The 123,410-nt window shown below is 42.4% G+C and overlaps 1 protein-coding gene across 1 annotated transcript; it reads right to left on the reverse strand.

The window, feature by feature from the left end:
* Positions 1-35,207: 35,207 nt before the first annotated feature.
* Positions 35,208-94,965, reverse strand: LOC149276682 (CUGBP Elav-like family member 4; the record flags this gene model as incomplete). Its single annotated transcript, XM_089503433.1, has 9 exons — positions 35,208-35,335; positions 50,721-50,864; positions 58,318-58,398; positions 60,057-60,119; positions 65,271-65,420; positions 69,671-69,818; positions 72,026-72,169; positions 90,758-90,837; positions 94,837-94,965. Coding segments are annotated over 9 exons (1,067 nt in total), but the record flags the coding sequence as incomplete, so codon positions are not given.
* Between the last annotated feature and the right edge of the window lie 28,445 nt (positions 94,966-123,410).

A 123,410-nucleotide genomic window follows, 5' to 3' on the forward strand; every position in this document is an offset into this window, starting at 1 on the left:
TTGGCTGTTATTGTACACATGTAATAATCTCCGGCGTTCTCCGCCGTGCGTTTGGTGAAATCTGTGCCGTTCTCCAGACGTTGGCGGAGTCAGATACGTTCTCGTCTCCGCACTCTCTCCCCCCCCGTGCCAAACTACCCCCCCCCCCCCACGCACGCAATATGTGCTTCTGTGTGTTAATGAGAAGCTTTGGATATCAGATCCTCTCCTTGCAGTCGGCAGACATGGTTTCTTAAAGCGGGGGGGGGGCAGGGGTATAAATGAAGGTAAAAATCTGGTGGTAGATAAGTGGAACAGCCTCCCAGCAGAAGTGGTAGAGGTTAAACATTCAGTTTAATGTTTTCGGGTTCTCTTCTTAATAAGCAAACTAGATTTTTAAGACGCAATCCGGACTTTTTTGTACTCAGGAACCTTCATCCCAACGTCCTCTCCACCGTCCAACCTGTGGCCCTCCAGCTGCTGCAGGACTACATCTACCATACTCCTCAGCCAGCCCCTTAGCTGAAAGAGAGCATTATGGGAAATGTAGTCCTGCAGCAGCTGGAGGGCCCCAGGTTGGACGCCCCTGCTCTAGAACCATAGAACTCTGTGTCTGGGTGAGCTTTTTTTGAGCCTTTTTCGATGAATAACCTCCTTTCTCCTCGTTTTCAGCCCCCAAACCCATAACCGCCCCTCCCCCCCAAAAATAATGTATCCGGTAAAGCAAAACGCGACTATTTAATTTCCCCCCAAATCGGGACGCGTTCCTTCTTCCCGTCATCGCCATAGAAATATTCCAAATAAAACATCCCCTCGGATTCCGCCCGCCGGTTACTTTAAGACAAAATAACTTCTCTCGCCCAATTTTTCTCGTTTTCTTTGTGATTATGATTTGGGAGGCGCGCTGTGAATCAGATTGAAGCTGTCCATCCACATCAAAAACAAATGTGTTTCCGTTCCGCCGGAGTCGGCATTCGGCATCATCCGGAAAATTTAATCCATCTGGAAAGAAAAAAAATATAGAAATTACGCGCAAACGGAAAAGAAAAAATAAAACGGTGTGAAAAGCAATCTATTTTAAGCTGTTTCACGACTCGAAACCGTCCAAAGTGCGACTGGCTTTACCCCTCCCCGGCCCTAAATATTATATTATATATTATATATATTTACCCGGAGAGGGGCTGGCCGTGCTTAACCCTTTATTGTTTAATACCCTCACTGTATTACCCTCTACCACTTCTGCTGGGAGGCTGCTTCATTTACCTGCCACTCTCTTAGTAAAGCAAAAGCAGCACCGAGCAGCACACATAATGTGACGAGAACATCACAAGTAGAGAGGCACACAAAAGATACGAAGTGGAGGAAGAAAACACGAGGAAAGAGAGAGTGAGAAGAAAGAAAGTGAGAAAGGAAGAAAAGAGGGACAAATGTCTTCTTAGTGGATAATTGGGGAAAAACGACCAAAGAGACGAGAAAAACAAAAACTGAAACAAAACACAGGTAGAGGGCAAATAATGACAAAGGGGCAACCCCTGGAAAAATCATCAAGGGTATTTAAAATGGGCTAGAATAGAAGGGGGGGGGTGGAGTGTAAGCGAGTCTTAAGTCGTAACGCTGTATTGATAAATAATATTTATTATAGGTGGTCCGACCGCCTGCAGAATTCTCTTACTTTGGTTCATATAGCGCCACCGTATGCCGCAGCGCTGTACACAGGAATGATCTCCTGGCTGCTTATTTGACCTGAAGAATAATAGAGAGAGGGGCCGCTCGCTTACATCGCAGGCGTTTTCCAGCGCCGATCACTTACAGGCTTTTTTCTTCGTTCTCTCTCATCCTTTGTGGGTTTTTTTCTCCCCGCTTGTGTTCTTTGCGCGTCTCAAAGCTGAGCAGACAGCCTTTGAAGGGCCGCCGCTCAAAGCCTTCTCTCGTTTCTTTTTTTTTTTTCCTTTCGCTTCTCGACTTGAGACTCGGCGAAGCGGCGCGCGAGAAAACATTGGACCCCACGGTGACGGGGGACCCTCGAATTATCTAAGAGCTAAAGAGCTCAGAACATTCCTACGATTTATCGTTATCTGTGCAGAGAGGGTCCAAAGCACCGCTACAGAACCAGTGTCTATTCCACCCCAAAAAAACAAAAAACTCTCGTTAAGCAATTAATCCGGAGAATAGATTGAAATCAGAGCCCTGGATCCTCTGTAATTATCTTACCTTAATGCACCGAGACGTGGCAGACCGAGGAACCTTTTGGTTTATGTGTTTGTTTAGTAATAATGTAGCATTATAAACTAAGTTTTACTCTACTGGGAGGGTGGTAGGTAAGTGGAACGGCCTCCCAGCAGATGTGGTAGAGGGTAATACAGCGAGGGTATTAAACATGCGTGGGATAGGCGTACGGCTCCCGAATCTAAGACGAGATCAACGACTGATTAAGGTTTGAGTCGTTACAGCAGGAAAAACGGCCGACTAGACGGGGGCCGGATGTGGCTTCTCCTGTAAAACAGTACGATGTTTGTGAATAGCGATGGAGCCGACGGCAGAGTATTTTCACGGCTGCTTCTGACGGGGGCCGGGAAAATATCCGGCAGAAAATAACTTTTAGAATTTGTGTTCTTTCATAAATGTGTACTAATATTTTAAGTATTAGATTGTAAGCTCCCAAGCCCAGGGGCCTCTTCTCCTTCCATTCTGCCGGCGCTGTATAAATAAATGCAATGTAACCGCGCTACGGTATCTGCCGGCGCTATATAAATAAATGTAATGTAACATCGCTACGGAATCTGCCGGCGCCATATAAATAAATGTAATGTAACATCGCTACGGAATCTGCTGGCGCCATATAAATAAATGTAATGTAACATCGCTACAGAATCTGCTGGCGCCATATAAATAAATGTAATGTAACATCGCTACGGAATCTGCCGGCGCTATATAAATAAATGTAATGTAACAGCGCTACGGAATCTGCCGGCGCTATATAAATAAATGTAATGTAACATCGCTACAGAATATGCCGGCGCTATATAAATAAATGTAATGTAACATCGCTACGGAATCTGCCGGCGCTATATAAATAAATGTAATGTAACCGCGCTACGGAATATGCCGGCGCTATATAAATAAATGTAATGTAACGGCGCTATGGAATCTGCCGGCGCTATATAAATAAATGCAATGTAACCACGCTACGGAATCTGCCGGCGCTATATAAATAAATGCAGTGTATGATAATGGTGCGGTTTTCTAATAGAAATATAGTTATAGTGATAGAGGGTCGCCCAGACAACGGAGTTCCTCAGTTACATTGTTTTTTCCGATTCAAATTCTATTTCTTTGCTAAAAAACAAGGTTTTCGCAATTCTCTGCCTCCTGTCTCCTAAGAAAGGGTTAATGCTGGTAACATTAGTTGAGCGATGCAGAAGGCAGCGCAGGAAATTAAAGCTGTTCTCCTAGGTGTGGTAAATGTAAGGAGTGGGTGTTGTTTGGGTTTATTACCGTCATTTCATCTACCGGAATGAGTCGCTTTTATAAAAGCGCACCTGGCGGGGGGAGGGTTCGGTCAGAGGACTCCGCCGCGCGATTGGGCTGCTCCTCCAACCGATCTCCCGCTGATTTTACGGCACCGGCCAATTAGATACCGGCGTCAGAATGCGAGGAAGTGGAAGCTACTAAGGCAACTGTTATTATCTTCGGCAACACTCATTATCGTGTCGTTTCCAGACATTACCGGTTCCTTCGCGTATGGACAGATGTCACAATATTTACAGGCGAGAGGCCGTTATCTCTTATAAAACTATTGCATCTTCACGAATTCCGCCTAAAACCCCATTACTTATTCATAATGCGTCTTATCTCGGGTGACCAGTGTTCCGGGCGATCAGGATCCTTCACGTTGAAAAGGTTGGACTTGATGTATGAAGGTTCTATTAAACCATCTTATGTTCCATGTTACTTGCGGATATTAAAAAGACTCGAACCTTAATCAGTCCTTGGTCTCGCCTTACCCAAAGGGACCAAATCAATGTGTCGGCTTTACGAAGACTTCGATACATCCGAGCATTTTCTACTGAGGTGCTAATTAAGGTTTGAGGTCTTCTAATGGCTAGAACGATTGGAAGACTGGTTGGCCAAATAGATCATGCAGGCTAAAAAAAAGCGGTCTTTCATTTGATGATAAATGGTGAGCCGGTCCTTTTTCATTCATCATATTTCTAGTTACTAGTTAGTTGGACCTTGTGTTATATGGTCTACGGTGGTGATCTGTCATCTTCAAGTAGACCATGAGGTGTATGAACCTCGGTGGAGATCCGTCATCTCCAGGTGGTCCTTGTGGAGCATGGTCAATGGTGACCAATGGTGACTGATGACCCGCCATCTCCAAGCAGAGCTTATGGTATATAAACGATGGTGGTTATCTGTCATCTTTAAATAGACCTTGTGATATATGTGTTAGCGTGGTGACCTCTCACCCTCTGTACACCAGTCCTGTTTCAGGTGACACTAAACATGGCTTGTGACACCTAGAACCGCATCTAGTGTTGGCGAGATTCCTTTCGACCACCTCCAGTGATGAATCCCACCAAGGCGGTAAATGGGCAAAATGAAGTCCATGATGTCACACAACATGATGTCTATGTGATGACGCAGGCAACATTTCAGGAAGCAGATAGAACCATCCAGTGCGTTGTTACATCAGCGAGTGGACATTCAAAGTTTCTGCGCTATTTCCGCAGGTATCGGCGCTCCCTTTGGTGGTTTCTCAAAAAAAAAAAACAACATTCCTTATCTCTAATCCCAAATGAAGTCCATGGAATCTCCTGAACGTTCCTCCTCATCCGACGTTCTACACAAACTTGACAGCAATAGCTGAGTTTGATACATTTTTCTGATTTGATTCCGTAATCGTTCTCATGAAAATATCTTAAAATTCTCAATGACATCACACATTGTTTTTTTTTTGCATTTTTATTCTACAATCTGCCCTAGAAGTAGTTAACTCTGGTGTTCTGGATATAAATGCTGCCGGTTAATCTTCAGGACCTTTTTAAATCTTGATTACACCACAGGGGTTGAAGCAGGTTTTCCGACGCTGTTTTGAATTTTCCACGTTGTAGCTCTTATTCCCCATTCTCGGGGGTTTTACCTTAAAAAAAAAAAAAAGCCCTAATCTGCCTCTCGCCAGGATGCTTTTGGAAATGTGCAGCCCAACAATCGCAAATCGCCAGTAACCTTCGCTTTCTAAAGTTCAGCAGATGAAGGAAAAAGATCCTCGGTTTCTGCAGGAGACATAATCCTTAATAGCCCTTCAGCTGATTGTGCTCTATATCTCAACACACGACAAAAGTTCCCCGCGGCTGGGCAAAATACAACTCACTTTCCTTTTTTGTATAGATCTTTATGGAATAGCGTTTTTGTAAAGAAAAAAATTGTTCTTATTTTCGGTGTTGTCAATAAAAAAAAAAACCTGATATTAAAATCTATATAAACCATTACACATTCACAAATGCAACATTTCCACAACAATAAACGGTATTATACGCATTTTAGCAGGTCAAAACACTCTATGTTGTAAGCAATTTAGGGACAGAGATAGGTCCCCAACGGGGCGCTTTGGGCCACAGTGAACGCAGCTCTGGTTCTCAAGCAATGATGGCTGTTGAATACAGGGCTCTCTTTTTAAATTTCAGAACCCTGGACAGTGATTAAAATAGTTTTTTTTGGCAGGACCGTGGACAGCGGTGATGATATAGTGTTCCCCGAGTAGGGTTCAGGACCATAGACAGCAGCATCAGGTCTCCGTACGCCACCTCTTTCCCAAAGAACAATAGGGATCCATGTATGAAGTGGCTATAGAGGCAAAAGGTGATCGTTGTTGACCTTATTTGCATGCGCCTACCCAGAATCCCTTGTGGTTGTGGTAGCACCATGAGATTTCTGAGGGAAAAACAAGCCTTCTAGCTTGTCTGGTGTCTGTAGATGAGTGTTTAATAATTCTTCTATTACCCCCTTAATTTTAGGTGGAAGGGTTTTCCATCGCCTTTACCCACCATAACTTATATAATGGGATTTCCAGACAACAATGAAAATGGTAGCAGGGAGGAAGCAGGTAAATGTTAGCCGGTAAGTCTGACACCTGGCAAACTAGGTAAGTCACTGCTGATGGAAAATAATTGATGGATTTAAGTTCCTAATAGAAAAAAAATAATAGATACAAGACAGAATTTATTTATTCTAGAATAACTTTACTTTCTGTATGGTTTAATGTTTAAAGAACCTTATAAAAAAAACATGCAAATTTTTTGTAAAAAGTATCAGATTTAGGATGTTTTTATACAAACTAAATTGAATTAAAAAAAATAGACTACGAGACAAAATTCCTTCCACAGGCGTACCTAAGCCTCGCAGCCACGAAGTATAATTTATATCTGTTTATATCTGCGTGGTTTGTGACATTGAGGGCGTTAATCATTCGGACCTCTGACCTCCACTGCCTGAGGGTGCTGGAAACATGGCCTTGTTGTTTGTAACTAACAGGAAGGTAAATAACTCACATAAATCGCTGTGAAGGGAGACAATTTAAAGCCTAACTTTCACAAACTGAAATATCACTTCAGACCCATTACGTCCCCCCGACCCCCGGCAGAGGGGGGGGCAATTTATCCATAACACATCGGGGTTATTTGTGCATTTGAAGAACAGTCTTAATGCATTTTTGATTCATAGGAATTTGCAGTGTGTGTAAATGTGTGTGGGGGTGTGTGGGGGTGTAACACAAAATATTGCCCCCCCACCTCTGCAAGCTGCTGTTAAAGGGTTTTCTCTTTATACATTGTGTTTTTCAGCATGTACTCGTTATACAGGGCTAGGTTGTTTTGCGTGTCTGGTAATAAATATTTATACACATTGTTAGCATCCAAGAGCTGTTTAGGAGCATGAAGCAGCCAATCAGTGGCAGGGAAGTGCACTCATTGACAACAATGGGAGCACTTTCTGTGTATGAGCACGGGGGGGGTCTAGACTCCTCCCCCTGAAATCAATGAAGAGGTGCCAAGAACAATGTTTCTAATACTGCATTTAGTTCATGGACCCCCCCTCTAACCGCCCCAAAATGTGGGGAGCACTAGGTTGGCTCCTGCAGATCTCTCTTACAGTGCTGTCAGGGCTCGGGTAAGCAGGTCGGTTGGAGCCCAATTGCAGGGGATACCAGAGGTTCTGTTTGTACCTCACAATGCATATTGACAGGTAGGAAAGTATAGACAGGCAAAAAGAAACACACCGAAGGCTGGATATTATTTCGAGACTGTATTGGAGTAAGAAGACAATACAGGTAAGTGGAACACGGGACTGTTCTTGACTGACAATATGGCTGGAAAGCCCTCAAACAGGGCACATGGCTGGAAAGCCCTCGTACAGGGCACACGGCAAGGAGTCCTCACGGTAAGGCACAGGACACACGACAGGGAGCCCTCAGGCAGGGCACGCGTAGTCAGGCAAGCCGGGTCAGTACCAGAAGACGACGAATAAGAGCCAAATCAGGAGCCAAGAGCAAGGCCAGGACAAGCCAGGTCAAAAAAAAGTGTGTGACTGTGAGATAAATGCAGGGTGGAGGAAACAGCCTCCCTCTCTAACTGAGAACAGTCCACTGCAATTTGTCTACATCTTGGAAGGAACAGGAGGTGTACCTGAGTTCCAGTGTGCTACAAGGTGGGCTGAATACCGGTTAACACGAGCGCCCCCTAGTGGATCAAAATTACAAAGCAAAGGCCCAGACTGAAGGGCAGTGCAGGTATATAAGGGCGGGGCTACACCCAGGTAACATGGCTCAGCTGTTAGAAATAGTACTGGGTGCTCCAGAGAGGGAAGGGTGGCCACTAGTGGCTGCAGTAGGTATCGCTATTACATAGTCCAGGCTGGCAGGGTGGAATCCTGACAGGTGCTCCCTTACCATATGTGCCTGCCAATTAAGATTAAGGGGAGAGACAGGCAGAAATAGGATAAATAATGAGAAAGTACAGCAATGGGGAGAAAAAAGTGAGATCATTCAAAAGGGGGAGAGAGCGTTTTCGTGTATTGAAAATGTTTATCAGGGCAACTAAGCGTGTGGCTGCAAAGGCAAGTGTAAGCCAGGTTTTGTAAGGGCAAGCGTGAATCTGCGTGTGTATGTATGTTTAAATGGAACAAGTTGCTGTAGTGCAGGTGACTTTGTGGCTGTTGAAGGGTGCCAATTTGGTGGCTATCGAGGGGGCATTTAGTTGATGGCAAAGCAGGAGGCCGTATATGTATGTGTAAAGGATAGTTAGTGTGTATGTATGGGTAAAGGATAGTTAGTGGGTATGTATAGGTAAAGGATAGTTAGTGCGTATGTATGGGTAAAGGATAGTTAGTGGGTATGTATAGGTAAAGGATAGTTAGTGCGTATGTATGGGTAAAGGATAGTTAGTGCGTATGTATGGGTGAAGGATAGTTAGTGGGTATGTATGGGTAAAGGATAGTTAGTGCGTATGTATGGGTAAAGGATAGTTAGTGCATATGTATGGGTAAAGGATAGTTAGTGCGTATGTATGGGTGAAGGATAGTTAGTGCGTATGCATGGGTAAAGGATAGTTAGTGCGTATGTATGGGTAAAGGATAGTTAGTGGGTATGTATGGGTAAAGGATAGTTAGTGCGTATGTATGGGTAAAGGATAGTTAGTGCGTATGTATGGGTAAAGGATAGTTAGTGTGTATTTATGGGGGTGTGTATGTATGTTTTTTCTTTTTACAAAAAAAGTACCGCCTCTATTTCCCTTATGATGTCATACCCTGTCCATATTAAGCTTTGACATCAAAGTATGTCCCATCTAATCTAAGGCCTGGTCACTGTGCATGGTTAAACCCTGTTTCACTGTAAAATAGGCACCTCGTACGTGCAGCCAATGAGGAGCCAATCCCTTGTGACATCGGACAGGACTGTTGGCGAGCGACACAGAACTCCTGGTCAAGACTGTCCCGTCCAAATCATCACAACTGGCAAAAAAACAGTGATATAAATATGATATTAGCTCACAGCACAGGGGTGGAAAAACACTAAGCTCCTAAAAACAACCCCCCAATACACTTCCTTGCTGTCTGGGGGCTGTCTGCCTCTCCCCAGCAGGGTATCGGATCCTGTGCGACCTGTGACAGGACAGAAAATGGAGGGAAAGGAAAGGGAGGGAAGTGAAGCACAGGAAGAGGAAGCAGGCTGAACAGCCAATCAGAGAGCACTCTGTGCTCTAAACGCCTCCCACTCCTCCTGCCTGGTTGGAGATGGACGCTGGGAGGGAGGAGCCGCTCTGACTTGATTAATCTGGTAATGTCCATACTTGTTGTAGAGCGGCTCCTCTCTGCTGGGGTCTGACGGCTCCTCGCCTCGGATTACCCCGGAGCTCACAGGCCACACGGGTTATGGCGGCAGAGGGGCAGCTCGGGCCACAACTAATCAGGATGGGGCCTTGGGGCCCCCTGACACTCTGGGGCCCTAGAGCAATTGCAAGATATGTCTCTCGCTTAACTGAGCCCTGTAAAGGTTCTAAACCCAAGAGTCAGTAACAAGAACAGTAAAAATCAGTTACTAAAAATAAACTTAAATTTGTAAATTTTAACTTAATTCAGTGAACAGAAATAATTCTTTTAGTTGATTAAGTGGATCCGCACCGGGTCACGTCTCAGCTATTGTACAATAATAACGCAATAAAACACAGTAATATCATACAATTAGATTTTATGCCACTTATAAATTGTAAGATTTAGACTAATTTTTCTATTTTTTTTTTCATATATTTTTTACACTACATACAGTATTTTTCTCCTGATTTTTTTTTTATTGTATATAATATTATTTGGATGATTTATTTGTTTTCTATGCAGATTTTGGCTAAATGGTTCTTATTTTTATATCATTTTTTTTTTTTGGAAAGAAATTAATAGTCCTGAGAGCCTCTCCTCCCCTCCTGATCCCGACTGCGCTCCCCAGGGAGGCAGCTCCATAAACATGACAAAATAGCTGAAAAATAGTGTCATTAAAACAAAAATGGAGAATTTGCATAGATTTTTGTTGGTATAAAAGGCTGGCGTTTACATTGTTTTTTTTCCTAGCCGAGAATTTAAAGTACTTTACAAAGCGATTAATTACACAATGAATGTACAAAACCGCAACTCGCGTTATTAGCTTAGCAGTATCCGGTGTACAGCTGCGACAACGTCCCTAAATAATAATAAATATTCAGGTGCATTTAGTAAGTCCCGTCCAATCGGTAGGTCACATGTGACCTACAAAATTAGGGGGGGGGGGGTCCTACCTCCAGGAACCATACGCTTGCAATGATCATGTGACATGGTACATATCTCCCAGCATATCTCTCCTAGGACCTAACGTAAAGAAGTCTTACTTTACGGAGAGGGTGGTAGATAAGTGGAACAGCCTTCCAGCAGAAGTGGTAGAGGGTAATACAGTGAGGGCGACTAGACGGGGCCGATCTGCTCAATACTTCTATGCTTCTACGTAAGGTCAAGATCCCATGAGGTTAAAAGGGTATAAATGACATCATACTGTAGCTTATTGAAGGTTTAAGTGTTTGCTTTTGAGTCAGAACCTATCATTTTGGACACCGTTCAGATAAACTTTATCGACCTCGACAAGGCTCTTAAGAAGGTATCTGAGCCGGGTCATTAACTGCGCTTCGATGACTTCATTTTTCACCGATACGTCCCAATCAGCCTCCGTTAAATGAATCCCAAAGGCTCCGGCGGCGGAATCGAGGCGGGAGGAACAGGCCGGGTTCTGCTCTGCGAAAGGTCGAATCAGCTGCCATTTTGTTTTTGACTTTTTATTGGAAACAGCTGCGAATTTGATGGGATTTCATGGCCGGCGAAGCTCCTGGATTGTTAAACATTATTAAAAGGTAAACCGGAGTCAAATCACCCACACAGGCTCCGTTACCAAAGAGTTTTCAAAACATCCAGTTAATAACCATCTGTGAGGCCGACATTCTAGGATTTTTAATGGCACGCGGGTACGAGGAAGGCGTCCGGAGTCTCGGACATTATATCTACGTTATCGCTCAGCTTTGCTTTTCCGTCGCGTCTGATGGACTTTATAGATTGGAACATAAGAAATCCCAGAAATCGTGAAAAATAACCGAAAAAATACTCACAGCTCGGAGGATCCCTTCAACCTGATCAATTGACTCGCAATTAAACAATCCCTATTAACACTGATTGACCTTAAAGCCATGAACAGTCTCCTTGGCGGCTTAAAGATCCATGGTGACTGTTACTTGGGGGGTTTCGGGGGAAAAAATCTAAATTGCATGATTGTCTACAAAAAATAAAAGTGGTTAGTAATGTCAATCCCAGTGCACGCAGCCGGCAGTCAATGAATGCACTCGAGGGGTTAACTCCCGTTGATTTACATATTTAGCTCATCAAATTGAAATGGACAAATCAGAAGGTCAACGCCTGTCCCATTTGTCAAGGAAGCATCGGTTCCAGTCTCCCGGAACGAACATGATGCGCGATTAAGTGTTGTTTTGATTAAATGATAAATTACAGATGTAAATGTATAATTTGTCGCGCAGGAAGCAGCATTTACGCCTCCGGGGTCATTCACACAAATCACGGGAAACACAAAGGACCTCGTTTGTTTGTTTAAATGGAATGAGAGGGGAAGGGGGGAGGAAGCATCAACGTTTGCTGGATGATTGGTATCACCGCAAATATCAGATTCTGAGTGCCCCACCGGGAGGTCATCGTTACCATCATCATCACCATGGCCACTATCATCATCACCGCCACCATCATCACCATCATCATCACCACCATCATCACCATCATTACCGCCACCATCATCACCATCATCATCACCACCATCATCACCATCATTACCGCCACCATCATCACCATCATCATCACCACCATCACCACCATCATCACCATCATTACCATCATTACCATCATTACCGCCACCATCATCACCATCATCATCACCACCATCACCACCATCATTACCACCATTACCGCCACCATCATCACCATCATCATCACCACCATCATTACCATCATTACCAACATCATCACCATCATCATCACCATCATCACCATCATCTTCACCATTACCATCACCATAATCATCACCACCATCATGCAGATAGAAAGACAGGTACTTTTTAATAATACAGGAGGCCTTTAAATCGGAAGTCTCCCCAGTATAACCCCCAACACTGTATACACATACCTGTGGAACTTCTGGGTTCCAGCTACCGGGGGTCTACCCTTGCCGTAAGCAGCCAAGATTGCCCACTGAGAGTTTCCAGGTATGTGTATACAGTAATCACCCCCCCAGCACCGTATACAGTAAACCCCCCCTAGTGATGTATACAGTATTAACCCCCAGTGCTGTATACATGTCAGTTGTTGTTGACAAAAGCCTGGCTTTATCTAATTTTGTTCCAATAAACTCCCTTTATCTGCAGACCTGGAGCCGCCGTTGCTGTCAGTCATGTGATATTTTGGGTGACTTTCCTGGCTCAAACACCACACTGAGCTGATGCTTTATGGCGATGCTAATGAAGTCTGTCCCTGCATAGACTTTCATTAATCAGAGAGTCTGACTGGGTGATTAAGTCTGAGGTATTCTATTGTTTCCTACAGGCAGTATGATAAGGAGTCAGGGTGTCTAGTAGATTGAACTCAGATAGCAAGGAAAAATGGGCGACTAGATGGGGCCTATCTGCCGGCAGGTTCAAGATTTCCGTCATGCATGTACATAGAATCCTAGATTTAAAAGTATATAATTATGTTTCAAGTCTGAGTTCAATAAGCTAAAACTGATCTTTTACTTATCTTTTAAGGGGACATTCCTGGAATGTTTGGTGCATCAGGACATCGAATCAGGTCGAATGATGTCATCTACATGACTTCTCATGGTAAGCCTTCAACTTCAGAAACATGTTTTTTTTAAGTGGGTGGAAAACTCTACTTTCCGATGCTTTTTAGGAGTGGTTAAAACTTTTTGCCCAGCTTTACTTTTTGTGGTAAACACTGCCACGGACGCTCCTCCTGATGCTGGAAACGAAGCTCTTCGGAATGTTGTAGAACTTTTCACTCTTCTGCTTTTTACTGATCAATAAGTTCTCCCCATCGTACATCTGTCTGCGCATGACTTTTCTCTTTAACCAAAGCACTCCGGGGCGGCTTTCTGTAACCTTCCTGTGAATGATAAGTGGGTTTTTTTTATGATGTAGTCCAAGCCGCGTATAGTTAATGCTATACGGGTCCCACGATCAAGAGGAATAGACGAGATTAAAACGAGCAGATGGTGAAGCCGATGATGGATTTGGTTTTTATGGCCATATTAATTAGCGGGCCTATTTATAACCCCCAATGTATATGTTCTCCCGAAACGCCGATATAAAAGAACTCGTACAACAACGGAATGGCTGCTGCCAGAGACCGGGTGACATTTATGCGCAGAGTACGATATCGGCCGCGATGTTTGTTATCACTTTATTTGTGTCATTTGGATCATAAACGGCAGAACTCAATAGAAAAGCCGCACTTTTTTTTTCTTCTTCCCTAAATAAAATCATCTTTTATGACCTCGGCGTTAACATTAATGTTATTTACGAATACAACTTAATGCACATGAGCTTTGTCCCAGGGATCATCGGTTTCCAGTGACAGAGGTCCTCTTCCCACCCCACCACACCCTGGTTTATATTGTTTTCATGTGCTTTCCAGTTATGTTGTGCGGCCCCGGACCCCCTAAAAGACCTGTAGGTGGGCTAGGAAGGAAGCAGCAGTACGTACTGAACCTCAGATCTTTTGGTTTATGGAACAACGTGGAGTCCACCTGACATTGAGCGCCATATTTAATCTTCATTAGTCACTACCGTCCATTCGAGCGAATCTCGATTCACAGTCCTCAGCACTCTTTCTGTAGACACCAGTCATGGTACAATGACTACTCTCCCCGATAACCAGGGTTGCCGTTATTTGACCATCTTGACCACTTCTTGAAAGGTTTCAGCCAATAGTCACGGGCAGACTAGACGGGCCAACTGGTTCTATGTTTCTACCCAAGGCTGTATTCCGACGGCCGATATCGGCACAGCCGGCTCCTCGCCGACAGATACAATGTAACAGCTCGCACAGAACACTGTTACGTTTAAAGGGAACGCAGGGAGTAGACTGGATACAAATGTAGAAACACAAAAAGTACAGCCAGGCCAAAAGTTTTACCGGCTCCTAAAAAGTGTAGGAAAGTAGCATTTTCCACTTAAAACTTCTGCAGAAACGGACATTCTGGGCAGCAGAGGAGGGATCTCCTTAATACTGCAGACGCCAGCGCATAAGGAAGGTGATTGTTTCTGGAGACCTTGACAAACTTCAATTCCGTTTAATAACCCGGGAAAGGCTCAAAGGGGAAATATCCCTGGGCTGTGCAGAAATGATATGATCCAAGAGGGATGTGTGAGTGCGCCGTGCGGGTCTAGGGGTCTCGCTATCCTCCTATGTTAACCCCTTAAGGACAATGGGCAGTCCCTAAACTCATAGAAAACAATGCATTTTGAGTCCGTACATGTACGGGCTTTGTCATTAAGGGGTTAAAGTCTGTACTAAAGGGAGACTGTTGGCCTCTACAGCTTCTTGTGGGCGAGAAGCAGAAAATGTAACATATTTGCTTAAAAATCCAAAAACTTAAAGTTACATTTAACCATTTAAATACATTCATATTATTGTATATTTCACCGGAAAGTAGAGTAGAGATCAAATAAAATTGTATTTTGGGGGTTAATTTTTAGAAACTCTAAAAATATTTTGTTTATTTTTCTTCAAAACATCAATCTCTGCCGAAACCCAGAACCTGCCGGCAGATCGGCCCCATTCCGGCCCCCGTCTAGTCACCCGTTTCTCCTGCTGTAACGACTCAAACCTTAATCAGTCGTTGGTCTCGTCTTAGATTCAGGAGCCGTATGTCTATCCCATGCATGTGTAATACCCTCACTGTATTACCCTCTACCATTTCTGCTGGGAGGCTGCTCTGCTTATCTACTACCTTCTCCGTAAAGTAAGACTTCTTTAAGTTAGCCCCTAGACAAGGGAACCAACACAGATATAATCAGAAAATCTCTTTTTTTATATTTTCATACAAACCTCCCTTACACTTGATCTTTGATGTTCCTTTAAAGTTTATTATAGTCGTACGCCGTGCAAAAAAACAACAACAAAATGTTATTTCTGCGTTTAGAAGAGGAATTTATGGTGACAATTTAAAAAAAAATGATAACTTCTTTGGTTTCCAGTCGTGCGAATATTCATAATATTAAGAAATAAATAATAATAAAGCCGTAGTTTTAGTTTTTTTTTTTTAGGGGTCTCCGTTGGGGGCCTCAGCGGAGTGACAAAGAGCCGTTCCTGTCACCAGCGGCCCCCGTTATATAGACATGCGTCATTGACCGGAATTGGATTTGCCTACCGGGTCGCCGTATTGGCTGGAGAAACGCTTTATGATGAATGGAGGAACCCGGTTGGCCGGAGTCGGCCGGAACGCCGTTTTATTACCGAGCAGGTGAATAATAACACAAATTATAAAGACGGCTAATCAAGGATGTTGTGAAGCTATTACTCCGCAAAAAAAAAACCCAAAGGCTATTTGTTCCGCAAAATACCCCGAGCCGGCGCTCATTTATATCCCCGGGCGACGCGGGGTGAAACCAAAGGGTAATTGCATTCAAAACCAAAGTTGTTTATACCGAACGAGAACAATAATCAATGGCGTGTTTAAAGCCCTCGAAAAACACGGAAGCATCCAAGGGCTTAGTCTGCTTTATGGGTAGAACTCGGGGCTGGCTGATGGCTCGTATGAAGAAGAGACCACTGAGGTCTTAAACGACTGCGTAAGGGTGCACCACATACATTTAAAGGGGCCGCGCAGCTATGGTGTGCATTGACGTGCCTCTGATGGCTTTAGTGTCCCTTTTAACCCCAGCGCTGTATACAGTAATAACCCCCAGCGCTGTATACAGTAATATAACCCCCAGCACTGTATACAGTAATATAACCCCCAGCGCTGTATACAGTAATATAACCCCCAGCGCTGTATACAGTAATATAACCTCCAGCACTGTATACAGTAATATAACCCCCAGCGCTGTATACAGTAATATAACCCCCAGCGCTGTATACAGTAATATAACCCCCAGCGCTGTATACAGTAATATAACCCCCAGCGCTGTATACAGTAATATAACCCCCAGCGCTGTATACAGTAATATAACCCCCCAGCGCTGTATACAGTAATATAACCCCCCAGCACTGTATACAGTAATATAACCCCCCAGCACTGTATACAGTAATATAACCCCCAGCGCTGTATACAGTAATATAACCCCCAGCGCTGTATACAGTAATATACCCCCAGTGCTGTATACAGTAATATAACCCCCCAGCACTGTATACAGTAATATAACCCCCCAGCGCTGTATACAGTAATATAACGCCCCCAGCACTGTATACAGTAATATAACCCCCAGCGCTGTATACAGTAATATAACTGGTAACTTCTTGGCTCCGGCTATCCGGAGCCTTCCCTTGCGGGATGCGGCCAGGACTGCGCACTGACTTCAGCGGGAACCCCCCCCCATTTAAAGGGAAAATGGGCGGACCCGGAGGATTTGGGGTCTTCACCCGGAGCAGCGCTCACCCCGCAATCTCCACGTCAAACACAGAGAGTTCCCCACAGGCAGTATGATAAGGAGTCGCGGTGTTTAGTAGATTGGGGATCAGATAACAGAGCGAGAATCATACAAACGGCTGATACGCAGCTGCCTGAAATCTTTATATTATGGGGTAAAACATATTTTCATTCCAATACAAGGAATTTAATATCCAGTTCTGAAAAAGTTTTGGTGTTCGTAGACGGCCAAACTCCTCCTATTCCATAATATAAAATAAACATAATTCTGTAACGGGGGCGATTATTTAACCCCCGGGGTCTCGGATGTGCTTATTGTCATTGTAATCAATTAGCAGTCGTAAACACATCATTTTTTCCGCCGACGGCTGTAACGCGCGCTCTCTGATTGATCCCTCGGCTTCTATTAACATTTTTTTCTCATCTATGTTGTGAAATAAGCCGCTATCTCGAGGGGGGGGGGGGGGACATTTCTCTCCGCGGAGACGCCGTAGACAATCGACTAAATATTTACTCAAGTTCCAAAGAAAAGAGAAATAAAAGCTTTTCCCATTTATTTGATGCGCACATTTATTTTATTAATGTCGCAGCTAACGGGATGAAACTCATTTCCCGGCGCTCTACGCAGCGTTATTCCTCTATATATAATAACACGACAATAAGCCGTGTTATATATATATAATAAGCCGGACAAAAGAGCATAAAGCCGGGGAAATGGAATCTAGCAGGAGGAGACCAATTAAGAGCTGAATCCTGTAAATATCCGTTAATCTAAGAGCCACGCGCGCTCTGACAGCGAGAGCTCTCATTAGACGCTGTTTGCTTGCGATGCTAGCACTTTGCGTTAGGCTTTACCGGCACATCGGCAAAGGACGGATAACGTTGCCAGGAAACAGAAGTACTTTGAAAGCCTCTTAAGTAACGTTGCGATGTGACAAATCTCACAACGAAAACACTCGGAAAGGGGGGTTTCAAGGTCAAAAACGGTATGGACCGCCAACAGGTGAGACCAAGATTGTGAGCGGTGAGCGGGGAAGAGCTCTGAAGAATGATATTTCTCAGCAAGGAGAGACGTACTGTGACACACGAGATGGATCCCCGATCTTCAAGGTCCCGTCACGGTGAAAGCTGTCATATGACATCATACCACCCTTTTTTTGCGCTTGCCCCCAAAAATGGGACAGCCTGAAGGGTTTCCACCTTTGACTCCTGAGACTGAACCACAACGAATGGAGCAGGGACTGCCTCTGGAGATGAGGGATAGATGAGACAGACTCTTGATAAAGTCATATCATTATAATGTATCAGATGTAACAACAAGGTAACGGTTGTGTTCATTACTTGTGCTAGCGAAGCCCCCCGAATATTTTTTTTTCTCGGGGTTGGGCCTGGACTCTCCGGGTGAAGAGATGCTTCGTCGGGTCTCCGGGTGACTCTCCTCTTTCTCTGGGGCAGGGTGAGCGGTGTTAAGCCACACCCATTCCCCACCCATTTCTCCTCCCACTCCCAATGCTTTTAATGCTGCCTGGGGATAGCCCTGTCCCTCAAATGGCTATTTTGGCTGCCAAGTCTAGCCACAGTGACCCCCGTTGGACTTCAATTGCTATGTGTGTTGGTTATAAACTCTAGGAGGTGGGTCTGTGATTATTTCTCCCCATTGTTAAGTTGCTTCTAGTTGCTGATTGGCTCAGACAGCCTTTGTAAGGGGTGGTGGAGGAGAAGGGATGGAGCATCAGTTGATCAGATAACACTGGCTCTGCCACAGTCTGCCGCAGGTCTCGGCTTCTACGAGGTGAGATTTTCAACTGAAACAATCATACAAATTAACAAAGAAAAAGCACAAATTATAGATCCATTAGTAAATGAAGTGGTTTGTCCACACGGAGAGAGGCCAACACATTAAAGGGACAGTTTAATGTCCTGGGCAGCTTCACCAATCTAGAATGCATATTAAAGTACTTTATAACAAAACAAATAGATATATGATTATAAAAAAAAAAGCCTTAAGGAGAAGCTTCAGCTCCAGAGCTTCAGAAGAACCCCTCCTCTGTGGTCCGATGATTCTCATCACTGATTGGCTGCTTGAAGTGGCAGGAAAAAGTGCTCCCATAGAAGGGGTGCGTTTGTCTTTATTTTACTTTTAACCTTTTAAGTTCCGACCACAATGAATGCGAAACATGGACCCCAGGAACCCGCCATGTCTCATATGAGGTGGCACCCATGGGCCATCTCCCCTCCCCCGAGTCCTGAGTAAATCAATATATATATATATATATATAGGCTGCCCCAGGTACTGGGTAACTATCACAACATAAAAAAATAAGGTTAAAAATAATAAAAAATGATTCATTCACCCAAAATTCTGATTTCTGCATTTTCGAACGCAAATTAAAAGTCCGTTTCTATTTCAGCAAAGTCTCTTCTGCTTCCGGACCCTGTCCGTCGGGGGCCGCTGACGTAATATCCACCGGGTTGGTTTAGCGTCTGACAAACTCTGTGTGGAATAAAAGTCACGCCGTAAGGAGCGAGTGAGAAATATCTCTGCTCAGGGACTGGGGGGTCGCCATAAACCACAGATAGGAAGCTCAAGTGGTTTAAGAAGCGAGCCGGCCCCCCGGGCCACAGAGATCACGCATTTTTACAGCCTATTGAATTTTTGCTTTGTAGCCGGAAGGCGCTTTCTCTCGCCTCCCCGGACGCGGCTCACAGACATGACGGAACGCTCCTGTCCAAAACAAAGGCCGTACATCCTAATTCCACCTTCCCTCTTATTTTTTTTTATTTTTTTTTAAATTTAATTTTATTTTTAACCCAATCCAAAAGGTTCCTGGGCCCCTTCGGCGAGCGGCTCGTGGCCGCACCAAACATAAATAAATGTTGTGACACGGCCCGGCCGAATGCAATTCTTTTTATACGGCCTCTCTTGACATTTTATGTCGGGAATAAAGGATGGAATGTCCTGCGACACTTTATAAAGCACGATGATTTAAGGGATCGGCATAGCTGCCGACAGTCCCGAGTATTCCATGACCAGTTTAATGTTCTTCTGCCTTTAGCTTGACATGCATGTTGGAAGAGGGCAAAGAAAAGGAACACCCGTGGCAATAATCACAGGGACTCTCTTTTGTCACGACGTGGGACCAGGGCCGGCCGAAGACTTAACGCCGCCTGGGGCGAAGTTTAAAATGCCGCCCCCCGCCGACGCCGGGGGGGGGGTTGCGGCATTATCTACCCCCCCCCGGTACTTACCCTTAAACAGTCCTGCGGCGAGTCTCCCTGTGCTGCCACGGTGCCGGCTTGTAATGCTGAGCTCCGGAAATTCGCGTCACTTCCGGCGCTCTGCATTACAAGCCGGCACAGAGACCGAACAGGGAAACTCGCCGCAGAGGAGAGAGAGAGGGGCGCCGAGCGGGTAAGCGAAAATCACTCGGTGCCCCTCTCTCTCTCCTCCGCTTAAAAAAAAAACCAAAAAAAAAACCGCTTGGGGCGCAATTGCCCCAGTCGGCCCCATTGTAGGGCCGGCCCTGCGTGGGACACTGAAAATGTATCACTTTAAATGTAAAAGTTTGAGTTTGTGTTGATTTTTGTTTTTTTTGGGGTGCAATAAATCATGCATTTTAGGAAAAGCAGGTTCTAACACAAATGATAGAGAGGAGCGAGCGAAACCCTTATTTACTAAATCTGAATGAAAAATCCCACACCGCCAAAATACAAAGTAACCCCCGGTACTCGACATACCTCCGGGTACTATGGACACACTATGGATCATAGAGGAGGAGACGGGGAAGACGGGCCCTCCCAGCGGTATCCGAAAGGAGGAGGAGAGGAGGGACGAGACATTCTGCCGCTGTCTGTCGTTAGAGTGCAGGCCTCAGAGCCGGACATGAGACTGTAACATATTGTTTTTTGATTGTTTTTTAGAGCGCCATCCCGTACAACGGGTATGCAGAAGTCCCGGTCACAGGCCGCTCTGAAAAGTAGCTTTACTAAGGTCTGTCACCCGAAGCTCTGGGAGTCTGTCTGAAGAGACGCCATCCTGTGATTGTGGGTCTTTTTTTTGTGGCAACAATAGACAGAGAGAAGCGAGACCCGAAAGCGAATAAATGAGGCGCGCCGTTCGTACGAGGACTAAAATGGATAAGTTTTTGCGCTGTACATTTCAGACCCGTTCTGTTTAATCTCCACTAGAGCGGGGAAAGAGTAAATGCAGACGCCGTATGAGAAACAACAAAACCTGCTGCACATACGCAGCCACACAAAAATAAACCGCAGCAAGGACAAATAATCCTCGGAGGGCTGATACTCTGCTGGGAATCGTAGACTTCAATGAACATTAATCAGAACAGGCGCGTGTTTCTAATCTGAGTTGGCAGAGATCCCTCTATGTTCACTTATAATTGGCCAATCAATGATCTGGCAGAGTTACCAGAATAAATCAGGGAACTCGGCCAACTGCTGCGATCAGCTTCCTTTCGTCTCTTTGGTGGTCAGCGCATGTTGTCTATGGTTGTTTCTGAACGCTTGTTGTCGCGCATGTACTCAGGAGGATTGATTGGCTCCGTACATTCGTATACAGAACAAACATTCCGCGGTTCCTGACTCTTTATAAATTATAAGGCAGGAACACTGAATCAAGGCCAGCATTTCTTGCTGTAAGGCTGCAGCTTCCCCTGGATACTTTGTGTCACAGTGAGTGATAGGACTGCTCGTTACGCACCCGCGTCCGTTGAGCTTCATGGAAATGTGTCGCTCCCACATTCACTGGACAAACTTCTGATACAAGACGCCCAGGACTTTCACGGAAGAGACACCCGACGCGTCTGGTACCATTACAATTAATCCCAAGACCTTGAACTTTTTGCATTAAATATGCTTTTTTTTTTGTCTTCTTTCCACTTTAAACCCGGGTCAATTGTGTCTTATTCTGACTTGACTCTCCTTTCTGATTAATAAATGACTCAATGCTGGAACCTTAACAGTTTTCTTGCCTTTGGTATCAGGACCACAATTACAGGTCCTTATGGACTAGTCAGGAGGTAAAGATATTCTGAATTAAGTCACCTGTATTCAAGCAGGGATTCCAGCTGTGATACAGCAGGGAGAAAAGCACCAATCGGGATTCTCAGATATCATTAAATCAGAGGAGGATATGAAGGAGTCGGCTCCAAACTGTGTGACCCCTGAGAATCTGCCCAATTCACCCTTAGAATCTGCCCCATTCCCCCCGAGACCCTTAGAATCTGCCCCATTCACCCCAACACAATGAGAATCTGCCCCATTCACTCTGAGACCCCGTTCAGGAAATGGAGGGGAGGGCTTTTGGACATATGATCTTCAACACATTATTTAAATATCCCCACCCTACTTTTTTAGTATGTTGACAACCCGAATATTTATCGTTAAATTTACAAAAATCCTGTCCGTTCCGACTCCCAAATGAAACTGAACTTTATAACAATAAGGAGACTTTTTTTTTTTTTAAACTGTGCTTTATTTAGGGCTAAGCTGAAAAGCGTCATTCAATAATTACAGAAGATTACAAGGAGATCTTTATTTTTTTAAGGTAATTGGGAGTGAAAAGAGCAGTTGGACGGAAATGCAGCTGCTGTACACACCTGTATTTACTAAGAGCAGAAACAGAAGGAATGAAACAGAGAGAGAAAAGAGGCGATAATTCCTACGCGTGGGCGATAAAGGAAAATCGAAAGAGCGTGAAGAAAACAGAGAAAGGGTGTTGGAGCAAAGTGCCGGGAGTAAATGCAAGAACTGTTCAAAGTAACCGTTTCTTTCCAATACGAGAGCGGCCTGTAAGCTGGTTACAAAGTTGATCAGTTAAAGGGGGGGGGTGAATGAATGAGGTTCAAGGGAGTCGTGACATCAGGGAGATGAATGTAACGAAGGGGTTACCAGCCTTTCTCGCGGTCAAAAGATTCAAAGGAAAAAAAGAAAAAAGCATTTGAGACAAACGTAACAGGAAAAGAAGCATGACATGTTGCGAGAGTTAATACTTTAAGAATCTTTCAATATATATCTATATATATTTGGTAAATAAAAAAAGTCCAAAAAATGATCATCTCGCTCTTTTAGTTCAACTAAAAGGAGCGAGAACAACGTAAAAAGATAAATGCAATAATTCATACAGTGGAAATAAATTAGAATAAATATGATATTTCTTAAAATATATGTGTTCTTAAATAGTTCATTGATTTTATTTTCTGAATTCTTGAGTTCTAAAGCAACATCTTGTTTTTTTTTTTGTTGTTTTTTTTTTAAACTGCTCTAAAGTCAATTACCAAAGATAAATATCGTGCTTTCATTTAAATAGTTTTCCTTGTTTTTTTTCTCTATCATTACAATTAAAAGTCCTACAAAATATGCAAATTTATTTACAGAAAAACAGAGCCAGCATCATTTAAACATCCCCTGTTTTTCAAAATTCCTTGTAAACAGTTTCAGAAATTCTTCAAAGATTGTATATTTATTTATTTTTTTAAATTTTTTTTTTTCAGTATTAAGGTTCTAGGCTAACTTTTGCCCTGAAGGTCTAGAACAGATATGGAAACTACTAAAGCAGAGGATGATGGGAGTGTTAGCAAATAGCAAGTTATGTAGATATGAAGCAATAGCTGTGTCATTCTTCGAGTTAGAACTAACTAGATAAAAAGACATTAGCTGTTGTAACTTTAATATTTTCATTGCATTGTTTACAAGAGTCAATATTTTTTTTATTTTGTTTATTTTTTATTTTAAATAGGTGGAATGCTTGCAGTTTAAAAGCTGCCGTTACGGCCTCTCACATCCTCCTCGATACATTATGCAATTGGCAAAGAATAGGAGTTTCTTATTCTAAACTCTACAAAAAATTACAGTTCTACAACATCTTTCTCTTAGCAATAACGCTAACGTCTATTTATTTTTTTTTGCATTTTTTTTTTTACATTTTTTGCTCTCTAATTTTTTTTTTCTATTATATAGGTATGTTAAACTTTTCTGTTAAATTCTGTACAACTATTAAGATTTTAAATGGGAAAAGCATTTACAAACCCTTTTTTTCCACTACAGCCATTCTTCTAATGATTTTTGTACCTTTTTTTGTTTTATATATTTTTTTCATTTTTTTCTCTCTTTTCCTTTTTTTCTTTTTTTTTTTTTAATATATATATATTCTTACTTTAATCCCTAAATACTTACTCCTTTCATAATATACAGAAAACCATAGGAAATTTTCATAATTGAAGTAATGTAACCAAAGAACCTTCAATAGTATCAAATAACTATCATCTTGCCATTTTAAAAGCATTTTAAGCATTTTTTAATTATTTTTTTTTTACATATTTCATATAGTTACCCTCAAACTGTTTTAAGAACAGCCGAGGTATAGGAAGTTAATTCCATATTTTACATACAGCTACAAGTCTGCGGTAAAAAGTTTGGTCCTTTGGTCCCTATATAGCTAAGGAATGACAAATACAATGCTTCTAGTAATTGTTGCTGTGGCGTTACCATGGCAACTTAATTCATGGTGACTACCAGGCACTCCTTGTCAGATTTCAGGTTTCCTGTTTGAAGAAAAAAAAAAATCCTTTTTGTGTGGCATTATCATTGTCTGTTCGGAAAATTCCGATTGATCTTGAGTCCGTCTGATGTCGTCAACTAGAGTTCCGTTCCACGTAAGCAGACGTGATACTTTTCATTAAAGAAATGTTACAATCTTAACAATCAAAGCGAGAAAATTCTGAAGTCTTCAGATCAGTTGGTACTTTGCTGATATGTCAAAGTTGTGATCCAACGCGTCTTGATCATATATATTTATATATGTATGTTGTATTGTTATAATACTGCCCATTCCGTTCCTGCCCTGGAAGAAGACAAACACAAGAAGAAACATAAGGTTACGAAGTTGGCATCCAATGTAAAATCAAATAAAAAAAACCAAAAAACGAACTAAGCTTAAAAAACTAAAAGTCACTGAAAATCAGCTAGTGATGAATATGTTTGTAGACCAGTGGGTTAAACAAATTTGTCAATTTGTGCCAGTGTATGACCTAGAAATTGATAATCTAGAGTGCCATAATTATCCAAATACTAGATATTTTTGGAAGTTGATTTTCTTTCCTAAAATGGGATTTATACATCCCCTTTGTTGATTAAAAAAAACTGTGAAGAAGTATTGCTGATCTAAAATGCTCATTAGGACAGGAGAACGATTATGGTATGCTTAAAAATAACCCTGGCTACAAAATAATGTGATCCTCGTCTAGTACAGGTTTCATCACAGTGAACAAAATATGTCGAATGAGGAAGGAAACAAGAGAAAGAACCTAAATAAAGACACATTTATTGTTGAAGCAAAGTAGGTGTGGATTTTCTGCCCTAGCCGACTTGAACAAATAAAAAAGTTTAAATAATGAAAAAAAAATAAAACAATAAGAAAATAATCTTAACCCATGAAATGAATAAGTATCGGAATATTCAACTTCATCGAATGGAACTCGGAGGCTTGCAGAGGCTTCCAAATTATTCTATATTTTTTTTAATGAAATCATGATCGCGTTAAGCTTGACATTTTAGCCGGATGTCTGATCATTTAAGCTTAGCAGATGAAACCCTTATCTCCTACAAGCAAGCAGGTTCCTCCTGACATTACATCGAGAAAATGGAGCTAAGAAAACCCGTTCATATATCTATCCACGCTGGCAGGGTGTCAACACTGTTGCTTCAACACACCTTAAACCATACACAACATACACAACAATCTGAACAAAACAAAAGAATACACTTGTCGAGGACCCTTTTTCAGTTGCAAATACTGAATTTTTAAAAGAGTTTTTGTTTTTGGTGGCAGGTTGGTTAAAGTTCCAGGCCCACTTGAATTTAAAAAAAGTAGCTGGTGCTGTGATACATTACAGAATAAAAAATATAAAAACGTTCTTAAAAAATAAAATACATTTTTTTTTTTAAATGCATTTATTTTTCTTTTATCTACCGGTATTTTTTATTTTTATTTTATTTTTTTTCTGGCAAATTTTCGAAATTTGCACTAAAGTTCAAGTTAGTATACTTTTTATTTTATATTTTAAACCATGTTTATGTTTATCTGGGAGCTGGTCAAAATTAAATATATATATATATATATATTAGCCGATTAGCATCCTATATGTCAAATTTGGAAGAAAAAACTATTTTAACCCAATGGTAAAAAAAAAATATGTATTTTTTAAAATTGTGATTACATAACTACTCTTCTAAATAAACTTGAAGACTAAAGTAAGAAAAAAAAAGATTATTATTATATATTTTTTGTACATTAAAGTGGGACTGTGGCTTTAACCAAACACATTGGTTATTAGTATTTTTCTTAATATTGCGGAACCCAAAATGAACCATAAACAAAATTAAAATCTGTTGTTTTAAGAAACAATTCAATTGAAAAAGGCCCCCAAATCTCCATAAATATAAATATATATATAAATACAGGAAAATACCATCAAAATCACAATATTTTATGTACAAAATAATCAAATCACAACATTTTCTTATTGCGTTCTATGGGACTTCTACGTTTTGGCTTTAGAATCACAGTTTTTGTGTTTTGATCTTTACAGTACGTTACACCAAGGAAGCAAAAAAATATTTATAAAAAAAACAAAACATAAAAAAACAGAATGCCACTACAAGCAATTATACAGAATGAGCACAGCGAAAAACTTGCGGTATCACAAAATACGACAAAAAAAAAACGACAAAAAAAAGGCACATGTGATTATGACTGGCCAATCATCAACTGATACAACACTCAATAAAAAATGCTTCAACCACGGCACCTCCACAAAACTTAACGGCGTGTCATGCAACCATTTAGTTAGCTTGTTTACATGACGCCATCATTTCACATTTTCGACTTCTGCTTTTTGTTGAACTTACGGACTGGGAGCTCTTTTGTCCACTCTCACGTCATTATGTGAACTTTTTGTCGGCGCGAGATCGAGTGGTGGGTCTGGTTAGGTAGGGTTTGAGTTGAATGACAAAAGAAGAAAAGATTTTTTTTTTTTCTTTTTGGCGTATTTTTTTTTTAAATTATTATTTTTATATTTTTTTTCATTTTTGAATCCTTCAAAGGGAGGGAGAAGGGATGGGAGAAAAAAAAAAATGAAAAATACCGCACACAGATCAGTTGAACAACCACAATGACGAAGGCAGGAAATGCGTGTATTTAAAGAAAAAAATATGTATAAAAGAGGCTCAGCAGAGGGACAAACGAATGATCAACAATAAACGAGGCGGTGGAAGAGGAACGCGTGCATCAGTGTATGACATCATAACCCGCAAGAAACATTCTATCTCTTATTTCACGTTGTGAGGGATGGAATGGTCATTTCCAGATGGAATCACTAAGATTTCCTCCAGGTTAGAAGGGTTAATGATCTCCGGACGTTTGGATAACAGCCCCCCCCCCCCCCGACTCGTGTTCTTCCACCCACTCTCTGCATTTTTGTCCCCAAGAAAAGGGGCGAATTTATAAGGTTTCTGTGAGGTTTCCTCCAAAGAGGACAAGTTTTTACTTTTCAGTCGGCTCTGCTTGGGATCTAGGCCGTCCTATGACACATGCAGAGTGAGGGGCTTCACCGAGACCCCATGATGTTCTTTCCGATCTACACTCAGAAGGGAGAGCTGGAGATATAATATCTCTACGGCAGTGAGATGCCTGGTATAATGTATTCTAAAATCAATGAGACGAACTCTCTGCACATTAACTATACATTATACAGGGCATCTCACTGATTTATCTATACATTATACAGGGCATCTCACTGATTTATCTATACATTATACAGGGGGCCGGCTCACTGATTTAACTATACATGATACGGGGGCCGGCTCACTGATCTATACATTATACGGGGCATCTCGCTGATTTAACTAAACATTATACAGGGGGCCGGTTCGCTGATTTAACTATACATGATACAGGGGCCGGCTCACTGATTTAACTATACATGATACAGGGGCCGGCTCACTGATTTAACTATACATGATACAGGGGCCGGCTCACTGATTTAACTATACATGATACAGGGGCCGGCTCACTGATTTAACTATACATGATACAGGGGCCGGCTCACTGATTTAACTATGCATGATACAGGGGCCGGTCACTGATTTATCTATACATTATACAGGGGCCGGTCACTGATTTAACTATACATTATACAGGGCAGACTCGGCCCTTCTTCCAGGAGAAGCTGAGCTAAGCTGGTTTCACTGAATGACAGAGATATCACCCCACAAAGTAAAAGATTTCCAGTTTCTGAAACTGACGTTCATCACAAAGTAAGAAATATCGTATGAACTGCACATCTTGTGACCTTTCTGCACAGACTCCGCTCTCCTCATAACCAAGAGACTTTCTAATATCGTACAAATAACAGTCTACAGGTCATGGACGATGCAATGAGATCTCATGAATCCCATCTAGAAATAGATTTCTCCAACAATCAAAACACTAAATGTCCAATGCCGTGTTATGTAACGCAATTCCATACGTGTCACGGAACATTCCAGTTTCCTCCATGGGAATCTCTGTATCCGAAGCTTCTGCCCGAAATGTAAGGTTTCTCGAAATTGTAATAAAACAAAACAAAAAAAAAACTAAACCGTGGGATCTCAGCAAACAGCGGCCGCTTGAAAAAAACCCACCCGCCCCATCTCAGTCCGATGTCTTAAAAGTAACAATTTGGAGTACAGAACCTCGTGCTTTTCTATAGAATACGGTAATATATCACACGGTCGGATAACATGTATCGCACCTGCTTGTGGAGCGGCTCAGTCTCGGAGCGTCCGGGAGTCGTTAGTATCGCCGCTAGACACGAGAAGCATAACGTTCTCACCGCACACGCTAACCCTAAGAGAACATTCCACGCCGACGGGTATTACATGGAGCGATGATGCTTTTCATCTCATTTCAACGCGGAGGAAAAGGCTCGTCCTCCAGCGGAAACTCCTCCATACCGCTAATTACACTTAGTGGCCACTGTGTGAAAGAAAATAGCCGTAAGACAGTTGGGTTCGTCCGCTGAAGTGGGAGTCGGAAGGAGAGTTGTTACTCGGACTCGCCAATGTCGGGCACGCATTGTGAAGGGCCAACCCTAGCGATTAGCTAAGATGGACTTGGGTGCCTCTCTATAATGTATAGTTCTGGTATTGAACTATACATTATATGGGGCTCAGGTTAGGCCTTCATAATGCAGGGTGAATTAATGGAGCTGAAACTGCAACTCTCCTGCCACCCCCTGATTTAGTGAATAAACCCAGTCGCCCCTCTGTCTACCGTATAAACCAGGGTTAAGGTCATTGTTGGTCACCCAATGTTGATAATGACAGAAATTACACCCTGAATCTGCCGGTGGATTTGCCCCTTATGGCCAATCTCTTCTCACTGAATGGACTTCTACCCCCGCCGCCTTTACTGCTCTCGGGTGGTGGATAAATGGAACAGCCTCCCAACACAAGTAGAAAAAAATGTCCTATTGTGCCGATGCCGGTTACGGGAACTTTAACGCTTCTTAATTTACTGACCGTCGTGCTAAGTAAGACAGCACGTCTACAACACGTCTACAACATGGCAATCACGGGAGAAGTCTAGAGGCCATTACCCTCTATCGTGACCCTAATACATCTCATTGAAAGCTCCGTAGGTCACGTTCTCCAAGATCCCAAAGCAACGGGCGGCTCAGGTCATAGGTTAACGGCTCCTTCAAACCCCACGAAGGCGACGATGGGTGGAGAAAAATTGCCTTTGGCGACATTTATAAGATTTTTAAAGGGACTGCCGACCCAAAATGGCCCCCTTTGTCTTGCAGAAAATGTAATTTACTTGGGTCAACAGAGCTGATGACTTTGGGGTGAACGGGTTCCCCGATCTGTTGTCTGCGAGGGACCTGGTCATACGCGGCGCTCCCTAAACATGCTAAGCAAATAGACCTTATTACATCGTCCATTTTAATCTTTCCTCTGAAGGCATCAAGTTATTCCTCCCCATGTCTATAAGTACATTAGCATTTAGCTTGATAAATACCAAAAAGACCGGTTCCTATAAAGCATATTGCCCCTTGTTACTGATTCTGTCCCTGATTTTCTGTAGATGAATGCTTTAAAGAAATAATACCCCAGCGCGGTATCCGGTAAAAGGCTTATCTACTTTAGATGTAACGTAAGGAAGTTTCACTTTACTGAGAGGGTGGTAGATAAGTGGATCAGCCTCCCAGCAGAGGTGGTAGAGAGTAATACAGTGAGGGTATTAAACATGCATGGGATAGACATACGGCTCCTGAATCTAAGACGAGACCAACGACTGATTAAGGTTTGAGTCGTTTAGCAGGAGAAACGGGCGACTAGACGGGGGCCGGATGGGGGCCGATCTGCTGGCGGGTTCTGTGTTTTTACTGCTACAAAACATATTTTTATGGTTTATTTTTCTATTATTGCAGTATTTTTGTAACTACCGGATACTGTTATGTGAAAAAGCGAAGCCAGAACGGGAAAAAAAAGTAAAAAAAAAGACATTTTTTTTACGGGGGGGGGGGGGGGGGGGGTATATGGCACCCGAGTGACTTGTATTTCTCCCAGCCCCCGAAGCAGCCTCCTGCACACAGAATGAGCGATCTCCCCTGGACGTGACGGGAAGGGGCAGCGGCTCTGCTCGCTCTGTCTGATGGATTTGGTGTCTTCGTAACAAAATTAAAATTTCAACAAACAAGGAGCGGCCGTGGAGCCTCCGCAGAACAAACGGCGTCTCCGGGCTGCTAACTCTTCCTGCTCATTCCGTGCCGCGCGCGCCGCGGCCGCCTCTCCCCGGATTATATTTTCAGTGGAATTTAATGAGGATCATTTATTAAACCAACACTCGGGCTCTGCTTCGGCCGCAGACAGATGCGCTCGCTAATATGAATCATTTCCTTAAATTGGATTATTTTGATGGAAAAGCAGAGCCCCGCGATTCTGCCGGAGCGGAGAGACGCGGCGAATCGCACGCCGCCGTGACAGCCAAGCGGCCGCCGCTCATTAAAACGCGGGATGCAGAAATATGACATCGTTATCATCTGCCGTCAGTGACATCGAAGCGGCATCCACTCCCCGCCGATGCTCCTTCCACCCCAGGCACGCACAAAACTCGCATTTATTTTTTGGGGCTTTTTAGGCCAAATGTAAAAATTTCTTCCCTGGAAGTATTCTACGTCCTAACAAAAACGTTACATTTTTTTTATTTTATTTATTTATTTTTTAATTTTGGGTGGGATATGACAAATAAGAGAACACTTTTAGAAAAGTCAAAGGTAATCCAAGACCGGAAAAAACTTTTATATATAAAAAAATAAATAAAATTATAATAATAATAAAAAAAAAAAAAAACTGCACTTTTTTTCTAAGAATAAACTATTGACAAAGGAAAAATTTATTAAAAAAATTAACAATAATTAGTCTGCTGAGGCTTTTAAACTAAATGTTCCATATTAATGAATTTCATCAGATGGCCCATGAAATAATTAAAATTAGATAGGATTTTGAATAAAAAAAAAAAAAAAATCTAAAGTAATGAGTTTATAACGAATTGATTATTCCGGGATAAATGATTTTGGCAAAATTAGCGTTTAGATGTTATAGGGGTAGAGAAGGAAAGGGTTAATAATTTAATGGCAGGATAGATAGTTACCCCAGCAATCTCCGATCCCCAGGGGCATTTTTTTTTTTTTATTTCTATGGCCTTTGCTAAGAAAAATGTAAAAAAAAAAAATTCAGAGGCCAATTAACACGACAGAGTCAGCGTTACGAGCCGGGAGAAGAGATAATGCTTCAAACAGAGTTCCTGGCTGTCCAGACGACGCTGACATCTTTGAATTTTGAGGATCTTTGATCAAAAACCCAATTTTTGGTTTTCTGGCTAGTCAAAAATATAAACGGTCTGGTGTTTACCCGCAGAAGAGAGCTGCATAGCGCCCAAGTGTCCCGATTTACGGGCACCGTACCCTGCTGTCCAATACGCTTCAACGATATCATTTTAGTTACTTTTTCCTACTCTTATGTTTTTTTTTTACTTAAACTTTTTTTACTATTTTATAGCCGGGACCCCCCGTCTGAGGGGGGCTTTGGGTCTCCAGTTGGATGATAGATATGAAAGTTATAATTACGATGAAATACTGCCCCGAGAATTACAGAAAAAAAGAAAAAGAAATCAACAGGACTTTTTTGCTGTTTTTCTCTTTGACGTGTGAGGTCACCGCATTTTTTTCTGTTCTTGGCTTGAATTTTTATTACATTTTAACAAATACTCTGCAGCGATCTCATCAGCTTTAAACTTCACGCGGTGATAATGTAGTGCAAAGAGTTCTACTCTTTACTATTTAGAGCTGGGGCAAATAGCATTTGCCGGCAGATCGGCCCCATTCCGGCCCCCGTCTAGTCGCCCGTTTCTCCTGTTGTAACGACTCAAACCTTAATCAGTCGTTGGTCTCGTCTTAGATTCAGGAGCCGTATGTCTATCCCATGCATGTTTAATACCCTCACTGTATTACCCTCTACCGCCTCTGCTGGGAGGTTGCTCCACTTATCCACCACCCTCTTCGTAAAGTAAAACTTCCTTAATTTATCGTATTTTTCGCTCCATAAGACGCAGTTTTTTTCCTCCCAAAGTAGGATGAAAAATCAGCCGCGTCTTATGGAGCGAAGATGCATGCAGGCAGGCAGGCAGGCAGGCAGGGAGGGAGGGAGGGGGGGCAACGATATACCGTATTTATCGGCGTATAACACGCACTTTTTTAACTAAAATCCGGAGCTTAAACCCTACCTGCGTGTTATACGCCGATAAATCCGGGGTCGCAACTGAGGCAGGCGGCGGCGGCCGCCAGCAGAGGAGTCCTGGATTTCTGCCAGTCAGGGGGGCCCAAGGGGTGCCGAGCGGTTGCTGAAGACAACCGCTCGGCAACTCTCGGGCCCCTCTGCCTGACAGATATACAGGAATCCTTTGCTGGCGGCAGCCGCCGCCACCGCCACCGCCGCCTGCCTCAGCGCTTCAACTCCTGTGTTGGAAGCGTTTGTCTCGGGTGCCGGCGCTTTACGCTGGGCGCCGGCATATGACGTCAGACGCCGGCGCTCAGCAGTGAAGCGCCGGCACCCGAGACAAACGCCTCACGCTTCCAACACAGGAGTTTAAGGTAAGTGACCGGGGCGGGGGGGGGGAGATCCTGAGAAGGGGGGGGTTAGGGAGTTAGAGGGGAGATCCTGAGAAGGGGGGGTTAGGGAGTTAGAGGGGAGATACTGAGAAGGGGGGTTAGGGAGGGAGGTCTTACTGTGTGTGTCTTACTGTGTTTGTGTGTGTGTGTCTTACTGTGTGTGTGTCTTACTGTGTGTGTGTGTGTCTTACTGTGTGTGTGTGTCTTACTGTGTGTGTGTGTGTGTCTGTGTGTGTCTTACTGTGTCTGTGTGTGTCTTACTGTGTCTGTGTGTGTCTTACTGTGTCTGTGTGTGTCTTACTGCGTGTGTCTTACTGTGTTCATAGCTTATTCAGTTATTGTAATAAATATTTTAGCCCATTTTTTAGCTCAAAATATTTTTTCCTTTTTTTTCTCCTCTAAAATCTAGGTGCGTCTTATCAGCAGGTGCGTCTTATAGAGCGAAAAATACGGTACATAAATAATATTAATGTAGAAGATTGTAAAGTGCAAAATATGTAAAAGTTCCAGATTCTCATTACAATCATTGATTGACAATGGATTCGGATGATTATTAAATGTATATGTTTTATAATAAAATAGACAAAAAAAAAGGAAAAAAAAAAAAAGAATATCTTTGTATAACCGGATCTGAAACATAACACTTAAACATAGTTTTCTCTAACTTTCCTTTTTTGGGGCAAAGTTATTTCTAACATGCGTAATATATCGCTATCATATTCCAGAGTGCAGTACAAAGGAGACAGGGATAAAAAGGTGGAAATAAAATAAGCTCAAGTTAAACGTTTCGCCGGTAATCACTAAGCACAGATGTAAGCAGGGTTACGGCAGCATAAAGCTGGGACGGAGGGGCTTAGGTTCAAATTAGGGGCCGCGAATCTGTCATCCGTCTTCCGCAAAGAAGTGAACTGTAACACGGCTCCGTGTAACGAATCTCTCGCCGCAGGCGGGATTCCGGAATCGTCTTCTTTTATTCTGCGAGCGTTATCCGCGTCGCCTTAAAGCAGAAACGTCGTTTCTCTTCCGTCCCTGATTCCCGCGGCTCGTTAGGAAAGGGGTTTAAGCGTCTCGGAGACCTCTGGCCCGTTATGGGATTCCTGCTGTCCTTCGCCCCCCCCCCCAGGCGCTCTGGCTGGCTGCTGTACATTATAACTCCCAGGACCCTCAGCCACATTCAAATTTAAATGCCAAAGTCAATGGCACAAAGTCAACGGTCATCCAATTTAATATCTCAGATAATATCTACCAAATACCGTGTATACACCCTGGGCTCAAAAATAAAAAATAAAGGTTTCAGTTTAAAATTCTTAATATCTTATCAGGTGGGCTCGAGGGGGGGGGCTTTTAGGGCTGTAGAACCCTGCGATCCCCTCATACCCAGCAAACATTCTGACCTCCTAGAAAAGAGGGGCATCAGGGGAGGAGAAAGGGGGCATCAGGGGAGGAGAGAGGGGCATCAGGGGAGGAGAAAGGGGGCATCAGGGGAGGAGAGAGGGGCATCAGGGGAGGAGAAAGGGGGCATCAGGGGAGGAGAGAGGGGAATCAGGAGAGGAAATAGGTCCTCAGTGATTCGGGACCCTAAACATGAAGCTCTAAAAAATATATACATTTTGCCAAAGTAAGCCAATATAGAAATGTTATAACAGACCGGCTTTACAGTACACACGTGCGCACACACAGTAAACGTGTGTTTCTACCTATTCACATCATTGTATATAATACTGACACGATTTGTTTATTCAGTAAATGTAACAATAGGATTAGACGTTTTTGAAGTTTTGCGTTTAAAAAGCTCCAAAGCTAACGGTCCGATAATCAGAGATGGTCATTTTTCACATGATTAACGTAAAGCATTTGACTTCGCATTCATACCTGGAAACGCTCTGGGTTTGCCTCCAAGCCACCAGGGGACACTACTGATCCCCGAGGCGATGCTTTATTCTCCAAGCTGGAGGAGTGGCATCTGACTCCACCCACTCTACAGACCCTATCTACTCAATGCTAAGTACCTGATACAATAGGGGGATAGCCACACCCCATGCTCAGCTAGCCCTACCTCTCTTACAAGCTCCGCCTCCCTGACCGATATATGGATCCAATGGAAAAGTCCTGGGAAGTTCCCAGGTATGACCGCATTGTGATGGAGAATGCAGAGAATACGGTGGAATGTTCCATCTGGTTTATCTATAACGTTCTATCTCTCTCTCTTTCTAGGCCTCCTGGAACACACTACGCCCTCCTCAGGCTTACCTGTGCTAGTCCTTGTTTCCAGAGGCATCTGCAATGTCTCAATAAGGGCGGTTGGCATCCTTCGGCCTTTTCAGCTGCACCTTCAGCCTCTTCATGCCAATCTGAAAGCCATTCATGGCCTGGATGGCCGCCTGGGCACTGGCAGGATTGTCAAAACTCACAAAACCTGTCAAAACATGAAGCAATGCGAGGTCTTATAAAGCCGAAGGTTACCAAGCGCACGACACATATACAGCAAGTTCATTAACGGTGAAGATGGGAGGGCAGGTGGAGGAAGTGGAGAAAGAGCGGAGTGGACTCTGATGAGCTAGATTGGGTTTTGGAGATCCTAAAAAAGAAAAAAAAAAAAAAGCAGCATCCAGCTTGAAAGTATCGACAAGTCTATATTAGCCAGGTCAAGTAAAAAGGACACGGACAAGCCAGAAGGCTACGAAAGAGCAGAGGTACTAGCCAAAAAGGAACATAGAATCTGCCAGCAGATTGAACGCATTCGGCCCGTCTAGTCTGATGTAAAGACTCAGACCTTAATCAGTCCTTGACTCAAACCCAATTGGGCCTTGATGCAAACCCTAACCAGTCCTTGACCCAAGCCTCGACTCAAACCCTAACCAGTCATTGACCCAAGCCTCGACTCAAACCCTAACCAGTCCTTGACCCAAGCCTCGACTCAAACCCTAACCAGTCCTTGACCCAAGCCTCGACTCAAACCCTAACCAGTCCTTGACCCAAGCCTCGACTCGAACCCTAACCAGTCCTTGACCCAAGCCTCGACTCAAACCTTAACCAGCAGAACACAAACTGTCGTAATGAATGTTTAACAATAGAATTCTAGAAATAGAATATCATAAAGTTCTCGAACTACAGATCTATGGACAGCCATCCATTTCTGGTCTTTCTAACACCTCACCTGCCGTACCAAATATTCAAAAGGACACGACCGCCGCAAACACATCGATATCTGGTGAACTGGAATCCAGGCAGTACAAAAATACAACAATAACAACACAATACTATTAAAAAAAATCATGACACTAAAAATGAAGACAAACACATCACTTTTACTATTTCTTACTAAAAAGCTGGAAGCAAAGCGTTTCCAGATCACGAAGAAGTCAGGAAGTTACTTCCGACAGCTTGGTTTGTACGTTACCAAAGAATTACATAATCTCCACCATTCTTTATAACAAAGCGTCTAATATCTAATAATTTTCCAACAAATAGAACATATTCTGTAAGGTATTGGAGAACAGCACAGGATATCTTGAGCTAACTTTTTGATTTTTTTTCGCCTGGGATCTGCTACTCTATTCTAGACTATATGTATGTATGTATATATAATATGTTATATACCATGAATACACCATGTAATATATGTTTCAAGCTTGAAGGGATTCCCGTTAATCCCATCCGTTGTAACAGTTTTATTTTCTGTATTGATGGTAGTTGAGATATTTTTTTAATTGAAAGATCTCTAGAAAAAAAAAATTATGATATATGATTATGATATTTCTTTATCCAGTTTCCCGGGTGAAATTCTTCAGATTCCATCAGAAGAAGCAACCAATAAATTCCTGAAAGTTTATATAACTTTACATCTGTGTTTGTCCAATAAATGGTACCAACTTTTGCCTTAAAGCTAAAAGTACTCAGGATGCCACGGCCATAAAGCGTCCGGGTTAAAAATGGGCACAAAACCCCCTAAACAGTGAACTGAAAAAATAAAAAAAGTAATTTAGGTTCCAGAAATAAACAAATAAAAATAAGCTGTTTAATTATATATACTATGGAATTATAAAAGCAGCAGGTTTATTAGATAAGCGCACTAACCTGCTAAGTGCGCCCGGAATGGGTAACTGAATACACAGACCAACGGGTTTTAAACAAGGTGGCTTAATTAAATAATAAATGTCCGGATTTATTTTATGCGGGGAAGATTCATTAAACAAACAGTTTACTGCGCTTTATCCTGGTCGGATTAATAAAACAAAGACAGCAAAGTATTTTTTGAAAATTAATTATATTTATTAATTATAAATAAGTTCATACCAAAGTACATTTTCAGTGTGTATGTGGGGGGGTTATTTAATTAAACGCACCGACGTATTCTTCTATGTATAATGTTTATTAAGTAAAGTTGCAAACATGTTTGTGTTAAATGTTTGTATTATTATTATTATTAATATTATTATTATTAATAGAGTACCTCTAAAGCATTATCTCTCCCAACAGCCTGGTTTAAGCCCTGCCATAACCTGTCTCCATGCTTACCAACCTTCCAGTGTCCCACACGCTGGGGAATATGTGATGTCATGCATGGCTCAACCCACACTATGATGTCATCTGTCATTTGTAGAACTAGATAAAATATTACAACAATGCGTTCACGAAGGTTACTGTTAAAAGTAGGCTTTCCCCCCCGGGTGGAAATAGCCAATGGGAACACGGATGTTCCCAAAGGTTACCCTGGGGTGGAAATTGCTATTTTGGAGAAGTCATGCAGGTTTTTTTGTACATTTTCTAATTATATATAAGTAACACCTAGCAGGAAAAAAAAACCACACTGAGGATCTAACATGGACTCGGTACTTTTCATGAACTAATCCGACAGACTAATAGAAAAGAAATAGTAAGCGTGTAAGAAGGATAGGAGCATGGGAAGGAACCCATAACAACGCACATAATATCTAATTAAAATATTATAATAATATTATTATATATACCAAATAGATGAATTTTTAAAGGTCATACGCCGCTATTCTATACCTAACTGAATGAAAGCCTTCTTGATCAATGGGAAACATTTGTTTCATACTCACTGACTTTAACGGCCTCTTCAGAAAATATCAGATTAAGAAAAAAAAACTTTTATACACCTGATTTGGATCATTTAGAATCTTGGTTCCCGGGGGCAACCAGTGCAATGTTACTTTTAGGCGGCTGCAGTATTTGGCGGTTTGGCTACAGAATTCCTTCTGGCTTCTGACGCAAAGCGAGGTCTCTGATGACCAACGACTTAGGGTTGGATGGGCTCAAATCACCCGAGCTTTTATTATATGACATTGGGTGCATTGGGGTGTTACCCCCCCCCCAAATGACTTCCTATAACTTAATGATTAATGAGAACAGCTGCCAGGATCTGCTTGTAATGAACGAGGAGTTAAGCCGCGGCTCCGCACACATTTGCTATAATGCATAAGCAAAGAACAAGCAGTAGAGGGATGAAGAATAAGAGTTTTTTTTCTTCTTTTTTTCTTTTCTAGTAATGCCACGGTAAAAAAACTGGCATTTAACAAGAATCCAATGCGCTTCTTGACTGCAGGGAAGAGGCTCTTCCAAAAATCAAAGCCCGCACACTGCCTCTGTAGTCTGAATCACACGCAATGGAACATAACTAAGATTATAGACTTTGGATTCTTACTGATCTATGGCATTCAATTGCTTCGCTTTTATAGATCTGTGACTAACAAGCGCCGGGATGCGCGGTGCTCTGATGTTTCAGCTCAGGACCGATGTAATTCCACTCGTACGGACATAAAGCAAATCACAATGTAGCCTATCCCCGCCGCAATCGATATATATGAACGTCTCTCGGAAATGTAACATGCTGGATCTGGAACCAGAAGATTCCACAAAGTTCTTGACGTGCACATTCCGTAAATAATCATTAGAATGAAAGAATGCGAATGAATTATATAATAATTCTGAATATTTCATGCCATGGCGAAGTATCATAAATAGCACTATTACTGGGATTTCAAGCAGCTGAAAGACAATTCAGCTCTCAGACCCCAGAAGAACCATAAATAATAGCGATGAGAGGTTACAGGCTTGCAAATCATGCCTTGAGGTGGGGAGAGCAGTGAATCCCTCCATTCAGACAACCGAGGAAACGGTATTTATGTATCCATTTCGATTTCATTTATGGTTGACATCGCCCTTATGGGTCCAGAAAATGTTAGCCCAGCGCTTCTAGATATTTAGGGTTAGCATTTGTCTCAGAAGCTAAATTTGTCTGGAAAATGGACAATCTGCATCAAATGTTTCTCTTGGTTTGAAGGTGCTGGCCGATGGAAATTTTAATGATGGTCAATGGACGCTACCCAAGTTTAGGAAACTATTGGTGGAGGTAAGTTTCCTTAACAAGTAGGTAAGAATATGCCAATTTAGATACCCAACAAGATTGAGGGTCTCAGAAAGCAATAAAATGTGACCGTTGCAGAAGAAGAGATTTTAATTCATCTGAAGTAATAAATTCATTGTGAAGGGCTGACATAGGAACGGTTCTCAATTCTTCCCTGTATATTAGCAATGGATCGTGGAACACGGACAGAATAAACGAAATCATTATTAAGGCTATTCAGTGATCCTTCTCTATATCTTGATTATCCACAAGGTCCTTCTGATATTATTAGGGGCTCTGAAGTCTTCGGCATTCTTTGATTCAGTGTCACCCATGACCAACCTTACGAAGGAATCTACACCGATAAATGGGGGTTATATTTACTCCTGGATATTATGTTGGTTTTGGTTTATAGATGTTGGGTTTATCCAGAAAATGAACTGGAGGTCCTCAAAGTCCTAGAGGCGTAAGCCCAAGCCTAGTCATTCCCCTGCTCTTTAAAATTGTATATCGTGAAAGAGATAATAGCGAGCAGACGCGCTACACTAAAAAACCTTTATGTAAACGAGACTAATTTTTGGGACCTTGAGTCCAGTTTTGACGAATTTAAAGATGTATTTAAGATTTTTTTTGGAGGCGCACTTTGTGTAATATTTGATTTTTTGTTGTATCTTTTTATTTGGTTTCAAATATAGATCTTTTGCAAAGATCCGATTGCATCTCATGAATTTTTAATTCAGCTCTTACATATTCCCGCGGAGTCAGGTGCTTAAATTTATATATATTTCCCCCCCCCCCCAATTTTTTCTGGAATCTTTTTTTGGAGGTTTCGATTAAAGGGAATGATCCACCTAGAGCATTCTGCGTCTGGAAAAACTGTTAGTCTGTGATTAAAACAGACAACAGGGAGGTTCATTTTTAATCCCCAAAGGGCCAATTTATATTTAATATCATTTTCGAGACTAGAGACCTTCCATCGGGGAAGCACTTTTATTGTTTTGGTGGGTCAAGGGTTTTTCTCCTCTACGAAATCATTATCCAGCTTCCTCGTTTCTTGACCATACATGAAAAATAAAGTTCTTGCAAAAGTATTTGGCCGGCGTTAAAAGTTTTGTTGAATAATTGTCATCCCCAAAAAAACATCAACTTCATGGAAAAAAAAAAAATGGCTTCATTGTACCTTCGGGAGAACATCAGAAAGTAATCTAAATATCAAATTAATTATGGTTTGCAAATGAGATAGTGTTTGCGCTCTTAACGTGCTTCCTCGGGGTCCCTGGCGGCTGGCACCTGAGTTTCAGGTGGGTCTATAGTCTCCCATTAATCATCCGACGGCAGGTAGCTACAGAGATCAGCGCCAACCCGCTCTTCATTTTCCAGGGCTGCAAAGATCAGTCAGTGTTGTAATTATTAAAACCTCCCTGGGTACCGCAGGGCATCGGCATATAACGTATGGCAAATGCTAACTATAGCTGTTCTAGATTTCACATAAAGTATACGGCACCCATGGGTCACTGCTGCAGATGTGCCGGATACGGCCGGATTTATTATGGCACATCTAAGAAAGTTTCCCAGGGTGTGATTTTAATTAGGCTTTATTTAAATAAGCCTTTTTCTGTATTAGATTAAAAATTAAAGGGGAATTGAATAATCCCATATCATTCATTATCATACATATATATACAACGTATCAATACAAAAAAAATACCCTCTGTTATTGCCTGTTGTGCTGCGAGACAGAGAAGCCATCTTGCTGCCCTGTCACATTTTGTAAATCTCCCCGTCGCCCTGAGATATCTGTGATAATAGCGTTACGGAGGGAGCTGTGCGGCTGGAAACAATCTCTAGCGCTAGAGGCTCATGCGCCATCCGCTAAAACAACGCAGGGAGAGAACAGGAAGCGGCTTCCAACTTCCTGCTTGGGCTGAAGCAGGGAGAGAACAGGAAGCGGCTTCCAACTTCCTGCTTGGGCTGACAGGGAGAGAACAGGAAGCGACTTACAACTTCCTGCTTGGGCTGACGCATGGAGAGAACAGGAAGCGGCTTACAACTTCCTGCTTTGGCTGATACAGGGATAGAACAGGAAGTGGCTTCCAACTTCCTGCTTGGGCCGACACAGGGAGAGAACAGGAAGCGGCTTACAACTTCCTGCTTGGGCTGACGGGAGGATCCTGAGGGGAATGTGCATGAAATATCCCTGGCTATTCTGGTTCAAACGTTTTCTATAATAAATATTACTTTCTGCATAATTCACTAATTTTTTTGCAATTCTCCCCATTTTCGTAGATTAACCTCTACATAGCCATATAAAATATATTTGGGGTACCTCCTGGCTCCGGCCCTGGTCATTTCATGCATAGTGCAATCTTTGAGTTTTTCCTTATTTTTCTGTTGCGCATGCTTTTTTGCAAACAGAACTGCATGTTTAGCGAGTAGGGCCCTTTTTGCCGTCTTTTTCATTATGGAGGGAAAAAAATATCCGTCAAAACTAATATTTCATCTACGCATACTATATGTCGGCTGTTACGTACACGTGTATTTCTGTCATGAATTTATCAAAATTTCATAAAGCTTCAGGGAAAATGAAGAAATATTGAACAATAACAAAGGATTTTACAAATCCGAAAAATTGCGTAAAAAATCAAAATCCACCATAATGCGACAGGATTCGGCTGGATAAACGCGGAGTTCGTGATACGAATAATCGGCTGATGGCTGGTCTCGTGGTCATTCTCTTTACATTAGCGGACGTGATGACCAAAGACACCCGACCGTTAGCTATTAAAGCCGCCGGCCGGCGTAAATATGGACAAATGAGAGGCGTGCGTGGAAAAGTCAGCAGTGCTATTTCATTGTGTTATTTCTGCAGATGAGACCGAGTCATAAATATCTGCAGAATAAGCAAGACTAATGAATTCATTCTGCGGATGGCAGGCACATTCTTCAGCTAATAGGACGCGTATCCAGCCGCCGACGAAAGGGTGGATTTAGGAAAAACTCAAGAAGAAACTTTTCCATAAAAAAAAATAGTCTAAGCTGTGTGTAGTTTTACTATATTCAGGGTCGGGGATGGACGAAATGTTTATCTTTCTTGGAATATTTTTTTTTTAGGACGGAGGAAAAAGTGGATGACTTTGGCTCGGGAGATGGTTCAATGTCAACAACTGCATTTTATGGAACAAAGGACTAATCTCTGACATTTTAGTGGTTTGGACGGGGCCACAGACCTGGCTGTGAATATTAAACGGGAAACGGACCACAGGGTATCCCAACGACTATATTTTGGGACAGGGCTACACATAATTTCTGGCTTGTTTGTGACCCTCGACGACAGAATATGCGCACACGTGTTCTACAATGTATCTCCTCTAAAATTCCAGCTGGCCAATAGGAAGTTTTTTTTACATTAGTGGGTGTGGTTAGGGGTGTGGCTAAATGTTTCACATGTGCCCTATTACTGGCTATTTATGGAACTAAATTAGGCATTTTAAAAACATGAAGAATGGGTTTTATTCACCCCGTTTAATTTATAAAGCCGTTTCCTGCTGTTTCTATGCACATTATCGGGGCTTTTAGGGCTGCAGAACCCTGCGATCCCCTCATACCCAGCAAACATTCTGACCTCCTAGAAAAGAGGGGCATCAGGGATTTGGGACACAAAAGAATGGGCAAACCAATCTTGGCCAAACACACATTTATAACTATTCTTGATATATAGATTGTCTTATAATAGAGCATGTTACTGAATATGAATGACGGCTCTCAAAAGTTCCTATTTTTAATGAGAACTACTAAAAAAAAATATTGAAAAAAAATGTTAGATTATGGATATATTGCATTTTATTAGTTTATTGTGTTTATATATGTTTTGACTTAATTTTTTCATTTTTTGTTTTTAAAGTAATTTTTTTTTGTTAATAAAGAAAAATTTTAATTTAGTGGCAATAATAATGCCTTACTGCCACAAAATCAGTTAAGTTAGCAGTATGTAAAATCTATGTAAATATTTGTAAATGTATATGTAAAGGTCTTTAAACATGCCTTAAACTTTGCAATTCCGTTCCTGGTTTTCAGACACCCGAGGGAAGCCTTTTGCATTCCTGTCGCAATCAGGAAGTGTCTAGATTTTTAATTTTTCCTCCTTCGTGTTGAAAAAAAAAAGCTACATTGGTCCAACAGAATTTTTTTTTAAAACTTTTCCTCAATAGTATGTTTAAATGCAATTTGAATAATTCATATTATTTTTTTTTTTTATTATTATATTTTTTTTATAAAACGCAACATAGCCCTTGGACATAAATTTCTGCCTGGGGTAATTGTACGCAGTATAATCCCCATTCCTGCTAATTCCTCCATTTTTCTTTAAAAAATATACTAATTATTCTGTTTGTATATTTGTAAAATCCTCGTATTAACAGCATATCATATACTCTCCAACAATAGAAAGAAGCAGTCAAGTCCTCAGCGCATGAACGGCCGCCATATTCCCATTAATATCTAGGAAAATCAATTATGACATCAACGCGGCTTGGGTTTTAATCGCCAATTACGTCGTTTGCACCGTTGGCCCACCAACCAGCTTATGTTATGGATGAGTTTTTGCATCATACGCATGGAGACACAATACTCTGTCACTACGATACACCACGTCACATTAGTCCACTGCACAACAACACCATAACATCAACAGCCTCCCTTTAACCCCCCTTCCCATATCCCACCGTCCCACTACCCACAATGCTTCGCTTCACCATCATGGAGACGTCATCCAACGGAGAAAGGGCAACCTCATTTAATGGCATAAGTTGTTGGTTTTTTTTCTCCAAGAAAAAAAAATTAAATTTCACGACATCGGCGAATATCCGATAAACATTTTTGAAAACGAACATTATCAAGAATTTCAGACGCAAAATTTGAACTTTAAATTGTAATCGGAACATACTACCGGCAAATGTATAGATCAAGAGAAACCGACTTAAAAAACAAACATGGCCGACCTCTCCTATGACATCATCACCCAGCCATCAATTTCCATGAAAACCCCAGAGTAATAAAAAAATATATATTTTTTTTTTCTCTTTTTCTATACATTTTCAGGCTAGAAAACTTTTTCAGGCCATTTCTTGTTTTCTTGCACCAACAACTATTTCGATGACAAACAGGCTTTAATAAAACATTTTTTTATAATTTTTCTGGGCTTCCGAATGAAATTTTATTAGAATTGTCAATGACCTTTGCTACTACATTCCCGGAAAATTATATATTAGTTCACAGACCTCTTCTCATGAAATATAGAATATGATCTTGTAACATTATTGTCAATGCTACCTGTAGCATGTCCTTCGTCACCCAAGACACGTTAGGACAATAGCACTTAAGACGTGACGCTAATACAAACAATTTGGGCTTAGAAATGGTCGTTTTGTTAATGCGATCTGTCGTAAAAATTCTGCCGGTTCCTATAAATCCTTTTACGCCATAAACATCAGTCTCTGGCCGTTAAACCATCAGATAACAGCTACTCACCTGATTTATTCTACATCAGATTACCGTAACATACATCATAAGGGCTTTTCATAAACACGCAGAAATATCGGGGTATTTATCACCCGATATATTTCTCCATCTATTTACTAGTCAACCTCCTAAAACGCAGAATAATTGACTTGATAGATCACGTATTCTTGCTTTACCCTCCTAGAAGGCTAGAATTTATCTGTATAGGATAGTTTGTATATATATATATATATATATATATATATTTTATAGAATATTTCAAGGCAGGACATGCACCAGTATTCATTATTCTTTATCAAATAACACTGTGAAGGATCTAGAACGTGGCTGATGTCACAGGTCTGATGTCACGAATGCAGCTGTCCCCCGGAACAGAAACACGGTACCTCAGTTAAACATAGTTACATTTTTACTGGATTGCTACTGGAATGTTTCAAAAAACACAATCAATGTTTTAATTAAATACTTTTTTACAATAATATTATAGATTAAAAAAAGCAGTAGAAGAATAAGATAGCGTTTGGCCCAAGGCATTGGTGTTTATCCTTAAGCCTCGTTTCCGACACTTTTCTCCCTCTTTGTCTTTTTCTCTCTTTTCTCACAGCCTTTTATGCTCCTCTGTCCTTTTTTCCTCTCACCCGCCTCCAATCGTTTTTCTCCTTTCTACCTTACAACCTAATTTCCCATTTTTCCCTTTTTCATTCTCTCACTTCCTTCTCCGATCTGTCATTCATCTCATAAGCCTTTTTCCTTTATCCTTTTTCCGAATCATCATTATTTTTCCTTTATCTTCAGATGTTCCCCCATCCCACCCAGACATTTATTTTTTGCCCTCCTGCAGATGTTTAATACCATATTTCTGTTAGACCTTTCCAGCGTTTTGAGCCTTTCTCCTTCTCATTCCTACAGCATTCTGTGTCCCTTTTAAAGCTTTTGTCCTCTTCCTCACCTCCAATCTTTTTCTCCTCTCCTAGAATCTTATCTCTGTCCCCATCCTATTTGCACTGCATTTTTCACTCTTCTTCTTCTTCCTCAAGCTCTTGCTGTTTCTTTCTTCCCCTTCCATCCCTTTTCATTCTTTCTCCCACTCCTCCAATCTGTCACCCGTCCTCCTTCTATCCCTTTGTCCATTCTCCCATTCATCATTTTTCTTTTATCTTCAGATGTTCCCTCATGCCACCCAGGAATTTACCCTTCGCCCTCCTGCAGACGTTCAATACCATATCACTTTTTTTTGCATGGAGTTTTTTTTGTGTTAGAAACTGGCCAACATGCCCCTACCCAAACCAATTAAACACTTCCCAGCGTCCATAAATCGCTCCCTTCCTGCAGCTTTATAGATATCCAGAGAAAATGAGCTCCGTCCCGGGTAAATTACAGAATACGGGTTAAAAGAGAGCCTCGTGTAACATATCATTTTTCCCCCCTTTAAAGCCGAGGCTGAGTTGAACAGCTGCTTTTTTCTGATATCGGGATGAAAATGTATAATTTCACGGGCCGAGGCGGCGCGAAGGATTCATCCGTGCGGCTTGACGCCCAATTTATGAGCGCATTATAAAAGAGCAGAACGATTTCAGACAATAATACAACAATCCCCGGCTGACACGTGTCACATACATTCTGCCATTTCTGGGGACGTGTATTTTCTCTTTTAATAAAAAAGTATTCTGTTTCCAGCCTCGTTGTTCCACAATCAGAGATCAGGACTGTTTGCGTGCGGAGCGAGTAATATTCTTCTGTCCATCACAGAACTGATTGAAATTTCTGTTGTTTTCCTGCTCTGGTGAAAGTTGCTGTGACTTGTGTTATTATGAGAGTGTTATGGAGACGTGAACTCTTCATCTCTCTGCCGACACCGTGCATTACAAATGGCCCTGTATAATGTATTGATAAATCAGTGAGATGCCCTGTATAATGTATTGTTAAATCAGTGAGCCGGCCCCTGTATAATGTATAGATAAATCAGTGAGTCGGCCCCCTGTATAATCTATAGATAAATCAGTGAGCCGGCCCCTTTATCATGTATAGTTAAATCAGTGAGCTGGCCCCCTGTATAATGTATAGATAAATCAGTGAGCCGGCCCCTGTATAATGCATAGTTAAATCAGTGACCGGCCCCTGTATAATGTATAGTATATACAGGTCCGGGGTATTGTACATTACATTGTATTGCAGGTTGCATTGTATGGTGCGTTACATTGTATTGTGGGTTACATTGTATTGCGTTACATTGTATGGTGCGTTACATTGTATTGCGTTACATTGTATGGTGCGTTACATTGTATTGCGTTACATTGTATGGTGCGTTGCATTGTATGGTGCGTTGCATTGAATGGTGCGTTGCATTGAATGGTGCGTTGCATTGAATGGTGCGTTGCATTGTATGGTGCGTTGCATTGAATGGTGCGTTGCATTGAATGGTGCGTTGCATTGTATGGTGCGTTGCATTGAATGGTGCGTTGCATTGTATGGTGCGTTGCATTGTATGGTGCGTTGCATTGAATGGTGCGTTGCATTGTATGGTGCGTTGCATTGAATGGTGCGTTGCATTGTATGGTGCGTTACATTTAATGAGCAGGAGCTATTCTTGATCTATGCATTCGCTCGGCATAAATACTGATTTGTTATTTTAAACTTTACATCAAAGTGACAAAACCATGAAAAAAATGATTAATCTAGTTTTTACAGTAAATCCAGTAAACATGTAAATTAGCAAATTAACCAGTTAATTAGTGTTCCTGTTCAGGTGAAAAAACTGTACTTTTTTGTGTTTTTTTGTCACAGTAGAACATCATTTATAACTTAAAAACTGGGTTTTTTCCATGAAAGAGACAGACAGATGTATAGGTCAAAATATTAAAAATCATATAATTCTAATAAACAGTAATAAAAAAACAACATATGATATTTGATTATAAAAACATATTCCCTAAAAAGCTGTTTCCTCAATTTTTTTTTTTTTTTACACATTTGGGTAATTTCCCAGCAAAAAAAACAGCAAAAAAAGCAAATACAATAATTTCAATAGAATTTATAAGCAATGGGGGGCAGGGGGGGGGATAAAGACATGAAATAAATATGAATACATTTATTTGGTGCAGCAGCTGCCTGTGGACTGAAACTCCCTGGACGACAATGTCTTAGGTCTATATGCTGACTTTGGATGATGGGAATTATAGTCTACAGCAGTCGGAGAAGATGAGGTATAGCGTTCCTGTTGCTTTTAAATCTATTTTAATATATAAAAAATAAATTTATAAAAAATATAAAAATGTGTTTACTTAAAATATATAAAATATATTAAAAAATAATAATAACATTTATTATTAAGTGATAGTGATGGCGTCTGCCGTATAATACATGCCAAACACCCTGTTTCTGCTGCCGTGCTTCCAGAATTTTCCTGCTACAGGAATCTTAATTACTACTTATCAAGAAAACGTTAATCTTCTATTTGTTTCATTGGGGTTTTTTTTGTTTTTTCTTAAATCATGCTGGGCATTTTAACCTCACATTCAATAGATTAGTGCCTTTGCCCCAAAATGAACAAGGAGACACCTCCTTAATCTTGTTCTACAGAAATAACTTTATTTCTATATCTTTTCTATCGAATTGTGGTTTAAAAAATGAAATAAAATTAAAAAACAAATATATATTAAAAAAAAAAAAAAGAAGTAATAAATGAATATGGAAACTTAGGAGGGTTATGCATTTAAAAGTATTTTTGGTGAGACTTTTGAAATGTGGTCTTATTACTATAGCGACCAATGGGATGATCTAATCAGCGTGAACATTCCGTGGTTGCCAAGGCAATAAGACCTTTTATGTTCTGAAACTGTATCATGGTATCGTGAAGCCATTTTGTCGATGAACGCCGAGGTTTCGATTGGTCGTTCTGATAGTATATATTTTTTTGCTCCATTTTTGGCATATCGTCAGATAAGCAGAAGTATCCGACCTTATGGAACGGCTGCTGCAGAGGTATTTAAGGTTTGCAGCTTTAAATCGGAGTCACATTAACTGTACGGATAACCAGCCCTTGCAATTGGATCTCAAAATAATGACATTTAATGACAGCTCTGAACAGATTTGATTCATTTACCCCGATGGGAACCGACGACCAGACAACTACGGAGAGAAAAGAAAAAAGACGTTTCCCAAATTTATCTTGACCCGTGTGCTACTGGTGGTTTAATACCTTACTAGTCAATGTATACATTATTCAGGGCCAGCCTATGGCCCTTGTCTTACTGGTGTTGGCCCTTTAAAGTGTGAGGTCAAAAGATTGCAATTATTCATTGCAAACTACCAGGTTAGTGAATAAACCACAAAGGGTTAAAAAGCAGAAATTGCTTTTTTTTGAACCTATCCCACTGTATTAGCCTCTACTACTTCTGCTGGGAGGCTGTTCCACTTATCTGCCGTAAAATAGTTTGACCTAAATCGGAGCAGATGAACTGGTTAACTGATCTGTCGGAACTCCAGAAGCTTTTGTTCTGCCTTTTTCTTGTCTCTCCGTATAGGAACGTTCTGTGCATACATTTAAAGATATGACCCAAAGCACATTTCCTGAACCCAAATTGTGATCAGAAGGAAGGTTTTTGCTCAAAGTTCGCATATTAACAGCATGATCTTCAAGAATCAGTTAATTAAGCAACACAAAGACAAGCGGCCCCTGGCCCCAAATATCTTACAGGCAGCGGCTCCCAATTCTGGTCCTCAGGGTTTAAAGGGGTCGCATGGGAGATAAAAACATAATTTAACCCCATAAAACATCTATAAATTAACTATTCTGTTTCAAAATTATTCACCAGCTATGAGACGTTCTAAAGGCACAGCCAGGACATTCTGCAAATACCCCGCCCCCATTTCCCATGATCCCTCAGGGCAGGCTGCATCAGGGCCCTCCCTTCAGCCCAAGCAGGAAGTTGTAAGCCGCTTCCTGTTCTCTTCCTGCAGTGGACGGCGCATGAGCCTCTAGCGCTAGAGATTGTTTCCAGCCGCGCAGGTCCCTCCGTAACGCTATTATCACAGATAGCTCGGGGGGGGGGGTTACACCATGTGACAGGGCAGGAAGATGGCGGCTAATATGTATATGAATGCTTTAGTGGAAAATCTAAAATATGATGAATGCTAAAATTTGACATTTGGGGGGGGGGAGCCTTGAAGACTGAATTAGGGAATCGCTGCCCTATGATGCAATACCTTGAGCAAGGGAATTATAAGGAATGCAGACCAAAAAGTAGCTTTCTGAATCTTTCATCTGTGAAAAGCATCTACTGTATATTAATTATGGTTGCCATATCAGCATTTTTACATATATTTTTTATATATATATATATATATTTTTTTTTTTTTACATATTGCTGATACCACCTATAAAGTGCTTACTGAGAATAATGGAGGATATATACTTTATTAAGTTACTGATTTACCCATTGTACAGCACTGTGGAATATGATGGCGCTATATAAAACAATACATAATAACAATAATAATAATAATACATAATAATTTCCTTCTGTGAGTTTATAACTTCCACATTTTCAAGGGGCAGCACCATAGTTGGTGGTCAATAATATGTAAAGACAAGCTGATATGGAAACCCTAAATTTAATATTCCAGGTTGGTTCTTCCAGACTCCTTATGATATATTCAATTTTAACTCTTTGAGCACCGTACAGATAAGCTTGCCCATTCCCTTATTTCATCCCAATACATTTTTCTTTTGCTACTCAAGGAAACATCTAAAACAGAAGCAGAATTTAAGCATCAAACAAACAAGAAAAGGACAGGAAAAAAAAAGTATTAGAAAAATAAAATTGAAAAAAAAAAACATTCTGAAAATTAAGTGTTTAGAAAAAAAGCCCTTTTCCTGGATGAATCTAATTTTTTGTTTGTTATCTTTACCCACCAAAGCATTTACTTTGGTTTGTCGCCCGATCCACAAACACTTTCGAGGAGATGACATTACCGAAAGGCAGGAACATCTGCATCAGCTCGGCGTCCCCAAATTCCTGGGGCAGATGGTAGATAAACAGGTTGCAGCCTTCGGGTCCTGGGAGGAGAAGAGAGAGAATAAAGTGAATATTTATACAGACGTCCGGTGATGTGCATGCTGCCAACCAACACGTCTTCTGCTTAGAAATGTAAATGTTTGACTATTCTTAGTTTGCACTGTATATATACCGTATTGGCTCAGATATAGGCCACACCCTAAAAGTTTGGTGCTTTTTTAAAGAAAAAGTTTTTTTCTTTAAAAAAGCACCAAAAAAACATGCTACCACTCTGTCCCCCCCCCCCGAGATATGCTGCCACTGTCCTCCCTCCCCGAGATATGCTGCCACCCCCCCCGAGCCGAGATATGCTGCCACTGTCCCCCCCCGAGATATGCTGCCACTGTCCTCCCTCCCCGAGATATGCTGCCACTCCCCCCCCGAGCCGAGATATGCTGCCACTGTCCCCCCCCGAGATATGCTGCCACTGTCCTCCTCCCCCCCCGAGATATGCTACCACTGTCCTCCTCCCCCCCCGAGATATGCTGCCACTGTCCTCCCCCCCCGAGATATGCTGCCACTGTCCTCCCCCCCGAGATATGCTGCCACTGTCCTCCCCCCCCGAGATATGCTGCCACTGTCCTCCCCCCCCGAGATATGCTGCCACTGTCCTCCCCCCCGAGATATGCTACCACTGCCCCCCCCGAGATATGCTGCCACCGTCCCCCCCCCCGAGCAGGGGAGGCAGTCTGAGTGTATCGGGGAGTAGGATGCAGGTCCTCTGCACCGCTGCGGGGGATCTGTATCCTAACCCCGCTGCCTGCCCGGCGCCCGGGACATGCTAGACCCCGAATATAAGCCGCACCCCCACTTTAAAGACTTAAAGTGGGGGGAAAAAGTGCGGCCTATATTCGAGCCAATACGGTATATATATATACACACAGACACATAATAATATATATCATATATACACACACAGATATAATATATATCATATATACACACACACATATAATATATATCATACACACACACATATAATATATATCATACACACACACATATAATATATATCATATATACACACACACAATATATATCATACACACACACATATATAATATATATCATACACACACATATAATATATATCATATATACACACACACATATAATATATATCATACACACACACATAATATATATCATATATACACACACACACATATAAAATATATCATATATACACACACATAATATATATAATATACACACACACACATATAATATATATCATATATACACACACACATATAATATATATCATATATACACACACACATATAATATATATCTTATATACACACACACACATATAATATATATCATATATACACACACACACATATAATATATATCATATATACACACACACACACATAATATATATCATATATACACACACACACATAATATATATATCATATACACACACACATATAATATATATCATATATACACACACACACACATATAATATATATCATATATACACACACACATATAATATATATCATATATACACACACATATAATATATATCATATATACACACACACATATAATATATATCATATATACACACACATATAATATATATCATATATACACACACACATATAATATATATCATATATACACACACACATTACATTTATAGGTTTGGGGTCTTTTTCATGAAAAACAAGGACATTTCTGTCTAACATAATTTGCGAAAGAGTTTTCTGACCATCAATTAGCCTTTTAAACTTAAACTTGAATCAGTGAACACAATGCGCCATTGGAACCCAGGAGTGATGGGAGTGATAAAGGGCCATTGGGACACAGGAGTGATGGGAGTGATAAAGGGCCATTGGAACACAGGAGTGATGGGAGTGATAAAGGGCCATTGGAACACAGGAGTGATGGGAGTGATAAAGGGCCGTTGGAGCAAAGGAGTGATGGGAGTGATAAAGGGCCATTGGAACACAGGAGTGATGGGAGTGATAAAGGGCCATTGGGACAAAGGAGTGATGGGAGTGATAAAGGGCCATTGGAACACAGGAGTGATGGGAGTGATAAAGGGCCATTGGGACAAAGGAGTGATGGGAGTGATAAAGGGTCTCTGTATGCCTATGAAGTTATTCCATTAAAAACCCGTTTCCTGCTACAATAGTCATTTACAACATTAACCCCGTCTGCGCCAGACTTATGATGCATTTAATGTTATTTTAGAGGACAAAATGTGCTTTTCATTTAAATACAAGGAAATTCCGAAGTGACCGCAAACTTTGAATGGTAGTGTATGTATGTGTGTGCTTCTGTAAAATACCAAATAAAGAGGGAAATGTATATACAGGAAGTGGATGGAATTCTCCGATCCTGAGATTCTGAGATTCTAGTAAAACTTTAACTAAACAAACATTCTATTGCAGGATGATGCCATAAGCCACGCCCACACACTCTGGTTTTTTTTCCACAATACTGGCAGAAGTCTGCTGGTCCTCTCTAATACTCAAAATCTCTGGTGTTTTCTTTTGCTTTGTTTTGCCCCTAGCAACAACTGCCCCCTAGTTACCAGCTCCTTGACTCGCAAAGAGCTTATTGGGTCTGCAGCTCAGAGCTCCATCAATCAATCTCTGCTACCCAGAGACACAAAGTGAGGTTGCGGTGCTGTGCTGTCATATTGGGGGGGGTAGTTAATGCCTCTAATTATCCCAAAATGGCAGCACACAGGCATTTGCATAAAACTGAATGCATAGAAATGAAGACACATAATGAAGCCAAATTGACTAATTATATTTAAATTTTTATTGGCACCGTCTCTTTAGGTAAATTTGCGTCAATAGTTTTTTTTTTTTTTTCGCAGGATGAGATCGTGGGGGGGGGGGTGCGGGTAGCATCCCCTCCCCCGCGCATTCACTGCATACAATTCATTCACATCCCTGGCAGACACAAGGAAGACGGATCCGTGTCCTGACAGATGCCCATTTAAAGCGCATTAAAATTCCTCTGTCTCAGCGTGATTACGATTCGCGGCCCAGAGCACTTTCCTGTATTAATAGAAAATGAAGTTCTAATGAATATTTGGAAAGCACAATTTTCCCCACTAATTTGCTAAGAGGGCGTCTGGTGAAGGAACAGCTGATCTCCGCATTTCATACAACTGTGTGAGATCAAAGGTGATTAAGAAAGGCAATCAAGGGTGTATAGGCGAAAGCCATAAACCAAATGCGCTTACGAGTAACCCCTTCCGCTGTGGATGGGGTGAGATATTGATGGGGACAGGGTATAACGTGGTAACAGGTAAATGATCTGCCCTGTGATTGATCCTCTCCATGCCATTGGTCAACTGAGTTGTCAATAAAGTGCCAGAAGCAACCAAACTTGCGTACCTTGGACTTTCCTTTACCTAGCTCCCGAAGCTCTCCCTCTACTTATAGCGATGTGTCCAAGGGGGTGGAGCTAGACCAAGATAGGTCCTCCCCCAGTTATTTAAACACACTGACCCAGAGGTCTTCTCTGGGCGAAGTCTGGAGAGTTTCCAGATATGTTAAATAGAATCTCCCGTAACTAAAAACTAGAGTTAATAGGAAGAATTCTCCCGAGCGTTACTGACTCGGGGCCAGACATTGATCTGCTCTGGACCAGCGAGGGCATACGAGATACTCAAATAAAAGTGAACTCCTAATATACATGAAATATACCCTAAAAAGCAAAACAACAGCATGAGACCTTAACATTGTGGCCATCAACCTCTCGTCTGTAGAACTTCAACCAAAGACAAAAAATAATACGTTTGGGACGTATATGTATGTCGTACAAAATCTCTATGGACCTTCGTATGCAAATTGCCAACCAATTGAACATTCTTGAAAAGCTGAGGATTGGTCGCTGCAGCATGGGGAAAAGATTTCGCTGGCTTTATGACTGGTTGGAAAACTAGAAAATGGTTTTATTAAAGAAAAGATGGAAACGTTTGTCCACAGGGTTGAAGGCCACGTGAGATGTTTAGGGAATTCCCTTTAGACTGCAAAAGACTCCTACGAGACAGGCACCACGGTTGCATAGTCATGTATGGAAAGACAGCTTGGGATTCCTCTGAGAAATCAGGAGTTTGACTGTCAGATTTGGTTCTTGTTGAACATTCATTCAGGTGGACAGAGAAGACTCATGAGAGCCGAGCGCTAAGCTGATCGACATTTCCCAATTACTGGCTATCCAGCCATTACTCTCCAAAATGCAAGAGTTTAAGAAAAAAGTGGAAAAACCACTTGATACCGTGAGGCTGTCAAGAAGGTCGGATCTACTTTCAAGCAACAGGAGAGAGGAACCTGAAACAATGACTGACACCCCAACATTAAAAATATTTGTCAGGACTGGCCTAACGAGATAGACCTGCCTCCCTTGGGGCTGGTCTTCAGGCTGGACATCGTGATTCCATGCGTGGCCATCGTGCGTCTGACAGTCAGCGTCGCAACAGATATGACGTACGGAGAGCAAGACGGCACCACAGACATGCTGACAGAAGCTGACCGCCAGACTCACAGGGGAGGTGATGGGGAGAAATTTCATGCTGGGGGAGCGTATGAAGATGATGCAGAAATAACGCTGAGCAGTTATGGAGATGATAAGTTAAATGATATGAAGATGGAAGGGGAAGAGCGTGGTGCAATGTGGGGTGATAATGGTGGGGGAGGAATCAGGGCCGGCCCGACAATGGAGCCGAGTGGGGCAACCGCTCCAGGCGGCACTTTTGAAGGGGCGGCACTTTGCCGCCCCAAGCCCTTTTTTTTTTTTTTTTTTTGAAAGCGAAAGAGAGACAAAGGGGCGCCTCTCTCTCTCCTCTGCAGCGAGTCTCCCTGTTCGGTCTCGGTGCCGGCTTGTAATGCTGAGTGCCGGAAGATTTCCTCGGCACCGAGACCGAACAGGGAGACTCGCCGCAGGACTGCTGAAAGGTAAGTACAAGGGGGGAGGGGAGGAAGGGTAGATAAGGGGGGGTGGAGAGGAAGGGTAGATAAGGGGGGGGGGGGCGGCATTTTAAAATTCGCCCCAGGCGGCATTTTGCCTTGGGCCGGCCCTGGGAGGAATGATGATGATGATGATGATAGTATGAATATGGAGGTTGGGGGATGATTGTAGTGGGGGATGGAAATGAATTATGATGCGGGTAGGTATGATAATGGTCATGGGCAGCTCTATACTTACATACACTAACACATACATTCATACATACACACACACATTCCCACTCCTACACCATACATTTACACACACATATATAAACACACGCTTACTCCATGGGCTAGAAAGTGACAGCTCCGAGCACAACGGCCCCATACACAACCTTCTAAAACTTCAAAAAGAGTTGAAGACCATCGACGTCTTCAACTGAGGACCCATATTTTTTCTAGAAATTAGCAAAAGTATCCCAATTTTGCTTATTTATTGATACTTCGTGATTTACATGAATATTTAACACTTCATTTTTCGTACTTTTCTTTCAAATCATTTTTTTTTTTAAATGGTATATTTTATGATCTTATTTTGTAAAATATAATAATATAGAAAATCTATTTTTTTTTTGCATATTTAAAGACAGGTTCATATAACAGCAGTGACATTTTAGGAGGCTAAAATTTAATGATTTATGTCACATTACGGAATCTTTCAGCACCTGCAAATAATTAGACATCATAAAATATGTTAATTAACACAGAATGTGCTTGCGATTATTTATTATACCCCCCTCCCTACAATATATGATTTACGGTTTATATAGGGGGTGACGTCCTTAATTTGGAAAGTATTGTATAATTTAGCAGTTCATAAAAAATTAGGTCATGGTGAAGAATGAAATTTGATGTTTTTTGTACTTTTGGACCATTTTGGGGGAATAAATGATGTCATGGAAAAAACATTTAGCAATTTGATGAGGAGATTGGGGCTAACTATCCAGGGAGGTGGGTCTAGCAGTGTCTAGGGCGGAGCCAACTGCATACATGGGTCTAAAGTGTGCTAGGAGTAGGCGGGAAGTGGGCGGGGATTGGGCATGATCAAAAGTCACTCCTAAATCATATCAGTAGAGGGATGTATAAATGTTTAGATGAAAATCTATGAGAAAAAAAGGGAATTTGGTGAAAACCGTTGGGCTACATGAGTCTTAAAAGTTGGTAACAAGACATTTACTGACACATGCGCACATCGGCTAGTGGGAGGTTCGCACGTTACATGGATAAAACTACATCTATTACCTAAACGGTGATGTGTTATTCACATTTTTCACATTTTTATTGTGTCCTCTTTAATATGGAAAAAATAGGGACCAAGTTACTAAGGGATCTGCTGGTGAGTTCACTTTGACACGTTTTTGGAATTTTCTGTATTTTTTGCCCAATTATATAATGTTTTCAGGCAGCTGCATATCAGCCATTTGAATGAGTTCTCGCTCTTTTCTCTGAGCCCCAACTCCTTATCATACTGCCTGTGGGGAACAATAGAATGGCTCAGTCTCAATCACGCAGCCGGACACTCTGACTAATGAAAGTCTATGGAGGAACGGACTTCATTAGTATTGCCATAAAGCATCAGCTCAGTGTGGTGTTTAAGCCGGGAAAGTCACCCAAAATATCACATGACTGACAGCAACGGCATTCTCACCAACCGACATTACTGTATACAGCGCTGGGGGTTATATTACTGTATACAGGGCTGGGGGGGTTATATTATTGTATACAGCGTGGGGGTTATATTATTGTATACAGCGCTGGGGGTTATATTACTGTATACAGCGCTGGGGGTTATATTACTGTATACAGCGCTGGGGTTATATTACTGTATACAGCGCTGGGGGTTATATTACTGTATACAGCGCTGGGGGTTATATTACTGTATACAGTGCTGGGGGGTTATATTACTGTATACAGCGCTGGGGGGTTATATTACTGTATACAGCACTGGGGGGTTATATTACTGTATACAGCGCTGGGGGTTATATTACTGTATACAGCGCTGGGGGTTATATTACTGTATACAGTGCTGGGGGTTATATTACTGTATACAGCACTGGGGGAGTAATTCCCAGGTCCACCCGGCAAGGGTTTCAGTGAAAGGGCATCAGTGTCTACAGAACGTGACTGCTGGACATTCCAGGGTTGGCATCAGACCTTCAGCGAGAAACCAGGGTACCAAAGCCTGCCCAATGATGAATGATCCCCCAAAGCTGGAGACCCCATACACTTTGCCCTAGTGAACCACCACTGCATTTAACCCTCTAAAAACAGGTCCCTCGGAACGTTAATTCAGACTAAGAGTTCTAGAATTTTGCCGTTATGCTTTTAATACTTGTATTAATCATGGAAATTGTGTTTTCGGTGACCTTAACCCCGTGCGTGCCAGCGAACCAAACAGCGCGTTGCAAAGTGGGGAAAAGAGGGGTTAATGCGGAGACAAAATAAACTTGCAGCAGCGACTCACCTTCTCTCTGTTGCTGTGGAATCATGGGAGGTGGTTGGGGAAACGCTTGACTGATCTGGCCGTAAGCGGCAGGATAAGCAGCTACGGGAAGAGACATGGGGAGAAAAGTCGTCAGTGAGGGGCTATTAAACTCTCTTCCCATCATAACGAGATCGTCTGGAATATTTCCCGGGTCACTCGCCACCACTTGTGCTCGTTCAGTGGGAAATAATTGCGAGTTATGCCGGCTATAAATTTGTCACGGGCCGTGACACCGATTGTGCCAGCTCTTCTGTGATGGGCTAGCGGCACGGACTCGAAGCTTTCTCGCGTATTGTAGCTTTGCCCCAGGATTCCGAACGGGAAAAGAACGGGGAGACGGGCACATGATGAATGTGCGTGACCAGTGACCGGGGGGGGGGGGGGGCTGTCGGAAAACTGTGATAATATTTATTGAGTTAGATAGCGCCGGCATATTCCGCTGCGCTGTACAAGGGCATAACAAGTAGTGGTCAAAGGCACTTACAATCTCTAAGGGTGTACCAATTTTAGCCCCGCACTTTGCCCGGGTCTTCTATTATAAATATCTGAGAATAATGTTAACCCTTTAATAGCCTCCAACAAAGATTGTGTGGCTTGCTAATGGTGGAAACCAAATGGTTCTAATAATGGTCTAATTTCCCCCTGTGTCCTCCTCTTTAAATGATCTGCCAATCAAAAGAGTATTTGCAAACGATAATGAATTAAGATAATTAAGTTCAGAGGAAGGGGCGGGGGCAACTACATATATATATATATATATATATATATATATAAATGGATTTAACAAGGTACAAGAGGGGAGAAATGTTAGAAGAATCAGGCCAATGGCTGAAACACTAACTTAACGATTATCCTTAACCCAGTCACCTGTTTTAAAGCAGGACCCAGGATATTTAATGGAGAAATCTAATCATCAATCACTGCAGCATAAATGTGTATTTTGCTCGATCTATTTCAAAGAGCCTACAGAATTCGGGGTAACTGCGCTAACGGCAAACGTAGCGTATATACATTGTGTGTATAGATCAAGAGACAGAATTGGGAATTTATAATATCTCATTTGTATTACATCATCCTCTGGCACCGTATGCAAATGACCTTCTTCTGCAATGGGGAGTATTTAATTTGCATACGTGACCTATTTTGTAATATGACCTCATGAGAAGCGTATTTAGGTAAATTGCTGTACTGGTCCCAGTTTCTTACTGGTATTCTTGCGGTGATAATAAAATTGCGTTATCTTTGCTGCCCTCTGCTGTTGGAAGCTGAAATTACCCTTTTTTTTTCTCTTTCTTTGGGGTGTACGGGGCAGCATTTACTGTCTGATCAATAACAGGACCCCAAGGACTGCAGACCGATACCCCAGAACCTGCGCACCGCATAATGCGTGATTTTCAGAAACATGTAAAAATGGCTATTTTTTATGTTTCTATTACATAGCTCCCAACAGTCTCACATTTTTGGGACTGTCCCAACAATGTTCTGGCTGTCGGTCCTCCCAAGAAATATCCTTTAGGCAGTTTTTTCATGCACAGGGGCTGTGACGGGGCAATGGGGTGTCTATCGGTAATACAGCCTGTGATGTCACGTAACAGGATGTGATGACATCACTTGCGCAATTCAGCGTGTGAAAATTCTTTTTTTTATTTAGCATTCTCTTAAAAAATGAAAAGCACTGAAGGTAAAGGTTATTAGGAGAAAGTCTTTATACTAACTACCTGCATACTGCTGCACTCCGGCGTAGGCTTGCTGCAAAGGGTCTGCGGCGGTGGGGCTCTGTGCTGTAAAGACAAAAAAGTTGCAGTAAATCAATACGCGTCCTACATAGGATGGAACAAAGTCAAAGTTGACACTTTTCATTGGTCCAAGATAAAAAAGATGGGAAGTGACATAAGCTTTTGGAGTCTCAGAGGTCTCTTCTTCAGATAGAAGTCATAGAGAGAGCTTTTGAGGTCCCGAAAAGCTTATTTAATGTTACTTTTTTTTCTACATTGGCCGCATAAAAGGTACCAGCTTCCGATAATTACTCTATTTTCCTTGGGCTGATACGGCTCTATGCATTTTTTGTTATATATAATATTAGGAAATAGAAGAGCCGTAGAGAATGAGCACGTTTTATGTCTTCTTGGGATAAATGAATAGATTTTTTTTGGGATCCCGAATGGAACGCAGCATGTTCCGTAAATACATAGTTTGGGTCATGGACCACATTGCTCACAAACACATACATATATACACCCTATATAAACATATACCCTATACATACCCTATATATACACACACACACACATACCCTATATATATATATATATATATACACATATATATACATACATATACATATATATATATATATATATACACATACACCCTATATATACGTATCCTATACATATACATACCCTATATATATATATACACACACATATACCCGATACATAGCGTGTGAAGGGCTATCATACAAATTTGGGCTTTCCTAGATTCCGGGACCCCGTTTTTTATCCTAAAAAGCTAAAGAGACGAAGGAGAGGCAGATGATCCTCGAGGACTTTGAAGAGCCCTTTAATGCAATTATTCCCACGGTAGCCCAGAACGCTTCACGCTGCGCATGAATAAAAACATAAGCAGAGACCCATAAATACGGCGGCTTCCTCCATAATATTCATGTTCTTAATTACTCCCGGGAGAAGCTGGGATCACGTCTTCCCAAAGTCGTCCTCGCTGAAATGAAGACACGGAACGGAACTCTCTGACCTACTTTGTCTGTCTCAATGACACGACGTAGGGCAGGCCGGGTCCATTGTGCGGTTTGATGGCCCATCCGCGCATGTGACATTCACTTTAACAAGCGCTATAATTCAACCCGAGCGGGAAGACGCTTCCAGGAATGCGCTGCGCACGTACCCGCGGCTTTACACACATTTTCTTTATATATAGGCCAAACAAACGCGTCGGGATGCAACCCGTCCGCATCGTTCCATTTGACATTCAGAAGTTCCGAGTGTCCGCAAGGTCGCCGTTACCCCCCCCCACCCACCAAAAAAATATATCGCCTCTTTGAGTTCAATTTAAATCTTTTAGCCAACCTTAATGTGAATCGGCTGCCGTATCGCTCCCCGCGCCGAGCTCGCGGAGGACTTTGCTGAAATTTATGTAGATTAGAAATGCACGGGTGTCACGGTGCCACATTGCGCATTATTAAGATTGATTAGGACAGCTGACGCCGTGATTAAAGCAACCAGGGTTTACTGTTGTAATTAATTAGGCATTCACATACAACAATAACTCCGGTGACTGCTGATTGGAGATCCTGTGTTTAATGTTCACCGCATGCTGTTCAGGTGAGTCCTTCGGAAGTCAGGATCTATACAATCAATACGTCCGACAATCACGGCTTCCGGCATCATATGGCTTCTCGCATCTCGTTTCTTATAGAAGGAAAGTGAAGCCGGGCTCTATTAACCCAGTAATACCGAGGTTTCAAGGACACCCTACAGGTGCGGAATCTAGCATTAAAGGGAATTTGACATTCATAACAATCCCAAATAAAAGGACAGTCTAGTCCTCATAATTGTATTTTTGATGTTTGTTGGAGTTTATTTTGCAGGGGATCCAACGCATTTTACTGCATGCAAATCGGTGCAGGCGTTCTCTCATTATTGGAGATTGAAAAGAAGACATCTGGCTTCTTTAACTCCTCCCCCCGGCTGCCTCCACTGAGAGCAGGAAGCATACGTCGGTACACTTCCTGCACATGCTCAGTAACAGCATTAACAGTATTTAACTCCTCCCCCTGCTGCTTCTACTGAAAGGAGGAAGCATACGTCAATATACTTCCTGCACATGCTCAGTAGTATTAATCGCTGAAGATGTAGCCAATCTCATGCATGCTAGCAAACATCAGTGCTCAGATAGCATGTATGTGATTGGCTGCTGCTTCCATTGCTTTCATTTGGCTAGAATGACAGTTCTGCGGCAGGAAGCGTACTGATGAGTTCTCCCAGAATGCAGTAGAGGCAGCTGGGGGTGGAGCTAAATGAGACAGAAGAACTTCAATAACTAAGTATTGCCTGCAACTATTTGCATGCAGTAAAATGCACTGGGGTCCATGCGAAATGGGCTTTTATATGTACTTAGTAAGGAAGAGAGATGATTTTAAAAGTAGAACTACTACCACAACAAGAGCACATAGTCTTAAGCTAGCGGGGCAAAAGTTTAAAAGTAACATCAGGAAATATTACTCTACTGAAAGGGTAGTGGATGCATGGAATGGTCTTCTAGCAGAAGTGGTAGATGTTAATACAGGCGTTTAAGCAAGCAGGGGATAGGCATAAGGCTAAGCTAGATATAAGATAAGGGCTGGGACTAAGGAAAGTATTCTGAGGTTGGGCAGACTGGATGGGCCCAATGGTTCTTATCTGCCAGCACTTTCTATGTTTCTATGTATATGAGTAGAAGAGATGGAGTAACGTGTTCACTGAATATCTGTGCCGCATAGTGTGATAGAAAGCGGGATCACAATTATTTTGCAGAACACTGATCCAAAAGGAGAAAAAAATATAATCAAAGGGTGTGAGAGATAATCAAATCACAAGAGGGAGAGAGATAAAAGAGAAAGAGCAGAAGAAAACCAAGCTTGGGAAAAAGAGATAGGGGGGGAGAAGAAAAAGAAATGGAGAATAGAAGAGAAACTGGAGGGGAGAGACAAGTAAAGCGGAGAGCGGGGAGAGCGAATGTCTGCGTATGGGTACAAGACAGAATGTGAATTTATATAAGCTCATCTCAACATAAATATTCATATTTATTCAAATGACTTTAATTCCCCACGGACTCGTTTCAAGCTCTGGACGGGATGGATGCCAAGTTTCGCAATGACTTAAATAATATGTTGTTATTGTGAAGGTTTAACCTTAATTGAGATCGGTGATTAGGTAATGCTGACGATTATGGCTGGTTAGTATATTATTTGCATCTCATTTTTTTTTTTTTGGTGTCCACTCGTTTACGATGATCTTACCCAGAACCCTGCTTTGCTCTATACTTAGCGCTCTTACAGAGCAAGGGTTAAATTTGGCTGATAACGTTTTACTATAAGGAGACTATACTAAGAGCCCGGGAAACCGGGGTCACTCAAGGTCTTATGAAGCCCCCCCACCCCAAGGACCCCAAGGACTGCAGACCGATACCCCAGAACCTGCGCACAGCATAATGCGTGATTTTCCAGTGCAGATGATGGGTACGTGATTATGGGATTGTCTCAGTTCTATGGTTCCTCGAGAGGAGAAATACACAGAGGAAGAGTCAACAAGATGGTGGAGAAGTGTTTTAAGGCAGGGAGAGGTTTCGCGATGGACAAGGTCACCAGCGGCTTCTTAAAACCGGATCGTGTGCTCCAGTTGGGTGATGGATGTAGGGAAGGAGGCAGGTGGCAAAATTTAGTACATTGAGAACACGAAGATGGTCTGTGAGAAGCTGTGGGACCAGGAGTGGTCTAATACACCGGATAGGCACACGGCTCCTGAATCTAAGACGAGACCAACGAAAGTTTGACTCTCTACAGCAGAAACGACGGGCAGACTAGACTTGGGTCCATCTATTGTGGGGGCTACAATGCAGAAGTTTGCCCAGGGTCAACACAAGCCCATAAACCAAACACAGGCGTACCGTACGGATTCCTAAGAACGCCAAGAACAAGAACGGCGAGACGAGCAAACCCAGCATTCTAGAGAATCCACACTTTCTTCCTACAACGGTAGGAGCGCGACGGCTTTAAAAGGTTGATCTCCGGAACAACTTTCACCCGAAGCAAAAGGAAGCTACGTGTCTAAGTTTGCAAATGTTCCGTCTGTGTTTACCGGTAAAACTAGCAGTCCATGAAATGTGACATGTGGCCATCAGGGAAAGGCTTGACGGATATTTCATTTTGATAGCTATCCGAACTCACGGAACAAACGTCTTTAATCCAGCTGCCAAGACCCGGCTTAATCACCTCCATATATTACTGCCGGGGAGCGAGTGGGGAAGAATTCTACTCATTAAAATATCTAATATTCCGAGTTAAAGATGGTAAATGATCTCGCTCTCTCTCTCTCTCTCTCTTTTTTTTTTTTGCGCCTCTCGTTCTTGCGTGTTATGGAATACGGTTGATTGTTGCAAATGCTGAAGAATAATGATCCGGAGAGCTAATGAAATAGATCACAGCTGTGTAATTGTAATTTAGTTATTTTGGATCTTCTGGGATTCTTGTTAACTTTTTGTATGTTTTTTTTAGTTTTTTTTCCGCTGGGAATTTAGCCATAATAGATGATTGCAGAAGGCGTACAGTGAAGGGCGCGCTTTTTGTAGCGCTGCCAAAGTCGTGATTTTTTTTTAATTATTATTATTCTGTGTCGGCTCTGCCTTCGTAATGCTGAGGCGCTAAACACGCGCGTGTACAATGGTTAGTAGATAGTAAGCTCCTGGGGACACAAATAGGAATTTTGTTGGGTTTATTAAATTACATTTATTTGTCTCCCTTCAACAAACCCAATTTTGCTATTAAAAAAAGCTTTTTTTTTTGGTTTCGTTTTTTGCATTTGTTCGTCCCTTTTTTAAATTCAGGCAAAATAGCGATAATTCAGGTAAAATTGAAATAATTTCTTATTTTGCCGGAGCAGACCGGGTGAGTATTTGGGGCTGTCGGCCAGCTGCCCACTTGGTCTCTCCGGAGTCTTGATGATAGTAATGTCACTTTAGGGATAAAATGATGAATAAATCCAAATAATTTGAAAGGATTGGGGATGAATAAAGTCTCTGTGGTTGTTTTTTTTTTTTTTTTAAAACAACAGGACTTTGAGGTCGAAATGCGTCGGGGGGGCCCAGCGTCTGGTACAGGAATATGTGTATTTTTTAATTATTATTATTTATTTATTATCGATGCATTGTTTTGGTACCTGGGTAAGGGTGAATTCCATTCGCGAACACAGCTTCTGCGGAAGGCTGCCCGTTAGCCTGCGGGGGTAGCCCAGTAAAACCATTCACCCCAATTGGAGATGGAATGCTAGGCACAGCTGGTGCGGTGATACCCGGGGGTGTGCTTCCGCCTAAAAAAACAAGAGACAACAAGGCTTTAGGCTGCGGCACGGTTATACAGAGGTAGATCATTCTTTAAACATAAACCAGACGGCAATTTTGCAGCCATTTCTACAAAAATACATTAATAAAACACATAAAATATACATTTTTACATATAAAATTCTATTAAAAATATATATTTAGAAATATTTTGCATGTAAAATATATATATATATAAAAATGTTATTAAAAATGTATTATTGTTTAATATTTTGATTGTAAAATATATATTTTGCAAATAGAATATACATATAAAAATTCTACTAAAATATATTTTAAATAATTTGCATGTAAAATATACATATAGATATTCTATTAAAAATATATTATTTTTAAATATTGTGCATAAAAAAAATGCATCTAAAAATGTGATTAAAAATATATTATTGTTAAATATTTTGCATGTAAAATATGCGTATAAAACTTCTATCAAAAATATGTATTTTAAAATATATTGCATGTAAAATATATAGCATACATGATGTTTGCAGCTGGATTTCGGCAGGAATGGGAGGAGAGCGGGAATTGAATTAAATCATCTCTTCCTATTCAGGAAGTTTTGTAGAAAACATTCGGCAGAAAGTGGAAGCCAAACGCAGCGTTACTGAGCGGGAACTTTTTGCAGGAAAATCACACCGAGATTAACTTTGAGATTCTATTTTATTTTTTTGGCCTTTGAAATGATTGAAAAGTTCGATTCAGGAAGAAATTTGAGAGCCTCAGAGACCCCTAAGGGGTTACTCAACACACACCTTTATCAAGGAAGCCTTCTTCACATACATCCAAAGTCCAGATTATTTTTCTATATAAATTCAGAGGTTATTCAGAAATTCTGAAATACAATATTTTTACTACCTGTAATTTTCACTAATCTAGCTCTGTCCAGTTTGTAGTTTTTTGCCCCATAATATAAAATTTTCAGGCAGCTGCATATCAGCCGTTTGTATGATTCTCGCTCTGTTATCTGATCCCCGATCTACTGAACCCCCCGACTCCTTATCATACTGCCTGTGGGGGACAATAGAATGACTCAGTCTTAATCACCCAACCGGACTCTAACGACATCCGTTCTTCATTAGCATCGCCAAAAAGCATCAGCTTAGTGTGGTGTTTGAGCCGGGAAAGTCATCCAAAATATAATATGGTTGAAATAGTAACAAACAGAGGCCTCGAGGTCTTACCCCCAGGCCGGGGGTTATATTACTGTATACAGCGCCGGGGGTTATATTACTGTATACAGCGCTGGGGGGTTATATTACTGTATACAGCGCTGGGGGGTTATATTACTGTATACAGCGCTGGGGGGTTATATTACTGTATACAGCGCTGGGGGGTTATATTACTGTATACAGTGCTGGGGGTTATATTACTGTATACAGCGCTGGGGGTTATATTACTGTATACAGCGCTGGGGGGGTTATATTACTGTATACAGTGCTGGGGGTTATATTACTGTATACAGCGCTGGGGGGTTATATTACTGTATACAGCGCTGGGGGTTATATTACTGTATACAGCGCTGGGGGTTATATTACTGTATACAGCACTGGGGGTTATATTACTGTATACAGTGCTGGGGGGGTTATATTACTGTATACAGAGCTGGGGGTTATATTACTGTATACAGCGCGGGGGTTATATTACTGTATACAGCGCTGGGGGGTTATTACTGTATACAGCGCCGGGGGGGTTATATTACTGTATACAGCGCTGGGGGTTGTATTACTGTATACAGCGCTGGGGGTCATATTACTGTATACAGCGCGGGGGTTATATTACTGTATACAGCGCTGGGGGTTATATTACTGTATACAGCGCTGGGGGTTATAGTACTGTATACAGCGCTGGGGGTTATATTACTGTATACAGCGCTGGGGGGTTATATTACTGTATACAGCGCTGGGGGTTATATTACTGTATACAGCGCTGGGGGGTTATATTACTGTATACAGCGCTGGGGGTTATATTACTGTATACAGCGCTGGGGGGTTATATTACTGTATACAGCGCTGGGGGTTATATTACTGTATACAGCGCTGGGGGGTTATATTACTGTATACAGCGCTGGGGGTTATATTACTGTATACAGCGCTGGGGGTTATATTACTGTATACAGCGCTGGGGGTTATATTACCGTATACAGCGCTGGGGGTTATATTACTGTATACAGCGCTGGGGGTTATTACTGTATACAGCGCTGGGGGTTATATTACCGTATACAGCGCTGGGGGTTATATTACTGTATACAGCGCTGGGGGTTATTACTGTATACAGCGGTGGGGGTTATGCTGGTGGAGGGAAGTATTTCCACCTGCCTATATGGTGATATACTGCAGTTTCCACCAATAATTTTGCTACTTTAGATACACGCGAATCGCTGCAGGCAAAAGCCCCCCCCCCCCCCCGCGCGCCTTCATTTACTTAATGTTAATTGAGTACTAATTATTCTCACATTGTTCCACTTTAACCCCCCCGCTCCTGCGCTGCCTCTCATCACCTTCCCTCCAACGCACCCGACGGCTCGACGCCATGAAACTATTTTTTTACAACGTTCCAGGAGCCGACGTCTCTTTGGGATCCTAATGACAGCTGCTTTGCTTGCGCAAAAAAAATAAAATAATAAAACAATTAATATTATATTATATTTTCCTTCATCAGCCAAAAAAAATAGGAAGAGAAAAAAAAAATAGGAAGAGGAGTGAAAATTCCCCTCTCTCTTATGTTGGCAGAATTCTTTTTTTTTATTGTCGGAGCTGACGTTACTACCTTGATGTGATAGTTCCTTGTGAGAGCTTTCACACTGCGCTGTATACGGGATAAAAGAAAGTGTTATTCTGAACTGTCTTGTCTTCCTCGTTCTGCTTACTAAGCTCAAACTCTGCCTTCTGCTTTCTTTATCTGATGTTTGCTGTTTCAGCATCTTTTTTTTTCCTTCCAGGATCTAAAATGGAGCCACAGTTGTCCTACTTGACTCATCTTAAGGAGGTTATATCCTAAAAACCTTTTTATTAATACAAGAATAGCCCAATCTACCCTTTTCTATGTAGATAAGTGAAACAGCCTCCCAGCAGAAGTGGTAGAGGGTAATACGGTGAGGGTATTAAACATGCATGGGATAGACATACGGCTCCTGAATCCAAGACGAGACCAGCGACTGATTTGAGTCTTTACAGCAGGAGAAACGGGCGACTAGGTGGGGGCCGAATGGGGCCGATCTGCCGGCAGGTTCTATTTATTTTCTGTCCGGAATTCTACACTTTTGACAGAAATTTCTAAAAACTTACAAACAGCCTAACAGGAAGTAACTGGAATGCTGAGAAATATTATTTCCTGCGCGCAAGCATTGAACTATTTGGTGAAAATTTGAACAGTGCGCTCTAGGGGCATAACTGGGAACTCCGCTTCTCGGGGTCACCGTGGAGAAACTTTGGGCAAGGGAGCGGCGTTGAGGCGCGCCCACTCCCTGCCCACTACCCCTCTTAAAACAGGCAGATTTCGATGAGACCGCCCCCCCCGCATTTCGAAATGGAAGGGCTCCGAGTAGCCAGAGCCTTGATTGCTCTCCAGGTATGACTAGGGGTCTCCAACAGGTCCCGCTAAAATCCCATCTGCTTGGGTGATGAAGACTGAGCCATTCTACTGTTTACCGCGGCTAGCATGATGTGTCAAGGACGTTGGCCCATTTTTAAAACGTGCAACTTTATGTAATTGTACAAAAACCATGGAACAATAAATATTCTCTATCGAATCCTTATGGTAAATTTGCTCATATCTGGATCTCTCCTCCACCCCCGGCCAGTGGCTCCACGGATCGATACTTGGCTTAAACAGGAGATGTAGATTATTAATGATTATTGGGGCATCCATCTTGATGATAAACTCAATTCATATTCCTACCAAACCACCTTACTATGGTGCGGTTCTACAACATGAGTCCAAGAGGACCTCTGGTGGCTTTCTGCTAGCTTGGCCATCCTTGGTGGACCTACTCAAGAACATGAGCTCTTGTCTGCAAATAGGCCAACCTATACCTCTATAGTTCTGCTGCAGAAGTAAGGTAATTCTCCGGAGGGACTTATTGAAGATGGTATGGAACATGGTAATGGGCATGGCTTCCATTTTATAATTATTACAGAAGACGACCACATAGGGTTATTCCCCACTTTTCACGAATGGACGTGTTATTGCTGGTTTCTTGACCTCGTTTGGGAGAACTCACCTGATGTTGGAGTCATTGGTGCAGCTGCCAGGCCGTTCATGTTGAGCGCTGCCATCTGTTGCATCTGGGCGGCTGCGAATGCAGCCATGGGATTCAGGTATCCGCCTTGTGCGACGGAAGCCATGATGGCGGCCTGCTGCTGCATCAGCTGAAACAAAGGCAAAAGACAAAAAGTATCATGCGTTACCGGCCGGGTCCCCACCCCCTACAAAGACACCAGTACCAACGCTTATTGGCCGAGAGAATCAACGGGGCCGTTTACCCGTCAACCAAAACAATTGGAAAAGTAACTTATTACTAAAGTATACATAGAATTCTATCAATAATTCTGTAGGGAGAGTCTAAAAACATTCAAGCAAATGTATAGATCAAATGGATTTTAGATTCGAAGGTCCACGTTCCACCTTCTGAAGAACGTAGGTGGTTGGAAGAATAAATATTTACAATTTTCAACGTTTCCTGTTATTTTTTGTTTCAGAATATCGGATGAGTAGAGTGGCTGGCTCTGCTTTTAGTTCCAATCAGATGTGCCGTTTCTGCATCTGGTAAGGGCAAGCGCAAGCAATCAATAACCTCATCGGGCTCCTGCCAAGGTAAAAAAAAAAGCAAGGCCCGGGGTCTACTGGAGCGCGTCTCTTGCCTGGAACTAATGAAAACTTTTGCATTCTGGGACACGTGCTTTTTTTTTTTTGTGTGTGTGTGTTTTAGGCACCAGGCGTGCCGGGGCATCTGCACCAGATTGTCATGTTTATTTAAAAAAAAAAAAATCACTCGGTGCCAGGCTTTGCTTCAACGCCAAGACTCACTCAGCTCCTCCGAAACGCCTATGATTTCTGTAAAGCCTCCAGCAACGCTTATCCTCTGCAATGTGTTCATGATTTATTGTAAAAATAAACTGTATGGGGGAAAAAAAGGTACCAAGAGTGGCTCAAAACTTTTGAAAGAGGGCACCAGGCGAACGCCTAGGGTGGTAGGTCCAGAGGGGGAGGCAAGATAGGTAGCCAACCACCCCTCTTGGACGATCAGGCTCCTTGCAGCTCCAATGTTCGATAGGCTGGTTACAAGCAAGATGACTGATCACACTAACCGACACACTAACACCATGGAGGACTGTGCCGACTCAGAACAGCCCCCCCATAGTTCTACTCCATCTGGCGCCAATCAGATGATTGGAAGTAAATATTTTGGAAGCCCAGAGGCCAAATATAATTAACTAGGGGTCCCACCAAGTTTTAGAATGGTTTAGAGATGCGGTTAGCAGCGGACCTTGTTTTTTAGCCCATGCAACATAAACAGCTCTGATGTGCTGCCATCTAATGGAGGGATTGTGCAGTTGCGCTTAGCACAGTTGTTTGCTCGATATGCTACAAATCCGACGCACATGGCATACGATAAGAGAATCGAGAAAGATCACAGTCACGGAGTGCATCGCCCAAACAAGCTTTCCGGAAATTCTGACAAGGATAGTTAAGAATTTCAGAGCTAGCGAGAGGGGTCGGGGGGGGGGGGCGGTATGTAAGGTTATGGCTTGTTATTTGATCTTTGGGGACTTTAGATGCCAGGTCTGCTAATGCAGCTGGAATGGTTCTCGTCCAAAGATCTAGAGGGAAACTGTCTGCTCTCTCTGAGAAGTCACTTCTTGTCACTCGGCAGCGTGTCACGAAATATTTGACGCTCTATTGGTCTTGGATCTGTAAACAAAATTCTCTGCAAATAAATAACTCTTAAATGAGCGACAGGAAGAGACCTCATTTCACAGCATGACGACGAGTCACAAAGTATGCTTTTGGGTTTTTCACGCAAATTGCCTCATTTCCCATAATCCCTCAGCGCAGGCTGCATCGGAATCCTCCCGTCAGCCCAAGCAGGAAGTTGTAGGCCGCTTCCTGTTCTCTCCCTGCGTCAGCCCAAGCAGGAACTTGTAAGCCACTTCCTGGTCCCTCCCTGCATTGTTTTAGCGGATGGTCCATGAGCCTCTAGCCCCCTAGGTCCCTCCATAACGCTATTATCACAAATATCTCAAGAATGTCAGACTGCTTCAAAATATCAAGTGATCTTATCACCATGGCAACCAATGAAATCAGATGGATCATTCCACTGGTTGCAAGGATGATAAGCAATGCCAACATTGCTCTTTATAATTAACCCCTTATGTCCCCCCAGGAACCTCAGCTACTTTCTGTAGAAAGTGACATCACTGTACATGCGCAATTCATAGGACCTTCGTCAACCTGATACTAATTTCGCTTTAAAGTTCCATCTATTGAGGGGATTTGCGTGGGTTTTTTTATACAGATTTTTATAGAAAATAGATATTTTATTAAGAATGTATCGGGCTATTAATAATAAACTTACTGCTTGGGCATAGGCACCGTACGCTCCGAACTGGATGGCCATGGGGTTAAACATTCCCATCTGGCCGGCCATTTGTTGCATGCGTCTCATTGTCCGTTCCTTATCTGTGTCCGCAAACTTCACCACCAGACTTGAAGAGGCTCCCTAGGGTGCGAAAAGAAAGTGGGAAAAAAAACCACGTTATTTCCACACAAAAAAAATTACGAAGAAGCTGAACCATTGCTTAAAGGGTTAAAACCAATACGATTGCTTCAATCCGCGTAATTTCTTTTTTAACCGCCGCAACGCTGATATTGATCGCGCTCCTAATTGCTGCTCATCGACGTCGGAATATTTTTAATGTGTACAATTCCTGCTAAGTCGACCCCCTCCCGTCCCGGTCTTAATTAGACCGCGGCGTTTAGTTAATTAACCCTGATCTGCTGAGCTATTTACTAAGCTGGGTCTGATGATTGCAGCCTCGTTAGACCCGCATGTCAGGAATATCTGGCTGGATGATAGCGAAAGTGCCTTAGGTGTTATATATACATAGAGAGAGAGATATAGATATATATATATATAATGTAGGGTGTTAGTTACAGGTGCCTGTTGATTAACCCTTGAAGGACTAGGAGGGAATGTCATGCAATATGCTCCAGTTTCTCTGTGTTTTTGCAAATCAGTATAAGAATAACTCGCTCCATAAACGGTTAATTCATTGATAATTAGCGCCTACACTCATAGCTACCAACGATGCAGAATTTCCAGGACAGTCCCAAAAATCAGGCTTAGATCTCAGCTATTCTCATGCCATTAATTAAGACTGCCGTGTGCGCTGTGCTAGAATAAGGAGGTGAAGACTTGGTGTCCCAGGGGCAGGGGCGTAACTAGACGCCTCAGGGCCCGGGTGCGAGAATCTGTTAAGGGCCCCCCACCCCCTCACCCCCCCCAAAAAAACATGATTTTTACCCAAAATGTTTTTTTCAACAAATTCAATTTACAGACATTGAATCATATCTGTAAAAAATCAAAGAAAAAGGGGCGCATGTACAAAGGGCATAATCCAGGGGTGTCCAAGTTTTTTCTGCAGTGGGCCACTTCATCAGAATTGTATACGTGCGCGGGCCGCACTCATTTTTCACTGTGACAAAAAATATGGCCTTTAATAAAATATGCAGATTAAAATAAAGTAAAATGACACAAAACCTTTACTCTTCCTCTCACTGATTTCTGGGCCTGATTTCAGGATTCCCTAGATTTATTCTAGGGATGAACTAAAATGAAAATTCTGGACCAAAACATTCAGGGTTCACTTAGCCAAAACCGAAAATGACCCCCACCTTTAAAAATAATAATAAAAACTCACATGTTTAATAAAAGTAGGTAACACACAATTGGACAAAATTAGCAATATGACTTGGCATGATAGGAGTGTGATTGCTAACAGCAATCACACGCCTATCATACCCAGGCAACCAGTAAATGCTGGTACCTAGGCATGATGGGACTGTGCTCGCTGTGATTGCTGTTAGCAACCACACTCCTATCATGCCAAGTCAGCCAGTACATGCTGGTACAGGGTGGCTGTAAGTGATGTGCAGACCCCATACTGCTGGCAGCATCACTACACAAGGGGGGCAGCTAGCTAGGTTTCAGCATGTACTGGCTGACTTGGCATGATAGGAGTGTGATTGCTAACAGTAGTCACAGTCCCATCATGCCTAGGTTCCAGCACTTACACCCTCATTCAAACACCCTCCCCACCCCCTTACCTGCACTGCAGCTCCTCGATGCCGCTCACTTCAGCAGGGGGCGCGGCCTCCCTCTGCCTTCTCTGCTAAAGCACAGAGGAAGTAGGATGTCACGTGAACTCCGCTTCCTCTGTGCTGTCCAGAAGACCCTCCCACAAGTAAGTAGCAGGGCTTGAGGTGCGGCTCGCGTAAGATCGGTTGCTCTGGCTGCCGATCTTATGCGGGCCGCACCTCGAGGTCTCGCGGGCCGCATTTAGCCCGCGGGCCGCATGTTGGACGCCCCTTCCTTATTTAAAAAAAAACAAAAAAAAACCCGGAAAAAAGATTTCGGGCGGCCCCTTGGCTTGGGCCCCCCTGCCGCCGGGGCCCGGTCGCAGCCGCGACCCCGGTAGTTCCGCCACTGCCCAGGGGTGCAATTCCTTGTTACGCCATTATCACCCCCCCCCCCAGGCATATATCGCCCAACTTCTACCACCATCGCCGGGGGACGGAGCTAGGGAGGTAGTGTGTCACTCAAACTAGCAGCTCTACTGCTCTGTATGCGTTCCCCGGTGTCTCAGACATCAGAGAATGAAATCTAGACCGCGAAAAAAACGGGACCTCCAAAAAGCGGGACAGAGGCAGAGGTCGGTGGGGCCGCGGGATAGAGAGATGGCAAAATCGGCAAAGGAGGGCGGTGAAGCATTTTCCCGTGCTTAAAGGGTTAATTCACCCTCGGAAAAAGCCTTCAAGCAGCTGAAAAGCAAATTTATCGGACGCGGAGACCGAAGCCGCTTCCGCCGACCAGCATCCGCCGGTTTCCATGCTCACCTATTGATATTCAGTTAGGCGGGATGGCCTCTCCTGTTCCGATATGGATTTTATAGCGCAAATAAATCAATAAAGAAGCGAGTGTGAATGTATGCACGGAATAAATGCATATTCTATAGGAACGGCTGACCAAAACCCGCACGGATCATTAACCCCTTCAGGCAATCGCCGCCAATAGCCTCCCCTATATAACCCCACACAAGAAATACAAAAGGTCAGAATATCTTTCCCCTTCCCCTTATATCCTTTAAAAGCGGTGAATTTTAAGAAATTTTTCCGTATATTGTTGTAAAAAATGATAAAAAAAAAATTAGTCATATTAAAAACTGTATATATAATTATATAAAAAAATATAAAATGATACAATGTAAAATAGTAAAATTATATGATATTTCCTTTATTCTATGAAATATATAATTTAATAAGATAACGCCCAAAGGGCCGTGAATATTTCCTGACCCGTTCAGAGTACGGGTGAAGCGCGGCCATTAGCCGGTCGTGCGGTTGGGGGAAATCGTTGTGATTAATACGCGAGGTCGAGCCGACTTGACCCGTTGAAGCTCAATGTGTGGTTAGAAGGGACTGCACTCACCGGGGATTTCCCGATAAATGCTCGTTAATTACACGGTTTCATTTCTATAGGTGAGACCTGGAAGCGGGGAAACATTGATTATTCCATAATTATTAAGAATACTCAAATTGTAATTTAAAATGTATCGATCCACGGATTATTCTGACGGCCGGCGGAACCACGAAGGATTTCTCTTCTTCTTCTTATTGGCAAAATTGGCAATGTTCTGGAATGATTAAATTCAACAGACTTTTTTTTATTTAACTTACTGAGTTATAATAGTTATGAAGCTAGCTGGCTGAGGGTTTGGGAGTTAGCTAGTAGCTGGTTGGGTGTAGAGAGTAGGTACGGGTGAAGAGCGTTATAATTTGTTTCCTTGCCAAGGGCACTTCTGAGATAGAGAAACCCGGAAACATTCTGCTAGGAGGCTGTTTCACTTATGTAAGGATGCTTTACTTTAGTGAGAGGGTGGTAGATAAGTGGAACAGCCTCCCAGCAGAAGTGGTAGAGGGTAATACAGTGAGGGTATTAAACATGCGCGGGATAGACATACGGCTCCTGAATCTAAGACGAGACCAACGACTGATTAGAACAGCCCCGGAGGGAAAAAAAATTGGACGGAGGGGCCACATGAATTTAGTGCGGACAAGGTACCCATGGTCAGGCCTGTTGAAGGGGTTAAGGCATGACTAAGGAAAATTTTGGTACTGAAAGTGTTAAGTTAGTGGCACGTGCAGGGGCCAGAAGGGAGGGGGTAATTACCCTCCCTTAGGGGTATATAAGGAAGGGTCGTGGCCTATAGGGGCAACCATTTTAAAGAAAATTTTCCCGCCCGTCCCTCCCCTGATTTTGGCATTTTGCCGGGTACTCTGGTTTTAAGCTGGTACGGCGCAGGAGTTAACCATCTAGGTGCGGTTACTTGTGGTGCACAGAGGTGTAAGTGCAGGACACTCCAGGGGCATGCGCCTCTGTGAATCGTAAGGTCATGTGACTGCCGCGCTAGGGGACGCCGGCAGTTTCAGCAGGGATACAGGTGGACACGCCCATACCAGCAGGGATACAGGTGGACACGCCCATACCAGCAGGTTACTGATTTGGTTATTAAGTGGTTATTAAAATGTTTACAATTGGTTATGTTATTTATATATATTGTGTCAAATTGGTTGTGGTAATAATATTTGACACTTTGTAACATATTAATAAAGGTTGAGTGTCGCGGTGCTGAAGTTATTTCAAGTCCGCACCGCGGACAAATAATTCCATATCTGACATTTAATAAAGCTTGTAAAATAAAGAAGTGTCTCTTGTTTTATTTTGTAAAGAGGTACCGAAACTGGACGCTACTACATTCAAAGGTTTGAGTCTTTAAAGCAGAAGAAACGGGCAACTAGACGGGGGCCGGATGGGGCCGATGTGCCAGCGAGTTCTGAGTTCCGACCTACTCAGCGGGGCAGTAATGGAAAGAACGAGAGTGATGAACATGGAAAAGTTACTGAAGATCACAATGGCATGTAGAACAAGGAATACATCTTAAGAGCCCCCCGCGTGCCGGTCCTATCGCGGCACTTAATTTCCTGTCGAAAGTCTTCTTCTTCGCCGTTAGGACGGCTCTTTCCCTGAGCGCTGGATTAAAGTGAAGGAGTTCATTTCAGGTCATTGAAAAGTTAATCCTCATCTCGATGAGCTTCCTAAAAACATTGTGTTCTAAAGAGAATTCAGAGTGATAATAACCCGATTATAGCTCTATACGAAGGGGTCAGAAGTAGAGCTGGGGGAATTTATTTGCCCCGTGTTGTAAACATGGGGGAAAATGCAAAAGACCTTCTGGCCAGCGTTTAAATGGCCAGTTAGGTCAATGCATCAGTCTTAAAGGAGCCATGTCTGTATCTGGAATCAGGTTGTCGGCTGTGTTTGTGCCGGCGCCGTCACCTTTGCTCCAGATCTCGGTTACATTGTCCGGTTCCTGATCCTGCCGACTGCTCCCACACAGCCAACCGTTGGCTTGTTCAGACCTCTTCTGACCTGTTGCTGGGTTTGCTTGTTGGCTCTGTTCCAGTTCCCTGTCGTCGATATCCGCCTGGTCTTGGTTTGACCCATCGTCTAAACTTCACATGCATTGTGGTGTCAACGAGGATGCGTTTTGGAATATCGTCATCATTACTTCCTGCGTAAAAAGTCCGAGGTGCTTCACGGATACGTTCAATAACCCAAAACCTTCCAGGATTTCACTAAATAAGCGACGATGAATTAGCTTTTTTTTCAGATCAGCATCCATGCCCTGACTTTGGGAATAAGTCCTTCTTCAAAGAGTCCGCTTCACCAAAGGAACCTGCTTTGACTTACGGGCATCGGTTATGGGCGACCAGGTTGGGTTGATTCGCGTTGGGAGGATTGGGTTTTGAAGGGTTGACCCAGGAGGATTTAGGCCGGTGAATGGGTTTATTCTTTTCAATTGTTTCAGAATTTTCATCAAACAAGAAACCAGAAAAAATGAATTCCGTGACGCCGGAAACATATGTTCCTCATTAGATACAGACGATGGGGATGCGTTTAGTTTCATTTTACTTTGCGTGATAGCGAGAAAAGCTGGAGCCCTCCTTTCAGATGTTATTGTGTTTATTTTTTAATGAGGGCGATTAAAAAGACTGTCTCATAGAACATACATTCCATTAGCGCTCTCCTAGATTCCATAGCGCTATTACAATACGGGGGGGAGCTTTAACACTTTAATCGACGATGTTACGACATTCCGGCACAGAAGGAGAAGAGGGCCCTGATCTTATGAGCTTACAATTTATTAGGCGATCAAGGGATAATGAGACAGAAGGAGAAGGGGCTGCTTGGGTGAGGATGACTTGACTGTAGGTAGGGCGATGTAGAGAGGTCAGAGGCCTGGAGACCTCATAGGTGGAGAAGACGGAGGGTTTCTTTATTTAGTATTCTGGTCAGTATGGAGAGTAAACTTATACAGCGTGTAAACTTGAGACATGTTGGTGAATATCTAGATTGGTGGAACTATTGGGGTCTCCGCAGACACTGGAATCTTGAGGCCACCGCAGACACGGCTCTAGCATACCACCGGTACCATAACCTAGAACCCCTTCTTCTGAACGCGAAAATTCACCGTACATCCCGACGGAACCTTTTCCGAAACCGATTTTTTTATTTTTTTTTTTCATCTCCAAGCATAACCGCTCATTTGCATGATTTCCCGACGAGCTTCTCTTTTACCTGCTGAACGCGCCGGCCCGGATTTGATGCGCCAGTTGTGCTGCCCCCGAAAACAAAAGGATAAATAAATAATCACAGCTTCAGAGCTCAGTCGCTTAAAAAAACAAAACAAAAAAAAAAGAAAAGAAAGAACAAACCCTTTTTTTTTTTTTACATTTTTCCATCATTTGAATAATAAAAATGTTAAAAGCTCCTGGAGTATTTCAACTCAGAACTCGAACTGTATCCAAATGAGACGGCTGTTCAGAGCGAGCCGTCCCCGTAGGGCCTTCTGTGATGTTGCCGAGGCCTCTCCCGACTTTTCATCTTCTATTTTGTTGATTTCGCCTCTTCCCTTCAGACCCATAAAAAGACATTACCCAACCAATTAGTTGCTTTTGTATGAAGCCGGGATGCGAGGCTGGCTGTCGGTTTACCCTTCTTATCCCATTTGGAGGTAATGAATTCCGTGGCACAGAACAGTTGGAGGGGAAAGAGACGGATAGCGAGTCCCGCCGTGTCCCTCCGGGGCTCTTAGCTGTCCTACCAGCTGCCTACCCCGTTACAAAGATGTGACTGGAGAAAATAAAAAAAAAATTGCATTTCAGACAAGCACTCCATTTCCCAAAAGGCCATCTTTTGTGCCGGCGTGATTCATACCCCCTGTCAAGCCTCCGGGCTGCCTGGCACTAATATTTCCGGTGTTAGCAACAATTGATTTATTAGCTCATTTATAGAACAATGGGCACGGCGCAGACAGAAAGTTGTCCCGCGCCTTTTACAGCTGGAATTAAGGAAACGCCGATGAAATAAGATGGCAATAATGCTCCTGTCTATCCGAAAGCGAAGGCTGGCAGTGATGCAGATGAACTGTGAAGCTGCAGTCTACAAGCTGAATAATGGAGCTTGTTTGCCATTTCTCTTCTGGGAAGTCACAGGCACGGGATACGTTTTCAATAACGGCGTCGGCCACTGCTCCTTTTTTTCTTTTTTTCCCCCCCGGCCGCTCTGATGGCCGACGTCTAAGAGAGACGGGCTTTTCTTAGAAGAGGAGATGTAAGGAGAGGAAGGTTCATTACTTTGCTGAGAGGATGGTGGATAAGTGGAACAGCCTCCCAGCAGAAGTGGTAGAGGGTAATACAGTGAGGGGAGTTAAACATGCATGGGATAGGGCATACGGCTCCTGAATCTAAGACGAGACCAACGACTGATTAAGGCCTTGAGACTTTAAGGTGTTCCATGGGGTTGAGGTCGGGGCTCTGTGCGGCCGGTCAAGTTCTTCCACAACAAACTCCTCCCACTATGTCTTTATGGGCCTTTCTGGAAACCTTCCCAAAAGAATGGAGGCCGTTATAGCTGCAAAGAGGGGACCAACTTCATATTAATGTCTCTGTATTTAGAATGTGATGTCATCAAAGCCCCTGTGGGTGTCATGGTCAGGCGTCCCAATACTTTTGTCCGTATGGTGTATGTGTCTCTATGTGTGCGTATAATGACATGAGTGTCCCTTTAAAAACAATTACTCGTGTAGCATTTAGGTTTTTAGAAATAAAAGTTGGAGTCGCACAAGTTTTACGGTTATATAGTAGAATATTACAAATTCACTTAAGTGAAGCACGAAGCTAAAGCTTTTCGGGGGAAAAACATGCAATATTTACTGAAATCACTGTAGCATACAAAACAAGGGCGATATCTTCAGGGATCCCACAGCATGACGTGACCTCAGATTACTTCTCCTACTCATCTGAAATGCAGCCGCTCGTCTCTGCTTTACTGACAAATCTGTTTACTTCTTGCCATCCCTATCAGTGTAGAAAAAAAACTCCAAATGCTCTATACTGATATCAGTGATGGCGGAGGATTAGAATCACCGCTCAGAGCTTCTTTCCTTTCACTTTAAGTCCTAACATTTACTTTTATATTCATGTATCAGAAGATCTTTGTGTCAAGTTAATCTCTATCACTTCTGCTGGGAGGCTGTTCCACTTATCTACAACCTGCTTAGATTCCATCTCAGCCTCTGACCCTCTAGTTTTAGATTCTGGTCTCTTGTTGTAACGTTACTCCTCCTTTGAAATACATTTCTCTCCTGTCCTTGGTTAAATCGTTTTATCTGTTTAAATGTCTCTCTCTCATCCTTCTCTCTCTCTTCTCTCCCCCCCAAGCCGGACATATTATGATCTCTCAGCCTTTGCTGATAGTTTTTAACGGACACACCACTTACCATTCTAGTTGCCCTCCTCCTCTCTACGATATCCTTCTGAAGATGGGGGTCTCCAGAACTGTGCCCCAAACTCTAGATGGGGTCTGATCAGAGATCTGTAAAGCGGCCGAACCCCCTCCTCCTTCCTGCTACTAATACCCCTCGCTATACACCCCGCTTACTTTTTCTGATGCTTTATTGCATTGTCTGCTTACCTTTAAATCATCAGAAATAATGACTGCTATCACTGCCACTGAAAGAACAGCCCCCGATGCTATATTCTGACTCGGGATTTTTATGTCCCAAGTGCATTATTTTACATTTATCAACGTTAAACTGCAGCTGCCACAATCTCAACCATTCTTCTAATTTACTTAAATAATTTGCCAATTTCCTTGTTCCACCCGGAATGCCTTCCCTGCTGCAGAACTTTGCATCATCTGCAGAAAGACATACCTTGCCATTAAGACCTTTTGTAATATCGCAAATAAAATATGAAAAACTATAACTCTCAGTGCCGATCCCTAAGGTATGCGACTAGTAACAGGACCTTCCTCTCAATGTACACCATTAACTACAACTGCCCCTAAAAACTGACACAGGTCTGAATATATTTGTCCCACCAATGATTGGTCATATTAAAGTACTTACAAATAATGTATTTGTATGAAAAAAAGAAAGAAAGCACTAGCCTTAGGAGAAGCTGCAGCTCCAGGGCTGCTGTGCACTGCCCCCTTCTGTGGTCCTATTTTCTATAACCTCATGGTTACGGATCATAGATAAGGACACACCCATTCCAATATTAAGTGATAATTCTTCTATTTATCAATAAAAATAGTAAATAAATAAAATAAACAAAATAAAAGAAACAGTACAACTATAAAAAATATATATTTCACTAAACTTTCTGTTTCTAAAGGAAAAACATTAATACAATATGTTGAATAAAATGCATAAAAAAATATTTTATTAAAATATTTTACTCTACAGAACCTTTACACAAGCTATATTTTACCCGGAAACAAAGTATAGAATCATTTATCTTTTCTTTTAAAAAAATAATCTAATTTTTTTAATTTTATGCTAATTACTCTACTGTTTTTTTTTTAAATTTAAATCTATTAAATAATAAACACATAAAACACATAAAAAAACTGCATAATGGGTTCTTTCTGTCCATAATGAACAAATAGTATTCGCCTACGGAATTGAATTAGAGATTTTAATTGGAATAATGATCAATCAAAAACAAAATATAGGACGTCATCTCCCCGATACCCTTCAGTGCGCAAATTGTTGGATGCTCTAATGCCTTTTCACATTAAGACCGCTAACAAAAATCCACATATTTAATTAAATAATGATAGAGATTTGCAGAGAGGATTTGGATCTATTAAAATAAAAAGCCGGCAATAGGCAAAGTCATACACATCACCTTCACGATTCACACACGTGTTTCCGAGCCCTGGCAAGATAAGTGCAAACATAATTACCCATGATGCAACGCCGCTGCAAAACTTTAATCTGTATTAAAAGGATATGTCGCCATGGTACCTGTTAGCATAACTGGATTTATTTATTAAAACCACCAGTATATTGTGTATTCTTAATGCATGGTAGGAGTCAGTTTTGGAAGAGCTCCAATAAATGTTACTGCATGGAAATCGGAGCAGGCGTTCTTTAGTTATTGGAGTTAGAAAATCAGACTTCTGTGTCATATAACTCCTCCCCCCGGCTGCCTCTACTGAAAGCAGGAAGCATACGTCGGTGCACTTCCTGCACATGCTCAGTAGCACCTCCATTGAAGTTGCTGAAGCAGCAGCCAATTGCACGTATGAATGCACCTGGATGCGTACAAGAGCCCAGCGGCACCCAGTAAGTACAGGGGTAAGTACTGAAGATGTGGCTTGTTGCCAACGGGATCAGGCAGCACCACAGGACTGGTGCAGAGACTCTGGGTACTTGGGAGTTGATGTCAGGAGCAAAGGTACAATCAAATAACTTTAGGGTGAGCGGGGAATGGCACCTTACACCCCCCCCCCCGCAGATTCTCAGGAAGGGACAACAAGCCCACCCAGGGGGGGGTAAAAAGCTTCAGAAGAGGCTGGCGAGGTTGGCTTGGCCCATCTTCTGGGTGTTATAATTGGCTCTGGTCAGCATCCCAAACATTACTTATAACGGCTTAGTGAATACACCGGCACTTGTTACATTTTCATCAACAGAGCTCCAGCAGATAGCGCTATTACAATAGAGGCGAGCACAGATGAAAGAGCTGCAGAAGATAAACAGATATCTCATTGTTCCTCTCATTGCTTTATAATTCCTTTATAATGAGCCGGGTTCCGCAGGTTTATACTCCCCTGGTTTAGCGCACTCTAGAAAACGTAGTATTCATTCCTGAGGTCGGGTGCATCCGTCGCACAGTTTACATGGGGGGGGGGTGAAGTTTCATGTCAGCTTTACATTCTCGCTGACCCTCCGCTTGTTGACAACCTGGCTACACTTGGTTAGATTTAGGAGGCTTGGTGAGTTCTTTTCAATTAAGGTGCCCACTGGACAGGAAATTTAACTCGGATGGATATGGAAAGTTACAGATAGTGAGGATTTATCTCGCAAAAAAAGAGCTCAGATGAAATTAAGGGAGAATGAATTCGCACAGCAACACCTTAAGGATTCGATAAACCTTAAAAGGGACACCAGGCATCATAGGGACTTTAATGCGTATGATAGCCGATAGGTCCCTCTAAGTTTTTGTAGCGTTCCTCCCCCCCTTGCAAAAGCATTGGGGGGGATTCTGCAAAAAAATAGAGAAGATGCCAGGATTTTGGAAGGAATTCTACCTTAACGGTGGCGTCCATGAGAATCCAATGTTTCTTCTGCGTGGGGTGATCTTTAAAGGCCAAGAATATCTTGAGTGCCAGGATTACCGCTAAATCACAGAGGAAGAAAAAAAAATGATTCCGAACAACCAATTATCCGTTCTAAAATTAGACAAGTGAAACTGTAGCTGACTATATAAATCCTTTATATGAACAATCATACGTTATCCAGGGGCTACGTTCGAAGATCAGCCATGATGGATGCACTGAGGTCCTTCTGAGCGTCTTTTAATATAGTTAGGCAAGTTAATAAAAAATAGAACATTTAGAACACGGTCCGGGGGTAAGGACTGAGAAGATAAAGGATATACGGAAATGTGATGGACAAATTCCGCTTCAACCGCAATTTGACGTTTATTACAACCATTATGGCCTCCAGCAACAAAGCTCTGTCCTCGAATGGAAAGACTAGTGCGAGATTTGAAGAAGACACTTGAGTGTCTACTGAAAGCTGTTTCTGAGGATCTAATATAAGGTTATGTCTATCATATTTTAATGTCAAATGCTGGTTTTAAGAGCTTGGACTTGGACAGATACAAAAGTGAAGGTAGAAGGATCTCCAAGCTGGCCACCAAAGGAGGTGTCTGGTCTTCGTACAGTTGGGACTTTTTTTGCGTTTGCTGTCTGTTGAGAATTATTCTTTTACACAGTCCCCTCGTATAGTCTTTGGTGATTGACCATGAGGGTCTAACCTGAAGGATCTTCCCGTTAGGAAAAAAAAAAAAAGTTTGACACCCGAATATACGTTCTGGTTAATACCCGCAGTACGGCTGTCAGGAGGTCCGTAAATACCGCTTCTTCCCCTACTCGACACTTGCCTTCCGCACATCGACCGTTCAATTAACGGAGTGAAGGAAGGAGAGCTATGCGGCGTTCTACCAGGACTCTGATGCTTCCCAGCAATTTATGAAAGTGTACACAAATCTAATTACAAGCCCCGCTGCTTCCCATTTACATGAAAATACTCAAGTTCGGAGCGGTTTATATCAAAATAACTGATAAAAAAAATATCTTGGCTGATCTACAGCAGCGAAGCTTCGCTCGGGTGGCAAAAGATCCTTCCGCTCTTACAAGGAGCCCGGGAAGCTCTGAACGAACGCATTGCTTGTGTGCCTCCATGTCAAAATGATAACATAGTTTACTCCGGCACGCACTATGGCGTGTTTTCATTTAAAGAGGATGGACAAAAAAAGGTGGGGATTTTTTTTGGTATGGCCGAGGTGTCATCTAAGCACCTTTGTGACATTTTTTCCCCCCAAAGAATACCTTCCAACATTTCAGGTGTCAAAATCGAAATCCCTCCATGGGGGCAAACAGGGGGGGGGGGTGTTACAGATCTCTGGACCAATCAGGGGAGGTCAAAGGCTGCATCTTCTCAATTGGCCCATGATCTCCACCACCTCCAACATCTTCTCAATTGGCCAATGATCTCCACCACCTCCAAAAAGAGGACACTTAGGAAGTATGCTAAAGTGTTTCTTAAAACTCCATGGACATCACAGAGAAAGGAATAGAATGTTGGGTGTGAAAGCTTATGTGACTGCATCTTCCTCGTGTTCCTCTATAAGGAACCAGGAGATGACGTCATACACCAGCCCCTGCAGTCTTTGATAGGACCACCAAACTGCACAAAAACTCCTGGACGCTCCCAAAATGCGGCCCCACACCAGAGCACGCATGAAATTACACCTGGCGCTTCCCACAATACATAGACAGAGGCATGATGTCACACTGTCGTCCTTCACCCATTGTGTTGGCTGGATGATGATGTCACAGGGCTTCCTACCTGCACAGATACTCCAAAAACGCTACACTCTGGCATGTCCCTTGTTCTGGTTTTAAAAATACAATGCATGCCTAATTATTCCCAGTAAAAGGATCATGGGAGTTGTATTTTATCAACTGCTTAAATACTGCTATTATAATTTTACTGCCTATTTAAATATAATTATTTCAGCCGCTTAAATCTAAATAACTTCATATTTTTTTTATTACACTAATAAATTGCCATTATTTTACATCCATACCTACTTAACACACCGAAAAAAACCCCACATTATAATTCTCTAGTTTTGTTCGGTAAAAATGTTCTTTAAAAAATTAAAATTAAATGTAAAATATTGCATTAAATCAAATGAAAAACCTGATTTTTGGGGGGAAGAGGGCGTTTCTTTCTAGTGGTTACAATCTCAATGTAGGGGAAAGTCTAAATTATTAAAATGATAGGGTTAAGTAGTTTTTTTAATAGTATTTCTATAATTTTTAACCCATTAAAATGTGTTGAAGGTGCTGTCCGGCCTCTTCTAGCATACATTGATAAAAAGTGGTCTTTGCTTATAGTTGATGAGTCCCGAGGGATGATAAACATAAAAAATGTAGGGGAAAAGTCTAAATTATTAAAATGATAGGGATTAATTGATTTTTTTAAAGTATTTTTATTATTTTTAACCCATTAAAATGTGTTAAAGCTGCTGTCCCGCCTCTTCTGCTAATATTAACACATTTTGTACTAGATGTAGCATTAGAATCCTAATTCTTTGTTGCCAAATACCCAAACCCAGAAGTAGATTTCTGGATTTCCAAATGTTTCGGTTATTGCATACGATAAATCGCAGCACCTGTAAAGTGACAGATGAGGAATGTTCTCCCTGCGATTTCGCGCATGCATGAACAGACCCACACGCCTGTTGGTATGGCGGGCGGCACGCGGAGGAGAGGGCTGCTGCCTCTGACAATCTGTAGACAGTTTCATTTGGAGGAATCCTACAGGCACCTGTAGAAGTGACGGAATTTTCTCTTTCGTCGACGGAACCCTGGGGTTTGGCGAAGATCATTAAAATTCCGCGGTCCTCTCGCCCCCGGGCTGATCGCGCACAAGGAACGGCTGCTCATGTCTTCGGGTGCCGCGACAAGGAGGGGAGGGAGCGCGGTTACCGGCATCTGTTGAGCAGCTGGCCCAGTCATCGGCGTTGAGGAGATGATAAAGTCTTGCTTTCGCAAAATATGTTCTTCCTTCATTGTGACCAGCCATGTGTGACTCGGAGGTGCCACCATATTCAAAGACCTTATTTTCCGGCTCCCGTCTTTATTAAATGAGTTCAACTTCTCAAAGTAATAACATCTGTTATCCACACACACAAAAAAAACCCCATAGCTATAAGTCGGGGACGTGTAGGGTTCCACACAGGCCGTGTCGGACCACGTCTCCCATCATCCGCAGTCACCAAGCAGATCATTCATATTGCTTTCATAAGAACTTCTATCGACTCAATGGCGGTAAAAAAACAAATATGGATCATGTTCTGCAGACGAGGAACAAACACTCGTAATCATTTGTATGGATCAGTTCCAAGCATCCCAAGCGCCTGCCTAGGGGCCGGGGTGCATGAGGAGCCCAGCCATTCATATGTTTATATACACAGCATATCGGATGGATTCACGGGGCTCTCGGAACAGTTATTGTATATACGTGTACAGGGTTCTGGTGGATCACTCAATCTGGGTTCCCGACCTGGGTTCCTGACCTGGGAGCGGAAGCTTAATGGCTGGGGTCTTGTGCGGCAGGGACAAACTGCCCCCCCCCTGAAACGGCACCTTGGCTAGGCGCCCATGGACTGTTAATCTGGCCCTGGAGCAACCCAACTGAAGGTCAAGTTTGCGACTTAACTGCTTTGATTTTTCGCTTTGTAGAAACACGTTCTCTTTGGCTCTTCATACGGTCTTCCATACCAGATAAAATGGCAAATAAACTCATCATAGATGGAAAAGAACCTCTCCAAACGCCATGTACCAGCCTAAGGACCCTAAACTATGATATTTCATGTCATATGGAATAACTACCGTTGGAACCGACACTGGAATTTTACAAGTCAATACATGGAGACTTTGTCTACCGGTGTGGCGCCAAAGCTCAACTCATCACCGGATCATCATCTTCATCATCATCTTCATCATCAAAGTTGTAAGCTTAAAACCATTTTTCCAGTACAGGTCCATTATCCGATGATTTTTTTTCCACTTTTCTTCTTAGTTACTCAGGTTTTGCTTCACCTGGGTCCTGCATGTAACTGCGGCCACCAATGAACTTCTAATCCTTTAGTAGTAGACATTTTTCAGCCTCTGCTCGAAGGCTGCTTCTTGATCCAAGAAGAGTCATTCATGCAAATCGATAGACACAGAAGTAACAAAAAAAAAAAAGAGCTGAGCTCTCCAGCGACCCGCTCATTAACAGAAACGTCCCAAAAAAACAAGAGATCCTTTACAGTGAGGGCAGTAAAGGTACGGAATCCACTGCCGAGAGAGGGGGTTCTATCAGATACACCGGATGCCTCCAAAAGGGGTAAAAGCAGAACATACAGGGGTATAAAAGACAGAATAAACAGTAACATCTCATATTAATATTATTAATTATTAATATTTCTCCTCCATCCGAGGAGAAATCCGATCATCTTTTGGAGTCAAAAGGAATTTATTCCGAAAAAATAGCTTAAAAATTGGGGGGTTTTTTGGATCAAAAGCAGGAAGGATCAGTAGATGAGGTGGGGGGGGGCACCTGATGGACTCAGGTCTTTTTTCATCCTGAATGACTCTGTTACTCTGTTACTATTTCTATTCAATGGATGTATTTTTTCATTGACTTTGTTTTATGGCTGATAACCGCAGCCTCGCACCTCATTATACGAAGCCAAGTTGCCGGAGCTCTTTTTCCGGGCCCCAGTCATTGTGGATGCGATGCGGCTCATCCAATGAGGCGGAGGAAATAACTCTCATTAAAGAAAGTTGCCTTTTAGAAAGTACGAGCTAACATATGCCGTGTGAACGGGAAGCCGCAGAGCGGTAATAATCCTGACAGCTGCGGAGATATAGGAGTCCGCCGCAGAGAGGCACTTGACAGAATTTCACCGAAACGAGTCCGGGGGTTGGGACGTCTAAAACCACACAAGGTCTACTAGAACGACTGATAAATATGGTTATTTATTGAGTAAAGGTTATCGAATGTTCAAGGATCAGGTTAACTTTACTAGGAAAAACAAAACTGATTACTTTACTGAGAGGGTAGTAGATAAGTGGAGCAGCCTCCCAGTAGAAGTGGTAGATGCTAATACAATGAGGGAGTTTAAACATGCGCAACGCTGTAACTTTCCAAAATTCACAAGTCACCGTGAAATTTATCCTGAAAATGACCGTTAGAGCTTTATAGCCACAGTTTTAGGAAACAAGATCATTGAATTGCTATTTTTGGACATCAAAGCAGAAGGGTTGCAGAGTAACGATCTACTAGTCCGTTTCAGAGAAATCAATGATATATTTTGGTTTCATTCTCACCAGCTTTGGACTACAACTCCTATGATCCCAGAGTCAGCAATAACCCCAGGCTTGTTGCATCATAGTATAGAAATTGCACTTATTTTGTGTATCTTGTCAATGGAAATCATAACAAAATTGTGCGGCATTTCAAGTAAACTCACGCAACCAAAATAATTAATTTGCATAGGTGGCAGTGTGATGATGTCATAACACCCTTTTATAACTATTGGTTACGTTTTAGCAGCACACTGGCCCCCCCAGTACCTAACTTTACATTTCTAATGGTCCATTTTTTCTAGGCTCTTCTGGTTCTTTGCAGTGAATAATTTACATTATATTTTCGGTTCAGATGATTCTGTGCCGTGCAGAATTTATATGATTTATTGCATCACTTCCGTCAAATCATCAAAAGTAAAAATGTAATAAAATGGATATTAACTGTATGAGCCTGTATCATATATAACCTGAACCAATTGAAATATTATTATTATTATTTAATAAAATGCATATTAACTGTATGAGCCTGTATCATATATAACCTGAACCACTTGAAATATTATTATTATTATTATTATTATTTAATAAAATGCATATTAACTGTATGAGCCTGTATCATATATAACCTGAACCACTTGAAATATTACTATGATTATTATTATTATATTAGATTATTATTATTATTAATAATATTATTATAAAATATTAACCAAATATAAATTGACTTATTAAAATACATTTAGTTGCATGTATCTGTCGCATACATGCATGTGTCCAATTTTCCATATGCATAAATATATATATGTATATTTTATTTTTTATTTTCTCCTGGGAACAATTAATTGTCATGTGACATAAACTCACAGGTAGTTCACATTAAAAACTAAAACATCATGTGTTCTACACCCTTCAGAAGAAAAATAAATTAACCGGTGATTTTTTTAAGGTTTATATTGTTTAACATACTGTAGAGTGCAAATAATGTTGTGTCTACGTGGAATAATATTCAAAAATAATAGAATTAATATATACTTTAAAAAAAATGTAAATATTTTTTACTTGCTGAATCCCTTCTTTTCTCCTCTCCTAAATTGAGGAACGTTAATTAAACATCTGAATTAACAACAGAATTTTTGTCAAATCTAAAATATTAATAATAGATTTTGGCAGAAATTAAGAAACATATAGAAAATCGCATGGTATAATCTAAAAAATATGAAAATTCGATTTTCTAGAAAATAGCATTTTTAATCAAACTTTGCCCCCTCCCAACCATATCTTTAAAGCTTGCTCACATTTTGCATTCCTCGCCTTCGAATATATATATATTCTTTGCCCCAGAGAAGTTAATCTACAGAAAACCGGTAATTTATTTAAAAAAGTGCGTAATAAGTTAAAGGTGGCTAATTACGGAGCGAAGAACGTCTGAATTAAACACGCCAGGTATGGCTGGAAAATACATTTTCTTTAACGCTTAGAAATAAGCGCGGTGCCGGAAACGTTTGGGATACATCTTAAATCTGCATTTCTTTGCAAAATTAAAACCGTGAATTTGAGCAAAAAAATATATAAAAAACACACAAAAAAAACCCAAAAAGGGTTCGCCAGAATGATTCCGGATTATCCAGATCACAATTATATTCATAGTGTTTGGTAAACGAAGGGGTTAATGAACGCCCGGATTCCGAAACGTTTTATTTATGAAAATGCTTTGGTCAGAAAGCGGAGTTAAAGGGACACTACGGCCATCGTAGGCGTTTAAAATCCCCCCCCCCCCAGAACCCCCTTCCCATAAACATTTGCCCCTGCTGGCTCTGCATATGCTGCGGGCGCTTTGAGGTTTATTTTGCGGGTTGGTCGCAGTAATATGGAAATATATTTCCCCTCCTCGTCCAGACATGGCGTGGTCCAGCTGCTGGATAACTACCCAGTAGTAAAGGAGGATGCAGGTTCCTCATGCGCAACTCGTTGGAGACCCCCAATGCCCCCCCCCCATCAAAGGGATCCTTAGAACAGAGCACTCACCGGCATGGTTTGACTTCCGTGCAAGGCGTTGATGGCCGCTTGTGCTTCTGCATGCGATGAATATTTCACAAACGCGCACCCTGAAAAATTACAAAAATGCATTTTCTTAGAATTCAAATATCTTATAAAGTACAAAAAAACCATTCTTATCACTTCCTACGAGACACGTGGTGATCCCTCAACGGTGGGGCAGCTAGTCAAGTGCCGGAACATCAGGACTGTCCTGCAGAAACTGGGATACTTAGGAGGGATGCTTCCTGAGGAAGCCACAAACTGGGCCATAAGCCTGGATGTTGGGCCTGACCTGACAAATATGGGACACTCGGCAGCAATATTACTTTACTAATATAAATATTGGCCAGCTCTATGCAGTTATTGAAATCATACATGTAGATTTATAAACTCTTCCAAATATCTTTATGGAGACTTTTTTGCATCTAAGTAATTTGGAGAAAGTGAAGCGAGTAAACCATTTACAGAGTGAAGCAGGTATGACAACTAAAGAGTGAAGCGGGTAAAATTATTAAAGAGTGAAGCGAGTAAACCGATTATAGAGTGAAACGGGTATAGTGAAGCGAGTATAGTGAAGCGGTTATAACAACTAAAGAGTAAAGTGAGTAAAATGATTAAAGAGTGAAGCGAGTAAACCGATTATAGAGTGAAGCGAGTATAGTGAAGCGAGCATAGTGAAGCGGTTATAACAACTAAAGAGTAAAGTGAGTAAAATGATTAAAGAGTGAATCAAGTAAACCGATTACAGAGTGAAGCGAGTAGAGTGAAGCGGGTATAACAACTAAAGAGTGAAGCGGGTATAACAACTAAAGAGTAAAGTGAGTAAAATGATTAAAGAGTGAAGCGAGTAAAATGATTAAAGAGTGAAGCGAGTAAACCGATGAGTGAAGCGGGTATAACAATTAAGATGTATTGATCCGCAGAGACTGTGACCTTTACAGACAATCAGTAAATATCTGTTTTATAAAGCCTGGTCCCCGTAATTAACAAGATTAGAAATCCCGAGCTGTTTCTTGGACATGCCAAGAGGACGTCTCAAAGTTCACCCGGAGATCACTTAGTCCCGACTTCTGAATCTAGAACAATGTCTCTTTAAACACCATTATATCGCTCAGTTTTCTTTTTTACCCCAGTTGTAGTTTTTTGCCCCATAATATGATGTTTTCAGGCAGCTGCATATCCGCCGTTTGTATGATTCTCGCTGTTATCTGATCTCCGATCTACTAAACACCCCGACTCCTTATCATACTGCCTGTGGGGAACAATAGAATGACTCAGTCTTAATCACCCAGCCGCACTCTCTGACTAATGAAAGTCTATATGGAGGAATGGACTTCATTAGCATCGCCATAAAGCATCATCTCAGTGTGGTGTCTGACCCGGGAAAAGTTCCCAGTACCTGCGCAGAACTCCCTTTCATCCAGGAAGCAGAACACCTGAGAAATAAATTAGCCATTTTTCTCCTTTTTTTTTAAACAAAGAAACATGATCTTTGAGTCTAATCCCTGAACAATTACGACCATATCTTCTTCACTAAAGAAATTAAAATTATTTTTATATTTATATTATATTTATCCACAATTTTTGAATTTTTTGTTTGAAAAAAACCTTTAAGATATATTAACACATTTTCACATGTATTAATATTTTTTCTATAGTTAGAACTAAAATGCCGAAATGAAAAATTAGCTGATTATTTTCAGATATTGGCGCACTGTATAGGGCCTGATTGTCTAAATAGCAGGATGATGCCTTACACAACGTTAATTGGTTAATTATGTGTTAATGAAAGAAATGTGTCCTCTGGCCTTTAAACATTTAACTCTCTGATAGCCTCAGATCCGAGAGTTCTGTGAATCGGATTTGATTAGATCCTTTTCCGCCGATCACATTCCATCCTTAGAACGTTAAACAGTTTTTGGTCCTTATTGGTTAATGTTGTTAGAGTTTTGGGGTTTTTTTGCTCAAATAATACCCATTCTCACTAAATCAGGTAATAAAAGTTAAAACCGGAACAGGTTTTTCTGGCCGAGGTTTGTCGCGTATTATAAAGGACAAGACGGGGAGACGCGATTTATCTTACTAAGTACGAGTGCGATTGCTGCTTTTACATTGGAAGCAAATGACGGAGCTGCCGATGTCATAAATCTAAGCACTGACTTCAGGGTGACGGTCCCACAGAGGATAAAGGAGAATAGAGCGAGCGAGATGCCGCTCTCCTTCTCACCATATAAGACGAGGAGGAAATATTCCTTCTTAAAGGAAGACTCATCTCCCCGTTTTCTTTTCCACGTTTTTGTTCCTTTGGTTAAATTGCAATGACCCCCAGGCGCAAGGAATGCCCAATTTTCAGTATTTCTGGCAGCGCTGCAGCCATAACAGGGGACAAGAGTATTACTAAGACACCATTCAGAGGCGTAACTAGAAACTGCAGGGCCCAGGAGCAAACATTGCCCTGGGGCCCGCTAACTTCACCAAGCAACACAGTGCCAGCTTTGCCCCAAACAGCTTGTAAGTGCCACCTGCACCCCCAAGCAGCTTATCAGTGCCCTCCTAACCCCAATTCTGCCAGTGCCATCTTTGCCCCAAACAGCATATTTGTGCCATCATCGCCTACTTCTTTGCCCCTTGCAACATACACTCTGGCATACGTACTTAAACACACTTACGCAAATTTACACACATACACATTATTATACATAAACTTACTCATACTCACTAACACACACGTACACGCTCATTCACACACACTTCCTCTCACACCACTTATATATACACATTCATGCTCACACACAAATACAACACATACATATCCATGCTAATGTAAGTGTTTGTGTAGGAGCATGTGTGTGTAAAGGGTGTGAGATGGAGTGTGTGTTAGCAGGAGTGTGTAAGGGTTTTTACACATCCTGCTAACACACACTCCATCTCACACCCTTTACACACACATGCTCCTACACAAACACTTACATATACACATCTATGCTAACACACACTTACACTTACACATTTATGGTAACACACATACACTTACACATTTATGCTTGTACATACAAACGCTTTCACATACAGAGTCATGTTAACATTACATGTTAACACTTGTATATACACATTCATGCTCATATACACTAATACATACATCATTCATGTTTATATACACTTATACACAGACATTCATACTCACATACGCTAATACATAGTCATTCATGTTTATATACACTTATATATAGACTTTCACGCTCACACACACTCATATATGCACGCTCACATACAATTATACACAGACATTCATTCTCAAATACAGTTATACATAGACATTCAGTATGGTAGAGGCTAATACAGTGAGGGAATTTAAACATGCATGTAGAAGAGGAGAGTAATTTGTTTTCTTATGTATAAAGTAATATGTCTATACTTTTCCCAAAATGAATTGGGAGTAGATACAGACAATGTTTGTTGGTTACAGACTACATGTACTACAATAATTCTTCTGTTCCCTTGATGTGTTGGGAGCGTGAGCTTTGCTACATGCACATACCTGGGTTGCTCTGGATGCTTCTGGAACCCCTACTGTTCCAACTAGCTCCACCCACTTCCAGAAAACCGGTTCCACCCATTCCGACAACCATATATTGAGTATCCTCTTGTGGGGCTAGCCCGGCTTCCTTAACTCTTCCCCACTGCCTTTTCCATCTCCTATAAAGCATACCTGGGAACACTCTCGCTTTGACCTGGGGTCTCCAGGTCAGTTTCTTCTTTCTCCGGAGGGGAGAGCGATGTTTGTCCACGCCCACTCCCTGCCCACTTTCTACCCAATAAAGTCTGTTTAGGGCTAGCTCCACCCCTACATGCAGCCACACAAAGCCACTCCCCAGAAGGGAGACGGCTCCGCGTACCTTACACCAGGACGTTCATAGGTATGTCCATAAGGAACAAGAAGTCCATTCTAGGTTCAACCAAATTTTAACTTTTTTATAACTTCAGAACTTTCAGAACCTTTGTCCCCATAAAACATCGTTTAGTAACACCTCTAACTGGGAATTAGATTTCCATATATTGCTCTATACCTTTACTGTTGCCGTCTGGTCCTCGAAGAATCGTACATTCCTCAATGTTCCCGAAAGCTTCGAATAGCCGGCGGACGTCATCTTCTGACTGCTGTTTGTTCAGCATTCCCACGAATAGTTTTCTGTCTTCTGGAACAAAATTAAGAGATGCTTACCATATTTTAGCAACATCCGAGCTGAGGCATTGGTAACGTAACATTAGTGTACGTATACTCCAAAAAAAAGTAACTAACTCCAGGAAAGTTCTAGACTCAACCAAAAGCTGTCCGTATCCAGATCTCTCCAAAATTATATTAAAGCTCATCTGTTCTAAAGTCATCTAATCTGTGTATATATCAAGTACATAATCCCGTAAATGTGATACGCTTGGTATGAGTTCTCGCTCTGTTATCTGACCCCTAATCTACTAAACAACCTGACGTTTTGCCATAAAGCATCAGCTCAGTGTGGTGTTTGAGCCGGGAAAGTCACCAAAATATCACCTGACTGACAGCAACAGCGGCTCCAGGCCAGCACTGGGGGTTATATTACTGTATCCAGCGCTGGGGGTTATATTACTGTATACAGCGCTGGGGGTTATATTACTGTATACAGCGCTGGGGGGGTATATTACTGTATACAGCGCTGGGGGTTATATTACTGTATACAGCGCTGGGGGGGTTATATTACTGTATACAGCGCTGGGGGTTTTATTACTGTATACAGTGCTGGGGTTATATTACTGTATACAGCGCTGGGGGTTATATTACTGTATACAGTGCTGGGGGTTATATTACTGTATACAGCGCTGGGGGTTATATTACTGTATACAGCGCTGGGGGTTATATTACTGTATACAGTGCTGGGGGTTATATTACTGTATACAGCACTGGGGGGTTATATTACTGTATACAGCGCTGGGGGTTATATTACTGTATACAGCGCTGGGGGGTTATATTACTGTATACAGTGCTGGGGGTTATATTACTGTATACAGCGCTGGGGGGTTATATTACTGTATACAGCACTGGGGGGGCTATTTCTGTATACAGCACTGGGGGTTATATTACTGTATACAGCGCTGGGGGTTATATTACTGTATACAGCGCTGGGGGTTATATTACTGTATACAGCGCTGGGGGTTATATTTCTGTATACAGCGCTGGGGGGGTTATTTCTGTATACAGCACTGGGGGTTATTTCTGTATACAGCACTGGGGGGGTTATTTCTGTATACAGCACTGGGGGTTATTTCTGTATACAGCGCTGAGGGGGTTATTTCTGTATACAGCGCTGGGGGGGTTATTTCTGTATACAGCACTGGGGGGGTTATTTCTGTATACAGCGCTGGGGGTTATTTCTGTATACAGCGCTGGGGGGGTTATTTCTTTATACAGCGCTGGGGAGGTTATTTCTGTATACAGCGCTGGGGGGGTTATTTCTGTATACAGCACTGGGGGTTATTTCTGTATACATCGCTGGGGGGGTTATTTCTGTATACAGCGCTGGGGGGGTTATTTCTATATACAGCGCTGGGGGGGTTATTTCTGTATACAGCGCTGGGGGGGTTATTTCTGTATACAGCGCTGGGGGGGTTATTTCTGTATACAGCGCTGGGGGGGTTATTTCTGTATACAGCGCTGGGGGGGTTATTTCTGTATACAGCGCTGGGGGGGTTATTTCTGTATACAGCGCTCTAATGCAGGAAGATAAGGATTTGGGTTTCTGGGACATTCTACGTAATAAAGTTACTCTTTTACACGCCGTATGTAATGCAGACAGAAGCACTGAAGTCACAGATTGAATTATGTTGAAAACGATCTCATCTACCATCAAAATCTATAGGGATTATTCACTAAACAGTGAGTTGGAATGGCATCATTATGCATCATGAAGCCCTGAGTTGGCCCTGCAGAATGTATAGGTCAGTGGGTGATATATATTTTTTTTAAATTAACTATACATTCTGCGGAAGCCAACCAATCCATTCTCCCACAAGAAACCTACCAAGGCTTGCACCTCAAAAAAATCCTTAAAAAAGGTCACTTTTAGGTTTTAAATCATACTTACAGTTTAACCCCTGACTTGCCAGTGAGGAGTACAACATGAGCTCCATGAAAAAAAGCAGTTTTTTCTGGAATATTCACCCTACTGAATCCCAGCGTTAATGACAATCATGATATAATCCCGATCGGCAAAACCCACCCGGAGATCGGCAAAGCCCACCCTTCTGGAGAGCGAAATACAATTTTGCAGAGGTAGGGGAGATAATGAACTAATCTGCAATTAGCTAAAATAAATCAGTAATTGGCTCCTCTCGGAGCAGACGGCACAGAAATGACAGGATGGAGAGCGCCCCATCCATGTGATAAATGGCTTCTAATGTCTGCCTCCTGATATAGGGAACATGATCAGCAATGTATACATATATATATACATATATACTAAGCCTGGCCTTTAAGGACCTCCAGCTACTCTGCGTTCTATTTTCATGGCTGCCTGAGCATCACAGGAGTTGTAGTTCAGAAGGCCCAAAGCTCTCATAGCATAATGGTAGAAAATGGTTGTCCCTGAACTGAAAAGAAGCTTGGAATTTTACTGTATTTAATATTTTATTATTTTTATTACTATTATTATTTAATTTTTATTTAATTTTTATTTTATTATTTAATATATATATATATATTTTTTTTTAATCTACAACACAAATCTAATACATGTTTAAAATATTTACCAGATGGCCAAAAATGACCATAATTGTAATCAAAAAGTCGTTGTAAGGTCATTGTGAATACTGTGAATATTATCTACAGAAAACGCTAAATTCACTTATTCACTAGACACAATTTATCCTCGGAAACTCGCTTTTTGAGATCAAATGAAAATTTTTTTTTCAGGAATTCTCACCCTACGGTTTTCGGTTTTCTGCAATAGCAGAGTGCGGACAGACGGCCAAGACAAACCTTTTTCGATATTAAAATTATGTGATTTAATGGTTAATTCTCTCTATAATGTGCCTAAAAATTCAATTTCATAACAAAAAGAACACATTTTAATTTTCTAGAGCATGGGTTATTTTATGTGGTTTTGGAACATGAATATTTTAATGAAAATGAAGATATTTTTTTCTTTTTTTTTCTATTAAAAAAATATTTTTAAAGAAAATATTTTTTTTATCAAGCTAAAAAAAAATCTATAAATGTACAAACACGGATTTCTTGCTGCCAGCTGCTATATATGTGTGATGATCATCTGTTTGGGGTCGAATCACAATGTTTGAGGTGACAGTCGAGCTTGACGGAGTCGGCTGAAACCGAGGAACGTGTCATTTTCGCTACAGTGAACCCAACTGTGAACCCAACTGTCTGGACCACAGTTCAAGGAAACTCGAGGACCAACTCGAAAAAGTTGTTACAAAAATTGTAGCGATTGTGTCTGTCGACGAATTTCAACTAAAGTCAAAACTTCAATAAAAATTAGACTTTCAAGAGGAAGCAATTTGGCTTCATTAAATTTATCAGGACTGACAGCCCTATCAACCCCATCGATGACTCAACTGACTCAACTCTGATAACGATCTGATAATTCGCCTGAGAGGCTCAATCCACGAACTCACAAAATTAACTTCATGTCGGTCGGCGACCAACTCAACAGCCTTTGAGTTTAACTCGGTGGAAAACCCCAACAAATCTCGCCAGGACTCACAAAATGAACTTCATGTCGGTCGGTGACCAACTTAACATTTATGGAACTTAAGTTCAATCCACCAACTCACAAAATGAACTTCATGTCGGTCGGCGACCAACTCAACAGCCTTTGAGTTTAATTTGGTGGAAAACCCCAAAAACCTCAAAAGGACTCGCAAAATTTACTGCATGTCGATGGAAAACTTCAACAAATCTCGACAGGTCTCACAAAGATTAACGTGAATGTCGGTCGACGACCAAGTCAAATGACCATTGAGTAGAATTCAACAGAAAATCCCAACAAAAGTCGACAGGACTTGATAATAAGTTGGCGGTTTTTTTTATCAATGTAAGGAACTTTTTCTGGGTGGTAGATAAGAGGAACAGTCTTCCAGCAGAAGAGGTAGAGGGTAATACAGTGAGAGAATTTAAACATGCATGGCATAGGGCACGGCTCCTGAATCTTTACAGCAGGTCAAATGGTAGACTAGATGAGCTGAACAGTTCTTAAAGGTCGTTGTAATTTTGAAACACTGACATTAAAAATATTGTTAATATCGTTTATTTTTTATATATATTTTACATGGTTTTTGAAAATCTATGACTTTTATCTCGAGACAGAAGGACATTTTTTTTATGTTTCCTTCCTTTAACCCCACATTAGAGAAGATGAAAAAGGTCCTGAATAACCACAGGAATGCAGCATGATAAAGACATCCCTCACGCTGCGCCAATTTTCACGCTATCCAGGCGGATTTGTGCATCCAATCAGCTTCCAGTACAGCATAATATAGAGTTCGACGAGGCTACACTGTCAGATTTCATTGCCGGTTCTTTGCTGTTAGTTCTAGAGAAATATATATATTTCTTTTTTTTTTTATTGTGCTGAGGCATGATCTTGAATAAAGTAACGCTATTTCGGCTTTTCTCTGGACAATTTTCTCGAAGACAGAAGCCGCGCGTGGAGATCACCGCGGGGACGTGACAGATCTCCGAAGTCATTGTAACATAGTTACGGCCTGTAATGTCTGATTATTACTCCTAGTCATGCCTTCTGAAGAACGTGGGGGACTTAAAATTCAAGGATTTCAAGTCCTGGCATCCGGCCCCTGGCTTTCCACGCGGTGCGTCAGCCGCGGCCCTGCTGAAAACCATTCAGAAAAATCTTAAAGGGGAACTGATACATTTCTGATTATCTACATTTAAAAAAAAAAAAAATCTATGAGGGAGCTGCCATCTTGCTGCCCTGTCACATGATTTAAAACGCCCCCTCGCCCTGAGGTATCTGTGATAATAGCGTTACGCTGGGACCTGCGCGGCTGGAAACTATTTCTAGCACTAGAGGTTCATGCGCCGCCAGCTAAAACAATGCGGGGAGAGAACAGGAAGCAGCTTACAACTTCCTGCTTGGGCTGACGCAGGGAGAGAACAGGAAGCGGCTTCCAACTTCCTGCTTGGGCTGACACGGGGAGAGAACAGGAAGCGGCTTCCAACTTCCGGGTTGGGCTGATGCAGGGAGAGAACAGGAAGCGGCTTACAACTTCCTGCTTGGGCTGACGGGAGAGTCGCCTGCACTGAGGGATCATGGGAAACAGAGGGGAATTTGCATGAAATGCTCTGGCTGTGCCATCAGAGCTAGAAAATATAAATACATTAAATAAAATTAACATTAAGTAATAGAGATAATAATAACACAAACGGTAAATAGTATTTCAGATGTGACATTCTCCCTTAATTTCACCAAAAAGGACATATGCCGATCCCATGCATGTTAATACCCTCACAGTATTACCCTCTACCACTTCTGCCGGGAGGCTGTTCCACTTATCTACCACCCTCCCTATAGATATTGCCTATGCTCACATTCACCCACCCTCCTCCCTAATAGCAAAGCAAAAAAAAAAAAGGATGAAACTCGATGACGGTCCGTGGAATGAAACCAGAAATCTGTTGTTCCGGCCCCGTTCTAACGAAGGCATCTATTCCTGGCGGCCGTCGGCCGGACGGCGTGGCCATTTTTCACAGGGTAATAGCAGAGATAGGGCACTCCAGGGCCTGCGATGAAATGGTTCATTAAAACAGTTCTCCGGTTTCTAAACTCACTCAGTAGCACTTGGTGCGGCTCTTGGTACCTTACTGCACCCCCGAGGCGGATGTAAATGAACCTGCGCGCCGTTCCCTCTCATTTCTTATTGCCTTTGAACGGCGCGCTTGGCCGGTGATTGTTCTGATTCTACGGCTGCTTGTTACACGACCTTAACCCTCCGAATGCCGAAGCATGAAGCTGCTACATTAGAGGGTCTGTATCATGATTATAGCTTCACAGGCACATTGCTGATGTAATGTGAAGAGGTTTTGCTCAGAGGGTGGTGGGTAAGTGGAACAGCCTCCCAGCAGAAGTGGTAGAGGGTAATACAGTGAGGGTATTAAACACGCATGGGATAGACGTCCGGCTCCTGCTTCTAGGATGAGGCCAACGACCAATGTTTCCATCTTTTCTATATATAAATGTTAGATACATTAATAACAGACGCACGGAGAATGATACAATATCATCCCACAGACTGAAACGTGATCAAGGATTCATTAACCGCGGCAGGGATCCCAGAGGAGGCCGCGTAACAAATTAGCGATAGCCTTCATTCCTTACAAAGAAACATAGAACCCGCCAGCAGATCGGCCCCCGCCGGCCCCCGTCTAGTCCACCCGTTTCTCCTGCTGTAAAGACTCAAACCTTAAGCAGCCGTCGGTCTCGTCTTAGATTCAGGAGCCGTGTGCCTATCCCATGCATGTTTAATACCCTCACTGTATTGCCCTCTACCACCTCTGCTGGGAGGCTGTTCCACTTATCTACCAACATCTCCATCGTCAGAAATGTGCAGAATTCACCCTGCGGCCAGTTAAGAGTTAATGCGCTTCTGCAACTTTCTTTACGATGTAGAGGAAAGGGATTCAGGCGTCAGAGCGGTCACTGCTTTCAAACCGAGATCACAGCCTGTAAATAAACCCGCGAGTTTCTTCCCCCCCCCTCCCATTTTTTCTTTGTATTTTTTTATTTTTATCCGGCTTATTGTCAGGAGCGCGAATCGAACAGACAGAGTGACGACACCCCCCCCCCCCCGATCAGGAGTCAGGGTGAGCGGGGGCGAAATGATGAAATTGTGAAAATAGAAGGTTCCAAAGTGAAAATATGATTGCGGCTCCTCCCCCCGCGGCTTTTTTTCCGCAGAATTTCTCCGGCGCCCTGCAGGAAAGCCGCTAATATCTGAAAGTACAGAGTGTCAAAAGGAATTTCTCAGCCTCTGACAGCTCGTAAATTACAGTTCATCGGCTTCTTCTGGGGCTCGGATTTAAATTAATAGCCGAGTCAAATCTATGGGGGGGTTCCGCCCCCCCCCTTTTTGTTTCTCAAAGCGACGGCGTCCGAGGTTTAAGGGGCTTATAAGGTAGCGGCCGTCATGCGCTCCCTTTGTTGTATTTGGCAATCTCTCTATAGAACGCCAGCTGCGTAGAAAAAGACTACAAAGGGAGGTGCGCCGGGCTATTTACCAAACACCACGGGGTGAAAAAAAAACAAGAAAAGAAAAGAAAAAAAAACATGAAAAAAAAATATAATATAAAAATAAAAACCCCTCGAAACAGCTAATTATTTTTGTGCTGGAGGGGGCATTGCTCTCCGCCACTTCAAGAAATGAAACTTTTGATGTCAAAACAGGAAAAAAATATCACCTGCAGCATAGAAGCCGCCAATACAATGCGGTAACGGCGTTTGAAGACGCTTACGGGGCGGAAAAAAGGAAAATATTACCCGTCTTTTTTTTTTTTGGGCCGCTGACCACCTGCGTTCTGGGGCAGAATCTTTATGGTTTTGTTGATGGTAACAAATGTCGCATTAAATTAAGGTAATAATAATAATAATAGATTTTTAACCAAACCGCTGCACTATTACTATCCTTAACCTTGCATTATTCAGAGTTTTTGACCCACTTTCTTCCATCCGCATACCTGCCAACAGTCCCGAATTTCTCGGGACAGTCCAGTTTGTTTATTCAGGTTGTAGGGAAGTCGCAAATGATAGGCAACTTCTTTTACGTGTTCACTTATTGACTTCATCACCGTTTCACGGCATTTCCATGGCAACCGGCAGAAAATGAAGAAAAAAAATAAATACGAAGAACGTATATGGATATCCGAAGTCCAAGTCTAGTATTTTGGTATCTGTTGTATTCGTGTGTCCAAAGACCCCAATGTCAGCCTTGCGCGGACCCCGGACTTTTTCTGGGGGGGGAGGGCGCGTAATCGTGTAATTCTTCAACAGAGACATCATTGGGCTACTTCACCAAATATTTAATATAACGGGAATATTTTAATCGAATATTTAATAATATTAAATATAATTTAGAATATTTAAAAGTATTTGGCTATTTTACATAGAAACCCAGAACCCGCCGGCAGATCGGCCCCCATCCGGCCCCCGTCTAGTCTGCCCGTTTCTCCGGCTGTAAAGACCCAAACCTTAATCAGTCGTCGGTCTCGTCTTAGATTCAGGAGCCGTACGTCTATCCCACGCATGTTTAATACCCTCGCTGTATTACCCTCTACCACCTCTGCTGGGAGGCTGTCAGTGGAGTGAGACGTGTTTAATCCGTGGAATGGGTTATTCAGAGCGCTGCCGGATGCCACCTGAGGGCTTCCCTTTGGTAAATGGGCTGATGCAGAAGCCCCGAAGCGGAGGACCATTGTCAAGAAAAGTTCCTGGCAAAACATTGGATGGACGCAATCATGTTAGATGAAATGTAAGAAAGTTTTATTTTCCTGGGAAGGTGGTCGATAAGTGGAACAGCCTCCCAGCAGAAGAGATAGAGGCTAAAACAGTATATTTGAACCATTTTATTTGACTGATTGTGTTAACTTTTAACCTCTTAATTACCCCTTTGCCCAATTCTGTCAGACTCTCCTCTACTTATTTTAAGGCTCCCTACAGAGAAGCTCGCCACCTGCTCAGAGAAGCTTACAATCTATCCTCCCAGTACCCTCAGCCAGCATCCTTAACAAAACAAAACCACCTTCCAGATCCCCGGCCACTGACTTTTCCCCATCCCCCGCGCCGCGATCAAACCGTCCTCACTCAAATAGCCCCTCTTCTTCTGTCTCATTCCCCCTTCCACGTTCGAATAGATTGTAAGCTCACAAGACCAAGGCCCTCTTCTCCTTCCGTCAGAATATATTTCAGTAAAATCACACAAACGAAGCGTCTTAAGAGAGAGAGAGCGAGGGAATCGGCGATGAGACTATTCGCCCCGGGGTAAGAAGCGATATAACGCAGCCGGGTGAGATATGGAGGAATATCGGGAGCGGACACTTCCGGGGGTTCTGTTTCTACTTAAAGGCATCTTATGTTTTACATTTTGTTTTCTCGGTTTGAAGCAAACGGCTTCCGATGCCCCCTAATTCAATTAGAGGAAAAGCCACGGGGTGTCGGGGCCGCTAAAAAGCCGCGTCTGGGGAAAAAAAACAAAAAGTAACAATGAATCATAAAAAAAGAAAGACATTTTTGCTGGAGGGAGCCTGGAATCACATTATGGGGGTCACTGACGGCTACCGTGCTGGAAAATCTGGAATTTGGCTAACGGTAAATGTTCCTCGGCAACAGTAGAGATACGCCACCGTTCAAAAGTTTGGGGTCACTTAGAAATGTCCTTGTTTTTGAACGAAAAGCTAATTTTGTCCATTAAAATAACATAAAATGGATCAGAAATCCAGCGCAGACGGGGTTAATGTTGTAAATGACTGTTGTAGCTGGAAACGGCTGATTTGTAATGGAATCTCTTCATAGCTGTACAGAGGCCCTTTATCACTCCCATCACTCCTGTGTCCCAATGGCCCTTTATCACTCCCATCACTCCTGTGTCCCAATGGCCCTTTATCACTCCCATCACTCCTGTGTTTCAATGGCCCTTTATCACTCCCATCACTCCTGTGTTCCAATGGCCCTTTATCACTCCCATCACTCCTGTGTCCCAATGGCCCTTTATCACTCCCATCGCTCCTGTGTTCCAATGGCCCTTTATCACTCCCATCGCTCCTGTGTTCCAATGGCCCTTTATCACTCCCATCACTCCTGTGTTCCAATGGCCCTTTATCACTCCCATCGCTCCTGGGTGACCCCAAACTTTTAAGCGAGCGGTAGTGTGTGTGTGAGTGGTAGTGTGTGTGTGCGTATGAGCGGTAGTGTGTATGAGCGGTAGTGTGTGTGAGTGGTAGTGTGTGTGTGCGTATGAGAGGTAGTGTGTGTGAGCGGTAGTGTGTGTGAGCGGTAGTGTGTGTGAGTGGTAGTGTGTGTGCGTATGAGCGGTAGTAAGTGTGAGTGGTAGTGTGTGTGAGTGGTAGTGTGTGTGAGCGTTAGTGTGTGTGAGTGGTAGTGTGTGTGAGTGGTAGTGTGTGTGAGCGGTAGTGTGTGTGAGCGGTAGTGTGTTTGAGTGGTAGTGTGTGTGAGTGGTAGTGTGTGTGAGCGGTAGTGTGTGTGAGTGGTAGTGTGTGTGCGTATGAGCGGTAGTGTGTGTGAGCGGTAGTGTGTGTGAGTGGTAGTTAGTGTGAGCGGTAGTGTGTGTGAGCGGTAGTGTGTGTGAGTGGTAGTGTGTGTAAGCGGTAGTGTGTGTGAGTGGTAGTGTGTGTGAGCGGTAGTGTGTGTGAGTGGTAGTGTGTGTGAGCGGTAGTGTGTGTGAGCGGTAGTGTGTGTGAGTGGTAGTGTGTGTGAGCGGTAGTGTGTGTGAGTGGTAGTGTGTGTGAGCGGTAGTGTGTGTGAGCGGTAGTGTGTGTGAGTGGTAGTTAGTGTGAGCGGTAGTGTGTGTGAGCGGTAGTGTGTGTGAGTGGTAGTGTGTGTAAGCGGTAGTGTGTGTGAGTGGTAGTGTGTGTGAGCGGTAGTGTGTGTGAGCGGTAGTGTGTGTGAGTGGTAGTGTGTGTGAGCGGTAGTGTGTGTAAGCGGTAGTGTGTGTGAGTGGTAGTGTGTGTGAGCGGTAGTGTGTGTGAGCGGTAGTGTGTGTGAGCGGTAGTGTGTGTGAGCGGTAGTGTGTGTGAGTGGTAGTGTGTGTGAGCGGTAGTGTGTGTGAGTGGTAGTGTGTGTGAGCGGTAGTGTGTATGAGCGGTAGTGTGTGTGAGTGGTAGTGTGTATGAGCGGTAGTGTGTGTGAGTGGTAGTGTGTGTGAGTGGTAGTGTGTGTGAGTGGTGCAGAAGATGGAATACGGCGGGCGTTATATGCCTGTAATAAAAAAATAGAAACTAATGAACTCTGTGATATTTCTGGATGGTTGAGGAGGTCAGGAGTTGCTGCAGATGAATGAAGAGACCTCTGAGGTCTTAAAAGTTGACCCAATAAAATGTATCATCGTCTACCAAGGACTTTTCCTGGCTCAATACAGCTATATCATATTTCTTTATCGTAGCCGATGTAAAACATAGCTCCAAACTGGCACTGTCTAGTTGGACAGTCCCTTTTTCCTCCCCTGATGCCCCTCTTTTCTAGGAGGTCAGAATGTTTGCTGGGTATGAGGGGATCGCAGGGTTCTACAGCCCTGAAAGCCCCGATAATGTGTATAGAAACAGCAGGAAACGGTTTTATAAATTAAACGGGGTAAATAAACCCCATTATTCTTCTTCTAAACGCCCCACCCAGTTACACAAATACCCCCTACATAGAGGGTGGTGGATAAGTGGAACAGCCTCCCAGCAGAAGTGGTAGAGGGTATTTAAACATGCACACGACAGGCATACGGCTCCTGAATCTGACTGTCTGCACATTTCGCCTCCACTCATGGTCAGGAGATCCCAATATCCGACCCCAAGAGCTTGTGATTAACTTGACCTAGGGCGAATCCGCCATATTAAACAGAAGGATGCCTTCACGTTGCGCTTTGTCCTAACAGATCCGGCTGCTCAGTGTTTGTGAGGATAACGCGCCGTGGCCCCCCCGGCCCCCGACCATCTCGCAGGGTCACAAATGATTAGCAGAGCCCCTGCTCGTTTGCCCCAAGGGCAGCAGAGAACGTGAGGCAGCCGCGCACCGATCTTCCTGCGCAGCATCAGCGAGATGCATGCCGACGTCTGTCAGAACGGATACAGCGAAGCGCATGCTGCGCATGCACAGGTGATTCCTGCAGGGGCCGACAGACGCACCGAGGGACCGCGCAACGTTTGGCCAAACGCCATTTAAACAAAGGAACGAATGAGCCGCGACACCGGAATAATTACAACTTTATTTATAAGACGCGCCGGTTAACAGGACGTCTTCTTTAACCCTTCTCAGAACGCCAAAAGGCAAACATTTACAGAAACATTCATGTTATATTCATAGTAAAAAATAGATTTTTTTTACAATTTTTTTTTCTTATTCTTTTAAGTTGCATTTAAGCAACATGCAAATAAAACAAAATTAGGGGCGGGTCATTAACATCTCCGCCTCCCATCAACCTCGATGTAAAGGTTCTCCTAAAGCAAAGCCATGAAGTTAGATCAAGTGGATCTGGACACGTGATTAGATAGCATCATCTCATTGGACAGCGCTATGGAATATGATGGCGCTATATAAACCAATAAAGACCGTCTAGTCGCCCGTTTCTCTCGCTGTAAAGACTCAAACTTTAATCAGTCGTTGGTCTCGTCTTAGATTCAGGAGCCGTATGCCTATCCCATGCATGTTTAATACCCTCACTGTATTACCCTCTACCACTTCTGCTGGGAGGCTGTTCCACTTATCTACAGCCCTCTCTGAAAACTAAAAGACTATAAATTGCATAAAATAAAAAGCGCATGTTTTCTATTTTTTTTTACCTGTAAATAACATTTTCTGTAGGCCTGACACAATGTCTCGCTGGCGGGAGTTTTTAATGGAGACGCAATTCGCACTCCTCCGCTCGGCAGTCCCGGAGAATCAATTATCTCTCCCTCTCTTTCTCTTTTTTTTTCCTCTCTCTCTCTCCACCGCCTGGTTACAAAGTTATTTTCTATAATTTCTGATGTGTGAGGCCGAAATTAGCTCTCAGAGCTGAGACGGCAAAAAAAATAAATAAATAAAAATAAAAATGAAGAAGCGGCGCTCTTCTTTTTAATCAGCGGCGGCTCGGATGGTTGTGCGCGGCGGATAAGATAGGTTTGATGGTAGGCGATCGGGGGTCACGAGCATACCGAGGCTCTGAAAGAGTTTTGATTATCGCAATTACTGGCCTGCGCTTTGACACGGCGCACAACAAAGACGGGCCAATTAAATCCTTATTATTCCTGGCTGCCGATATCAGTGCCGGCCAATCAAATCTCAGTATATTATTCGTACGTTATTCGCACCAAGGGGGGGGGTAATTATGCTGTAATTGCTAAGAAGGGGGGTTTTAAGTCATATGTATTGAAATGGGGCATTATGGGAGTTTATTTATGCCCCTTTTTTTCCGCCTCGGGGTATTTTTGGTAAGTTTAGGAAAACCTCCTTTACTTCATTTCACCTGCAAATTCTTTATTAACTCTTAACGCCGACGTATTATGTTTCACCCTAAAATATTCAAACGTAGACTTTTTAATACTTTTTTTTTTGTTCTGAAGGCCGACACAGCCATAGAACTATAGAACCCGCCGGCGGATCGGCCCCTTTCGGCCCCTATCTGGTCGCCCGTTTTTCCTGCTGTAAAGACTTAATCCTTAATCAGTCGTCGGTCTCGTCTTAGATTCAGGAGCCGTATGTCTATCCCATGCATGTTTAATCCCCTCACTGTATTACCCTCTACCACTTCTGCTGGGAGGCTGTTCCACTTATCAAACACCCTCTCAGTAATGTAAAACTTCCTTAATGTCACATCTAAGCCTCCGGCCCTCTAAGGGCAGTGGCTGATGGTGACACTAGGGCCGCGAGCACAAGACGTGTGACTGGCTGATCCCACAATCGCTATAACATGGAAATATCTCCTGGATCTACAACACACGGAACATCCAGGAACCCTTATAGGTCCGAGGAACTCCACCTTACACCACCGGGGCGAGGGATACAATTTGGAGTTCTGGAGAAGTTAAAGGTTGGGGGGAAGCCCTAGATGATTAGCTGATGACCACCACAACTGGCTTTCATGGCAGTTCACTCGTGGCTGGCTGAGGATTCTGAGAGTAGTAGCTAAGGCCACAGATCATCTGTCCTTGGAACTGTAAGCCCATAACCTTTGTTAAATCAGCCAATCAATAGCAGTAAAACAATTGAAGTCCTTTTCATGTATGTACACGGGGCATTTACCCGGGGGGGGGGGGTGACTTGTTCCTTTAAGGCAACCCAGAATGTATGTAAGGCTCCTTTTGATACAATGTGACGTAGTACCCACCCCCAGATCTTCACGGACATAACGATACGATCCGAGTTAAGGATCAATAGTTTTGTTAGCGGAGCTGAAAGTATAATCACTTTGGAGACGGTATCTCTAATACATTTTATGTGCTTCCCTGCGCCATTATTTTGATGTATCAGTCGATTACATATTCATAATATCACATTATCAATATTCGGAATATCTTTCACTAACAAACGGTCTACGAGCGGCTCGAAACTGCCTGTTCGTGCCGAGTAAACGACCAAATCAAATATCATTAAACTAACGATATTGCTGAAAAATGGCTGGGGGTGGGGTGGGGGAAATGGCTCCTCTAGGCACTCATAGTAATTAACCTCTTTGCTCCTGGAGTACGATGCTCGCCAAAGAGAGCAACAACCCCCACGGAGACAGCAATGATACCGGTCTAGTTACAGGAATCTATCTCCGTGCCTCACGTCGGAGAAGCTCACTGGGTTGGACTTCCATGTTTCCGATTGGAGTCGGGAAGTTGACGGTTCCGTCGGGACGCTGTCCGGTGAACTTCCTGTTTTGTGAATCTGAAAGCTAAGTTACTAAACCCCGAAACGACAATAACTCGTACCAATGCTTAGCAGGCATGGCCCATATGGATGGTCGACCATTGATGTCCACGATCTGTTTCGACCAGGACGATATTATCTTAGACTTGGGGGAATAACGACGGGAAAAGTTACAAAGTTACAAAATGATTCACAACAGCCCTCGAAAATGCAGATAATTCAATGCAAGACGACCCAAATCGGCTGCTTGAGATGAAGATCTCCATGATGTCAGTGAGGCGGAATAACAGTTCTGCTGTACATACAGGATGGTCCTAGACACACAATGTTCTCGGGGTCTGCTGGATATCATGCCAAGGACGGCACCAAACATGCATCTTGTTAACACGTGATGACTTCTGATGGAACGCGGCATGATGGGGCAGCGTTGCTGTAAGATGCGATTCTCCTTTTCTCCATCCGTTCTGTAATGTGGACAGAAGTTTGTGTGATCACAGAACCTCGACTAACACACGAGGCTGATCTCAACACTAGAATGTCAAAGGACATTGTAGCGGAATGACCATCACTAGGGGACTCAACAATCCAAAAATAGTTTCTATGCGACGGAACATCGACGTCTCATAGATGAACCCTCGGTCTGAGACAACTAAGGAAGACCCTGAAAGATGATCTTCAGCCGTGTCCAGATAGTTTGACCTCGAAAACTTCTGGGGCTTTACTTTTAATAAGAACCTAAAGCAAACCTAATCCAGAATCCAAATACAGACCATAATGTCAGGGAAGATAATCAAAGGCAAAGCACAAGCAGAAGGTCAGGGCGGGCAGACGTTTGCGGTCAAGTGTAAGCAAATGCTCGGGGCAGGCAACGTTCAATGATAGTCAGAATCTAGTATTTGGCACAGAAGAGCGCACCCAAAGATCAACAAGAACGTGGCTTAGATGGAAGTTTTAGTGTACTAAGACTGTGGTAGATAAGTGGAAAAGCCTCCCAGTAGAAGTGGTGGAGGTTAATACAGGGAGGGAATTTTAACATGGAAATGGCTCCTGAAGATGAGACCATCTTTAAAAATATAAAAAAAAAAATTATATAAAATACATTTTGACCTCCCCAGAAATCATATCTGGAGGAAGAAAGCTAATAAACTGCACATTTTTGTTTTTGCGGAGTATTTCACCATGTTTTAGAGGAAAGGCAAACAAGAAGAGATGGTACGCGGGGTTATCTATCATCTCTGAATATCTGGGGATACTCATATTCTATCAACATAAACGCGCTAAAAGATATCCAGGCCATTAGTGGGACCCGGACTGGAATCTAAATGGAAAAAGATTCTAGAACTGCAGCAAAAGTGTTTTTGGTAATGGGAGTCCGCTGTCAGCATCGCTCAGGAACAGGGCATGGCGAGACCTTAAAGAGAGGCCCAAGGGAACGATTTATGGCCAAGACTGATACAATAAACGCAATTTGTTTTAATTAAGGAGATTACTTATTGCATAATTCACAACGCCATAAATTAACTTAACCCTGATGCGAAAAAAAGAAAGAAAAGAAAAAGCGTTGGAGGAAAACAATGAAGAAAAAAACATAAAAAACACAAAAAATAAAAGCAAATTGCTTGATACCCTTGGTTAACCCCCTGTTTTATTTAGATATCCCTGTTTTAGTGTGAATTATTTATGGTTGTTTCTAATTGGATTTATTTAAAGGTACATTCAATGTATAGGGAGATAAGAAATAATCTAACGGGGAGGAATAATCCTGCAGATTATATGAGCAGGTTGAGATTGCTGCTTATATATATATATATATATATATATATATATATATATATATATATATATATATATCTTATTTTAGTCTTTAAATAAGTTACAAATATTGAGTGCACTGGGCTATAAGAAGTAGGATATAAATATAATTCACGGCGTTTATTATTTTGCAATTTTTTGGGGGGAAAATAAAAGAAAAAAATCTATGTCCATGTTTGCTGCGGAATTGAACACGTTGTAAATCCGATGTATCTGCTGATTGATGGATGGAAAGACGAACAAATGGACAAAGCTGAAGGCTCTTTAGAATGTTATGTTTTTGTCTTTTAGGCGCTCTAGGGGTTAATGATGACGTCATACTGGCGCATTTCCTTAGATATAGAGGAAAGCTGGATGGTCTCTGCCGAGTCGGTGTGACATCACGGAGCGCTCTATGCTTACTTTACATTTACATTTAAATGATTTCAAAGGTGAATAAATAAACTGGATCAGGGAAGATTGAATATTTTATTATTATTCAAAGATTGTTGTTTTGGGGGTTATTTCCTTTTCTCATTTTTCTGCATATTTTTATGTGTTAACGAAAAAGCGCAATGAAGTACATGGGGAAAAGTCTAGCCAAACGCCAGCCAGGGAATATTTTAACCCCCTAATAATGAGGTTTGTATATGGTTTTTATACCGTGTTGGTGCCTAAAGGGTTAACATTCATCTATCTTGCTCGGTCTTGCTCTCTCCTGTTTATTGTACCCAAGAAAGCCAGATTTGCTCGATGGATAGCAGCTTCCAATTAGGTTCTAGAGCTTCCAGGGATCTGTGCCAAGTGCATAGGAACTTGGCCACTTGCTGGTATCGGTAAAAGAACGAGCATGAAAATAGAACAAACAAAAGGAAAAAAAGGACAAAAAATTAATTATTAATTGGAGAAATGGTAGGAAAAGGACATTTTACTTTAATGAGAGGGTGGTAGATAAGCGGAACAGCCTCCCAGTAGATGTGGTAGGGGCTTATACAGTGAGGGAGAATCCGCCCATCCGGTAAAAAAAAACAGAAGACTCAGGGGTGAGAATTCCCAGACAGAGGCAAGAGCTTACAGGAACAAAATTAATATTTTTAAGGCATCCAAAATGGAACAGTTCAGTAACTTTCATGAATATACCTTACACTAAAATACACATTTTATACATATATTTATAATATGCCATGCTCTGTATCTAAGAAAAAAATGCATTTTAAAAGAAAAGTGTCTAATACGAGGATACCGGCATGGATTTTTGGCGATCTCCGAGGGTCTTTAATGCTAATACCGTAATGCACAGACACACACACATATACACACACATATACACACACTGACACACACTGACACACACACATATACACACACTGACACACACTGACACACACACATATACACACACTGACACACACCCCAACATATATACCCACACACACATATACACAGACACACACACACAGACACACACAGACACACACGCCAACATATATACCCACACACATATACACAGACACACACACACACACATATACACACACTGACACACACAGACACACACCCCAACATATATACCCACACACACATATACACAGACACACACACACACACTGACACACACACTGACACACCCCCCAACATATATACCCACACACACACACACACACACTACACACACACAGACACACACCCCAACATATATACCCACACACACATATACACAGACACACACACACACACATATACACACACCCCAACATATATACACACACACATACACCCACCCCAACATATATACCCACACACACATATACACAGACACACACACACACACACACTGACACACACCCCAACATATATATCCACACACACACATATACACACACTGACACACACTGACACACACATATACACACACTGACACACACACATATACACACACTGACACACACTGACACACACACATATACACACACTGACACACACCCCAACATATATACCCACACACACATATACACAGACACACACACACAGACACACACAGACACACACGCCAACATATATACCCACACACATATACACAGACACACACACACACACATATACACACACTGACACACACAGACACACACCCCAACATATATACCCACACACACATATACACAGACACACACACACACACTGACACACACACTGACACACCCCCCAACATATATACCCACACACACACACACACTGACACACACACAGACACACACCCCAACATATATACCCACACACACATATACACAGACACACACACACACACATATACACACACCCCAACATATATACACACACACATACACCCACCCCAACATATATACCCACACACACATATACACAGACACACACACACACACACACTGACACACACCCCAACATATATATCCACACACACACATATACACACACTGACACACACAGACACACACCCCAACATATATACCCACACACACATAGACACACACTGACACACACCCCAACATATATACCCACACACACACATATACACACACTGACACACACAGACACACACCCCAACATATATACCCACACACACATATACACAGACACACAGACACACACATATACACACACTGACACACACAGACACACACAGACACACACCCCAACAAATATACACACACACACACATACACACACACATATACACACACTGACACACACAGACACACACCCCAACAAACATACACACACACACATATACACACACATACACAGACACACATACATATACACACACTGACACACACAGACACACACACCAACATATATACACACACACACATATACACAGACACACACACACACAACTGACACACACACTGACACACACCCCAACAAACACACACACACACATATACACATATACACACACATACACAGACACACATACATATACACACACTGACACACAGAAACACACCCCAACAAATATACACACACATACACACACACATATACACACACTGACACACACAGACACACACCCCAACATATATACACACACATACACACACAGATATACACACACACACACCGACACACAGAAGATGAATACCAAGCACCTCGGCTGGGATGGACAAACTCAATGAAGCGCGAGTCCCTTTTGTCTCCGAGTTTCTGTATAACTCCGGTAACTAGCATTATGTCAGGCCCCACTAACTCCTAGCGTCTGAGACTAATTGCACCGGTAATGATATTGAACATTAGATGGCTTTTTGCATATCGTTCAGACTAATTCCAGCTACTGAGGAATGTTCTATGAACCAAAGAAGAAAAGTTCAGCTTTACAAACTCCTTTTTGTTGCCCCCATCCAGGCATGGCTAAAGTGCAGTCATACCAATGAAGCTGCTGCCGTCCCAAAAGGTCGGCACGCGGTGGGGACTCCTCGAGCTAATGGCTTGAACCGGAGAGCAAGGGGTAAAGCAATTGGACATTCTTAGGAGTCCACTAATGATGAGATAGAACCGGCCGTCAGATCGGCCCCATTCGGCCCCCGTCTAGTCGCCTGTTTCTCCTGCTGTAACGATTCAAACCTTAATCAGTACTTGTCTTAGACTCAGGAGCCACGTGCTAAGATGAGACCAAGGACCGATTAATGTCCACCTACCACGCGAGCTTGTGGTGGCCCATTGAGTGTTCATAGGAGAACCTCAATCCCGTCTTTACTCGAAGGTTCTATCTTTCATTAGACAAACACTGGGAAAGATGAAGACTGGCCTTCCGAGGTCACACTCTACACCTTCACCATGTCAGCCCGATAGAAGGTATCTCATTTGAGTAAAGACTATCTCTTCCGGTAGAACGATATAGCTTCTCATGTACATTTCTCTTACGTTATAGAGGGTACCTGTACCACAGGCTGTGAAACTCTGCCCTAAATATCTGTCTGGCTCACTTTTTTAAGAATAACCGTGAGCTTTGGATCCAAATTGGGACTGTCCCTCTTGGTAGTTGGTAGACCCTCCATTCTGATCTCTTTCCCATTGGGCTGCCCATTTAATAAAAGCTTTCAGTCAAATTATTCTTTCTGCATTCTCTTGCGATTACTCTTGCTGGCAGATCAGACCCATTCGGCCCATCTAGTCTGTCCATTTTTCCTGCTTTAAAGACCTTTGGTATAGAAACATAGAAAATGGCGGCCTTAACTTAAGAACTGCCTTAAGTGTATTAATCTCTACCACTCTGCTGGAAGGCTATTCCATGCATCCACTACTCTCCTTCTCGTCTTGATACAATACTCCACCATGGCTTCTGCTCCTTGTAACTGCTGAACCCCATTGTCCAAATACTTACACCTATACTTTTTTTTCTAAAATATTGATGGCGGTGTAAAGTTACTCTACAATTACTTAATCATTTTGTAGTGGGTTAAATTATTAGTTGATGAGCTGGAGTGAAAACCACTTGCTAAAACTAAAATGAGTTAATTAAATTTTAATTAACTTTAATTAATAACTTTAATTAAATGAAGCCGTGGAACCGAACAGAGACCCTGGTTTCACGGGACACCAAAGCGGCATCGCATGCTTTTCTTTTTTGGGGGGGAAGAAGTCATTGAAAGTCGCAGAATTTCCGACGTAGGAAGGAAGATGGAGAAGACAGAATCTCAACGTTTTCAGCATCTGTCTTTATTATTCTCTGGCCAAATAATGATTTAGGTTGGGTTGAAATATGCATTCATCTTTTGAATGAAATATGTCAGTTGAGTTAAAAATGTATTACCGTATTTGCTCGATTATAAGACGACCCTGATTATAAGACGACCCCCAAAATCTGAATATTAATTTAGGAAAAAAAAGAAAAAGCCTGAATATAAGACGACCCTATAGGAAAAAAGTTTTACCAGTAAATGTTAATTCATTTAAACTATTTTTTATATTAAAAGCTATGATTGAGAAAAATATTTTGGTTTTATTTCCTTCTATTTTCCAACCTGCCCCCCAGTTACGCACATCTGCCCCAGAAATGCCTTATACCCCCTATATGCCACTGTGCCCCATGATATGCCTTTTAACCCTATATGCCACTGTGCCCCATGATATGCCTTTTAACCCTATATGCCACTGTGCCCCATGATATGCCTTTTGACCCCCTATGTGCCACTCTGCCTCCAGAAATGCCTTATACCCCTATATGCCACTCTGGCATTAAGGGGATTGAAAGGCATATTATGGGGCACAGTGGCATATAGGGAGGTTTAAGGCATTTCAGGAGGCAGAGTGGCGTATAGAGAGTTAAAAAGGCATTTCTGGAGGCAGAGTGGCATTAAGGGGGTTAAAAGGCATTTCACAGAGCACTCTGCCTCCAGAAATGCCTTTCCCCCCCCATTAAACACTCCCCCCCCCAAACTTACCGGTGCTTCTGACTCCCCTGTCATGCAGCCGGGGCAGCGTGTAGATCCCACGCACTTACGCTGCAGCCGGAAGGAGGCGTGGCTAGCAGCGGTGGAACTCTGATCTCTGACAGCCGGGGAAGGTCTGCGCGATGGATGCAGACAACCCCCGCTGCTAGCCACACCTCGTTCCGGCTGCAGCGTAAGTTGCCTACGCGAATCGCGTAGACATCTACACGCTGCCCCGGCTGCATGACAGGGGAGTCAGAAGCAACGGTAAGTGGGGTGGGAGACAGGAGGATCCGGGTCCCCTGCAGCTGCGGGGGATCTGGATCTTAGTCGTCTCATAGTCAGACCTAGTTGAAGTCTGATTATAAGACGACCCCGATTATAAGACGAGGGGGATTTTTCCGAGCATTTGCTCTGAAAAAAACCTCGTCTTATAATCGAGCAAATACGGTAATATTATTTCTAGATAACCGACACAATATTTCAAGGACGACTCCGGGTCATCAGGGCCATTTGATCCGGACCAGTTGTTTAATCACAGCGCACATCACTTCAGAATTAATACTACATCTCCCTGGGGGGGGGGATTAATTAAATCTTTATCCACTCCAGCCATTTTTTTTTTTTTTGCCAAAATCCCCCACTGAGATTAATAAGCGATTTCATCCCAAATTGTCTGCAAGTAGAGCACAATAAATGACATTATCTATCTATCTCGGAGTTTGGCTTGGGAATCGGTCAATGGGATACGTTCTTATAATGTAACAGAGTACATTCTGGAAGCACCGCCAAGAATTAGTCTTTCCAGTCCGAGCGGCGTAAAGATGCTTTTTTCTTGGACGGTGTTCATTTGTATTGTGAGTGCAGGGAGTTGTAAATGACCTGATGATTAACAATCTAAAGGCCAGATAAAAGAGATTGGACAAACATCCAAACGGCCGTATAAATCTTCCCGTAACCTTGTTTTTTTTATGTAAAGACCGAAGAGAATTTTATTAAAGTGTAAAACTCTAGAACTAAGGCCGATCTAGAGCCAAGTGTAACTGTATCTTCTCCTAAAGGAACGAGTCAAAATGCATCAATTACTTAGAAGTTTCTGCTTGACCCACTTGATGACATCATTCCGTGATGATATTATAGACGAGATCAGCGCCAAGACCGGACTAGCAGTAGAAACCGGCCACGGAACTTCAAGGTGATGGATACATGGATACAGCACACGTATGTGGCCACACGCTGCCCTTTGGCATGAGCTGCAAGCATTATCGTGGCATGGAGCTCCATGTATATAGTAGGTGGCCACTTGCCACAAACCTGGAGTCGGCGCTGGCATTTGCCTGGTGTGCTCAGTGCTGGTCCTGGTTCTTTGTTGCCTATCCAGCTACTAAACCCTGATACTTGAAACGTTCAGGATTAATTCACGTTGCTTTGGTAAGGGACCTCAATGCTCTCGGAAAACCAAATATTTTTCCCATGAAGATTATGGCCAGATGTGGCTAATTTTTGGTCCTAATAAAGTCCTTCCGTAATTTAGATACCCGATTTATTCATATAGCGGTAAAAAAAAGAAAGTGCTGAAAATGCTCAGGAAAGAATGGAACGGTTTAGGAAAAAGCTGTTTGTTGACTTTGCTTCAGAGTAAGATAAATTTCCATCCATTTCCACCGAAATAAACTGTGAAAGAAAACAATCCATATTACGGGGGGGGTTTTTTTTTCTTTTCTTTTGTTGTTTGCCAAGACTGATAAAAGTTGTTTAGCGGAGAATCATTGCTGTTCTCTCTTATTAAAAAAAATGGTAGATTTCTAAAGAAGTGAAAATCTGTATGTTATAACCTGTCCATTGTTCTGATTGGTCGGTCCATGAAGCTCCTATATAGGGGGTCATTCAGAAGCACATGCGCAGTGGGGGGGGCAGCCAGCGACTGAGAATACAGCTTCAGAGACAACATTGCAGCCTTAGAGCATAAGGATTTGAGGCAAAAAAAATAAATATTATATTAGAAATGGATTTTATATCCTTGCTGAGAGTTTTAGACAGGAGACTGGACCTTAAAATAACAGATACAGTTTAACATGGAGAAATGTAACGCTATGCATTTGGGGAAGAATCTAAGTATGTTAATTATAGACTAAATGACTTATTAGGGGGGAAATTGACTCTTTAGAAGCATCTAGGGGTTCTGTTTGACTTTCTAGCAGTGCTCAGTATCAGAAAGTCGGTACAAAAGCCAGCAAGATGTCATCTCGTACTAAGTGTAGAATGAGTGTATGGGATGAGGACGTAATATCGCCTCTTTATGACCATACCCTGAATGCCCAGTAAACATTTTGGGCATAAAAAAAAACACAAGATGGAACTCGAAAGGGTTCAGAGACGAGAAACAAAACTAATTAAAAAAATAGATGGTCTGGGTTTGGAGACATGCTTTCCAAATTGGACTTGTTTACTTTGGATTACCAAACCCGAAGAGTCAAGAACATCCAAGGAGAACACTCAACCTGTCTGAGTACCCTTTTCACTTACAGAACTTTACACAGGCACATCCTCTGAGGTTAGAGGAAAAGAGATCCTTTTTGGATTTTTTTCCCTACCGTTAGGGCAGTAAAGATAGGGAATCCACAATCAAAAAAAAGAGATTTTGGGGAGATTCAGTTAATGCATAAAAAAAAGGTTGGATGGGTTTTACGCATACGCAGGCATTCAATTTAACTTTATTTTAGGTAAAATCTCATTGCCTTTGGAGTCAAGGTCGATTTTTTTTTACCGCTCGGGACAACATTGGACAACAGTCCCCTTGAGTGTTTTTTTAAAAAAACCTCTTTTTGAATCAACAGATATGTATACACAGAAACCAAGACGTAACTAATGTAAGAATTATTATTATTATTATTTAGCGGAAGAGGCAGCAAAGTGTAGGATTTGGCTGGAGGCCGGAGGCCGGTGGCCGTGCACTACTTTTACGCCGGGCATGTTCAGTCACTGGCCACGATCCCACCCGGCATGCGCCCGCTCTGCCAGATGTCAAGTCTCAATTTATAAAATAATGAAAACAATATATTTAAAACCGGTGAAAGTCCGTGTATGAGCCTCGGATCACGATTAGCCGCTCGAGGAAGAGTTTCTGGGTAGATGATTAATGTGACCGAGCGGCCACTAGGTGTCACTCACATCCCGCACCCGTAATTATCCTTCCGATTATAAAAAAAACTAAACGTTTTTCTAACAATATTTAGAAAATGTCATTAAGTGTCAAAATTCACCAGGCTGAAATTCTTCACTGTCCTCTTAACATCCGTCATGAATTCAAAGCGCCTGTCAGCCTCGACTACAAGTACTTATGTAGATTGCAAGCTCTATGGTCATAACTTCCATAAGTTATAGCTGCACTTTTATGTTATACGATACCGATTGCTTATTCTTCACAATAAATACCAGTATCTGACTCTTTTTTTATACAATTTTAATCCAGTTTCATTCCGTTCTATTTTTCTGTAAATGTATTTTTATTACTTATTATCATTTCCGCATTATTGATTACGGAAACTGTATCACTTTTATGCAGCAATTCTTTACACCAGCTATATGCATATCCCAAGCTTTGCATGACCTACTTCTTCTGGAATGCCAATCCAGGTATCTACTACAATGAGTTTTATGACATTCTGATTACAAGACACACCGTTTATCATTCACTACATACAAAAACCTATGTAGCAAATGTCCCAACTTACTATGGCCAGTCCTTCCGAAGGCCTGATGCCCCTCTCTCCTCCCCTGATGCCCCTCTTTTCTAGGAGGTCGGAATGTTTGCTGGGTATGAGGGGATCGCAGGGTTCTACGACCCTAAAAGCCCCGATAATGTGTATAGAAACAGCAGGAAATGGCTTTATAAATTAAAAGGGGTAAATAAATTATTCTTCTTGTAAATGCCTCAGAAATAGCCGAAAATAAGACACAGTCCCCCCCAAAAAAACTCTGGGTAATGTCCACAACCCCAAAAGTGCCCCTCTTTGGGGTATATTTTCCCTATGAACACATTGCTCGATAAATATCCTTAAAACATCATATTTCAGTAGATTTCTTTTTACGGATACTGGGAATCCTGGGAATTCATACTCTGCATTGTGTACTTAAGGGGTTTAAACAGCGATATGAGAATGGAAAGTCTAAGTTCCACGCTCCTGCGGTGAAACTTCTTCCTCCCTGCTGATAGCGACACAGGTTTGTTATTTTGTTTCTGCCTCGGAAAGAAAGATTTTGTGCTTCAGATAATAAATTTTTTTTGGGGGGGGGGCCGTAATATTTGGGATTTTCCAAATAAATCAAGTTTAGGTGTAGGTAAGCGTGTGGCGTTGCAGTCCGTGTGTTACCATACGGAGTATACACATATGGTGTTAGAGTGTGTGTGCGTGTCAGTGATGTATTCTGGCGGAGGCCGACCAGGTCCAGGTCTAGGGCTGCAGGTCCATAATAGTGAGCCTCAGGCCATTACCCAATGGACCGGTCAAAAGGGAGGTCACTGACTCGACGCAGTCCTCCATAGTTTCCTTCTGCGCCCGACTTCCTTTAAAAGTGTGGTGACGGTATATGACATCATATCCCGGCGTCTAGAGGTTAGGACAGTGATGCGATGGGGGGCGGCAGGTGGCGTTGCGCTAGGGCAAACCTGAAGGGCAACACATGTTATTATACGGTATTAGCATGATGACTAGGTGTTAACATGTGTAAGCGTGTTAAGAGTCTATGTAGTAAGAGTGTCAGGAGTGAGCCTAGGGTTAGTGTTATGAGGCAGAGGAGGAGAGGGGAATAATGTGTGTATGTAAGTGAGTGGGTGCTAGAGTGAGTGTGAGCATCTGCATGTGTTTTAGACCTTAGGGTTTTCTAAAGCTCTAGCTGAGCCGATCGGTCCAGTTCTACGACTTTGCGCCAATATTTCTATCTAAACATAATGCGAGCCGCCGTTTTCCTTTCGTTGCCCTTTTATCAGCTGTCTCGATGTCTTCATGCCCAGCGATCAGATAAATTGCCCTCACTAAACGCAGCCATGATTGGGAACCCTCAGCGTTTGACCCTCAGTCTCAGGGTGATCACCCCCAATCTCAGGGTCAAGGAGCAAGTTCTCCGCGTCACGCGGCCCGACGCTGACAGCTTTAATTCTACTCTGCTTGGATAAACCTGCTAGCATTCTATAAAAAAGGTAATATAAATGTAATAACCCCCAGCGCTGTATACAGTAATATAACCCCCAGCGCTGTATACAGTAATATAACCCCCAGCGCTGTATAGAGTAATATAACCCCCAGCGCTGTATACAGTAATATAACCCCCAGCGCTGTATACAGTAATATAACCCCCCAGCGCTGTATACAGTAATATAACCCCCCCCAGCGCTGTATACAGTAATATAACCCCCCCCAGCGCTGTATACAGTAATATAACCCCCCAGCGCTGTATACAGTAATATAACCCCCCCAGCGCTGTATACAGTAATATAACCCCCAGCGCTGTATACAGTAATATAACCCCCCCAGCGCTGTATACAGTAATATAACCCCCCAGCGCTGTATACAGTAATATAACCCCCCCAGCGCTGTATACAGTAATATAACCCCCCCAGCGCTGTATACAGTAATATAACCCCCCACAGCGCTGTATACAGTAATATAACCCCCCCAGCGCTGTATACAGTAATATAACCCCCCCCCCAGCGCTGTATACAGTAATATAACCCCCAGCACTGTTTAGAGGCAGAAATATTAACGTAGCATTTCATCTCAACAGTCCCTTTATCCTTAGAGGGAGACGGAAAGTTCCGAGGCGGGAATTCTACGGGTAAATATCGTATGGAAGCTTGAGGGAGGCAGAAGGATGAAGCTCGCCTCCTCCCGCAGAAACGTCGGGGGGGGGGCTGGGGTCTCAGGGACGCGGTATTTCAAATATTAAACAAAGCCTCGCTCAGCAAACACTGTCATTTATTATTTGATAGCCGCTTAATAAAGTATATTTTACCGATATCTCGCTTTCTCCTGTATAAATAGGTTTGAGGCCTGCAGGAACTGTCTGATGCATCGAAGCATCGCAGGAACATACGGCTCGGTATCTCCTGGGTACCGGGGAACGAAAGGCTCTACAGAGACGTAGCGGGGTCAGCTGCTCGGCTTTTTAATCTCAGCCGTCTACGTGACTGGAAATATGACATATCTGTTTCACCGCCGTGTGCGGGAAGGAGCCGGAGAGAGGCGGAACGAGGGAAACGGGGACCGGGGGGTAGATTACCTTGAATTCAGTTACGCGTCAGATCTATACAACGTGCGCTGATTACAGGGAGGCTTCAGAATACAGAAGGAGGTAATGCCACAGAGTGGGGAGGCAGAAGATATTATAAGAGGAAACACGGATGTAACGTAAAGAAGTTTAACATTACTGAGAGGGTGGTAGATAAGTGGAACAGCCTCCCTGTAGAGGTGGTAGAGGGTAATACAGTGAGGGTATTAAACATGCATGGGATAGACATCCGGCTCCTGAATCTAAGACGAGACCAACGACTGATTAAGGTTTGAGTCTTTACAGCAGGAGAAACGGCCGACTAGACGGGGGCCGGATGGGGGCCGATCTGCCGGCAGGTTCTCTATGTCTATGTATCCAAGCGTGAGATTATATAAATCTGAAGTCTTTGTATCAGGATCTCCCGACTAATGCGAGATGATTGTGGAAATATAGGGGGAAGGATAAGGTCCAACATGGAGAACCTCGATAACTAAATAACTTCTCAAAGGGTTCTGATTGTCCAGTTTATTGGATCTAAACCACGGACTCCTAAAACCATTC

This window comes from Sceloporus occidentalis, unplaced genomic scaffold (genome assembly GCF_023333645.1).
Source record: "Sceloporus occidentalis isolate IW3139 unplaced genomic scaffold, rSceOcc1.0.p SCAF_232, whole genome shotgun sequence".
In the NCBI taxonomy this organism is placed as follows: Eukaryota; Metazoa; Chordata; class Lepidosauria; order Squamata; family Phrynosomatidae; genus Sceloporus; species Sceloporus occidentalis.